Here is a 144,179-nt window from a genome sequence, read left to right as displayed (position 1 = left end):
CTGTACAATGGATGGAATTCCTACACCTATTTCATTAGAAGGATGTGAGTCAAATAAAAGAATGTGAATATAAAAATGCTATGTAAACCTCAAAGTACTAAGCAAACACTAGCTATTATGATTAGCCCCTTTCATGGTCTATTTGAGAAAAAAATAGAATAAATTCAAATCTTTGTGCCTGGGCCTAATCTTTGTGATAAAAAGGGGGAAAAAAAAAGTAAAAGAAAGAGAAAAGAAGAAATTTTGTAACCTTTGGTCCTTGGCTGTTTTCTCTTAAAAATGGTTACAATCCAACAAGAAAGGCCTGGCAACTTGAACTGATTAGATAATACTCCAGGGGAGTCTGCAGTCCTTTTCCAGGCGGTGGGCATGCAAACAAAGTGCTGTGCTGACCTTTTGAAGTGAGTGTTCCCCCACCCCCAGAAGAAGCTGGCCTGGAGGGGTCGCCTGGGTGATGTTATCTTCAAGGTGTGCCTGAGTGCAAAGGAAAGAGGCGGAGAGTCATCACATCCAGAGGAGCAAAGGCAGAAACCGTGAAGGCAGCCAGGGAAGGCCAGGCTGGGGAACCCCCAGAACTTGCTCTTTCTTTAAAGAAACTCCTATGTTGCAGGAGGAGGATGGGACATTTAAAACGTTACTCTCTAATCTGATTCTTATCTGGAGAGCATGGTAGCACTTTCCCAGGTGTGAACGGGGAATGCTGTGCACAAGAGGGTCATGCTGGTTCCCTCAGGCCCAAGGCTGGGGAGCCCCAGGGCTCCATGCTAGAAGCAGTTACGGTAAGCTGAGGTGTCCCCAGAGAGAAACTGAGTATGGACACAGAGGCTGCAAGGCCCTGAGGGAGAGCATCCCCCCACTAAATGGGATGAAGATGAGGTGGAGATGCAATTAGATTTGAGTTCAGTTTTCTCCAACTTTGAGATTTGGGGTCAAAATTGTAAGAGTGCCTTGTAAAGATGGACTCCACCAGCACACACAGTCCTCCACACCACAGATGCCCCAGTGGAGGGACTGGTCTGGGTCTCTACTGGGTCCTCAATTCCTCCTGTGTAGGCCCTGCACGAAGAACTAGTAATTGGATGCTCAGGAAATAGTCAGAATCCAGTGGTTAGTGTATCAGACTGCTTCCATTCAAATTGCAGCCCTCTTCCCCGCTATGTGGGTGACCTTGGCATATTATGTAACTTCTTTTGGAGCCCTCACTTGTGAAGTGGGGCTACCCATACACTCCACCTGACAGGTTGTTATGGGGTTCAAAGGAGTTGACACGTAGTCCCTGCTTAGCACAGTGCCCGACATGCAGTAAAGGCCCAGAGGCAGTCAGCAAGGGGGGCATTAGGATGGGGTACACAGAGGACAGCCCTTCCTTGCCCCCATGGGGTTTCGTAGGGCCGTATGACCTGCTGTGGTGTACAAAATGTGTGTAGAAATGATGGGTGGAACTTTGTAGGTAGGAAGTCTTTGCTTAGCTGTTTGCTTCCCACGGCTGCAGCCACTGGGGGAGCGCGTGGGAGGTGGATCTGAGCAGAGTCCCTGGACTAGACCCTCCACTAGACACTTGATGGGAGTGAGAAATACATTTCAGGGTGGTTAAGCCTCTAAAATACTAATCTTCATTCATTAATGGTTTGTTTGGTACTGCATCATAGCTTAACTTCACCTAATACAATCACTTACAGTTATTATGCAAGCACCTGAAGAGAGTTCTCCTTGTTTCACCCGCATATGTCTCCTTTTTCTGCGAAGAGGCAGCATGAGAGAATGGCCAGGGCCTGAGCTCTTGTTCGATAAGCATGGGCTTGAATCCCGGGGGGATGGCTGTCTGTCTCTGCATTTTTCAGACAGGTCATTTAACTTCTCTGGAAGCACCCTCTCTCCTTCTGCTCCAGAGGCTGACATGTATGGACACACAAGCAGTCCATTGGGTTTGGGACCAGAGGAAGGGAAGAGGAAGGGATATTTTTTCCTTCCATATCTCCAGTTACCTCCCTGTGAGGTCACTTCAGGCTGGCATTGCCCCTTGACCCCATATCCTTGCCTCTCTCAAGGTGGCCTTACCACCCGGGGCTCCCCGGGTACAGTAACTGCACCTGGGATGGTAAGAGAGGTGCTGTAGCCTTGCTCCTGTGCTGTCTCTGGGGTTTCCCCTCGAAGCACCCACACCCTTCTGGAACGATCCTATTTTAAGGGTGCCGTCCGGTTCCTGCTGAGGCCCTGTGACACCTCAGTCAGCTGGGCGCTCTCTCCCTCCCCCTCTCACCTCCTGGGGCTTCTCTTGCCAGTCTTGCTCCCTGGCTGTAGCCTCACCTACTCATAGCAGAGTGGCTCGGCCTCCTCTCTGTGCCTCGTCTTTCTGGTTATGATACAGGGGCATTCTTAGAGGCAGAAACACTCAGGTCTTCCTGGGGTACTGCCCAGAAGGGACTGGAAGGCTCTCCTCTGGTCGCGCATGTGGAGCTTGTATAAAAATACAGATGCCTGGGTTCTGCCCCAGACATACTGTAACCAGATCGCTGGCGAAGGCCTGGGATTTGGACGACAGGCAAGGTTTGAAAAGCAACAGAGAAGGTGGTTGGTAACTCTGTTCATGAGGCTGTGATGCACCAAGGTCTTGTTAATTACAGATGTGCAAGAGCTTGATTTTGGATATGATCACTTTCATGGATATATACTCATTCAGTGTGGCCATGCATGCATGGCTGTGCAAGTGTGTGCATGAGCAGGCTGGCTAATCTGCTCCGTATTCCATAAGGTCTGCCTACTGCTCCTTCCAAGCCTTCATTCAAGCTCTCCTTTTAGAGTGCCCTTCCCTTCTGCTCATGTGACCTTTTCCATCCTTCCAGCCCACCAGTGTCAGCCTACCATTGCCCACAGCAGACAGAGCAGGAGAGGCCCCTCTTGCTATTCACTGTTGTTTCCTGCACAGCTGAACAGGAACAGCACTGCACAGCCCTGCTGTATGTACATTTGGGGAATGGAAATGCAGTTTTCAACTTTGTTCCTCTTCCTTCTTGTCTATTGACTGTCTTGCCTATGCCAGGGAACATGCAGGGTGCTTTTTATAGATCAAGTCATTAATCTTTGCAACCACCCTATGAAGTAAACATTATTATCACCATTTTACAGATAAAGAAGCCAAGACTCTGGGTGGGTGGAGGGTAAATAACTTGTCCCAATGGCAGAATTGGATTTTCAACCCAGGTCCGTCTGACTCCCAATGCTTTGCTGTAAATCAGTGGCTCACCAGCCCTTTGGTGTCAGGGCTCCTTTACTCTCTTAAGAATTATTGAGGATTCCAAAAAAGCTTTTGTTAATGTGGGTTATACCTACCCATATTTGGCATATTCGAAACTAAAACTGAGAAAAACATGAGTATTTTTTCATATTAAATAGCAATCATAAACCCATCACATTTACTGTATATAACTGTTAAAATGAAAATTAATTGTATTTTCCAAAACAAAGTGCAAAGTGGCAGTATTTTACATTTTGCAACTTTTTTTACCTGGCTTAATAAAAGACAGCTGGATTCTTCTTATTCTGCTTATGCACTTAATCTGTCACAATATTACAAATCTGTAGCCTCTAGAAAACTCCATTGTACATTTTTTGAGAGTGAAAAAGGCAAATAACATTGTACACAATGAGAGTGAAAAAGACATATAAGTTCCTAGTATCGTTCTGAAAATCATTTGAACCCATGAACCTCTGAAAAGTTCTCAGGGATCCCCCAGCAGTGCCCAGGAAATACTTTGAGAGCAATTGCTCTCAGTTGATAAGCTCTGTCTTCTCTTTGCATTCTCAGTTTCTAGATACTTCTTGCCTGTCTTCTTTAGCACAGTCTGGACTTCACGCATGCCCACCTGTTGTTGGGTGACCTAAGGGTGAGAATGTGGGCAGCCCCTGGACATGGCTCTGCCACTGAGCTCCTTGGGGAAAGGCTGCTGTGGTCCAGCGAGTAGCCTACGTTCTCCACTCTGTACAGGGGACACAGGACGTACTGTGCGTTCTTGACCAGGCTGCATGAGAATTTGCAAGTGCAGCTTTATGAAGATTTATGACCTGAATGAATCACCACCATTTATTTTCAAAGGAAACAAAAGAAAGAAAATATTACAAATTTCTCTAGCAAATTCAGGCTCAAAATACATTCCTGTTGGTTTGGGGCAAGAGAGGGATGAATAGGTGGAACAAGGGAGATTTTTAGGGCAGGAGAACTATTCTGTATGATACTATAATGGTGGGTGCATTTGCCAAAACCCACAGAATGTTCACCACCATGAGTCCTAATGTGAACTGTGACTTTAGTTAATAATAATGTATCCATATCAGTGCATCAATTGTGACATATGAACCACACTAATTCAAGATGTTAATAACAGAGGGAAATAATAGAGGGAGAGGGTTAATGGTTACATGGGACTCTCTGTACTTCCCAATCATTTTTCTGCAAACCTAAAATTTCTCTTAAAAACAAAACATCCCTGCCTGTCTAGGTCTTCGCCAGAAGCTCATTGTGGTTTGGGGTTGGAACAGAAACCTCCAAACCACTGACTTGGCTGTGCTATCAGGCTGGGAAACTGTACCCTTCATGCTGCAAGACCCCAGATGGGAGGTTCTCTTGGGATCATTCTCCCTCGTCTGTAGTTCCCACAAGTCTACAGTAACATCAGCTAGGATATGGATGGTGTAATTCTGGTGGTGACACTCATAATTAGAGGGTTGTTTAAAAGACTTCTGGTGTTGATTAACAACTTGAGAACTATTGGCCCATCATCACAGGGACGAGAACCCCCCCAAAGCACAATGTAGCGAGATGGCTGCGTGTCTGTGGCTGGGGAGTCTCCCTGTGGTGGGAGCTGGGCAGGAGCCCCAGCTCTTCGGCACACAGGCCACTTGGGGCTTCCTTGGCCTGGGAACCAACTGGGAGGTGTTTGGTGATTGTGGAGTGGGTCAGAGGATGGGGCCGGCCGAGGGCAGGGGATTGCCACCTCAGGCAGACATGCTTGGGCTTGCTCTAAGGCCACACGCTCCGTCACTAAGGCTTCTTTTGAGCCAGCCAGGTCTGGAGAGTGGAACAGCCTGTTTCAGGTGGTCCATGGGGCTCAGTGGAGTACAGGGCTGGGACCCAGGTAAGGCAAGAGAGGCACAGAGGGCACTGATTTTAAGGAGGCCCAGTCAGGGCAGCCTGGCATTGGAAGGTGATGCTTTTGCCCTCAGGTGCCTTGCTGGCCACACGTGAGCCCCTGGACTCGACATACAGTATACTTAAGCCTGACAGTTATGTAGGCTGCAGAGGTGGTACCTGTCTTGCCACACCTGGGTTATATGCACTGTAAAAACTTCCCAGCCGAAGCTCTTCCCTTTCCTCACCAGGCCTGCATCTTCTTCCCCTGCTCCTTCCAGGCTGGCAGTCTCAGGAAATGCTCTTGACTCTGGAAGGTTCCTTCCACAGCCCAGTGAGCACGCAGACTCTCAGAGAAAAATGTGCTTAGGAGACAATAAGTAGTTGTTCTGGGACTGAAAGCGGAGACCCTAGTGACAGGGTGTCTGTCGGGGAGACTTTCTCAAGCTCTTTCATAAGACATTCTGCTTTCGGGAGGGGGCGGAGCCGTTTGCGGGGATAGGTGCCTCTTAAATGAATTTTTTTTTTGTTCTCTCTCTGCTCAGAATTAATTGGTAATATTATAACTTTCAATTTAATCATTGACCTAAATGAGTTGTGTTTTTATCTCGGCAGGAGTCTGGCTGTACTGGAGGCAGTTGCGGCAGCTGAGAGGGAAAACTCCTGCTCGCTTATTTTGGGCCGGCAAGTGGCACCAATTAGGCTCCGAGATAAGATGGAGACTTTTTCAAGCTATGTTTTAAAATCATAAAAAACAGAGTCTCCTGCTGGAGATAAGATATCTGTCAGCTTGGAGCATCTGGAGCTGTGAAAGAGGAGGGTCATACCAGCATTACTGAAATTATTGCTGGAACCAAGATTATGAGTAATTAAGGGTTTGCAGGGTTTCTCCAGGTGCACGGTAGACTACTTCGTATCTTGGATTCTCGAGCTGGGGTCAGGTTAACTATTAAAAAGAAGACAAGCAGTGTTTCTAACAAAACCTGAGGTTTGTTTAAAGCCTATGCCACTCCTGCTGCTTTACCAGGTCTTGCTTTAAGCCTTAGCTCATTTCTTGGCTCTCAGGAGACCAAATGTTGATTCACTTCCATGCCTAGATTAATGGTGCTTTACTGCATTGTGATGTTACACTGGCCCACTCATTTTCATCCCGGGACAGATGTCCTTCACCGCAGTGTCCACTGGGATCAAACAGACTCGCAGCCATGGGATCCAGGGGGACAGACAAGCACTGTATTTCTTCTCCAACTTGAAATTCTCTCTCTAGAACTAAATGCTGGGCCTGCATGGGAAATCCACATTCCCTTTCTTTCTCAGAAAGAGCAGAGTGCATTTTTCATTGCAAAAGCATGTGAGCCGTAACTTTCATGTGCCCAAACTCTTCTTTTATAGGCATCCTTTCTCAGTATCTTTGATCTGGAGGGTACACACACATTTGCCTTGAAGGTATAAATCATCTAGAAAAATGCAGAAGAGGAAAAATTGCCCTTAAATAGCTCCACAAACTGAATTCAAGATGTAAATTAATTATGTTGAATCCTTCCATAAATCCCCCTTCTCCATCTCCTGTTTTCATCTTGTTCTTTGAGAGGAAAGATTCTGAGCTGTGAAAGGCCTTAGCATTATCTGTGCTGGCCACCCTATACCTCAAACGAGGCACTTCATTCACAAAGGGAAAGTTTTCATTTGGTTAAATTTGTATGGGACGACTTTCTCAGGATCAGGGGATTTAAATTAAAAAAAATTTTTTTTATATGTCCATTGACAAATGGATAAAGGAAACATGTTTAATATATACAATGAAATATTATGCAACCTTGAGAAAGGAAGGCAATCTTGCCATTTGTGACAATATGAACCTGGAGGACACTATTATGCTAAGTGAAATAACCAGACACAGAAAAATAAATGCCCCATGACTTCATGCCTATGTGGATTCTGAAATAGTCAAGCTCATAGAAGCAGAGAGTAGAATGGTTGTTGCCAGGAGCTGGGGGTTGGAAATGAGAGATGTTGGTCAAAAGGTACAAATTTTCGGTTAAGCAGGATGAATAAATTTTGGAGATCTAATGTACAGCATGTGACTATAGCTAACGGTACTTATTTGTATACTTGCATTTGCTAAGAGGGTAGATCTTAAGTGTTCTTACCACATACACACAAAGGTAACTATGTGGGGTGATAGATATATTAACTAGCTTGATTGTGGTCATCATTCCATAATATATATGTATGTCAAACATCGAGTTGTACATCTTAAATATATAAAATTTTTATTTGACAATAGTACCTCAATAAAGCTAAACATTTTTTTTTAAAGAATTTTAGCAATCATTTAATCAAACGGGTGCCACTCATGGTCAGGACTCTTGCAGGTGCCAGAAACCTGCTCAAGAAATACAGACTATGGAAAAGACAGAGGGTTAACTCCCAGAACTGAGGGGCAGGGCCCTGGGGCCAGGCAGCTTCAGGGTCTCAGGAGCAGGTGCTGAAACAGGGGCTCCACTGAGTCAAGCTCCCTGAGGCCCCTCCTAGCAACCTCCTAAGTTTATCTAGCCAGGATGGCCAGTGCTGCCTACATCTTTGGGATTGCATCTTTGGGCTTGTAGCCACAAAGGAAGGAGGCTATTTCCAGGACACAGAGTTAAGAAAGAATCTCGGAGAGGGGCTCTGTTTTTTCAGCCTGGGTCATGTGCTCAGCTATCAAGGAAATGCTACTAGAAAAATAGGGCCGTCAGCAAATCACCTGCCACAGCCTCTCCTCTTACAGGGCAGAAATCTCAGGTCCAAAACATGTTCAGGCACCCATGGCTATCCCCACGGGAGGTGTAGATTGCCCTCACACCTCCGGGTGCCCAGCAATGCATTTGCCCTCCCACACAGGTTAACTTCATCCCGTACTTGCCAAAAGGCTCACCTCCTTTCTTTCTCTCAGGAAAATTGAGCTAACAGTTACAGAGATGCCATGACCAAGTGGACCCCTCAATTAACAGAAATCTGCTTATCATTTAACTTCAGGGGAAAGTAGAAGAAAGTCTCGGGGGCTTACTTCACAATCTCTCACTCTTGGGGTACGTTCCAGGGGGCATAAAAATATGGCTTAAAAACCCATTGCTTCCAAATGGCTTTTATATGGTTTTTTTATTGGCATAAGATGTACATAACATAAATTTACCATTTTTACCATTTTTAAATGCATAAAATTCAGTGGCATTAAGTACTTTCGTAATGCTGTGTAACCATCACCACCATCCATTTCACCATTCTAACCAGAAGCTCTGTACTATTAAACAATAAACCCCCTTCCCCACCGCAGCCCCTGGTAACCTCTAGTTTACTTGCTGTCTCTATGAATTTGCCTACTTTATGTACCTCATAGAAGTGGAATCGTGTAACATATGCCCTTTTGTGGCTGAGTTCTTTCTCTTAGCTTAATGTTTCCAAGGTTCATCTATGCTGTAGCCAATATCAGAATTTCATTCCTTTTTATGTCTGGATTATATATATATATATATATATACACATTCCATTCATTTGTTGATGGTCACTTGGGTTGTTTCCACATTTTGGTTATTGTGAATAATGCAGCTATGCACATTAGTAGACACCCAGTGTCTTTTGGCAGTGCTGAATAAATATTCATTTTTCATAAAAATGATGTACCTCCAATTACAGCAACAAAAAATTGAATCACCCTTCAAAAGAGAGGCTTCACGGAATCACAGAGGAAAGTTGGGCTCCAGAATCCTACAGATTCATCTTTAAAGCTTGTTTATGATTGCCTTGTCTGTGACAGTGGACAAATTATTTAAGCTCTCAGAGCCTCAGAGCCTCAGTTTCCTCATCCAATACATGACTGACAAAAAAGGCTGGAATTGGGTTGTTTTCTATTCTGAACAACTAAGCAGTCACCTCTGACTGTAAGTGATGTTGGCAGTTCTGTTTATAAAACCTTTCACTTTATTCATTTATGTCTTTTGTCATGCATTTGGAGACAATTGCGCTGTGTGCAATTTAAATTGGCCAGTGAGGGTGCTGGGGTTCAATGAGGCTAAAGGAGATACGATGCCAGGTATGCAGCAGAAAGCTACTGGAGATGGTCATGCCAACCTGAGACCTTAATGCAGAGGAAGAACCAGTGAATTCATGTCCAACAAACCAGATGGATGTTATTTTTTTTTTCGGTGCCCTTCAAATTATAAAAGGAGTGGACAGAGGGAATGTAGTAGATGTAATTTGTTCCAGGTTCCAGAAAGCACATTTGTGTCTTATGAAATCTTATGAGAAGATGTAATTCAAATTGGCCTGGAGACGAGAGCTGTCAGATAGATTGAAAGCTGGATTATAAACCAGGACTAATGAGAGCCTGCAATGTGCACAAAGTTAGGGATGGAGTCCAGGAGAATCACTGCAAGGTCTTATGGGGGAGATAAACAGCCTATTAATTAAGGTAGCAGATGGTAGTAAATTGGGAGATGTTTCAAATTCTAAGGACAGAAAAAGAAATGAAAGCATGGGATCTGTATTGGGTAGTCAGAAACCCCAGCACGCAATCAATGACAGGAAAATAACAAGAGCCTCAGGTAGTCTTGGAAACAAGCAGTATTTGGAATACCATGGGAGTTAGAAAGAGACTAGAAATGTTAGTGGAATGGCTATGAAGCTACTGGGGAAAGCGGTCTACGATGCAACAGCAGTGTTTCGGGGACCCAGCAGGTCAGCTCAGGTACATGTGTCCAAGCCAAAAGTAACGAGTTTCTGGGTAAGTGTCATCTTAACATCTCCCCAGTGAGCATCTGCAGCCAAGGAAGTTGCCTGAGTTGAAGGACTAAATTGGGTTTAAACTGAAGAGGTAAATTAATGTAGGGGGAGAAAAGCGGGGGCATTGAGATAATCGGTGGATTTGCTCAGTCAGAAGGCAAAGCGGCGACGTGGCTGGAAGGAGGGCTTCGGATCTCTCAGACTGGGGCCATCACTGACTCTGCCACTTACCTTCAGTTAATTACTTAGCTTTCTGAGCCTTAGTTTCCCCACCAATAAAATGAGAGCGAGATGTCTTACCTTCTTCCACCGATATTACAGTTTGGCTGAGATGTGTATGCAGATCATCAGGAACACAGTGAGTTTTGAACACATGTCAGCTCTTCCCAGCATAATGAATGTGATCAGGACATACTTGTAGGCGGTGAGCCATGTTTGGGGCAACTTCGGAGAGCTTCTACACACCTTGTCCCTATTTCTCGCTTCTCATTTTTTATTTGCAGAAGTCGCTTGTGCTGTGTTATTACAGTGGAATCACATCTAATTCGGGGGCTGGATTCTAAGGCCACCACATGGAATGACAATCACATATGGTCAAAATTATCCTTGAAAACCCTGAAGGTGCCTGTAAAATACAGAGCCAGGCTGCCCCTCAAACAGTTCTTTTCAGCCAGTTTTTCCTCCAGTGACAAGACTGGTCGCGTTATTATTTTTTTCAGTTGATGACCAGGTGAGGTAGTTGGCTTGCACTTAGGGGTCATGCTATGTGAAAAATACTAGGTGTTATCATGAAAATGGCACTCAGCGTGGTAAGACCTCACACCAGAGACGCATCCTGGACCCAGGGGCTGGGCTCCCAGTTCATGCTCTTTCCCTGCCTGGGCTGGGCAGGTGGGACTTTGCACCTCTGTTCTCTCTCTGGGCCACTCTTGGAGATTGTCTTAGCCTGCTCAGGCTGCTCTCATACCAAGACAGCATAACCGGGCAGCTTAAACAACAAACATTCATTTCTCACTGATCTGGAAGCTGGGAAGTCCAAGATCAAGGTGCCGGCAAATTCTGTTATTTGGTGAGGGCCTATTTCCTGGTCTGTAGATGGCCATCCTCTCTCTGTGTCCCCACACGGTTAGAGAGTGAGCCCTTGTTTTTTCTCTTCTTATAAGGACACTGATCCCATTATGAGAACCTACCTTCATGATCTCATCTAAGCCTGTTCACCTCCCAAAGGCCCAACTCCTCATATCAGTCCAGTGGGGGTTAGAGGGTCAACATATGAATTTTGGGGGGACACAAACATTCTTTCCATAACAGAGTTGCATTTGGAGCTCTCCTGAGCTGAAGCAACGGCAGTGGATCAGACTGGCTGTCTGAGGGCTCAGCCTTGGTTGTGGAAGAAATGTACACACAGGGCTCTGCATGAGCCAGCTTGCCAGGTTCCCCTGCTCAGCTGGTCATGACGGGGTCTCTGGGGCTGTGCCAGAGGGCGTGAGCTCCAGCCAGCCGCTGCCCGCCCGCCAACCAACCGGGGTGTGTGTGAGCGGGCCAGCCGGGCTGGTTTGGCTCTCCCCAGGGCCTGGAGATGGCCCAGTTAAGGCAAGTTGCCTTACAACTCGGTCAGTTACTGCATTTAAACAAATGAGAGCACATACACCCCCTGTTCTGTTCTGTAGTGATATACTTGTTCTGCGGTTGTTGTTTTTTACTTAAAAGAATATCTTGGGGATTATTTCTATTGGTGCATAAAGGACTTCCTCATCTTTTTTTTTTAATTGAGGTAAAGTTTACATAGCATAAAATTCACCCTTTCAGCCATTTAAAAATGTACAATTCAGTGTCTCCCAGTACATTCACCACCACTCTCTGATTCTAGAACAGTTTCATCACCTCAAAAATAAACTCCACACCCATTCAGCAGTCTTCCCCAGCCCCTAACAACCATTCACCTTCTTTCTGCCTCTATGTATATGCCTGTTCTGGACATCTCATATTCATACACATGCAATTATGCAACACGTGGCCCTTCGTGTCTGGATTCTTTCACTTATGGAGTGTTCTGCAGGCTCACCCACGCTGTAGCCTGTATCAGTAGTTCGTTCTTTTTATTGCCAAATCATATTCCACTGTAGGGATATATCACATTTTGTGTTTCCATTCATCCACTGATGAACATTTGGGTTGTTTTCACTTCTTGGCTACTGTGAATAATGTTGTTATAAACATTCATGTACAAAAGCTTATTTGAACACCTGTTTTCAACTCTCTTGGGTAGGTACCTAGGAGTGGAATTACTGGGTCATACGGTAATTCTGTTTTACTCTTGTTTTCCAAAGCAGCTGTTCCATTTTACTTTCCCACTAGCATGTATGAGGGCTCCCAAGTTTCCGCATCCTTGCTAAATACTTATTTTCCATTTTTTTTCCTTGTTATTATTGCAGCCATCCTAGTGAATGTGTGAAGTGGATTATTGTTGAGGTTTTGATTTGCTTTTCTCTAATGACTAATGATGCTGAGTAGGTTTTCATGTGCTTCTTTGGCCATCTGTGTCTCTTCTTTGGAGAAATGTTTGTTCAGATTCTTGCCCATTTTTTAATTGGGTTGTTTGTTGTTGTTGTTATTGTTGAGTTGTAAGAGTTCTTTACAGATCCTGCATACTGGACCCTTTTTTGTATGCGATTAACAAATATTTCCTCTCATTCTGTGGGTGTCATTTCACTTTCTGGATAATATCCTTTGATACACAAAAGTTTTTAATTCTGGTGAGGTCCAATTTATCTGCTTTTTCTTTTCTTTTGTTGCTTGTACCTTTGGTGTCATGTCTAAGAACCCATTGCCAAATCCAAGATCATGAAAATTTACCCCTATGTTTTCTTTTGAGAACTTAATTGTTTTAGCTCTTACATTTAGGTCTTTGATCTGTTTTGGGCTAATTTTTGTACAAGGTGTGAAGTAAGGATCTAACTTCACTCTTTCACATCCTTTTAAGTATCTGCAGAGCATTCTGGTCCATAGTTCCTTCAACCCCTTTTCTGCTCAGATATTTGGCTTACTTCCAATTTTTACTACTAAAAACAAAAATACAAGAAGTGTTCTTATATATAATCTCTTCCTACATATCTGGGCATATTCGCAGGCTAACTTCCTAAAGGTGGAATTGGAGGATCAAAGGTTGATGGCCCTCAATACTCTCCCTGGAGACAGCGGGTGTGTATGCCTTCCAGCACCTGGTGAGGATGTTTCCGCACGTCCTTGCTGATCCTTGTAGATCTTTGTGGACCAACAGCAGTTTTAATTTGGAATGTTTTTATTATAAGCAAGGTTGTATACATTTTAATAGATTTTGAGAGCCATTTGAAATGTCTTTGCTATGAATTTTTCATAGCCTTTGCCTATGTTTCCTGTTGGATTATTGGTCTTTGTTTTGCGGGAGATAGTTATAATCAAATGAGGCCTGTGTTGGCAATATGCTTATCATTTACCTTTCAGCTTTATTAAGGTGGTTGTTATCCTTCCCCCAAGATCTTTCTTTTTGAGGTTTTTGGGTTCAGTGGCTACTTATAACAGTCTTCCCCATTCCAATATTATAATATTATTTTATGGTTCTTAAATTGTATATTTATAATTTCAACATACTGTTTAATTTGGTACAGCTGGGATTTATTTGGCTATATGCTGTGAGGTAGGGATTCATTTTCCCCTGTAGATAATTGAGCCAGTTGCTTTTGAGGTCAGATATCCTCAGTTTTCCACAGCAAACAAAGCAATAAAAGTTCAGTCGTGACCTAAGGGAGGCCCAAAACCACTTCAGTGTTTGGTCCAGGCTGGGGAGGGCATCTCTGTGTACTGGAACTTGAGGGTGGCCCATTCTTGACTTTACTCACTCGAGGGAGCATAGAGTAGTGGTTAAGGGCAAGACTCTAGAGGCAGGCAGACAGGAGAGAAATGCTGCTCTCCCAGTACCTAGTTGTATGACTCTGCTCAAATGGTTAGTCTCTCCATTTAGACTGTTCCTTATCTGCAGACTGGGGATAATAATAGTCCCTTCCTATAGAATGGTGCTGAGGTCTGCTTAGGTGAAAGTGCCATATGGGAACTGCTCAGCATGGCACCCAGCAAGTAGTAAACACAGGGGAGCTGCTGCCATCATCACTGTCCCTGTCATCGGCATCGGCATCCCCTGGACACTTTGCGATGGCTCCAACCTCAGGGATGCCCTTCCGACGAGGAGGCACGTGCCTTGGCTTCTCCAGCTGGACTGGCTGCATCGTTTGGCCCGACCTCTTCCAGGGGAGCAAGTGGTGTGCCTCAAGGGTCTGGCCTAGGCCACCCTAGGGGGGGTTCTGGGCTCTTCCATGCCCTCATGCATTTCTTGTTCTTTTTCATTAGATGAAATCAAATCAAACAAAGAAAGTATAGCCTTGAAGGGAGATGCCATCTCACAAAGGGGCAGCACCAAAGCTGGTGATCTGTAGATAGGAAACAGGTTTAGAGTGACAACGTGAGTAAACAACCCCAACTGATTGGTTTCCTGGTAGGCCAGGACCCATGGCCTGACTCCCTAAGTAGGGCTGGAACTTGCAAACATAGCTCCTGGTCCCCCGGCTCATCAGCTTGGGGAGGCAGGGAGACCGAGTCCTCGGGATAAGATAGTCGAGCCACATCCTATTCGGGAGGTGGCATCTTCCTCGAGGAGGGTCCCTGCTCCAGGGGTGCCTGGCGCACCCTTGCCGCTCCTCTGTCCTTGTCCAGCAGGTGCCTGGGCAGTGACCTGTAGCTTTGAAAGCCTGGATAGGTTGTTCCCTGTGCATCAGGACAGTAATGGGATGAATTAGCCTATGGGGTTCTGGTAACCATTACTTTCTGTCACTTGTGGCCTTTGATGAGGCAACGACTGCTTTCTCTGCCCAGCCGCAGGGAAGGGAGACACATTTCAGAGAACAAAGGAGGAAAATTCTTGCCTTCCGAGTTTAAAAGGGGAGCTAGATTAAGAGATACAGCCCCACAGTTCTCAGGACAAGGGAGAGACCCCAGGGAAGGGGGAGAGATTAGGCTCAGGGGGGTCCTTCAGAAGGGATCCCAGCCCCCAGGTGCCTCAGGGGGGTGAGGGCCTGCACGGGTGCCCTAGAACCACCTGGCAGTGGCGGGCCTGGCCTCCAGGGGAGCTGTGCCGCCCCCCCCATCCTGGCACAGGGATCACTGCCCAATGACCAAGGCTGTCCTGAGACTGCATTGCAGGAGGCTCTGGGTCCAGGGGTGGATTTAATTTTTATGGGGCTTGAGGCTTCAACAAATTGGGACCCTCTTTAGAAGACAGAATTCAAAAGGATGAATTCAGAATGAGGTACAGGCAGGTTTCTTCTGGCCGTGATGAAATGTTCTGGATTTAGAGAGTGGTGATGATTGCACAACTTTGCAAATATACTGAAAACTACTGTACCCTTTAACAGGGTGGATTTTATGGTATGCAAATTTGATCTCAATTAAAAAAAATACATTGTTAACAAAATTAGGCATGGGGTTCTAGAAGGAGCCCAACCAGAGAGAGCCTGGAGCAAAGCTTTGCCCTTGTCTCTGTGCTCAGCATGGTGGAGAGTAGCATGGACAGGGGCAAAGGTGGACCTGCCAGGAGCCGTGGCTGGAGACGTGGGCCTCTGGAGGACCGATTACTCCCTCCTCCTGGACCTGCGTCCCGTACCTGGGCCTGAGTGAGCCTCCTGGACATCAGTGCAATCTTGGAGAAGTGGCGATGGGGTCGGGGCTTCAACTTTGTGGCACGGTACCAGGATAATGGAGAAATCGTATTTCTTGGGCTCCTGACTTTAAGGGCCGAGATTTGAGCCTGCTGCACGTGTTCCAGTTCTGGCTTAGAAGAGCCCAATGACCAGGCCTCCCTGGGACACTGCAGGTGACAGTGGGGCTAGGAGGGCTTACTAACCATGCCTCCTATGCCAGGGAGGGCTGGCCAGAGGAGCCCCCGCTCCTGCCCTGTGCAGTTTTGGATGGAGAAAACGCCTGCAGTCTGGGCAAACAGATGAGGCTCTTTGGAGGCCAAGGATATGCCACTGTCATATTTATAATCGAATCCTTGTTTATCTTGAATCAGACCCGGCTCTCTGCATAACTTCTGTGCCTCACATTTTGGAGATTTGGGCCCAAAACACATTTCAGTGAATAAGGAGAAAGCTCATGTTTGAAAATGAACCAGCAAAATGTGTTTCTGACATGATGCCCATTGAATACTTTTCAATTCTTAGCTTTGGCAGCAGCATTTTAAAAAAGCACACACACACACAAAACCTAATCACATAGTTCTTTCTGAAAGGCTCATTCAGGAGGCCTGCCCCTCTCGGTTCCCAGCCCACTTCTTCCCTTTCTTTTCTCTCTCTTTTTTCGTTTAAACCAGCCCTTCTGGTGAGAGGGCAAGTGTACATACAGTCTTCCTTTGTGTTTGTGAAACAGAACCATATCAGTTGAGCAGTAATGATAACATTTGTAGTTATGCAAGCGAAGATAACAGTAATGAGATCTCATGCTCGGGGCAAAAACCAGTGGCCAAACCCCACAATGGGTTGGGGTGTTATTCTGAAAGGGGGATGTGTATGTCTGCTTTTGTCTTATGAAAGCACCCAGCACCTTTTTCTGCCAGAAGATCTCCCGGCTAAAGCACTTCAGAAGTTGTCCAGTTCAGGGGACTCTCCCCTACACTGAGCTCTGAAGTTCCCCTCTTTGCTCAGACTCTCTTGGCTAATGTTTTCTTGTGGTCAGATGATTTAGGGCTTCCCTTTGCTTTCCAGCAGGTAATTTGACCTCTCTGCATTGGGAGGAGAAGGCTAATGTGTTCACTCAGACAGAGGCCAGTTGAATGATAACATCAGTTTGTAATGCCATTTGGATTTTGTAAAAGAAAGGTGTTGTTCTGGACTGGCCCTTATTCTTTACAGATCTAATGTCCCCAAGGGGCATTGTTTTGCATTGTTACCCAAACAATATGCAAATATATTGATCCCTGCACATTTAGACAGTGGCAAGAACTGGAAGTTGTGATTGTCAAGGTACACCAGGGCAAAAGCAGGGCTCAGGCATGTCTGGGGGTGATATAATAGAGGCCAAGACCTTCAAAATGTCATTTACATTTGGAGATCATGAAGTTAACTCCTTCTTAGGCGTTGGGTATCTGAATCCCTCTGCTAGTTGGTTTCTCTGATTTCATTTCAGGTTTGTAGTTCAGTTATTTTGGGAGGAAGGAAGTAATGTTGAGTCCTCCAGAGGCTGTGAATAACGTCTTCATGTAGACGATATGTCCCATCACGTGACTGTTGTCAAGAGACATATCCTGACTTATTCGACTTGGGTGGAAACTTGGATTCACAATTACCCTAATTTTCAACAAAATGGAGACCAAACTATTTTTCTCTTCTGTCTTGGAGTGTTCCTAATTACATTTAAAATGAAATGCATGTTTTTCTACTTTGCTTCCAAATACCTGAAGAAGTATCCTTCTCTGTGCTCTCTTTCTAGTCATTTCCATCCAAAAAAGAAACTGGAAACAGGAATGTAGATAGTTGTGAAAAGCAGCAACATAAACCGCGAGTTACTTGGGGTGGGTGATGGCAGGAACTCCAGAAGGAAATAAATTTTGTTTTATTCTTTAAAGACATGTTTTCTTCCCTGTCTCCAGACGTAAGTGTTGGGATTAAAAATTGTACTTCGAATGCTGTGCAGATGTTGGCATTTGAAAGCCTGTGGGTTGCTATTGGCCTGTGGGTTGCTAAGCAACCTGTGCAACCCAATCAGCGCGGGTTTCAAAAGGGAAACAGTTCCGAGAGTCGAGGTGAAGCCCCCCAGGCTGCCGCTGCGGGTGTGCTGGGACAGGCCAGGCCCTTCCTGGGAGGGCTCTAGTTGGAAGCTCAGCTCTCCTGGCTGTCTTTGCCTGAACACGCATTTTAATTTCACTGTGTCAATTCTCATTTTCCATCTCCATGGAACCCCCTCTCTGCCCTGTCAGTCACGGCACGCTTGGCATCAGTGAAGACCCCTGAGGCATGTCAGACATGGTGGGGGCCAGTTTCAGGGCAGGTTTTGGAAGATGTTCTTTAAAGATAGTTCTGACAAACAGTGGCCAACAGACCCACTAACCCCAGGATGGAAGTCCTGGCCGCTTTCAGCTGCCTTGCAAAGAAACTAACCCTAATGTTAATAACATGGATGTTCGACCATTTCAGGATATCAGCAGCCTGAGCCAGTGGGAATGGAATGATGACACTGTCCTGCCAAAGGAGGAGCCTGCGCTGGTGTGAATTCGTGTTACTGTTGCTGTCTGAAAGAAAAAAAAATGCCCAAACCACAATTGGAGCAAAAATTCCAAGCTGAGTAGTACAGGTTTGTTTAAAAAAAAAAAAAATGCTGGTTTTGGGAGAGGGGAGACCCAGGAAAGGTAGAAAAGTGCCCAGACGTGTGTCGTCCAACGTCGGGATCTGTGGTCAGGAGCAGGGTGACGTTCGGGACCCCGGCTCCGGGGCGATAAGCCTCACCAATACTTCTCTGCTGGCCGGGGGAGCCTCCTCGCTCCCCTGCCGATTCCGTATTGAATTTTCAGATCACGGGGGAGACAGACCCAGAGCTCCAGGCTCCGTGGGTTGTGCTAATGAATTGCCAAGACCCGGGCTATGTATTTGTGCTGCTTTGATGCTTTCTCATAGGAGAAAAAGGAAATTGTTTTGCTGGGAGCCTTGTTTTCATCTGCTAGGACCCTCTCAGCAAGTTGATTTTGTATCGTTTTGGTATTCCGGTTTCTTTCTCAGAAGAGAGGAATAGACCTTTTCATCAAGGCAATCTCTGAGAAAAGATAATATTTTTAGTGTTTGCCCTGCCAGCATAACTGTTTGACGCCAAAGAGCAGAAGAGAAGAAATCAGCAACCCGGAGGCTGGGAGGCTGGGAGGGTGGGAGAGGCGGCAGCCTCCCACGGGGTTCGCAGCTGCTCTGAGCAGGGGCATAAATCTCAGCAGCGGGAGGGGAGGTGTGTTTGGAACCATACAGCAAACTCCCTTCACATGTCGGGTGGGAGCAGCTGAGGACTGGGTGGACGTGTGTGGAGTGGAATCTGAATTCTAAGGGACCGTAGGATAACCAACGCCGGTCCCATTCCCTGAGTAGTTTCTAGAGAGGAAGCCCAGGCTGGGAGAATTAAGTTGCCTGCAGTCAGGACTTCCGGGCGCTGAGCCCCAATTCTCTGCCTTAACTAGTCCCCGGATCCTCCTGCGGCACTTGGACCCTGAGGTTCAACCTGCTCAGGACTCAGGATTGCCTTCGAGCTTGGCGATGGGAGGGTCAGGCTCCTGCCTTTGGTGGGGGTTTTGCTCCCTGCCTGCTTGCCTCTCTAATCTCAGACTGTCTGTGGGTTAGGGCTGGGATCCCTGGGGCTGGGGGCCCTGGGTGCAGGGTAGGACCCCTGCCACTGTGGCCGAGGGTAGGGCAGATCTTGGAGGCCCTCTCGCTCCACGCTGTCGCCAGCCCCAGTCTGGCTTCACGTTCTCATGCTCCGCCTTATCTCTCTGAGATAACGCTCTTCCCTCCCGGCCCTGCACGTTCTCTGGCACCCAGGAAGGATGAAGCGCTGACTTGGTAGGAAAAGGAAAAGCCCTCAGCGCTAAGCACGGACTCTTTGTTGCTTGAAGAGGCTTCTGTGTTGTCTGTGTTAATCTAGGAAAAGTACAGTCGCCAGCTGGGACACTTAGTGTCCCTTTGACCACTTGCCCTTGGCCTAGCCAGTGAGTGAGGCCCCACTTCTGGGCTGGGGTCCATCGATTCAGCTGTCCAAAATGTGAGTTCCTTTATTTAGCTAAATTCTCAATTTAACATCTAGGTGGAACCCCAGAAGGGCAGAAATAGAGTCTCTATTTCTCAATTCCGAGAAACTTTCTCCTTTTCCTGGTGTTGGGTCTGAAAACCCAAAGCTTATGAGGCACTGAGGTTGTGAGGTTGCAGAGGCCAGGGCCTGACTAGCCACCTGTCCAAGCTGACATCTGCTGGACTGTCCTTTGCCTTCCTTCCCTTCCCAGAAACCCCCTCAGGTGAGAGGGTTCTCTGTGGGCCTCAGGAAACCGCAGGAGCACCTGCTCTCACAGCGCGCCAGGGCAAGGGCGACTTTCTGGGGGTCTGAGCCCGGCCTGCCTCGACATAGTGCAGTCATTTGTGGCTGGAGTTTAGCCACATTCTTGGGGGTTCCACCCATAATATAGGACATAAGTCCCTCTACTCCAGGGTTCCAAAAATCATTTGGATTTTCTCATTTCCTGCCACACTCAAATCTTGGGGGTGTATATAAGGGGGTGACTTGGAATTTCTCCTTAGGAACCCATTCTTATCTAAATTCCTTGCCCTCTGACTCTCTGTTGCTCCTAACTTGGGAATCATTTTTTCAATTGAAGCATAATTGACAAACAGTATTACGTAGTTTCAGATGTACAACATAGTGATTTGCCCTTTGTATACACTGCAAATCAATCATCTCAGTAAGTCTAGTTACCGTCTACCACCATACAAAGTAAATATAATATCATTGACTATGTTCTCCATGCTGCACATTACATCCCCATGACTTACATGTCTGATAACTAGAAGTTTACACTTCTTGATCTCCATCATCCATTTGCCCCTCACCTCCTCGCCCCTCTGACAGTTTGGGCATCTTTATCCAGTATGAAGGGCAGGACTCATATTGTGTCCACGCAAACTCCCTGTTTATGTCCCTGCCTGGTCCTTTCAGACCTGAGCTTTTGAAGTTTCTTTTTCCTCTGCTTTATGAGTGAAAAAATTGTGTGTGTGTATATATATTTACACACACATAAAAACAGCTTTACTGAGATATAGTTTACATATCATAGAACTCAACCATTTAAGTACACAGTTTGATAAACATTTGTCAATTTAAATAGCTGTGCAACCATCACCACAATCCCGGTTTAGAACATTTCCATCACCTCAAAAATGTTCCCATCTGCCACAATCCCTGCTCATCCATGGCCCAGGCAACCACTGATCTGCTTTCTGTTCCTGCAGTTTTGCCTCTTCTAGAAATTTTGCAGAAGCAGAGTCACACAATATATAGTCTTCAATTTCTGGCTTCCTTCTTTTCTGCTACATATATATATTTAAAAGTTCTTGGGTGATTCAGACTCAGGTGGTCTGAAGTTGAGGCTTGAGAGACACGAGATCCCAGAAAATCTGGAAGTTGCAAGTATGGTGGTGGCCAGGGAGGGGACAGGGGCTGAGGGAAGAGCGCTTGTTTATTTTAAGATACAAAGCTTGCATGCTGATAGCAGGGTCCTTGGTAAAAGAGAGGTTGTGAAGATGTGGAGTGGGTGCTAGCTGAGGAGCTGAGCTGATTGCATGGGGTCTTTATAAGATTTTTTATTTCTGAACTTTGCAGGCCATTTATCTCTTCTGCTTGTCCCTCTCAGGTCAAAGGGACTTCATTTTTTAGGTATGTCTCATAACCTTCCAGCATCTGAAATCACCAATTTGCCTGAAACTTCTGGGCAGGGGAGAAATACCTATTTCAATTATGCAGGCCGGTCTGCCACCTCTCATCAATGGGTCTGTGTTCTGAAGTGAGTTTGCGATGGGAGGTAGGACTGCTCCTCCTCAGGGGGCCCCGGGGCCGGCTCAGCTCTCAGGGGAGCATCTCACTGCGCAGAGGGAGATGACAAGGCGTAGCTGGAGGGAGGGAGGTATTTTGACTCCACGTGATTTTTTTGCCTTATGCTCTTGACTTTGAACCCAGATCTCAATGCAGATCCATTGCATGTTTTTCCTCGGGGCAGAAGACTCCACGGAGTCCCCTCCCTTGTCTTATAGGGGTACACTAATGGGGCTCGTGGACTGCGTGTTGAATGAAGGAGCCTTCACTGAGGCTCTGCTCTGGGTCCAAGGTGGGCATCTGTGGGATTCGCTGCCTAGTGACCCCTCCCTTACTCTCCTGGGGCCATCCTGCCCCCCCAAATCACATAGCTACTGCAAGGCTTATATGTTCTCATGGGACATGAGAACTGCACTGCTGGCCACTGTCAGTTGGTATTGGGTGGCTCTTGATCCAAGCTGGGCCATTCCATCCCTTACTTTGAGATTTGCTAATGGACAAGGGTGGCCTTTCCATCACCCAGGACTTTCCCAGTTTTAGCACTACACATTCCATGTCCTGGAAAACCCCTCTGGCCCCAGCAAAGGGAGGCAGTTGGTCACCGCAGGCTGGAGAGAGCATTAAAGCCAGTTTCTCTCCGTGATTGAAGCTCCAAGTCTGGAGTGAGTGGGAATGTGCAGGTGTAGAAACCCTGGCAGGGAAGGCAGAGGGAGAGAAAGACAGCAAGCTCGCCTTTTACTTCCTATACTCTCTGTGTGAACCTCCTCAAAACCAGTGATTTACTTATTTTTTGCTGACTGATATTAACTGCAGCTTCCTCGTGTCAACCAAAGGAGCCCAATGACTGGGATAATCTACCAAAGGCTGCACCAGGCCTTTCCTTCCCACTGAAGCTGAGGACAACCTGTGAGAAGGCGGGAGGGTGAACTTTTACAGATGAAGAAACGAAGTCTCAAGGATTTTAAGAGATCGGGTGTCAAGGTCACCAAAGTAGAAAGATACAGGACTGAGAGTGATCGGCAGGCCCTGAGACTCCGAGTTTAGGGTCTTACTGCAGCTGATATCGGAATCCCTGAGTGGAGCTTGTGGGCAGCACTGCTGACGTTCCCTGTGAGATGGCTGCGTGCTCAGGGGAGGAGCAGGTGTGGACATGGCTGGATGCCAAACTCCCTGATCCTCCTCTGCCTCCACAGCACTGTGAGCACACCTGCTGTGCACACCCCACGCTCAGCATGTCACGTGCTAGGCGGAGTGTGCAGTGTTGCGTGGAGTGAGGCCCTCCGGACAGAGGTTCTGGTTGCCCATTACTGCTGACAAGGTATGACGTTGAGCATGCTCCCTCTTTTGTAAACGTGGGGCCTGGATGAGGCTGTTCTTTACACTTAGCAACCTCTCAATTTATAAGAAACAGACTCACATGCGGTCACTTCATTCCAGAACAACATTGGAGAAATAACATATTTCTTTTCAATATCAACGTTGTCAAAGCCACAATACCTGGGTCTGCACGGTTTCTGGTAAAACAGAGGCTGTTAAAACGATGTCAGTGCAAAGGTGGACGTAAATAGATAATAAATCTGGATAGATATATAGCTCTGCTATATTTGGATTCAAACCTGTTAACCCTCACAAGGTAAAAGTTCAGTTTGATGGCTCGGCTTCCTAAACTGGGCAAAGGTTCAGAAATGGATGGTTTGTGGATTTCATTGCTAAGAAATCAGACAGTAGAAGTAGAAATCTTGAGTGTCTCTACTGATGCTGAATTTCCCTGTTGGAACCCAGGTCAAAATTGGGCCCTTGGTCTTTGGCTCTGTGGAGGTCAGGTGTGAATTCTCTGATTCTATTAGCCGACATTTCAAGGGCCTAGAGCCATTTAAAACAGTTGAATATGCCTACAAAGGCCAATGTGTAAAGGCTAACATTTGGATTCTGTTTAAGAACTCCTAGCAGATGAGGTGGCCTTCCTGAGGAGAGGTAAGCCCTGGTTGAAGAATGCCCAAATATATATAAGTTAGATCAACGTTTTTTAAAAACATGTGTTTACACGGGAACATCCCAAGGATTATAGCAGTTAGCTTCCTTCTGCATTTTACACGAATAAATCTCTTTTGGCTCTCCAGAAATCCATCCTGGGGCATGGATCCCCCAGACCAGGCAAAGCTCTTCCCTAGGAATGCACATTTCTTGGTTGCTAATGGTATTCACTGTTTTATTTTCTTAGTTAAGAAGCTCCTGAGAGCAAGAGGGAAACTTCAAGTTCACGTAGCCCAGCTCCCCAGTTGGAGAGGCAGTTGGGCAATGATGTCAATTGTAGGAAGTCCTGGGGGAGGGGGACATGCCTGGTCGATGTCAGCCCTGCTTGGTGACCTCAGGGAATTAGGCCAATGTCATTCCCTCGGCCAACAGTGCATTTCAGTTCACCTCCTGGACACCGAGGTTCTGTGAGTCAGTCAATTCCTCTCCACTCCCATCCCATGCCCCATTTTGTTTGCTTTCTTAAGTAATCTGTGTTGTTTCTCCTGAGGAGATTTGCCCAGCGGTCCCGCATCTTGGACATTTTACTCAGTTAGCTTTGAAGTTGTCCAACTGAGCTTAGCTTCTAAGTCTGACCAGTCCTTAATTATTGATCCATCATTGACTGAATCCCCTTCTCTCTTTTCTCTACCCTCACCCACACCCACCCATGGAAATGGGTGGGTCTTGGCTGGACCAGGGGTGGGGCATCTGGACCAATGTGAGCAGTTTCTCATCCGGGATATCAAGGATGCCCAGGGGAGCCAGTGGAGAAGGGGGCAAAGCAGGAAGTGCAGGTCCCCGAACTTGTAGGAGCCACTGGCAGACCCTGAACCAGGACACTAGAGAGTGAGACGAGAGGAGAACAGACTCACCGGCAGGGTCAGCAGGCTCGGCCGGAGCAGGACTGCTCCTTTGCGCTCACCAGGGTGAGTGGGGGACGCTCAGCATGGCATGTGGGCCAGGATGACTGGATAGCATCTACTATGATCTTAGCACTGAGTGTGTGTGCGTGCACGTGTGTGTTAGCGCACGGACCTGTGAATGACATGAGGCTTAAAAACACAGTCCTTAGTGATGGTTTCCAATCCACCTGGAAACAGGTAGCAAACTCATATAACACAGCCAGCCATGTATTAAGCGCTAAAGTATGGTAGACAGAGAACTATACTGCTGATGAGGATGCCAGTTCTAATCATTTGCCTGCTCCTTAAATTGGCCACGTGGGCCTCAGTGTGCCTGTCTGTAATGTGAAGGGGTGGGACTAAATCATTAAAACAACAAAAAATACTAAAAGAAAAGGTAACACAGACATAGGACTGTGCACAGACGTGTGAATATGCATAAAGCAAACACTGGAGTTTGTGGCATCAACACCGCCCAGGTCAAGAGATAGAAGTATGCCAGCACCAGAGGCTACTTTTGATTCCCTCCATCATTGCACCCTTCTCTCCAGAGGCAACCACTGTGGTCTTAAAGGTTTTGAAGTCCCTTTTCAGCTCTAACACGGAGTAGCTCTCGCCATAGCCACCATGGACAGAAGATCTCAGCCCCGGCCAAAGCCCCTTAAAGCTGGAGCTCTGTGTTATCTAAGTTCTTTTGCATAGTTCTGCAACAATGAGTACTTAGGGTCCGGATTGTTCTTTTGGCCACGGGAACTCTAACTTTGTCTTAACAACTGAGGATGATCAACCCAGTTTCTGTATCTGCTCTCTCCTGTGTACAGGTTGCACTGTGGGGCAGAAAATTCCTGCTTTCACCCCACAGCTGGGTACCCAGGGCAGAGCTATTTTTTCTGGTGGTGCAAAATTGAGCTGGGTGGGTACATGGTGGTGCTACACTGTTCCTCAGGGCTGCCAGATTATGACTTGGCTTGTCTACTTATGCCCATAAAAGGTTGCTTCAAGCACAGAAAAAGGGCAAGAATCGTGATTAAACACCACCCCCCGCCATGCACCCAAAAAACACACCTGCAGCGTAATACCCACACGATGCACCCATTCAAATGGCGTTTGCAAGGGGAAATGGATTTGAACATTCTTTGAATGGAAAAAATGGGGCTGGATACTGTTCAGAGACACACACGAGTACATGAGGTTTTGCTACAGAGCTGGTTTCCAGCAAGGCTCAGGATCATTTCGCTGTGGCTTTCGCTGTACTAGAGGTTTCTAACCTCTTTCACTTGGTGACGCAGTTGGAACTTCTGATGATTCACTGGGGAGTGAGTGACTTCTTGATCTCTTTTCATCCACCCATGAGCTCGGCCCTTGCCAGACCATGCCTGCCCACGTGCTCCCTGCCTCAGCTCCCCAGCAGCTCTGCCTACATGGCCTCACACACCTGCACGTGTGCACACACATACCCAGTCACCTTCACCATATCTCCATTCCAGCTGCCACTACTCTGCCCACCACTGGAAGTGAGGTCAAGGCTGGCCTGATCCACACCTGCTGGTTGGGAAAATATTGAGGAAGAAGGTTGTAGGGGTTTCCTCATGATCCCAAAGCATAGAGACACAATACCTCTGATGAGCTGAAATACACACTCCATTTCCCCACTGCTAGGATTGAAATAATTCTCACCACATGGCTTCTTTCACTCAGGTGGATTGCACACTTAGGGCTGGAGAAGGTGATTACTTATCTTGCACGGTTTGAGGAGTAGGTGTCAGTCCCTGGCTGCTAAATCTTTCCTTTTTCTCCATTCCAATTGCCTGTCATAGTGACTGAAGCCCACTTGCTTAGCTCCATTCCTATGGCTGTGAAAGATTTTTGGCCACCAGGAGTTTCTTATTAAGAAGCATGCATTCAGGCCTTTATGAGCTAACACCCAGTAGAGACCAGATGACACTAATAGGAGCTGTGGAGAGGGGCCGCGCTTCACTTAACAGCTATGCGGGATGCTGAACGTCATCAGTATTGCAGCAGGCAGAGGGGACATCCTGCTTCCAGGTAAGCACCAGTTACAGATCCAAATGGTCTCCCACTAGGCTGAGGATTCACTGGTAGTGGGGCTGAGGCTTTCTGGGGGTACACTCAGGGTACTCATGGCAACCAGTTCAGCACCTGCCAGGGTGATTGCCTGCCTGTTTACTACTCGGGGCTTCTATTTTTCTGTGGCCAGAAAGAAGGCACAATTCTGGATTGGCACAGTTCCAAGCATAGATGGTGACCTTTAGGGACACACTAAAGCTTGTTCGGGTTCCTTGATTTGCACAAAGGGGAGCGCCTCCCTAATACAAAAAAGGAGCTGCAGAGGCTGGGCTTCATTAAGCCATGTAACCTCCTGATGGTGATGGGTGCTATACAAGCCCTTAAAAAAAGCTAGAAGGTTTTTAGCAGAAGTAAAACAAAGTAGTTCTTGAATGTGAGTCCATGTGAGACTGCAAGTGAACATGCAGAGTGAAACTTGGTCAAACCTGGAACTTCTCTTGTAGGCTTTCTCAGGGCAGAGGAGATGGCTATTGACTGGAAAATTTGATTTCAAGGGGTCCTGGAGAGAGACAGCAATAAAGACCAGTTTGTTTTATTGCACATTTTGAGGGAAAAGACTGAGGAAGTATCTTAATGGATGAAATGAGAGATGGTTCTAGAGGACAGTGCTTGATAAAAGGGGGGTGCCTCAAGCTCTCAACAGAAGTCATGCTTCTTTAATTTGTTGGAATTCATGACGGCGTTACTGTAATTGTGGCAAAGCAAAAATCATGGGCTGTCTGAGTTTCTGTTTATCAGTGCTGAAGAAGCAGATGAAGAAAGGCTGCAGCTAGTTGTCAAATAAACAGGGGTTTGCTGGTAAATGTGTAACAGCTGCCGGTTGGGTGGAGAGAAGTCCTGGTCCGTGCTGTTTGCCGATTCCCATGGTGTAAATACGCCCACTGTGGCTGGTATCAAACTCTCTGCATGATGTCGCTGACCTCGGAATTGGGAAGAGATACCCAGAGTGGGTTCCCATGGGCTGGTGGGAGCCACTTCAGCCCAGCCCTGCTAAAACAACCCAAACGGTTGTTTCATTGGCTTTGATGTGGGGCGACAGTGGGAGGGGAGAAGTTAACTGGTTGTTCCTCCTCAGATGGGAGCTGACAGCCTGTTCCAGGATGGCAGGCCAAGCTGTTTTAGGTGGCCTGAGACTAGGGCTGGGGAGCAGAGCCAGAGATGGGCCGTTTTCTCCTGAAGCTGTGATTTAAAATTCTAATGCTTTAAAATGATTTCTGAGAAATCTGAAATGCTTCAGAGAAATTCCCGTAAGCCCAGAGGATTCTGAACAACACATGATGCAAATGGCAGAAGAATATTAGGTCTTAGAGGAAAGTGCCCATTACTTGAAACAGACTCTTTTTAATGATGTGTGAGCTGACCTTGGGTGACAGGGTCACCAGGGGTCATGGGGTCTTCCCTCTTGTAGCCTGTGAATGTGACTTAGAAAGGAATGGGTGTTGTTTCCCTCGGAGCTCCTATGTGCATTCCATATGTCTTGCATTTTTTTAAAAGACCAGACCTGAATTAAAATGTTCTGTCCTATTACCCCTCAAAGTACAATCATACTTGTCAGTCCAGTGTTCTGTGTTGAGTGCACTTAGGAGGCACCTGTCCTTTGAGTATAGGGCTTGAATTCTTGGGGCCTAGGAGCAGCCCTTCATTTTGGGTGTCTGAGGTTGAGCCTGACTGGGACAAAGGTTTCTGTAGCTAATGAATAAATAAATGATCCCAAACTCAAAACACAAACACCCACACCTTTCCCTTCTGCTACAAAACATTTAAAAGAAAACTATAAAAATGAAAACCCTCCGTGTGGTGGCTTATTCCTGTCTGCTTTGTTTCTCTGGTGTACCCCAAGCTTAGTGGATACTCTGTTTTTTAAATATAAACACTGGAAAACTAGGAAGCCTATTATGCAATTTATTCTACCTGTATTTATTGTTAAGTGGTGGACAAATAATGGGACCTAGTTTCTCTCACCTCAAGACAGTCGCTATTTAAGACAGAATGTAGCATTTTGAAGGAGCTGAAAGCTAAGTCAGGAGGCAGGAGGGAGTTTTTGGTTGGGGGCATGACAATCAGAGCTGTGCTCCGAGAAAGCAGTATAGGCTGGGAAGAGAAGTAGACCCCCCAGTTTCAGGATGGAGGCCACGGCAGCCCATGCAGGTGGACAGAGTGGGGAGGGAAGAGAGGAGATGCCCAGGGGCTGAGTAGTCTCACGAAGAGAAACATAAATGTTAAAAGGAAGTGCTCTGTGGGCAGGATGAATGAGCCCAGTTGAATTGTCAAGCTCCAGAGGAGACAGGAAGACACCGATATATTCTCCACGGGTCTCTGGTGTTCTATACATCTTGTGAGCAGAGGCACTGACAGCCTTTGTTCCAGGCTATCTTTTCAAGGATATTTGTCTAGCAAACAGCCTTGAAGGATAGAGATACCATTTTCCTCTAGAGCAGAAGGTGAGTTTGTGTGCTGGCCAGTAAAATAAAGACAACGTCTGTCTCAAAGGCAGGCAGCTTTGCTTGTAGCCCATTATAAAAATGAGGCTTGTGTTGCCTGTTGTGCTGTGAGCAATGGCCTCCGTCTCTGAGCCAGGAGTCTCATGTCTTCTTCCAAGTCACAAAGTTGTGGCAGGCTAATGAGTTAGCTCGCAAGTAGGGCAAAATCTCAGACCCTCGTATTTCTTGACACATGGAAATAGACACTTAGGTCTAGGTAGGCTTTACATATAATTTATTCCAACTTTATTGTGTTAAGAGGTGAGAAACTGAAGGCCAGGGTGATTTGCTCCAGGACACAGAGCAAATTGGTGACCAAGATAAGACTTTGTCCCAACGGTGCCCAACTCCTCCTCCAGAACTTTCTCCATCATTATATGTTTTACTTGGCTTAGCTGTAAAAGGAGTGTCTGAAGGTAATATTGGCAGCTAGATTTATTAAGTATTATGCTGCTCCAGCCAGGATGCTTCTAGTTACTTTACAAACACATACGGTCTTTTAAACCTCTTCTCCTGTTGCTTATAGTTTAGAAATGAGGGAACTGAGGCATACAGAGATTAAATGCTGGATCTAAACCCAGGCGGCCTGGTTCCAGCATCCTCTGCCTTGACCACCATCCTGTACTGCCTCAGGCTGGCCAAAGTGGAAAGCCACTTTTTGGAAGTGGGCATGGCGAACTTTCAAAGCTCATGTTACCAGATGGGTCATAAAGAGAGAGCAAGCCTAAAATAGGTTTTAATCATAGAGTCTTGATGATATCCATTGGGATTATTTTTGTTTGTAAATATATATTTCATGTCTTTGTTTAGTGTAAACTTCTTTGTAATTGGAATAAAGTTGATAAACAATATTATGTTTGTTTCAGATATATAACATAGTGACTCAGTAATTATATACACATGAGATGCTTGCCACAATAAGTGTAGTTACCCTGTTACCATACCAAGATATTATAGCTTAATTGGTTATATTCTATATGTTGTACTTCCATTTCTATGACTTATTTTACAGTTTGCAGTTTGTACTGTTTTATCTCCTTCACCTATTTTGTTCTCTGTGGTAACCAACAGTCTATTGTTTATATTTGTAGGTCTGTTTCTTTTATTTTTGTTTGTTTGTTTTTAGATTCCACATATAAGTGAAATCATATGGTTTTGTCTTTCTCTGGCTGGCTTATTTCACTTAGCACAATACCCTCTAGGTCCATCCATGTTATCACACATGGCAAGATTTCCTTCTTTTTTATGGCTGAGTAATATTCCACTGTGTGTATGTACCACATCTTCTTTATCCATTCATCTATTAATGGCCATTTAGGTTACTTCCATATCTTGGCTATTGTAAATAATACTGGAAAAAAATGAACACAGGTGTGCACACATCTTTTTCAATTAGTGATTTTGTTTTCTTTGGGTAAATTCCAAGAAGTGGAATTGCTGGGTCATATGGATTTTAGTTTTTTGAGGAACCTCCATATTGATTTTCACAGTGGCTGGACCAATTTACATTCCCATCAATGGTGTAGGAAGGTTCCCTTTCTCCACATCCTTGCCAACACTTGTTATTTCTTTTCTTTTGGAGAGCGGCCATTCTGACTGGTGTGATATGGCATCTCATTGTGGTTTTGATGTGCATTTCTTTGATGTTCAGTGATGTTGAGCATCTCCATGAAAAAACTACCAGCACTAATACATGGATTCAGGAAAGTTGCAGGCTACAAAATCAATATACAGAAATCTGTTGCGTTCCTATACTAACAATGAACTAGCAGAAAGAGAAATCAAGAAAACAACTCCTTTTACAACTGCATCAAAAAGAACAAAATATCCAGGAATAATCCCAACCAAGGAATATAGTGTTTCTATGTTATTATTTACGAGCAGGAAGTTTTGGGATGCTGACAGGATCTGGGTGTGGAAGTGAGTATGTAATGGTTGAATAGTGCATGGGTTTGGTGATGTCAGCTTGTGTGTGGCTGACAGTGACCAGGGTGGGTGGAAAGAAACAACAACAAAGAAGAATAAAAGAAAATGGCCTGTTATTAGTGTTGAGCTGGGGCTTTCTATCCTTGATGCACATCAGCTTGATGATATCCCAGGATTCAGTTCTCATTATGTGGTGCCTGGACTACAGTATCCACATCACCTGGGAACATCTTAGAACTGCAAACTCTCCCTTCCCGTCCCAGACCTACTTGGATTGAGGGCCAGAAACCTGAGTTGTTACAACCTTCCAGATGATTGTGAGGCACAGTGTATTTTGAGACACATTTTCTAGGTAAAGCGGCAGGGTAAAAATCCCACTGAAATTTTCCATAGCTCACATTCTTAGTGTTCCATTCTGTTCTAATTTCACATTGATTTTGTTTTTAAAGGGGAAGCTTAGAAATATCTCCAGACTTCACAAAGGGAACAAAGAGTCCATGTAACTGAGGCCCACTGGAGACCTCGTGAAAGTTCTTTGCTCACTTTAAGGCTGACCCGTGCATATTCAAGAGGCCAGTTGCAAAAATAGCTTCCCAGAGTGGCAGTGAGATGAGGTGCTGTCAGCGGGAGGATAATAAAAGAAGTTCCAGCAGGTGTGTGGCTGCTCTGGGGACTCCAGGCCTTAAAGACTAAAGGGGAATTTTCAAGCCCTTTGAATTTTGCAAATGCCTCAAAAAAAATAGCTGCACTGGGTCCTCCAGGTGAATGCTGGGGTAGTGCCCATGCCGGAGGGTCTGCACAGTGTTCAGACTGGACAGAGGCAATCTCAGGTGCAGGTGTCTGTCTCTCACAGCCCTTCTGCAGAAATGAGTAACCCCTGGAGATACCCAGAGACAGACACAGAAAGTGAGGAAAGTAAGGGAGAAGGTGGCTGTGGTCTTCAGGGCAGATAGGATTGCCAGGCTGGTGAGGACAGCAAGCGTCCAAAAAGACACCCTGAGGGTTTCTCAGCCTGCCTGTGCCCTCCTCATCCTGTGAGAGAGCCTCTGGGCTCCCTGCCTCGAAGTTATGGGTGGCATCGTCTCAGAGTCAGTTACCCAAACTCCTCTCCCTCCTGTATTTTGTTTCTGATTTACTTCTGGGTTGGGAAAATTGCATGTCAGTAAGATAATAAAGAGTGTCATCTTTTGAGAAAGAGAAGGGAAGAGGAGAAGGTCAGGGACACAGGCAAACAGTGACAATTTCTTCAAGTGAAAATGAGTAGGGATTCACTTATGGCTTTCTTTTGAGTAGCACTCCATGTGCCCTGGGCTGGTGACTATGCCAAGCATTTCTTATGTATTATCTCATATGAACCCCTAAGTCTGTGGAGTAGGTATTTTCCTCATGTCCATTTTACAGATAAGGAAACTGAAAGCCTCAGAGGAAAAGTTACACAACAGGTCTACATTACAACCCAGGATTTAATTCTAGGCAGTCTCCCTTTAGCCCCATGCTCTCAACACTGCCTTGCCTGCATGGTTAGGGACAGCTCCATGGAGGAGGTGGGTGGTAAGACTGGGTGGACGTCTGGTGTGGGAGCGGGGAGGGCCTCCTAGGGAGGAGAATGATGCTTACAGAGGCACAGGTAGCTCCCTGATTGATGGGGAGCACTGGGAGGGAGAATTGGAAAGACAGGGCCAGATCAGAACTGTGGGAGTCTTGAGGGAGAGGTTGAGAGGAGCTCAAGATGGTTTCCAGGGAGGAGGAGCATGTCACTAATGCTGCTGTTCAAGACATAATGAAGTGGCAAGAAGATGAGGACCTCAGCCAGGTTCCCGGATGGTGAGGGGAGGATGGGTAGGAAGGGAGGTGGCTTTGGCCCCACCCCCGCTTCCTCTCTTCCTGCTTTGTGCTGGCAGTTTTGTATGCATTATCTAGTAATCCTCTTCATTTGTGGTCTTTAGCATAAAATGCCTCAGTCTAGACTAGTAGATATGAACGTGTGGACTGGGTAATTATAACCTACACTCTAGGGGCAATCAGTGGCTCTCCCTGGAAACTATACCCAGAGGTGATCAGTCAGTATCTGAAACATTATTCCAAAGGGCTTTACTATCTTTTTTTATTGAAGTATAGTTGATATACAATCTTTTATTGGTTTCAAGGATACAACACAGTGGTTCAACAGTTACCCACGTGACTGAATCCTTACCCAACTAGTGCAGTTACTATCTGTCAACACAGGAAGATGTTACAGAATCATTGGCTGTATTCTCCATGCTGTACTACCATCTCTGTGACCAAATTATATTGTGATCAAGAATTTTTGTGCCACTTTATCCCCCTCACCGCCCCCAACCATCTATCCCGACCCCTCCCCAGTGGTAACCACCCATCACTTCTCAGTGTTTGAGTCCACTGCTATTTTGTTCATTTTCTTTTGTTTTTATATTCCATAAATAAGTGAATTCATGTGGTATTTGTCTTTCTCTGCCTGGCTTACTTAGCATAGTATGCTCTAAGTCCATCCATGTTGTTGCAAATGGCAGAATGTCTTTCTCTTTATGGCTGACTAATATTCCATTGTGTATATGCTCCACCTCTTCTTTATCCATTCATCTCCTGATGGACACTTTGGCTGCTTCCATATCTTGGCTATTATTAAGGTGGCAATAAACATAGGGGTGCATATTATCTTTTTGAATCAGGGATTTTGTTTTCTTTGGGTAAATTCCTAGAAGGGTATTACTGGGTCATATGGTATTTCTATTTTCGGTTTTTTGAAGAACCTCCATACTGCTTTCCACAGTGGCGGCACCAATTCACATTCCCACCAACAGCATAGGAGTGTTTCCTTTTCTCAGCATCCTCGCCAGCGCTTGTTATTTCTTAGCTTCTGGTTAGTGGCCATTCAGACTGGTGTGAGGTGATATCTCATTGTGGTTTTGATCTGCATTTCCCTGATGATTAGCGATGTGGAGCATCTTTTCATGTGCCTGTTGGCCATCTATATTTCTTCTTTGCAGAAGTATCTATTCAAGTCCTCTGTCCATTTTTTAAATCAGATTATTTGTTTTTCTAATGTTGAGTCATATGAGTTCTTTATATATTTTAGATGTTAACCTCTTATTGAATAAATCATTTATGAAAATATTCTCCCATACTGTAGGGTGCCTTTTCATTGTGTTGATGGTGTCCTTTGCTTTACAGGAGCTTTTTAGTTTGATGTAGTCCCACTTGTTCATTTATCATTTTGTTTCACTTGTCCAAGGAGATGCATCCGGAAAAAAATTGCTGATGCTTATGTTCAGTAGATTTTTGCCTATGTTTTCTTCTAAGAGTTTTACGGTTTCATGTCTTATAGGCTTTAGCTGTCTTTACCTATAATCAAAACCAGAGGCTTTGTTAATAGCATAACTAAGGAGAGAAATGACTTTCCATTGGTGAGTTAAGTGCTCAGTGTGTGGAGACTGGCCTGCAGTATTCAACTGACATTTCTCCACTGTGTGAGCAGATAGAGGAATATTCAGGGAGTCCCACAGTCTGTACCCTTTGGGCTGCTGCCCCAAGCTTGATTCAGAACCAGCTGGTCCAGCTAGTGCTTGGAGGAGACTTGCTGCCTATGTCCAAGGCTTGAGCACTGCAGCATTGGCCTTGGTGGCATCGGCCTTCATGCCAGGGTGGTTGAAGTGCCCGCGGGGACAGATGAAACATCCTCATGGTTACAGAACGTGAGGCCATTTCTGTGCCAGTTTGCTAATAAGCATTTGTACCTGGGGCAGAATTCAGTCTGAGAATTCAGAATCCAGTTGTTTTTATTGTGACCTAGAAGGGAAGTTGTGGAGGAGACCACAGCCCCGTCTATATCTGATTGTTGGAGGCTGTTGATATTCACCCCAAAGAACCTAATGATTGAGAATGACCAAATGGACTTGCGGCCAGTCTCACATGGGAGGTGGGTATTATTACTCCTTTCATATTACAGATGGGAAAACAGGGGTGCAAAGAAGAGGACTAGCTTGCCTAAGGCCACACAGCTGGGAAATGCTAGCTCCAGGATGCAAAATGTCACCTTCACTTGTTCTGCTGAAGCAACATGCATCTGTCATTCCATCCTCATCATGAAAAATTAATTTGTAGCAAGGAAAGAATGGAGATTATGTATGTGGAGCTTGCTATTTAAAATATTTGACTGTCAAAGGTCTGTATTTTTAGACTTTATTGCCAGAGGGCAGATGAAACTGCATGTAGACCAGGCCCAGCCCTCTGGTTTTTGCTCATCTCTTCCAGCTCTAGGGGATCCAAATATAGTTTTAAACATTGCCTTTCCCTCTGGTTCATTCTGATCTGATTTTAAGGGCAAAGAAGAACGCTGAGCTTGGCATGGGTAAAATTGGAATCTACCTGCCTGGTGATTTTTCTTCTTACAAGCTACTGTTAGTCTTGGTTCTGAGAAGTCAGATTAATGAGGCCTCTGTGGTAGATGCCTCCCAAGAGCTAATCTCTCTTCTCCCTTGGTAAGTCTAAGATAGTTAAGCTTGGTTTGAAATATCCATGGAAATTCTATCCTCCTTTGTTGGTAAGTGGTTTATGGAGGACCACAGAGCCCGGCCCTGGCCACTAATGGGGAGTTTGTGAGCACTTTTGGGAAAGATTTTCCTTCCTGATCAAAGGTACAGGGTATTATGAGAAGTAGGCCCCTTTATTCCCACTTTCTTTTTGCTTGGATGGGACACTACCATGTAAGGACATGATGTCCCGAGAGGCAGCAGTTATCCTGTGACCCTGAGGAGAGACTCACCAACATGTGAGAATGGCAGGACAGAGGGACAAAGAACTAGGGTTTTGGAGGCATTGCTAAGCTACCTAACAAACCCTGGGAAGGCTAACCTCCAGCCCAATTGTCATGAGAAACTAATAGTTTAAGCTTCTTGCAGTTGGGTATTATGTTAGTTGTAGCTGAAAGCATTCCTAACTGAATAATTATTAATGAGAAAAAAATGAGGGAATAGTGACTGAATCAAAAATCAGTCCTAATAATTATGAAAGATATGTCCTAAGACCTTGATTAATCCCATAATCACAAATCTGATAGGCCCATGAAATGTAACAAAATATTACTAAAAAAACTGAAAGCATTCTTTGCCCTAATAAGGGATATTTAGGTTGCAAGTAACTGAAAATATAATGAAAGAAATCTCTTGGCTTAGTAGGTGAAAGGTGGGAAATGGAAGCCTCAGATATGGCCGGATCCACGGCTCAGGCAGTGATGTCATTAAGCCCCAGGCTTCTGACGCTCAGCTCTGCTCTTCATAGAGTCGACTCATGTTCAGCTTCCAAGTGGGAGCAAAGAGGTTGTCATCGGCTGCAGGGCCACAGTCTCCATTGTTCAAGCCCAGCAGTAAAAGGGTAAGTTCCCTCAAAGGTCTCATTATTTCCATTGCTCATACTGGACTGTGTCCCTAGGGGAAGGCTTTCATTTAGGCCTTAATCACCTGCCCACCCTGTGTGCCTGGGTAGAGTCAACTTCACCTGAAGGTCCGTAGACTGAGAATGGGGAAGGGCTTCTTTTCCAGAAGAAACTGGGGACTCTTACTGGAAGGTGAATGGTAAAAACGGGCGATGTCCACTCTGCCCCTTCAAAGCTTTTAAACGGTCTGTTTTCTGCTTAAGAACCACCTATTTCTTAACATGCTCATTTTGGAACATGCATGTATGCACATACACATGCACACACAATTTACATATGAGCATTAGCAATCAGCCTCCCGTTCAGTGTCTTTTTTCTTGAAGTTCTATATGTGATGAGCAGAGCGAATGCAGAGAGGTCTGCTAAGACCCCTACCAGCCTCACAGGGTGCAGAATTAAAATTCACACCTGGGAAAATACCAGTTAGCACAGAGCCCCCAGCTTCTGGTTTTGCTTTCTCTTTGTTAGAAGGGTGCGTTTAAGAAGTGGCGAAGAACTACGGCGAGGACTGTTTTCCCGTCAGTGACAGAAGAAGTGGGAAGGACAGGCAGATGGTCGGTCCTATTTGTGATTCCATTTGTCACAGTTTAGCAGAAAACAATGAATGCTCTTTCCTTGACGCTGTAGCAAGGCCTAGGGTGTGTCTGGGGAAGCCAATGAAGACCCTCCGGTGAGATGCTGAAGACAACAGTGTTACCCGTACTGCATTGTCTTCCAGAATGGGGGACTCACACCAGGGGGAAATACATTACCGCGTTAGAGGTAACTCAAGCACCTCACTTTAATAGCGGTTAAAGTATTACTTCATTTACATTAGGTTAAAAACACCCATAAAATCAGAAAAGCTTTGCTTTTATGGATGTTGTTGCTGAAGAGGAGGCTGAAGCGAGCATCTGTTCTCTGCAGGGCTCCTCAATCACCAGTGCAGCGCCCAAGTGGAAGGTGCACATGCGGAAGCTGTGAAGATCAGCTGCAAAAGGCAGAGGACTTCTCCTAAGCTTGAGGTTCTCTTTCAAGCTCAGGGGGTCTCGCTGGTGAAGTTCAGTTCCTATGGTTGTAGGACTGAGGTCTTTGCTCTCTTGCTGGCTATTGGCAGGGGCAGCCCTAAAGGTCACCCGTGTTTTCTTTCCATGTGGTCCCCCATAGACCCTCCCACAATATAGCAGCTCACTTCTTCAAGGTCAGCAAGGAAGAGTGTGTCTCTCCCTTCAGTCCACCAAGATGGAGGCCTTACATAAAGCAGTATAATAATAGGAGTGACTAGCCTGGAATCTAATCAAGGGAGTGACACCTCATCACATTCACTGGGCCCACCCACACTCAAGGGGCAGGGGCTTTGCCTGGTGTGTCTGCTCTACGGCAGGAATCTGGGGGCAGGGTTGGAATCCTGCCTGCCACAGCATTCGATTTCTCTCTATTGTAATTAATTTATGTTTTCAATTTGGTGAGGGACATCTAGCTGTTTGGTTCAGTGTTATATCTGGGTATGTCTGTGAGGGGGTTCCTGGGTGACATACATCTATGCATCTCTCTGTATATGTGAGCTTCCCCCCTGGTGCTCCTGTGATTATGGAGGCTGAGAGACCCAGACCCAGGAGAGTCACTGGGGTAAGTTCCAGTCCAAGTCCAAGACCAAAAGCAGGAGAAGACAGACGTCCCAGCTCAGAGTCATGCAGAGGGAAAGGATGCTTCCTTACTGAGCCTTTTATTCGATTCAGGCCTTAATGGGTTGGATGAGGTCCACCCCATTGGGGAGGGCAGTCTGCTCTCCTCAGTCCACTGGTTCAAATACTAATCTCGTCTGGAGCCACCATCACAGACACACCTAGAATAGGGTTTAACCCAATATCTTGACACCTCATGGCCCAGGACTGCTGACAGTCTAAAGTTAACTATCTCAGGGAAAACGTATCTATATCTGTCTGGATCTCTCTCTCTCCATATATACATACCTGTTGGTTCTGTTTTTCTAGAGAATGGTGACAAATGCATTCCCCTTCCTTTTGTTTATTCACTAAGTATTTCTTTCATGTCTCATGTGCTACATACCATGCTAGGTCCTGGGTAGGCAACAATGATAAGAGAGACCTATTTATACAATTTACATCCAGTCAAAAGATAATCACAAGGGGATGGTTCTATGTCAGGTCCTTCATGCTAGGATCCATAAAGGGAAGATGAATGAGGTCCCAGGCCTGTCCCCACACAGCGTATGGTCATGGTCATGCATGTGTAGGGCAGTAGTGGATGGATGATGCAGCCATGACGTGTGTATACTGAATACATGGAGGAATTGGGGCTGGAGATGGTTTCCCAATCAGGTTATGGTGGGAAAGAGGGTATTGGAGCTGGGCAGTGGTGCCTCCAATATTCCAAGGTAGGAGGGCCTAAGCAGTGATCTCATTTGAAGAGGCCGCCGCAGACATGTCTTGATGTTTGGGTAAAGCAAGCTTTTGGGTCATGCTTAGATTCTCTGTGACAGATGTACGGGAATAGCACTGTCTTCCCGAGGTCCTTCTGTGTTTTGTGTAAGCCTGAGAAAGACATCAGCTGTCTATCTCAGATTGCAAGGGCCACACAAGGAGAGGCTTGTGCAAGCTGCTGATGGTGAGCTTCATAACCAAGGCCCTGCTGAACTCCCTCTTAACACTGCTGTGGGGCTGGCCCTGTAGCTGGTTGCAGTGTGCTGGGCAGAGAGGGCTGGAGAGAGGCCTGAAGGGAAGGGCAGTGAATGATTCACAGCACTCCTGGTTGACCACCTTCCAACACCCAAATCTGTACGTGATGAAGTGGGGCAAAGTCCATTTGGAGAATTTAAAATACCTGTCTCACAAAATCATTCCAGTTCAAATTTAAATATGTTGATTCTTTGCAAGGGCATATGGTTTTGACCAGAATGGTGGTGTTGGCTCTGGCCCAGAGTGAGGGTGGAGGGGAGCTGGCTGAGGAGGATGACCCCTGGGCGTCTTGGCAGAGATCAATGGGGCAGCTGGACAAGGGGCACATCTGACCTCTCCCTGACCCTGGGATCTCCTCCCTTTTCCTGTGGCTCCTGCCAAGGCTGGCAGGGCCTGCAGAGCCTGGAATTAGGCCCCTGACCACATCCCTTCAGCCCAGGCCCTTTCCCATCTTCTCCACATCCCTGGTGTCTGTCGTGGAGTTCTCTAGGCTGATTTGTTTCTTTTTCTTACTATTGAGGTATGACATATTAGTTTCAGGTGTACAGATTAATGACTTTATATTTGTATATATTGTGAAATGATTCCCACAGTAAATCTAGTTAATATCCATCCCTACACATAGTTAACAAATTTTGTTTCCTTGTGATGAGGACTTTTAAGGTCTACTCTTTAGCAACTTCCAAATATGCAGTGCAGTACATTTACTATAGTTGCCATGCAGTACATCATATCCCATGACTTCATTATTTTATACCCAGAAGTTTGTGCCTTTTGAGGCCTTCATCCATCATTTCTCCCACTGCCCTGCATCTGACAGCCATTACTCTGTTCTCTGTATCCATGAGCTTGGTTTTCTGTTCTTGCTTTTAGGTTCATTTCTTGATGATACTTAAAACCTAAGTATGAAAGACACACACAGACCTCCTCCTGTTGGATGAGCCCTGAGGGAAGCCTGGCCTGGCTTCTCTGCGGTTCCGGGGCTAGGCATCTTCTCTGGGTAGCACTGCTGGCTTCTCTCTCTGGTTCTTGTCATCCCCACTCTGTGACATTTGGGATTTTATGGTTAAGCACATGAGATATCCAGTGAGGGCATTGAAAGGAGAAAAAGTATCAGAGCTAGAACAACAAGAGTTCAAATTTCAGTTCTGTAATTTGCTCATGTCTGGGTGACCTTGGCTAGTGGGTCACCTGTATTGGTGACCCTCTTCCTTACCTGTCCCAAAGCGGGTTGTTTGAAAACTTCATGAGACAGTGATCCCCAAACGACCAGTATGTTGTTGCTGTTCTGTAGGTTCGTGCTGAATGCCTGTCTTTCTCCTTTGTCTCCAATAGGGCTGAATAAGGGGATATTTTGGATCTTTTGAGCAGGAGCATCAATGATGCACATTTGGCCAACAGCCTTTGTGTAGCTACTAGATTCCACTTCACCTTGGGTTCAGCAAGTTCTCCAGCATCATGTACATTGTTGTGGGGCAGGCGGGGGTGGAGGGGTGGGGTGCAAATGTCATTCATGAGAAATGGAGTCATCTCTTCCCAACAGTGAGTTCTGGCTTGTAGAACATAGACTGCTTGAGAGCAGAGTGCTTTCTGGGTCTGGGTGTCTGTGGGTGACTCTCGCCCAAACATGTGTAAGATGAGTCTTACGCTTCGGAGCGTGGGCTGGCAGCCACCTCGGGCTCCGTTCAAGATGACGTGGATGGAGCTGGGGCTGTGGGCAGAGGTTCGCTTTGCTGGTTATGGCTGGTTTATTTGACTCTTCATCTTAAGCTGTGAAGGTGTTTCCTACTGCTTTCCTCTCCTGGTCCTTAAGTGTGGAACTTGTTTTGCTTGTCTGCTGCCTCTGGCCAGAGTTGGGGGTGGGGGGCTGGGGGGTTCTGGTTGAGTAGGGGCAGCTGGTGAAGGCTGCCTGTCTGTTCCCTGGTCTTTTACCATTGCATTTATACCTAACTGCCATCTCATTTGTCCGACGGAACTTGAAACTGTCAACCAAAAATGTTTGGTTTCTCTATTTATAATCACCATCAAACACGATTTCAGTGCTCATTCCATGAGAATCCCTGGATAGAGAGTCTCGTAATGGTCCAGGGGATGTTGGATTAGGCAGGTCCCAGAGATTTCTGTGCCTTGGGGTAGGCTCAGGAGACTGAATTCCGTCGATGTAGGTGAATGACACTTCTTGCAGCTCATGGGGGGAGCACTGGGGAAGCATGGGATGTGGCTGGCTCTACGAGCCTGCAACCTCTGCAGCTGCTCAGGGCCCCATGCTTAGAAGAGTCTGGCCCTCAGTTTAATTCTCTGCTTTCATCATCTTGAAATTCTTGATCATTTTTGAACAAGAGGTCCCACATCTTCCTTTTGCCCTGGGATGCACACAGCATAGTCAGTCCTGCATAGATTTGTACTTGGTGGCTTGTAGCACTCAGGCAAAACCTAAGGGAAAACAGGTGAAATGTGTAAATTTACTACATTTTTCTAAATCTACCTGAAGGTTGAGTACCTGTCTAATGGTAGAGACCCCTGGAGAATTTCTGTGGGCTTGGTGAATAGCCGCAGAGGTTTCCTATCTAGGATAGCTGGTTTTGGGGGAAGCAAAGGGAACTCCATTTGTTGGATTGCTACCATGCACCAAACGTTGTGCTGAGGATATAAAGATGAGTGGGACCAAAGAGCCTGCAGTCCAGTGGGGACCACGGGGCCCAAGGAGAAGAGGGTAATAAAGCACAGTGTGGTAAGCATGGGGGTTGTGGGAGTAGAGGAGTGATCTCCCGCAGGTGGTGGGGAATTCTCCACACTATACAGCAAGGAGACAAACTCAGAGAGGTGAGCTAATGGGCCCAAGTTTGTGTGGTTAATTAGTAGCAGAACTGCTCTGCAAATCCAGGGCTGGCTGACTCGGTTAGGGTTGCCAGATTTAGCAAATAAAATATGGGATGTCCAGTTACATTTGAATTTCTGACAACACATAATTTTTTAAAACATAGGTGTGACCCACTCATTGTTCAGGATATACTTACACTTACATTCTTTGTTATTATAGGAAACCCAAATTTAAGTGGACATTCTGAATTTTTATTTGCTAAATCTCACAACCCTTCTCCCGATCCCCTGTTCCATGCTTGTCCTGCTGTCCCACTACTGTTGATGCTCCTCCGTCCAAGGAAGGTTCCCTGAAAGTGGTGGGGGATGGCATAAAACGTGAAATAAATGTAATGTCCAGAATATGCAGAGCTACAATTTAACCAGATATTTAAAATTAAAAGTCTTCCCTGGTTGCCTATGTCAAGTGAGCTGAGTTTTAGAGTAACCACGGGATTACTCCACCACCCCATTACCCTGAAGACTAAATGGGGGTTCTCCAATTTCATGCAGGTCCTCTGACAACCAGGATTATTTTATCTTTTTTTCATTCATTATATTTCAGAGGCTTAAAAATTTTTAAGGATAACCTCAGGGGGCAAATAGGGACGTCGCTTATAGTTTTAAGCATTTTCTGTGTGTTAAAAAATAAGGAGGAATTCCAAATACGGCAGACCATATTTTCCAGGGCTTCAGCCCCTTTAAATACTCTTCAAAGAAAGTACCAAGGACAAGAAAGAAGAAAAGTTCTTTTTAAAATATCTCCCTTATTATGTTTTTACCTTCTTAAGATCTTAACATGCCTACGTCAGATGTAAGTAGCCTTTGACTATCATCTTGAAACAGAATCATGAGACATTTACTCCAGAAAATATGCAGACTATTTTTTTCTTCATCTCTAAGTAGAAATAGCACATTATGGTTAGCATATGTGTCTCTCCCTTTTATGTGCTCCTTTTGATTTCATGTCTTGTCTCTCTAGGTCTTTGTAGGTGAGGCTTTCCTTATAAACACTGGGGTCCTACAGAAATGCCTCGGACAGCGGTGCCCTGAGAAATGTGTCTCCCGGCGCTACCTGGTGTATAACTGTCGGTGCTATGCGGTTTGGGCAGGTGTCTAGGGTGCTCCCAGCAAGGCTGAATTCCACCCTTCTGCCTTGCTGCACTGCACAGTTTATTTTCCCCTTGTTTGGAATTGTTTCCCACCAGGGCAGGAAAGCAATGACTCCTTGATTGCTGACCTTGGCAATGTCAGCTTAATGATGCTTTTAGCTGCTCCCAGTCCTTCTTTCCTCATCTGTTAATCAGGGGTAGTGACATCTGCCTCTCAGGGTTGCAGGCATTAGCTCCAAACACATGGATAGCTTGTATTAGTTTCCCAGGGCTGTCATAACACATCGCTGCCCACTTAGTGGCTCTAAACAATACGTTTATTTTCTCACAGTCCTGGAAGCTCAGTCTGAAATCAAGGTGTCAGCTGGGCCAGGCTCCCTCCGAAGGCTCTAGGGAAGAATCCTTCCCTGCCTTTTCCAGCTCCTGGTGGCGCTGGATGTTCCTTGGCTGGTGACAGCATCATTCCAACCCCATCATCACGTGGCCTTCTCTCTGTGTCTCTGGTTGTCCCTTTCTGTCTTTTATAAGGACACCCTCATTGGGTGAGGGCCATCCTCTTCCAGTTCGATTTCATCTCAATCCTTATCTTCTTTACCTCCACAAAGACCCTCTTTCCAAACAGGACCCCGTTGTGAGATTCCCCCAAGACATGGATTTCCGGAGGTCATTATTCAACCCACTACCCAGGTGACAGGGCAGTGCTGGGCTTTAAGAGAATGGAAGTTCCCTGTTCTCCCTCTGCCATCCGGGCACATGTTAACTTAGCCAGGGTTTTATGTAACTTTCCCAGTCCCTTCTAAAGAATAGGCTATTTACACAGGGCCTCAGAAACTCTCTTAGACAGTCCTTGGCTAAGTGGCTCCTGCCAGCTGGTCTGTGCCAGGCACTAGGAGCCAGGGGCTAGGTGACAGCAGTCCCAGCCCTTTAGGAGCCCACGGTCTAGCAGAGAAGAGTGACGTGTAAACAAGTAATTACAATACTCCTATTTATTAGGCTGGTGCAGGCCGAGGACTTCATCCAGAACAGTGTGTCCAGAAGCGCTGGCATCACACGTGGCTCAAGGTGCCCGTCCTACCCCGGCCCTTGCTCCTCAGGCCTTTCCCTGCCCTCCTGCCGCCAGGCTGTTGGCAGCTTACTCACAGGTTAATCCTAATAATTGTGCTCATCCTGATCCTCATCTGCTCTCTGGATTTGGCCTTTCCCTTTATTGGAAGCATCTCAGCTGGCTTGTTGTGATTTCATTTTATTCCTGGGTGATGGATTTCTACACCCCTTTTCAAAAGACAAAACAAATTGTTTGTTTAACCTCCCAGGAAAAAAATGGGCCAGGGGTGGCGTGGGAAGAGAAGCATACTTATTTTTCTTGTGGGCAGACCTTCCTGGGTATTTCCAAAGAGATTCCTGACTGACTCACCTTAGTTCATTTTCCCCATTGCATTAAAAAAAAAAGTCACCTCTAAGTCTTCCTTATCCATCCCCCTTTCTTCTCATTCTCTCCTCTCCCCTTTAGCCCCATGCTCTTTCATTATGAAATGTGGCCCGTGAGGAGTTCCATATTACTTATTTTTGTATTTTTGGAGATCAGTGCATGGTGCACAGTAGGGCCTCAGGAGGTCATTTCTTGACCAACAAATGCCTATATTGATTGAATGAGTCAGTGCTATGTTGGAAGTTTAGGTCTGTTTGGCAAGGTTTGGAAGAACTAATCTTTTGGGCAAATTCTCAAGGTAATGGTTCTCAGAACCAGTGAGTCCATTGGAATCACTTGAGTAGAAGACATTTGCTAGACATAGAAGTGCTGAGCCCCATCACCCGCTGGAGATTCTGAGTGCTGAAGTCCAAGGGAGGGTCCAGCAATGATAGGTTTTAGAAGCTCCCCAGATACCGGACACATAGCCTGGCTTGAAATTCTGATGCCTAGGGTGTCCCCCAGACCCGTGAAATCAGAGTCTCTGGCATGAACCTAGGCATCACTGTGCTGGGTTCTAGAGCGCCCCAGGTGCCCCCAGCGTGTAGCCAAGGCTGCGAATCACTGCACATGCTCGGACTTGAGCTGAGGGCAGGTGAGAAACAGGTGGGCTGCAGCCTTACATACCGGTGCAGCAGATCTGCCCTGGGGGCTGAGAAGCTTCCAGTTGCTCGTGCACACTCTGGGGCCACGGGCCTGGAGCACAGTCACACTCCCCCAGGTAAGTGTAACTGGTTATCTCGTTTTCTTCACTTACACATTCACTGCCACTATCCCCTCCCTGCACTTGGGTCCTTCCTCATCAGCTCGGGGACCCTGGCCTTTCTTCTGGGCCCATTCCACGAGTGTGTGGCCACCGGCTTCCCTGCTGTTGGTGGGCTGCAGAATCCAGGCGAGGTGCAGACCTGGATGCGGCGGAAGAGAGGCTTGCTTTACGGTGCTCCCGGCTTTTGGTTTCCTTTCTCCGGCCGTCACTCTGGGTACAGTGAGTTCTCATGCAGCCGGATTCCCCCTGTGTCTGCTCCCCTTCACTGGAGGAGGCTGCGTGGGGCTGGGCTATGTCCCCAGGGCCCAGTGAGGACACATCTTAGCACAGCTCGGAGGTCCAGTCTGGATTGGATACCAGGGAGCATCTGAGTCTCTGGGCCGCTGTGAGGAGCTGATGGCTATCCAGGTGAAAGGTTGTGGGGGGAAGGTGGGGTGCTCTGGGCTGCAGAGGCTACAAACTTGGAACCTCAGGAAACCAGGAGCCCAGCAACTGTTGGTATTCTGCAGGTTTCAAGGCAAATACACGGCAATACAATCTGGGAGAGATTGGGTCAAGTTTATAGCAGGCCCTGCTTGCCACAGGAAGGAATCGTCTATCTCTTGTCTTTCTCCTCCATGGAGCAGATAATTTGCCGTTCAGATCTGTGGCCCAGGAGCCACTTAATTAAAAGGACATGATCCTATAGTAATCATAGAGGCTTCTATTATCCACCCCACTTGGAGCCTGTGGGACAAAGGCACTAAGTGTCAAAGCTGCACTCCCAGTGGGATATAAGGCCCTCTTTGTTAAGCTCAGGCTTATCTGTGAGCACTTTACAACCTTAAGGTAACACGCCCACTCCTCCTGACTGTTTTTCTTGGGCCAGGTAAGCCTGTGCCCTAGAACCCTGTGAAGTTATCTGTTCAGGAGGCTCTGTTTGAGGCAGATGGATGCCTGAGGGCAAGCCTCTCCCCTGAAGGGGACAGATGAGGCCAGTGGGGGTGTCTCTGCCCCAGTCATGGTGCACTCAAGGGTGTTTTGTTCAGTTTTCTTTTGAGGTGTTAGCATCCCTTAAAGCTGCCATGGCTGGCACATGGCACCTGGGTTGGCTTGGGCACAGGGTCTGGCTTTTCTGTAGGAGAGGCCATTCACCCTGAGCAAGCAGGGAGAACTTTCCAGGCCCAAGAAGGCTAGAGCTTGGGGAAAATGGCTTCAAAGAATATCTCTTCTTTACGGTAAGAGGAGATAGGGTTCTCTGCTTTTCAAAACCATTGCCACAGTGAAGGAATAGAATGATCCAGGAGCTGGTGGGCACATCTAGTCCCCTAGATCCAGCAGGGCCACCACGTGCCCAGTGTTCTGTTGGGTTCTGGTGATGCCGAGAAAGATGGAAAGACAGAATCTCCATCTGCTAGGAGAGTGGTTCTCAAACTTTTTCTCTGAGGTTCCTTTATACTCTTAAAAATAAAGGACCTAAGACATTTTGTTTTGGGGGTTATAGCTATCAATGTTTCCCACATCAGAAATAAAAATGGAGAAATGTTTGACACATTTTTTAATGCATTAAAAAAATAAGCGTGAGACACATTAACATACATTTTAATGAGAAAATTATATTGTGTTTTTCCTAAATGGGTTGATTGAGTTGTAATTGATGCCCCATAAATTGGTACATTTTTAAGTATATAATTCAATACATTTGGCATATGCACACACCCTTGAACGCATCACAGCACAGCCATCCCCAGGTGCCCCTATGTGGTCCTTTAGCCTCTCCCTGCCTCCCCGACTGACAATCACTGATCTTTCTGTCATTATACAGTACTTCGCATTTTGCAGGATTTTATATAAACACAATTCTATAGCACAGAGTGTTTTTTGTTAGTTTTACTTGGTATAGTTAATTTAAGATCCACATTGCTTTGCATATCAATAATTCATTCCTTTTTATTGCTCAGTAGTGTTCCATTCTGCATTCCACAATTTCTTCATTCATGTGTTGATGAAATGTATGCTTTTTCTAATTTGGGGCTCTTACAAATAAAGCTGCTATCAATATTCATGTACAAGTATTTGCAAGGACATATACTTTCTTTTGTGTAACTACCTAGGAGTAGAATAGTTGATTATATAGTAGATATGTGGTTAACTTTTTAGGAAACTGCTAAACTGTTTTCCAAAGGAATTGTACCATTTTACATTTCTACCAGTAGAGTATGCAAGTTCTGGTTCTCCTATATTCTTGTCTACTCTTGTTATGGGCAGACTTAAAAATTTTAGCCATTCAAGTAGGTAGTGTTATGCCATTGTAGATTTCACTTGCAATTCTCTTAACTAGTGATATTGTGCATTTTTATATGAATTTCATATACACCATTTTTGATGAAGTTCTAGTTCATATATATCACTTTTGATGAAGTTCTATCTAAATCTTTTGCTCATTTAAAAAAAATTGGGCTTTTGAGAATTAAAAAAATATATCTGGATACAAGTACTTTATTATATGTTTTGCAGAGTTTTTCTCTGTGACTTATCCTTTCATTCTATTAATGAATTTACTTAATACTTTCTCAAACAGTTGAAGTTTCATTTCTCATGAAGTCTAGTTTATCAGTTCTTCTAAAGATTGCATTTTTGCTCTCTAATCTTAGAAATGTTTGCCTAACTTAAGGTCACAAAGATTTTCTCCTGTTTTCCTCTAGAAGCTTCTAAGTTTAAGTCTTGCATTAAGTACTGTGATCCATTGCAATTTAATTTTTTAATGAAACTTTTTATTTTGAGACAGTAGATTCACATGCAGTTGTCAGAAATAATACAGAGAAACCTCGTATACCATTGACTCCATTTTCCTCAATAGTAATATCTTGCAAAACTAAAGGAGAAAGTCACATCAAGGATGTTGGGATCAATACAGTCAAATTACAGAACATTTAATCACCACAGGGGTCTGTCCTGTTGTCCTTTGATGTCACACCCACTTCCCTCTGCCTCTGATCCTTATAACCACTAATCTGTTTTCCATCTCTATAATTTTGTCATTTCAAGAATACAATGTAAATTAATTTATATAGTATGGAAACTTTTGGGACTGAATTTTTTTCTACACAGCTTAATTCCCTGGAAATTTCATCTAAGTCATTGTGTATATCAGCATTCATTCCTTTTTATTGCTGAGGAGTATTCCTTGGTATGGATGTACCATGATTTATTTAACCATTCACCCACTGAAGGACATCTGGGTTGTCCTAGTTTTTGTGGGAAAATTTTGTTGTAAATAATAATGCTATGAGCATCTGTGTGCAGGATTTCATGTGTTTTTATATCTCTGGGTTAAATGTCCTAGAGTGCCTTTGTTAGGCCAGTTGCATGTTTAATTTTGCAAAACCTGCCCAACTGTTTTCCTGAGGAAGTCCACCATTCTGAATTCCCATCAGCAACATATGAATGACCTACTTGCTCCAATCCTTGCCAGCATTTGGTGGTGTCACTACCTTAAAAATATTCTCAAAATAGGCTTTTACTTTTACTACTTTTTTGTACTTTCAAAATGTACTGTTAGCTTTTCTCCCCAGTTTTATTGAGAAGTAATTGACACACGTCACTCTATAAGCTGAAGGTGCATAGCATGGTGATTTGGTTTACATACATCAGGAAATGATAAGTAGGTTCAGCTAACATCCATCTTCTCATATATGCAGTAAAAAGAAAAAATAAGGGAAAAGATTCCTCCTTGTATGAGAACTCTTAGGATTTACCCTTGTTACATCTCTAGGACTCATTTATCTTATAACTGGATGTTGTACCTTTTGATCATCAACTATATATAATTTCATTTTTGTAACCTTTGGTTAAGGTATTATCAGCGTATCACAGAAGATTCAGAGAGGATAAAGGGTATAAGGACCTTACCCTTAGTTACCTCAGGCCAGGGTGCTAATCTTGCTAACGTTCTGCCCCACAGGCCAAATGGTCACCCATCCGCAAAGCATTCCATCTGATACTTGAACAAAGCAGGCAGCTGCTTTCAGTATCCTTTTTATTCATTCTGATTATTTACTGGGTTTCACTAACGCTGTCCTTGTGCAATTACTTTGCCATGGAGAGATAGCTCCTCCTTTCTTGGTTATTATATTTCTGTTGTTCTTTTGGTCCTTTAAAATTTTTTTTAAATCAAATATTCAACACAAACAAGAGAACAGGTATAGCATGAAAGAAATAAAGAATGTCTATGTACCCACTAGGCAGCTTGAAAAAGAGTTGAATGACTTTTTACAGACATTTCTTGTGAGACTAAGGGGCTTGGACTCCATGCGCAGACCCGGAACCATACCACCCAGGCTCTCTGGTGATTCTTATCTTTATTCTGAATCAAGCTCTACAGCATGTTTTTAATAAGGTTCAGAGATCAGGGCCCCTTGTGAATGGGGCACGCTGCCTCACACATCCCAGGGAATAGATGCTCTCAAAGGAATCATCTAGCCTCTTGCAAAAGGAGCACTTTTGGCTATCCTGTAGCAAAATGCATAGTTAATAAAAATGGAAATCCCTCCAAGGAAGAACAGAACCTATGTTGAGTCTCAGGGCAGCCATATCTCATCATCTTTGCCAAAAATCAGAAACTGTTTGGGAATTACATCCAGTATCTACTTCTCTACTTTGGTGTTCCAGTCCAAACCAGAACTGCCCTGACCACCTCTGTCACAGACAGTAAAACAGGACATCTGTTTTCTTTATTTTTCTCTCCAAAGAGAGTTACCTGCAAACATTGTAAGTTGAACACAGTTGGACTAGATCATCTCTAACCTTTCTTCTAAAATCCCATAATTCTGTGACATTGTGATATGGCCACTCTATGTTCTGGGCTTTTCATATTTTCAATTCCAAGGTTCTAACTCATGTATGAGAATGTGTGTCTTGACTTGGCATTTTGAGCAGTGTATATCCATGGATTGCAGGCTGAGGAGCTCTTCCAAATCATCTGGGTCTTTGTTCCCTGCCAGGTCTGAACTGTGCATGCCATTATTAACCCCCTTGGGTATTCCTGTTTCTCCATTCAATGGCTAATAATCTGCTAATTCCCTGACTGTGGCATTTTATCCTTCCTTCCCTAGTGTCCCAAAGGATCTTTGAACTAAAATGATTACATTACTCCCCCATCACATACTGAAACTCCTATTCCTATAGTGTGGATGATCTCAATTAGCTAGGGATTAGGAGGAATGCAGCCTGCTCTAATAAATTCCTTCAAATATGACTGAGAGCCCCATAAAAGACTCACTCCCCTAGTGATATTCACCTTTTTAAAAAGGGAATGCTTATCAATCTAAATAATCTCTTAATTGGTAACTTTCAACAGCAAGAAAACCAAACTGGAAAAAAAAAGTGAAAAAGTACAGGCACCTAGAAAGAGGAGATAATTTCTTGGACATGAGCCCACCAGACAGGTGGGCCAGGCCAGCCTGGGAATCTTCCACTGAGGTAGCATCCCACCTTCCCTTCCTGCTGCCTCCTCACTCGTCTACTTCAAAACACTGCAAATGTTCACAAGTGCAAGTATTTTCCACAGCGGCTCATCTATCAGGGAGGGCAGAGGAGAGAGAAGCTGTACGTTGTTGACAGTGGCAGATTTTTATATGATTTGTTTGAGTCTAGTTCTTCCTTGCTGGGAATGGGAACAAAGCAAGCCTAATGATGAAAAATTAATATTCAGGCATGCCTGATGATGTGAATATTTGGTAGCATTTATATCCTAACTGTATTCATTTGGAAGTTTTATTCTCCATCTCTTCGCTTCTCTGTGGGAAATGGTGAACCAGGTGGACTTGGTAACAAAGCCTGATTTGTAGACAGTGTTTATCCCAGAAGAATGGGGTGGGTGGGGGAGGCTGAGGTGGGAGGCAGTAGTGGGGTGGGGAGGGAGGAGGTGCAGCCAGAAGCTGATCAGACCCGAGGAAGGGTCCCTGGGCATGGTGAATCCTTGTCCGCAAGGCAACAGGGTTGCAAGTTCCCGCCCTCTGAGCACCAGAGGTTCCTCCGGCATCCAGACCCATCCTTGAAGTACCCAGCATACCTCCACCCTCGCCGACAGGAACTCAGGTGCAGTGGGAAGGGGCTCCTCATAAATAACAAAGCCACTCCTCTCCCCCTAGCGCTCTGAATTCCAAGGGTTTCAGAATATCTTGTTCCAGGAACCAAGGATGCAGACCAAATACATGTTCCTTACTGTATCACAATATCACAGTTCCTACCAGGACCTCTGGCTCCAGCCCAACACCAGGGGGTTTGCACCAGCTTTCCCTCTTTCTTTACCTGTAAGTTTTCTCCAATAAGAAGCCCGCCTCTCTTCTGTTACATGCTGGTGTGTCTCCCTCTAATATACCACATCAAGTGATTTGAAGTTGCTGACCCATACCCCTCCGAGAAACACATTTACTAAACTAGGTTATAGCATTTACGTATAGTTCTTCTGTCTTTGCCTGATCATTTCCAGGCAAGGCACTGTTTTCCAAAGTCACTCAGGGTCCTCTGTTCTCCTCCATGCCCTCAGGGCCGTTATGTTATTTGGAACACAGCTGGGCTCATTTGTTACCATTTGTGTTCAATTTGGGTTGTTCACACATCTTGGTTGGTTTTAATTGTTTACTTTTTCCAGGATGGGAAGCACCTTTGAAACATGACTGTGGTTCTCATATTAAGTGCTGTGCAAAATAAATAAAAGTAAAAATAATGCAGAGTGTCATTCCCTCTCTATGCCTGGTACCCCATTCCCCTACCCCCATTTTTCCCACCCTTCCCTGACTACCTGGCACTGGTTCTGGTTTACCCCCCCCCCATTTTTTTTCTTTCCAAATGAACAGATACATGAGCATATGTTCTTATAGTTCCTTTTATGGGTTGAATTTTGTCCCCCCAAAATTCATATTTTGATGTCTGTAAGACCAGAGGTACCAGAGGAAGGGACAGGTCTCACTGGAGGAACCCGACTGGAGCCAAGTAAGGAAGAGAACGGCGAATGTCACTCAAATGATTCAATGGAAGGTCCCTGGCCGCAGGTCCCGCCTAGAAAACGCGTTGCAGTACTCTCTCCCCAGCAACCAGCATGACCAGTCATCGGTGATCACAACACCCACACTGGCCAATTACTTCTGTCCACGATACCCTCAGAGCTCTCCCAGCACCCTTGATAAGCCTGTCACCCTTCCTGCTGGGCACCACTTCCCTGGCCCGTGGATACGCAGACCGGTGAACCTTGCCTGGGATTGCGCTAATAAATTTTTTTTGGCACCTTTGTTGCCACTTGCCTGGTCTGGTTTCATTTACTTTACAAATGTCCCAGCCCCCTGTACCTCAGAATGCAATCTTATTTGGAAATAGGGTCACTGCAGATGTGGTTAGTTAAGATGAGGTCATGAGGGTGGGCCCTCATCCCATATGATTGGTGTCCTTATTACAAAGGAGAAATGTGGCCATGGACACAAACGCACGCAGGGAGAACATCAGGCAGAGATGAAGGCAGGGATTGCAGTGATGCTTTGACAAACCGAGGACCACCACCAACTGCTAGCAGACTACCAGCTGCTGGGAAGGAGCACGGAGCAGAGCCTCCCTCATGACCCTGAGAAGGAACCGACCCTGCCTGCACCTTTGGCTCAGACTTCCAGCCTCCAGAACGGCGAGACAATCTATTTCTGTTGTACAAGCCACCCAGTCTGTGGTCTTGCTACAGGTCTGCCAGCAGCCCTGGGAAATGAATACACACACCCTTTCTTTTTTTAACATGATGGGTACCATACTATAGGTACTCTCATGCTTTGCTTTTTTCCCTTAACAGTATGTTCTAGAATCAGTCCTTTTAGAGGGCTTCCTCCTCCTTCTCTTAAATTGCTGACTAGTACTCCAGTATGTGGGTGTGCCAGGTTGTTATTCAGTGATTCTTCTGGGTAAGCATTTAGGTGGCTTCCAGTATTTTGCAGTTACTAATGATGCTGCCGTCAATGACCTTGTGCATATGTATTTTTATATTGTTGGAAGTATATCTTCCAGGTAAATATCTAGAAGTGGGACTGCTGGGTGGAAAGATAAGTACGTGTGTGGTTTTGTTTGGTGTTGCCAAATTTCCCTCCAGAAAGGTCATGGCAATTTGCATTCCCACCAGAGCTGTATGAGTGACTATGTCCCCCCAGCCTCACCTATATGATATGTTGTCGTATTTTGAAATTTTTTGCCAGTCTGATAAGTGAGAAATGATATCTCAGAAATGTTTAATTTGAGTTTTTCTAATTATGAATGAGTCTGATCATTTTCTTCATTTGTTCAAGGGTCATTGTTAGATAGTTTTTTGTGACTCATTCCTTGGTTTGTCTTTTTCCTCTTTTCCTGTTGGGTTTTATTCCTTTGCCTCACAAACTTGAAGAGGTCTTTATATCTTAAGGATATGAGCCCTTTGTCTATGCTGTACATTGTGAATATTTTCTGTCTATCAGTTGACTTTGCATAACACTACCATAAAGGTTTTTTTTGCTTTTATGTATCCAGATCTGTCAAGTCCTTCTTTTATTGCATCTAGGGTTAGATCTAGAAAAAGCCTTTTCCTAGGCTCAGATGAGCCCTGTTGGACCTCAGTCGAGATATCTAGGTAGGGTGTCAGTAGTCTGAGTTAGGCCATTGATTAGAATTGGACTGCACTGCTCAGTTTCCCGGGCTTCATGCACTAATCTAGCCAGCTAGGTGAAGCACACACCCAGGTTCCTGTAACCAATTTCCATAACAGTCTCATATTCATATACCCAGTGACCAATTGCATATGATCCACATGTTCATTCATCAAGAGGCTGCAAGGCATGGCATTAAGTCCCAAGGGACCATGGCTGTTCAAATCAGAAGGCACAGTAGGCTTCTGGTTAGACTTATTCCCAGGGACCAGATAGAGGAGTTCTCTCTGTGCAGGTGAGAAGAGGCAAGGGGAAGAGAAGTTGTTGTGATAGGGAGGATTTACAGATTCTTTTTTTTAATCTTTCAGTCTCTAAATCTGGGGTTATAACTCTAAGAATGTATGTTGAGCCTGTATTTCTTTAAAAACAAGAAGAAAAGAAAATCTGATCTCTGCACTTGAAAGTGACTGTTCTTTAAAGCTCTTCTCACTCTTCTCATCATTTCCTACTTCCTCCTTCATCACATTTGGGAACCCAGGAAGAGGCTGGTGATTGCATTGTTCAGGAAGGGCATTTGTTCAGTTCATTGAGCAAATATTTGTCTGGACTTATTTTCCAGGCAATTTTTTTTTTTGTGTGTGTGTGTGTAACTCCGAGGAAAATCCCAAGGCAAAATACCTTTGAAACTGAAATCAGTCAAAGGGAGAAATAAAGTTTAAAACTCATTTATTGCTGACAAGCAGTTGTCCCGTATCTCTCTCTCTCCTGCAGTGGCAGAAGCAAATGAATCCTCCCCACACCCTCTCTGGTTCAGGTAAGCCCTTGCTCACCCATGTAATTACCCAGTGATATGGAGATGATACCTCTCTCCACCCCTTGGAAACACCTGTTGATATGTAGCTGCATTAAAATCAGGTGAGAGATTCTGGAAATATTGCAATTTTACCGTGTGTGTGTGTGTGTGTGTGTGTGTGTGTGAGAGAGAGAGATTCTAAATATTGCAATTTTACTGTGTGTGTGTGTGTGTGTGTGTGTGTGTGTTTGTTTTAAGCCTGCTCCTCGTTTTACCCAGTGTGTGTGTGTGTTTTAAGCCTGCTCCTCACCCAAACTCAGTAAGAATCTTTGGGGGTCAAACCTGGACACCAATATTAAATAATTGCCACTTAAACTTCCCAGGCGATCTCATGTGAGAATAGCTGTTCTGCATCATGCTTCTCAAATTCTAATGTGTCTGCAAATTACCCCAGAAACCTGTCAACATGTAGACTGTGACTCAGTAGGTCTGGGTGGGGGGAGGGGAGGTCTGAGCTGTTGCATTTCCAACAGGCTCCCATTTGAGGCCGGTGCTGTTGAATGACAGCCACATGGTCCGTTGCAAGGCTCCACTTCTCTGGAAAGGAAGTTTGTGGATGTCTTTGTTGTATAGCTTCAGTTGCTAGGCTGACTGGATGGTTGTCATGAGGCTGGAGGACCCTTCCCTAGAATCACACGTTTTTTCTGTGTGTTTGTATGTATGTATATGTATGTTTGTTTTAATTCCCTGAACTGAGGTAGGCTTTGCCCATGAGGCCTGGGGCTGCGGCTCAAGTCCGTGAAACCCAACTCCATAGCAAGGTGTAACTCAGCTGTGTAATCCCCAGGGCAGGCCGGCGAGCTCTTTTCAGGAATGACATCTATCCTGGCCCCTTTGTTGTTTCTCTCTCTGCGGAGTCTGCACGGAGTCTGCACTCTGTGAACTGTGTAAGTAATCGCAGGTTGGAAGGAGCTCTCCAGTCTACGCAGTGGAGCACATGCTCAGGCCTTCCACAAGACCCTCCATCCCCCTAATCAGCAACAAACAATGGGGGTTTCATCAACATGAAACAAACCCAGGACCCTGCCCCATTTGACTCTCAGGATGAGCCCACGGGCAGCCCCCTTCAAACAGCCCGGGAGCTGTTCTGCTAGTTTTGATCCAAGATGTGATTAGTGGTTAATGGGCCTTGAAAGACATCTTTATTTATTACTGTTGCAGATCACTGTTGCCTTGATATTGATCTTTTCCAATTTTCTATTTTGTCCTTTGAAATGCTAAGAACACAGCAGGGCAACTCATTGCCTGCAGCATTCACTTTGTTTAAAGCTCATTTCCTTTTGCAATTAATGTAGTGATATTTCATTGTAATGGTTATTTGTTTTTTGTTGTTGTTTTTTTGTTTTTTTTAGACCAGAGGTTTAAAATGAATGAGGATGTGCTGTTTTAAGGGCAGGTGCCTGGTAAATGAGAAACTTGTTGAAAATAAGTTCAAAACTTCCAATGAGGCATCAATACCACGCTTAATCAGCATATTTCTCAAGAGGTTGTAATTCTTGATATAACAGGAAAAAAAAAAGGAGTCAGATTTGGGAATTTCAGAAAGTTGATCATTTTGTTGATCAGAATGTGTATTACCAAAGTATTTTTCGGAGGTGGATATTTATGTTCCAAAAAGAGTAAAATAATATTACAGTTTATTTAATGGGTAGCATTTCTATCTTTGATCCCTTTGTTCAGCGTGACAGTTGCCCACCATTATTTGGGACTTTCAAGGTGCTGAGTCCTGTAGGATTCATTCCTGTACTCTAGGGACTCAAAGTCTAGGCGAGGAGGCAGATAAGAGAAGGGAAGTAGGCGGGGTTCTAAAGTTAGTCTACAGATAGCCTGCATGCAGTCAACACACGACAGAGCTAAGTGTCATTTCAACAAGTCCAACTCAGCTCGCATTTCCTCTAGCACCAGAATAGATTATCAGTCTTTCATTTGTGCTCCAGCTAGAGAAGTTGGCTTGTATTTGGGGCCATGTAGGTCTAAAAGTACAAGTCTTTAAATGCTAGTGTGATTCCCAGAGAGAGAAGATGCTCACAGGACGAAAGGCATGTGGGAAGAGCAGATGCGTGTGTGTGCCTCTTGTCCCTCTGAGACACGTGTGCCTGGTGAGAGGGCCAGTGGGGGGCATCCCGCACTCTCTTCCATCTTTCCCTCAGGTACTCATGTATGTCCTTTGTGTCTGAGACACAGAGCTGATGGAAGTTATTTGACCTATGCTGTGATTTGGAAGCCAAGCAGATGGGGGCTACAAGGAAGGTACTCCCAGCGGGTTAGGGGAGTCTGGGGCAAGGAGAGATTAATTCCAGCCAAGTCTTTTTGGAACAGTGGAGATGAGAATCGGGCCTTGGAGGAAGGCAGTAGGTAGGGAGCTTGAGCCCCAGGTGGAAAAGGCACAGAGTGGCCTGCATCTGGACTCTGGGGTGCAGATATGGGAAAGAGGAGGTGCCTGCCAAGGTGACACTGGGTGACTTCTTTTCTGCCATCTTGTGCAGTCTCTATTCTGGATGGTATTAGAGTGAGGACACAGAATGACAAGACCTTTGATGGAAGGGGTGTAAGTCAGTGGTGGAGATGAGCTGGGCGGGCGTCAGGAGGCCACCTTGACGGCAGTCTCAGTGCACCTGCAGTGGCGTTGCGGGGACACGCCCCATGCAGGGGGTCTTTGTGACCTCGAAGGGGGGTGGGGGTGGGGTTTGACAGGTGGTAGGTAGGGGGTGGTAGGTTTGGAAGGACCTGAAAATAATAGTGGGCAGGGGGCTGTGCTGCAACCTCTTGGGGGTAGAGGTGGCTATAAGTATTTTTTTAAAAGCACGTTCAATATGATGATATTTTGTATTTGGGAAACAAAAAAATTAGATATTTTAAATGATATAAACCATCAAAAAAATCAAAATATAAATATATGTCCTTTTAATTATGACACTGAATAACAAGAACTAGAGTTCACAGAGCCTGTGAATTCTGTGGACTCAATTTAACATCTGTTGGAATCCCACAGCCAGTCCATGCCTTTCTCTGGACTTTGGAGTGTGGGAATGGGGACTGAGAAGGGAAGTCGTCAGCCAAGGCTGCTCACGGCACTAATCAGATAAATCAGGAAGACCGACTGCATCCTTTTGGTGGATTCTACATGGTGGGAAGGTGGATTCGGCAGTGGTCTGTGTAGAAATGAGGTAGGGTCTTAAAGAGGGAGCCCTGTGCTGTGAATAGGAAGAATTAATTTGAGCGACTCATGACAGCTGTGCAGATGCTAAGGCTGTGCGATGAGGAGGAGCAGTGGGTGCTCTGATGCACACAGAGCATTTGGGTAACCTTGGGTATAGAAGAATTCGTTTTACTGGCGTTTCAGAGACAAGCATTACATCTCTGGACTTCTGAGACTTAAATGAAGTATCTTCCGATGACGATGTTCTCATTTAGGAAGTCTATTTTGGGTGCAAAAACATTGTCCACAGCCTGAATGTAGTTAACAGTGAATAACCTGGCACCTCATTAGAGATAGAGAAAATAGCAAGAAGATACTACTTTTAAAAGTGTTTAGACTATGAAAAAGTAATCTCTGCTGTTAGGACAAGTGACAGCCGTCGCTGCTGAGCCCATTGCTGTTGACTTGCCGGGCAGGCTGGCCCTCAAGGCCCTTATTTCTTGAGCGGAGCTGTCCTGAAGTCGACCCCCACCAAGGAGTCGAGCTGCGGGTGATGGGAACTGTCTTCTTAGGAGCAAATTTCAAGGGGGCCTCTTGGTCTGATCATGGAAATCAGACGCCTGTGACATTTTCTATTTTTTTGACAGCTTGGAGCTCAGCACCAAGTAATGATATTTAACCATGTGGATTTACTGGAATTCAAACCCATCTGAAAGTATTGCAAATATGCCTGAAGATTTTAAAACATGGTGTGAGGAAAATGTGTCATAGTGCTTACAAATAATTGTATTTTCCCCTCTTTTGGTCTGGAGAGAAGATGGCCTGAGGGATCAGTATGCGCTGGTGTTGCGTCTTAGCAGACAGCCTCGTAAATCAGACTCTGCCCACGTCAGTTGTCTGGCCCTTGAAAAGAGAGCCCCAAACTATACCAAATTGTAACTCTCTTGTGCAGAAATCGCCAACTTCTTTGTGAAATGCGCATTTTCTATTGTGTTCTAACTTGCCTTTGAGAATCTGAAGAGCAAGATTGCTGGCATTTTTGTTAAGAGCCAGCTGGGACTCACAGTGTGGAACTGGGCGCTGATCTCCGTGGCTGTCTGCAGGACTGTGTGATGAACCTGCTAAGGTCCCAGGCCCTGTAGCAGTTGAGTATTAGTTTCTTGGGCTGCTGCAACAAAGCACCATAAATCTGATGGCCTGAAACCACAGAAATGTGCCGTTTCACAGGTCTGCAGGGTACAAGTCCAAGACCAGCGCGTGGGCTGGCGTGGCTCCTCCTGGAGGCCGTGAGGGAGAGCCCTCCCCGCCTGTCTGCCAGCTGCTGGTGTGTCCAGCAGCCCCGTGGCTTGTGGCAGCCGCCCTCCCATCTGTTTCCGTCTCCAGGTGGCCAGCTCCCCTGTGTCTGTGTCCAATCTCTCTCTCCTTTCTCTTACGGGGACACACCTGTCACTGGATTTAGGGCCCTACATCCAGTATGATCTTATCTGGAGATACTTAATTCCAGATGCAAAAGACTCTCTTTTACAAATAAGGTCATATTTACAGGTACCAGGGGTTAGGAATTAGCCATATCTTTTTTGGAGGGGACATTATTAGACCCTATATCTCACAAGAAGAGGCAGTAAGGTATGGGGAGAGGAGCATGGATTGGGAATTAGAGCAACTGGTCTGCATCCCAGCTCTGCCACTGTGAGGCTCTGCAAATTATTTAAACTTCTGAGCTGCACTTCTTCATCTGTGATGTGCAGATCATGATGGTGAACTCACAGGTTGTGGGATGATTCAGGGAGATGAGAGGTGAGGCATACCTAGTCCAGTGCCTGGAACATAGCAAAAGCCCCAAAAATGGTAGCTGTTATTTTTAAGTCCAAGCTGTGGGGCAGCTGGTTTGGGGTCCTTTCTCTGTTCCTGTGGAGGACTTGATATGGTTACTGTTTGGGCATTTCTAGTGAGTTATGTGACACAACAGCTTGCTGTCATCTGGATTAAAAATTGGGACCCCTTGCCTTTCTGTTGCTGTTCTCCTTACTGGTGCTTAGGAGGGGAGCCAGCCTCCCTCCGTGCTGCCCGGCACTGAACTGTAGAACCTGACCCTCGTGATGATCAAGACCCAAGTACAGACAGGTCAGTGTAAGGATGCCAAGACTCAAGTCCTCAGTTTTGGTCAGCTTTCTATAATATCCTGGTAAACAAAATACTACAGGACCCAGTCAATGGCTTAACCTACTTGGTTATAGCTCAGAGTGAATGGAAGGGATGAGAATGTTTGTGGCTAATATTCTGATAGAATCATCAAGAGAATTTTGCCACCATTATCAGCTGTGTGATACTGAACAAGTGACTTAACCCCTCTGTTCTTCAGTACCCCCCTCCCATGATAGGAGGCTAATTACAGGACCATCTCCATCTAGTGTGTGGTATACATGCTTATGAAAGCAAAGCAGTTGGGCCAAGGCCTGGCACATAGCAAGAGCCCACCATGGTGATGCTGGTGGTGAATAATGGTGCCATCGAGATCATTATTCCCTATGGTGTCAGGACCACAGTTCTCCACCTTTGGAGGGAGGTTCTGCTCACTCTGATTTTAAAGGAAATCCAGGCCTTATATTTTCTCAGATGCTTTTCCCATGAATCCCTTGTTTTGAGGCTGAGTGTCTTCAAAATGATAACTGGGTTTTCTAGATTAGTTTTCAGGTAGAAGTGATAGGCTGGGATAAATATGATAATTTATGGCAGTATTCAGGGAGAAGTGACAGGCCGAGGTGTCTAGGGAAGTAGAAAGTATAATCACAGATGTTCTCTTTGTTATGGCCAAACAGCAGCATTTAACTTTTTAAAACTTGGCTTTAGTTTGAATTTTTAAATAGTTGAAAACTTTATTCCTTTCAAAAGATAAAAGCACAGGAAACAATAAAATAATGACTTGCATATCAACATCAAAAGTAAAAATTATCAAATTAGCATCAGATTTCATTAAAAAGAAAGAATACATCATACATGTAGCTGAAGTTTTATCCTTTCTCCATCCACCCTCTCACAGTTGACAAGTTATATCAATGTCAGTTTCTTAAATATTGTCAGTACTATAATTCTTGCCTCTAGACTATAATTCTGACCTTTGGACTTGAAGTATATCATTGTTGCATCTGTTTTTGTATATTTTTAACTAAGTACCCATAAGCAATAAATTTTCACATGCTTTTACATTTTATCTAGATGATGTTGATACATATAAATCTATCTCATTCACTTGAATTGCAAGGCAGAATTCTACTATGGGACTAAAACATAGTTCACCTGCTCATATACCTCCTGTGGGACAGGGTAGTTGTTCACACTGAGGAGAGCTATATTGCACACCTTTGTATATTGCACGTGGCAGGGCACATGTGTGAGACTGTCCTAAAGGTAGAATTCTTGGAGTGTGGAAAGTGTAAGAATGCACATCTTTGACTTCAGTAGTTATTGACAAATTGTTCTCCAAAATAGCCCTGCCATAGTTTGCATCTTTAGGCTGGAAGTACAGTAGCATTCAAAACAACCTTAAATATTTTTGCAGAATGGATGAAATGAGTTGAAGACACATGTATGAGCAGAATTCAAACAGAAACATTACAAATCTTAGATATTTGATTTTCAAATAGCATCCTAACTTACTGTCAAATGTATGTATGCCCCTGTTTTTACACCAGAGCTTCAATTTTCCTGGACCCATAATCCAAATCTTCAATTGTTTTAAGTTTTGAATATGTTCTTCATTTATTGCTAAGATGCTAAATACCCCACACGCTTTAGTAAATTCTTCCCATGTTTGACTTCAAAGGGAGAAGGACCTCATATTAATAAAACAGAGCTGGACTATTCAAAGACTTTAACCCTTTCACAGCAAAACTAGAGGGAAAGGGCTGGTATGGAGAGCACAACTAGACGGAAAAAATCTCAGACAGCCAGAGAGTCTACTTTTAAGGAATTTATAATCTAGTTGTGGGTGCTAGGTTATTCAACATAAAATGATTAAGCAATAGCTTCATAACAATGTATCAGCAAATATGTGGAGGACACATTTTCTCTATTTTATGACAGAGGAAATAAGGAATAAGAGAAGTAGAGCACAGCAGAGTTAGTATGGAAGGATCTGGTAGGAAATTAATAGCCGCAGAAGGAAACTCACAGTACATAATAGGAAATGCCACTTGTTATCTTCAACCTCAGTTGATTAATAGGCCCTGGTGCTGTTGAATGATTCTAAATCTGCACATTCCTGAAGAAAGGATAGAACATTGCTGGTGTTAATAACAGTTCAGAGTGACTCTGACCTTCTCTTACTAAGTAGAATCAATGGGCTGGCCACGGCCAGAATTTTAACTCCTTTCAGTCCTGGGGGCACACATCCTGCCCGTGAATTACTCCCAGGGCATCGGAGTCCATCCCCAGAACCAGGTTATAAACCTGCAAGAGTATCCTGCCATTTATATTTTCAATAGTTTTAGACAACCTGTGGGGAGCTCAAATGTCACTCAGAATTGAGAAGCAAAGCCACATTTGCCAGAAGCACATGGCCAATGGGGCTAAGAAATTAAATGATGCCAAGCTGGCTGCTGGTCTAGGAGGTTTGGTCTTAGATGGTGCTGTGCTTGGGGACTTTTTTGGGAGTGGGAATGTGACACTGAGTTGTTCATATGCTTTCTTCCAGGAGGAGAACAAATGTTCTCTTCAGCAAGTTAACATTTCAAGGTGATGGGTGATGAATTTCATATCATATTTTGCTTTCCAGAATTTTCTTTTTGCAAGATTATGCCCTTCTCTGATCGAATCCTTCCATTGTTTTCCCACTAAACTTATAGCAGGGTTTCTAAACATTGGCACTATTTACGTTTTGGGCCGGATGATTTTTTGTTGTTGTTGTGGGGACTGTCCTGTGTATTGTAGGATGTTTAGGGACCAGTATTCTTGTTCCTCTACCTACTAGATGTCAGCGGTACCAATCTTCTCTTTCACCCCATAGTTGAGACAGTTCTTGTCTCCAGATATTGCCAAATGTCCTCTAGGGCACAAAATTGCCTCCTGGTAAGAACCACTGATGGAGAGTAACATCTAAACTCCTTTCCACGGCCAACAAAGCTTAGCTTCCTCTTTGACATCTTCGGCTTTCTCCCCTGGCTCATGACCTTGTCTTCTCTGAGTGGAGCTCAGTCCCTCTGTAGGGTCTCTGCTTGAGGCAAACAGCTTTGAAGGCTCTTTCCTCGGATCTTTGGCTGGCTGGCTGGCTCCTGCTCATCCTTTGGGCTTGTGTCAGAAGCCTTCCCTGGTCTTGCTATCTAAAGCCACTCACCTTACCACCCTAGGCACTCTCTTTCTATTATATCCCTGTATTTTCTTCATTTTACGTATCCCTACTGGAATGAGCTAGTTCAGCCCTTTGTTTTCTTGTTTCTTGTTGGTCTCCTACTAGATTGTAAGGTTCCAGGAATAGAAATCATGCCTATCTTGCTTGTCAGTATACCCTGAAGTCTAACACCTTGCCAGTACTCAATACATTTTAGCTGTGTGGAATTATGAAGAAAAGTTGGCTAACTAAGTAACTAGCTGACTGCTTCCATGCCAGATTGAGGCTCCTGTTGGTGCCAGAAACAGGTTGAATGGGGTGGACTCACTTGAATGACTTTCGGGAAGTGACTTTTAGTTTTACAAACTCTTAGGTTCCAATAGACCACTTTTTTTTTTTTATGGCCGTGTCATATCAAGTTTTGTGGTCATGTCAACAGATTGTGGTCCTGCTGAAGGTTGGAGGTCACTCACAAGGGCTAGCTCACAAACTCTGCTGGTGAAATATTGAATGTGGTGCAGTTTCCAATTCCTTCCCAGGCTCATCTCCCTCACTGGTTCTTTTCTGTAACTAATTCCTAAATGTGCATGAAGCTTATAGCCCAAAGACCAATGGGGTCATCGCAGTCTGCTTTGAACTCTAAGCCATTCTAACGCAGTCAGCGTTTGGAGGTGATGTAGCAAGCTTTCAGTTTCGGGCAGAGAATGCTCATCAGTTTCAGGTTGAGGTGCAGAAGTGGGGCGTGGAGAGGGGCGTATTAATGAAAGCAGCGAAAATGAAACTTCAGCCTGCAGCGGTGAAAGAGTTCAATTTTATTTTGTTTTCACACATTAGGTTCTGCTTCTAGCCGACAAGTACCAGTGAAACCGTCCTGAAAAGAGGCTTTGTGTAGGAGCTGGACGTCGCTCCATCAGATGTGTCATTTCAGGAATGTCGCCAGCTGTATTGACTTACTAGCAATTGCTTTGGTGCCATCTGGCCTCATGGAGGGCATGTTCGGGATGGAAAAAGCTCAGCAGAAGTGAAATGTGTTCATCATGCCATTACCCATGCTGCTTATTTAAAGAAGGGAAAAAATGTAATTTCTTGGCAGTGGGGGGGGATGCCATTTGAAAATAAAATATAAGGTTTTAAGGAGTAAGAGTTCCAGAACCCCAAAGTCAGCCGTGATGTTTACATAGTGACTTGAAAGCTGGCCCCCTTTGCTGTCATATTGTATATATATGTTTTGTTCAATGTAAAACTTCTTTGAAACCCTACTGTTATGTAAAAAAAAAAAAAAAAAAGTTAACTCCTTGGATCCTGGTCATTTGAATAACCTCCCTTGTAAGGTTTCTTGAAATGTCATCCAGAAACATGGCTTTTATCCCATGACAGGGATTTCTGTTCTATCCCAGCTTATAATGAATAGCTCAGTTGTCACCTGGTACAAACTGTTTTCCTACATAAAGGGGAGCCTCCAGGAAAATCAATTTGCTTTCGCTTCCGTTGTGGACGATCCTTCTCTGCTTCATAGTAATGTTTCATTTCTGAGCATTGCTTCAATCAATTTACTCAATCTGGAGGTGACTAGGCTGATTAATATCTCAGATGTTTGAATTAATGTACGTTTTTGGGGGGTTAGTGGTAAAAGTACAGTTGTATGTTTGAAACTGTCTACATAATCTGCAGGGTCCTGTGTAAAATGACATGGGGTTTGTTCAAAAAGTATTAAGGACTTCAAGATGGTGACAGCCAAGCATTAAACCAAGCATGGCGGCCTTCTGAGTGCAAGGCCCTGTGTGAATGCCTAAATTACACGTTCATGAAGCCAGTTTGTATTTCCTTTACCCACTTTTACCCTTGCATGAAGAAGTTTCCAGGACCCACCCCGACCTCCCCATTTGCCCTCACTGAGCCTTCAAAACTTAGCTAAATTGCCTCCTTTTCTCTGGGTCCGTCTGCTTTCTCTCAAACCTGTATTCCCTTTTTGCATTGTGTATTTAATTTTCAGTTTTTGTTCAGTTCGAATGGATTTTTTTTTCATTCATTTATTTCTTCACTCATTCATCTTTTTCCCCATTCCCTCTTGCCTTTCCATTATCCCTACGATGCTGACTCAGATAGTGCTATCTGTCCAAGGCAGGCAGTCTGAAGGCAGGGTATGAACCAAAATCACAAATTAATATCTGAGACAATAAAGATAACCGTCAACATGCTGGCATGATTTGTGTATGGGCTGTTAAAAAGGAAATTAATCTATTGAAGGAAATTATACTGTATTCTCAATGAGTTCTGGATTTCCTAGTGTAATTCTTAACAACAATTATTATCTGCATTTTATGGATCAGGAACCATGTCTCAGAGAGGGAAATGACTCCAGGTCATATAACTACTGAAAGGCAGAATAACACTTGAGCCCAGGTCAGACTGACTCCAAAGCTGCTCTGGCATTGGATCTAAATCCTGTGATCCGAATATGTGAAACGGATGAAGGGAAGGAGATTGTTCTGGGTGTAAGGACAGAGTGAGAACACCAGTTATGAGAAACACTTCTTGCTTGATTTTATGTCACATTTTCTTATGTGTCATCTCCTCTACTACTACCAATCATTTGAGGCATGTAGAAGAGATGCAGTTCTTATTCCTATAGTGTGAGTGCACTTCCCCACTTATTTGGAAGAGTTTCAGTGTCAAATGATTCAGTACTGCCTCCCCAAATCATTCATGTTCATCGGTACGCTCCATTTCTGGTTCTGGGAATGTGGTCACCATGGGTACACATGAAAATCCCACACCCGATGTCATATAAAATTCTGGACCAGTGCCATTTTTAAGGATAAAAAAGGAAAACAAGGCATAGAAAGGAGCCTGGGCCATGGAGGTAAAAGACCTAGATTCTGTTCCTGGCTTTGTTGACTCCTGAGGGTGTGATTTGGTGTTTGTGCCTCAGTATCCCCTCCCTGCAAAATGGGCTCTATAATCTCAAGGAATACACCGATGGGCTAAAGAACTTAAGTAGACACATGAGAAGATAAGATGCTTTATCAAGTCTTTTGGTATTCTGGATGCTACAGGAGAACAGGGTGAGTAATTTGTGGTAGATAAGTGAGTGATTTTCCTTCCTCAATAGTTTGTTTATTTATAAAACTGTCCCTCTATCTGATCTGAAGCACTTATGTTTTCTGAATCTAGTTGGGTTCATCATGGGAGACAGAGACCAGGAGCCATCATCCGGACAGAAGTCCCAAACTTCTTATTTATTGTGGTTCCAAGGGACAAGACCAGGATAAATGGGTGGAAATTATAGGTAACCCAATTTCAACTCAGTAAAGGATGACATGCGTTCCAGGCAGGAGCATCTGACATTGGAAGTCAGCTGAGATATTCTAGTACAAGCGGATGTCCTTTCGTTGTGGTGTGTGTGTGTGTGCATGCATGTGCATGTGCATACACTTTAAGAATCAAATAAGAGCTATTTTTAAGATAAGAGCTAATTTTAAGGACTTGAGAAGCTTTGGGATTTTTTTTTAGAGCTTCGAGAAAGCCCTAGGGCAGGATTATACCTACTCACCCCTGCTAGGAGCCCTAAACAAGATCCACATGCATAAAGGCTCCCAAATAATACAAACTCCACTAAGCAAAGAGTCCTTGAGATGCCCTCCATAACAAACACCAACAAAAAAGACAAGTGTGGAAAAAGTCATATAACTGAAAATTCCAGACGGACTGAAAAATCCATTCTGTCCAATTGTTCTAGATTCACAATCCTTCCTCTCCTCCCCTCCGCCCCAGCCTATCTTGGGCAGTCAGTTCCATGGTGGGAATGGTCTGGGAATGGGGACAGGGGTTTTGCCCTCCTTATCTTTTCCTGCCCTGAAATCACGGCAGTGCAGCGGTTTCTGTTCTTAAGACTTGATGTTCATTTGGGGTATATTATTCCCCTGGGAAGGGGTTCATGTTCCTGGCTGGGGTGCAGGCCCAACCTCACTGACTCCTCAGAACAGTTCCTCAAGATGACACCAGGACATTGCACCCTGGATCATAGGCAGAAAAATGATGGCCTGAGAAACTGGGGCTTTACATTTCAGGCCCAGTAAAACAGATAATCCCCTTTATGTGTTTCCACTCTAGGTAGTTACAATCAGGTGCCTCTGCTGGAGTGCCGATTGATGGTTAGGAAGGAAGTGTTTGGTGCCACAGGTCAGATGGGTCTGGGCTGGGGTGTGAAATGCTGCCACATAGAAATGACAGTCATGGTGGAAAGTGATCATCATGAAGGCCCAGGGTGGAATTGAATCTCCATGAGTGGGATGGCTTGGGATGTGGGGGCTCTCTGCCCATAATCTAGCCTTGGGAGGGTCAGCCAGGAAGCCTTCCAAACTTTAATTCTTGTTGGAAAATTGTTTTTTGATGAATCTCTTTCCTGATGGCACAGTGTAATGAACGGAGTGAAAAAGTCATCGCGGACTTTGGTTCTAGTCGCAGTTGTATAAATATGAACCGTGTAGGATGTGGCCTGGACGTACCTGGTTGCTTTCTGAATGACATCTGGCTGCACCTCTGGTGTGGCGCTGAAGGGACATCTTTGCATAAACAGTGTTGAATCCTCGCTCCTCCGCTGACTGACTGCACACCTTTGGCGAGTCATTTGTAACCTTTTTAAGCTGTTGTTTCCTGGTTTAAAAAGTGGCAGTAATAATCCCACAGCCTCAGAGGGTGATGTGAGGACTAAAGCCAGGCTTGTCTTGTCTGTGCTATGTCCAGCGTTGGCACGGGCTAAGTATTCAAAAGCATTCGTGTTTTTGTTATCCACCTAATGCTTTTTGTCCCACTCCGTCCCCCTTGTAGAAATGAAAGAGGCAAGAAGTTTTGTAAATCAAGGACTTGTGTTAGTTGGGGTCTAGTGAGTCAAAGTTGTGGAGCAGTTTAGGAGCTTGTTGAAGTCCTCAAGCTGCTGAAGGGGTAAGAAGGCAGGAAATTCGGGTCCGTGCCCAGAGGAGATGGTACTTAGGACTTCAGATAAGTCTCCAGCACATAAAGCTGGGCTTCCGAGAAGCACCTAAAACTCGAGGACATCACATGGCCTTTATCTAAATCGCTCAGGTTTGCAAATGGGGTTTTGATTTCATAAGGAGGCTTTCTGGGACTTCCTGGTGTGGGTGGCACCGTGAGAACAGGCTTCCCTGTGTATTTTGGCAGGGGTTGGGCCGGAACAGGGAAACAAGTGATGTACAGAACTTAAGAATAATATAAAAAGAGTGAAGTGATACTTTCTGAATCTCAAAATTTTTCTTTGGGTTCATTTCAAATTTTGGGCCTAGAATCATGGGGCTGGTGTGGGTAGGGAGGGCTCTGCTCCTCTAACCAGGGAGTTATGCAACCTGCTCTTCACGTGTTAAGCATACCTGCCACACAATGGTTATTTGAAATATCCTCTCTCAATCCCTCTAGTTTTTTCCAAGTCAAATCCTGTGTTCCCACATCTCTGAAGACTGACAATGAGTGTTTGCAAGGGAAACCTGTGTAGAAAGTACTTGGTTGGAGGGTGTGACTCCGTATTTTATATGTTGCCCTCTGAGAACACTCAATGAGCGTGAACTAGGGGCAGGCACTGACCTTTAAGATAAGCAGACTTGTAGCACAGTGAGTTATTAAATTTTTATAATGATAACTGCTACGTGAAACTATTTCCTTTGGAGTGGAGCAAAGAACTACTTTGTTCTTTGATTCCTATCTGGAATGTTCTGTCATTATTCCTGATTTCAACAGCTTTTCCCTTTTCCCTGATACAGAATTCCTTTCTTTTTTTAATCCCCCAACTTTCCTAATCAAGTTTACTTGAAGGAAACATCTATTGGAAATCTGAAGACATGTTTTATCATGTGGGCCTTATCCAACTCTGGCTGATGGGACAGTTTTTTGGGGTCTGAAGACATGCTTTCCCTGATGCATATTCAGCTCAAATATCTAATGAAACAATGATAAGGTGGAATCTAAATTAGGTTTTTACTGCTAGCATATAACACTTTAAAAAGCTTTTCTGAGAGTTTAAATGAGTCATATTCTTTCAGATACTAACTTACCATTTTCAGTGAATGTTATGGTTTTTCTAAGCATTGGAACACTGAGTGCCCTCCTTGGTGATGATATAAGGATGTGCCTTTTAGCAGATGTTCAACACAGATGTCTTGAGGGCCTACTGTGTGCTCTGAGGAGTGTTTCCTCTGTTTCCTCCATCTAGAATGTTCTCCTTTAACTACTTAGAATTCTTAAATTCTGTATGAATTTCTTCGTGTCCCTTAAGGCCCAGTTTTTTGGCAGCCCTTTCTCTGAAAAGGTGTTGCGCATTCCTTTGCTGCTTGTGTGTGTCTGTGAGACAGGTTCTAGCATGTGCAGGCCTCTTAGTTTGTCTGGTGTTCCCTAGAACTGGGGACTCTTTTTGAGCAGGAAACTTTCCTGTTTCTTGTTCTTCTTTGTCTGTACTTTGGACTTCCTAGGTGCTCAGAAAATGTTTATGGAATGAATGTTGAATGATCTTCCAAATAGGTGTTGAATAAATGGATTGTCACCTCTTAAAAGGACAGGTGATCTTAATCACCAAGAAGATACAGGCTCAGACTGGACCATGTGCTTCGCTGCCTCTGACGAGTGGCCTCTGCCCAGACTTTGTGGGTCTGGAGAGGCTGTGAGTTAACCATTGCAGGACTCAGCCCACACACTGCTCCCGGCAATGGTGGAAGGGGGTCTGCCTGCTGTAACTTTTCGTGTCCTTCATTTTGGCTGTGAGCTGAAAGAATCAGTGGTAGAGTTTATCTCTACCATATTGGGTGGCCTGTAACACATATCTCCGCAGTCCATAAAGCCCCACCAGTGAAATCCATGAAAACCCCAGCAGTGGTGGGAATTATAGACTTAGAGGCTATTTCTGCATTTGCTTAGCATATTTCCTTTCCAGTCAATGATTCTTAAGTTAGTTTCAGTCACATTTCTGTCAGAATTATCCTGTATTCTTAGGAAGTAATATCTGAAGTAATGACATTTTACCATATTGCAAAATCAGCAAATGAATAAAACCAGTAGTCAAGGTGGGAGGGGGGAAAATCATGATCTTAAAAAGAAAAAACAAATTCATAGATTTTTTTTTTTTTTAGTATTTTTAACTTCAAATTTTAATTTGATTTTTTTCCGTTTATATTACATTTAAGCAATGAGAAAGAAGGAATATATGGCTTCATCAAGGTATTGTGTTAACCATTTCTGAGATGAAGTAGCCCCTGTCCAACATCCCAGACCTATTTTTCTAAGCCTACCTGGAAATTCCTCAGACACCCTGTATGATAATAGCCTGAGCCTGAGACCTACCCTGTTACAGGGGGTGGCAGGCTGTTTCAAGCCTCAGAGAGATACCCTTGAGACCTGGATGGTGACCGTTGTGACCTTCATGGAGGGTTTTAGAGCAAGGTAGACTCTCCTTTCACTCTCTCCAGCAGCCACACTGGCTTGTAGGCTCCGGGACAGAAGCCACATCCTGCGGTGGTGTCTGTGGGGACTCCAGAGACAGGGTGGTCCTTCCCCAGGACTGTCCTGGGTGGGCCGGGCCAGGGCCCAGGCAGGGCTCCTGACTGCTGAGGTCAGTCCCATGTGCTCAGCACTGTTGGACCTGGTGGGCAGTGGTCTAGGGCTTATGCAGAGACCTCAGCCTGGAGGCCTTGAGCCAGTCCCATAACTGGAGGAGCTTTGCTCTCATCTGGCAATGTACAGTTAATTATCAGATAATACTGAGCAAACATATACAGTATATCTGACTGTGATAATTGTAAAGATCTGTTATGTGTATGTGGCGTAAGGTACACATATAGGGTTTCTGTATAAGATTTCATTTAAAGAAATCTTTGCCTTTAGCAAAGAAAAATTCAAAACCACTATTATATTGAAAAGGATCTTTTCTTTATTCATCCATCCCTCCAACAAAGCCTGTAGCACTTCCAAGGTGCTGGGCTCTATTCTAAAGCTATCACAAATACAAACTCATTTCATCTTCATGACCATCCTAAGCGGTAGGTATATTATTGTCTCCATTTCATGACTGAGGAAACAGGCCAGGAGTCAGGGGGCTCCAGCCCCAAGCTGTCTGGTGGAGTCTGCACTCCCAACCCCTGACTCTGCAGCCCCCACCCCGAGATGGATCTTCCTGCTTACTTGCCATCCACATGCTTGGAGCCTTGGGACAAATGGCTTCCTCGCTCTTGTCTGCTAGCAGAGGCAGTTCCAGCCTGTCATGTCCAAGGTCTCGTTCAGTACTGATGTAGGTGACTCTTGAAGGCAGACGCAATTGGCTGCTTGACTAACTGAGCATTTGACCCTGAGGCAGCCAGAGAGAAGGTCCCAAGGGCAGGGAATCAGAGCCCCACAGCAGCCCTGACAAAGGCCAAGTGGCTGTGAGATGGTAATGAATGTGGACCACTGCAGACCGTTAGCAACCTGAACCAGATGCGACGCAGCTCTCAGGGACAGATCGCCCATCGGATGGGACAGGACAGATGGCAGCAGTTTTACTTTATCTTAACTGCAACGTAGAACAGTTACGCTTGCATTGAACTGACACTTCCATCAAGCAACCCTTAGAAAGAAAAGATTGACTGGCTGCTAAGTAGTCAGCTGTGATCAAAAGTTGCCTGAGATTTTATTAAAAATTATAACAGACTTTATGAACATAATGAAATAGAGAGTAAGTAGAGAATCAATAAATGTCTCATTCATTTTACCTGTATAAGGGGTCACTTATATTGTCACAGTCAGCTGCCTTACTGGAGGAAAAGAGATAATCCTTTTAAGGGAGAAGAAGGCTTTTAAGTGACTACATTTCTACAGGCTCTAGTGAAAAGAAATGTCTTAAAATGACTTCCAGGCATTAATTCAAGTTAGTGTGATGCCGTTGTGGTACAAAGCTACTCAGAGCATGGTTTTTAAACATAGATTAGCACAACCCTTTCTGTGAGACTTCCAGAAAAGTGGAAGTTGGGTTCCAGTGTGAATTAAGGAAAAAAGATTTTCAGGGCTATATAGAAGGTAAGTTGGAGAAAAGAGAAAGTTGATCTTTCCTCTTTGGGCTAGAATCTCCTTCATGGCATCAAGCTATGGCTGGGCCTGCTTCTGCAGGAATCTCTCAAATGGCTTTGGGGACTTTATGCAACCCTGACCTGGCATGCAGCCTGGGTTCAGGAAGGGAACAGATGGGAGGGTGTCCTGCAGGCCTGGCCTAGAGAGCTTGTGGGTGGGAGTGGGGGTGGACAGAGGTCTGCACACAGAGAAGGCTTCACAGTATTCAGTGTAATGCCCTTTGCTTATTTGGAAAGTGCACCACTACCATTCAAGAGCTGAGCCTTGGAGCTGGACCTTTAATAAGGGAGCAAACCGTGCAAAACCTCAATGATTACAATAGAATATGAAAAATGTCACAGAGGGGTGTGGTAACTGGGAGGCTAGAGGCTAGCTGGGATTTGGAAAGCCAGGAAATTGTTCAAAGACAGAGGTGTGGGACATTTGAGCTGGACCTGAGGGATGAGCAGGGGTTTGTAGTTAGGAAAAGGCTTTCTGTCTCCATGTGTAAGCACTGAGAATGGATTTCCTTCAGAGAAGTGGAGAAGAGGCCCATTCAATCCTTCTGGCAACCTTTAGGCATAGGAACTGGAGTTAGACCCATGGGAATTCCATGATGCCCCAGTTATCCTTGTTTCTTCTTTATCCCCTCCCTCCCTTCCTTTGTTCTGAAAGAATTGATTGAAGGGCTTCTCTGGGCCAGAGTTGGTGACCCAGATCCTCATTTCATGGGGGTGGAGCTGCTGGACTCCATGGTGCCTGCCTCCTGGTATCCCCACCTGTGGGCAGGGCCTTTCCCCACTGTGTCTTGATTGGCCTGTATGACCAACAGCATGCCACTCCCAAGATTAGGTTACAAAAAGACTGAGGTTCCACCATATATTCATGCCCCTGGATCGCTTGCACTGGGGGAGCCGGATGCCCTGTCATGAGAACACTGAGGCAGTCTGTGGAGAGGTCCATGTGGTGAGGAACGGAAGTTTCTAGCCAAGAGCTTGTGAGGAGCAGAGGCCTGCTGCTGAGCAAGCATGTTGGCAGAGTTGAGCCTTCAGATGAGACTTCAGCCCCAGTCGACAGCTTGACGGAAGCCTTCTCAGCGTCCTTGACCAGAACCACGTGCTTACCTGCTCCTGCATCCTGACACAGAGAAATCTGATCTAGCAAAGTTTATTGTTTTAATCCACTCAGTTGGGGGCTCATTTGTAATATAGTGATACATAACTAATGTAAAGGCTACCTTCTTTCATCTTCATTCACTTTCCTGTTCCTACCCTCTGAAGTCTATCATAGTTAATCCTAGATTCAGGCAAGAGATGCCTTGTATCAGGCCCCATCCTTGAGTGGGCTGTGCTCTGGCCTTCTTCCAGACACATCTCTTTCCCTGGACTAAGGATCTGCAGGGCCAGAGGACTGCAGTCTGCATTGCCTGATTTCCCCACCTGGCAACTATGCAGGTACCTGGGATTCTCTGCTAAAAGGTACCCACACCTGCTCCCATCACTTGGTGGCATAATCTTTGGGCTTGACCTCCTTAGGGTGACCTATGCTGCTGGCAATAAGGTGGCAAAGGAATGACTGTTGTTGAGGATGTGAATGGCTCTTGGATGTGTAGGCTGGGATGTCTATGTGTGTGCTCATGGGGACCCTGTGGTGTGCAATGGTGCAGGGCTGAGAGGGAGAAAGGACCAAGCTCCAGGTCCAGATCTGGCTCTTCCTCAACATTCTGGCGAGAAACTGAGAATTCTACATTTGAACTCGGCCTTCCAAGTCATTATGAAGGTATATTTGTCCAGGTGGGAGGACAGAGTGGCTTTTATTGCATAGTTTGTGACTGTGATGTACGTCTTTCAAATATTTAGACTTATTATATATGGGCCTCCATTTTATTGTTCGGGACCCTATAAATGTTAGAGTTAGTCATGGCCACTTGTTCTCAAAAGGGATTTGTAGAAAACACTTCTTTGGATTCTGAGCTGGTCAACCTATCAATAAAGAACACATTTCTTCAGAACCTGAGATAAAATGGAAATGAATCAAGCTTACATTTTTATCTTCAGCTCTCTCTCTATCTTCCTATCTAGGTAGGTAGGTAGGTTATCTATATTTATCTATATCCATCCATCTGTTTGTTTGTTCACATAGCTACCCATCTGAACTCATGTTCACATCACCTATCTAAAAATACCCTTCCCTTTGAAGACATTTTCCTCCAAGAAATGTTTCTGCTCTATACAACACTTTCTATTTCCCTTGAGGTCAGCTCATTTCTTTCCTTTGGGGCATTCTTCTTAGGAATCGCTTTTTAACATTGGGCTGGCCAGTCGAAGCTGTTTGACACACTGGTGAATTTGTGCATTATTGCATTTCTAAATTTAGCATCTCTGCCATTCCCAATTAGAAGGAAACTTCTGACTTCTCCACCATTTTTCGTGGTGAAAAATGCCTCCTCTCTGACTTGCTCTTCTGCTGTGTGCTGTTACATACAGCCCCTCCATTCTAGTCTAGGAGTTGACACATTTTAGTGGCAGAAGAAGTGATGGGGTTGCTATTTCTGCTTATGTTTTGTTGACTGGTGAAGCTCCTTGGCTGAATTATTTGTATGTGGGAATTCTAGCCACTGGGGAAAGATATAGAAAGGGAATGATTTTCTGTTCCAACTGGAACTGGGCTTTTGACCATAAACTATATTGCATTTGAAAATGGCCCTCTAATGTTATCATGCTCACAGGCATCTTATCACATTCTTGTGTTCTAATGAAATCCAAAAGAGACTGGTTGGCCATTAGTAAGATCAGTGACCATTACACAATGCTCAGGTTACCTGACCCGTATCTTTCCTTCCCCAAAGTATGCGATAACACCATTTTAGTAAATATGATACAGGAAAGCAATTTTCAAGTTATTTCTTGCTATCTAAGAGCATTTAATAATCTACAAGTTTAAGGTTATTTTGGAGTAGTTTTCTCAGTCAATGTACGTGTGCTTGTGTTTGTGTGTGTGATTCTGTGCATGCACATATGTAAGCATTGATTTTTCTTTAAACTGATTTTTATCCTGACGTTGTTGTCTCACAGGCCTTCTGGCTGGGTCAGAATGGGTTTTTCTCTGAGAAATGCTAGTTCCCACAGCTGCAGCATCAAACAGTCAGCGTAGACACAGGGTTCCAAGTTATCAGTGTAACTCTAAAAGACACGTTTATTTAATCCTGACTTGTACGACTTAGGCCATCAAGACCCTCCTTCTCCGTTGCCAGCAAAGTAATTGCTACCACATTTAACTCTATGAATGTGGTGCCATTTCCCTGCAATTGTGGTTAACTAAGGAGAAATCCTGAGACACATAAACCTTGGTTTCTATGAGACATATACGTATGTAATTGAAATATGAGAGCTTGCCTTTACAATGGTGTCCTTTTAGAGAGCCAGAGCTGTCCGAGGCTCCTCAGAATGGTTCTTAAAAGACTTTGGCAAGGCTGCCAAGTTCTTTTTTCTTTGGGTGGGGGCTGGGGTTCAGATTAGGGAAGGAGGGAGGCCAATGGTTGGTGGCGGGGTGGAGAGGGGTGGGTGGTTAGGGGTTTTTTGGTCAGGAATCTGGCATTATTCAAAGGAAGCCATTTAGGACCATTTTGAGGCAGGGGCCTTAGAGTCTGACCACATTTGAAACATTCGCTCTGTAAAGGTTCCAATTTGTTGATGGGCTTCTAAGGGGGAACATCTCCAAAGTGTGATGATGGATGATAATCACTGTATGAAGATCAAAGCTTCGATGTGCTATCTGTTGACATCTGAGAACATCACGGGAGGGGACCCCAAAGGGTCAGCCTCCCATGTAAAGGAATTATTTACTGGAGATCTAGTGAATCACAGGGGGCCAGAAACACAGTCGTAAAGAGCACAACATTTAAAAGCCAGCTTCTAACCTTCTACCAGCTTCAGTCTGGCCTCCCTATGCCAGCCATCTTGAATTTGGTCACAATTAGGGCATTGATTTATGTCTTTATTTATGGAGCTGTCACATGTGTCTCCTCTCATGGGTGCCAGGCAAGCAGCCATTTCCACATTCGATTCCCCACTCATTTGAGTTTCCAGAAGAACTATAAAATTCAGGAAATAAACAGACACTAGGGAGAGCATTTCTGCTCCAACATACGCATGAGGGTGACAACACATCTGTGTGGCCACACTTTTCTTGAGGAGGTTCGGAAAGCACGTTCATAATAACTAAGCCCTTCGGCATGTCTCAGATTTTCCCAGTCAACTTGCCCATGTTCTGAAATGCCTGGGTAAGGTGGGTGAAGTTTGTCCTCTTTTTAAAATATGCAGGCTAGAAAATTTGAAACAGTCAGAAGCTACCTGCTGGATAAAGTGAGAAAGCTGGAGAGATGGGAGAGCCACTTGGAGTGTCTGAGCCCAGGCTGGAAGGCTGTCTTCAGCTCTTCCATGCCAGCCCCTAGGATGAGAACACAGGAAGACGCTGCTTTCATGAACTTGCCATTCTAGTGAGGGTGACAGTAGTCAAATAAGCAAGCACGTACAGAGACAAATGCAAACTGTGATGCCTGCCGCTGCAATTGGACAGGATGCTCTAAGGGGTTCAAAATACGAATCTTATTTACGTTATCAGGGTTGGGGTGCAATCAGGGATGTACCCTTCCCAGGAAGGGACATTTACATTGAGAGTTGAAGCCACCATTAGCCGGGGAAGAGGCCAACTAGTCTTGCCTGGATCCAGAGGGAGAGAGCAGAGTGGGTGGGAAGCCAGAGAGGGTTTGGGCCCAGATAGTATGAAGTTGGTTGGAGGCAACAAACCTGCCTCAAGGAAAGAGCCCCATATCCCTCCTCTGCCAGGAAAAGGATGAGACCTCCTTTCAGTTCCTAGGACAGTTCTGATTCAGCTTTGGAAAATAAAATATCCTTTGACAATTTAATAAAAATATCCCCTTCTCTACTGAACCCACACAGGAACTCTAAACCTATGGCTGATATAAATCACTTTGTGGAGTGTGTGGGTGGGGGACTCACGTCTTATTGTTTTAGGAATCCTGTGTCTACTGTTGACTGTATAGGAATAGCCCCCAAAAGCACAAGGCTTATGTTGGAATTGATCTTCTTGGGAGATTGTAACATATTTCTTCCTGTCAATAAATCTCTGTCATGGCACTGTATCTCTGCAAATATTGCTTTAGTTATTTTGAAATGCATGGATTTCAGGAAAAAAAAATTTCCTCTTGTTCAAATCCTAGGGCTAAATACCATTCTCAAACTTTTTGGGCAGAGGGCTTCACTAAGAACACTATTGACGAGATTCCAAGTGAGAAACTAGGGATAAAATGCAGCTCCGGGTCTATATCTCCCTCCACGTTGGCCAGGTGCCCCGGGAGAGGAAACCACTGAGAAATGAAGGTGAAGGCGGCAGCCTACCTGGAGTCTCTGCGTGGCCTACTGTATGATGGGATAAAAGAAAATTCCACTCTGCCAAGCCTACTTCCAAAGTGATGATAAAAGGTACACAAAGAAGGCTGCTAAGAACTTTCCATTTGTCCATTGGGCAAGTATGTACTGAATGTTTGCTATATGCCGGGTACTGGATCAGGTTTTCAAGGGACTCTCCCTCCCCAGCAATAGGTATCATCCTCTTTGCAGAGCTTACACTCTAACAAGGACATAAAACCGAAGTTCTTCCACTTAGAAGTAGTGGTGGGGAAGCACCACGTTGATAATTCTGACAGAAAAGGCCACCAGGGTTCAAAGGATGTAGAGATACTTCCTGGGCAGGGAGACCTGAATATGGGGCAGAGGAAGGGGCCAGTCCAGATCATCTGGTGAGCTTTCCCCAGGACACACACAGGGAAGGGTGGGTCCCTGGCTGGGAGAGAGGCGTGAAGCCGGAAGCCAGGGTGAAGGGTGATGCTAGGGGAGACCCTGGTCTTAGTTCATGAGGATGATCAAAGCCTGTATTTTATTTGGAAAATGGCTTCATAAGAATGAAAGGTTGACTACTGTGGATCTAATAGGTGGACTGCTAGAGAGAAGAGACTTGCAGATGACCCACAGAGCTCTGGATCAGGGACGGAGGCACTGGGACTTCAAAAGCCCTGTCTTTGTTGGCTTTACACACATGTATTGACTATTCTGCTAATCCTGAAAGTCATGCATATGTCATAGAGGAATAGGGAAAACACAGTTATAAAGAATAAGAATAGACCATAATCCTGCTGTTCTGAGATGGCTTCTGTTAGCATAACCAAGTATATTTATTTATTCATGTACGTGTGTATTTTCACATAGCCGCACACATTTTTCTTTCAGAAAAATATGTGTTCATAGTACTAAAGTTCTTTGTTATGTGTTTGCTTTATTGTATATTGTGAGCATTGTTTTGTAGCCAGAAATGGTCTCTGAGAATATTATTTCAATGGCAGAGGAATATTCTATGAAAACGATGGGCTGCAATTTCCTTAATCTTTCGTATTTTGTTAGGCATTCATGTAACTTTCAAATTTTTGCTACTATGAATAGCCATGTGATTAAAACAATCCGGAACATAGTATTTGTTTTCTTCTCTCACTATTTCCTTAGGATAAATTCCTAAATGTGTAATTACTGGGTCAAGCAATATAAACAAACATGTTCTAGGCTTTTGGCCCACCATATCAAATTGTTAGGACCCCCCCATTAACCTTTTATTCTTTGCTGGAGTAAGCATTCCCTCATTTCATTAGCTTTCTTCTGTCACAGGGTCACCATTTTTATGTCCTTCAAACTTTTCAAACAAGGAGTGGATTCCAGTGCCCAAAAGGGCGGGTACTGGTACCTCTGTACTGTTAACAGAGGTGCCTGGCGTGATGGATAAATGGAATGTAGTGTATCCACACAATGGAGTATTATTCAGCCATAAAAAGGAATGATGTTCTGATATATGCTACCATGTGGATGAGCTTGGAAACAGTATGCTGAGTGAAAGAAGCCGAACACAAAGAATCATGTATTGCATGATTCCAGTTACATGAAATAACCAGAATAGGTGGGCAGGGGATGGTGAGTGGCTACTTAATGGGTATGGTGTTTCCTTTAGGGATGATGGAGTGTTTGGAATTGGGTAGAGGTGATGGTTGCACAGCATCGTGAACATACTAAATGCTACTAAGTCGTCTATGTTGAATAGTTAAAATGATAAATTTTATGTGAATTTTGCCTCAGTGACAAAAAGCTACCTGGTGTGTATAATTGCTCAGGGAACAGGTAAAGGAACTTATTAGGGATCCCAGGGGTCCTCTTCAACTATTTTAGCACATCTGGTTCAGGCCATCTGAGAAGGAAAGCACATTTCTTTTGGAAACAGAAGAAACTAAATCAAAGCTTTGATTCCAGAGGAAGACAATTACTCTTCTAGTAATTATCCAGGTAAATTTAGATATAGCACATTTCTCAGAGCATTTAATTTATTTTCAAAGGGACTTTATAATAGGACAAACTCTAGTTTTCCTTTAAAAAGATTTTTTAAGGACAGCTGGAAGTGCCGAGATTTCAGTATGGTGGTGGAATGCTGTTTCACGTAAAGATTTACCCCAGGACCTCATGCTGTAGACCTGCTTGGAGAAGTTCAGCTTTATGAAATCTCCCTCTGGCTCAATTCCTCATTTGGTGAAGGAACAGGCTATTGACTATGAATTTGGCCAGAGAGAATCTCGGGAATTAAAACCTGAATGTAAATTAATAATCATCTCACCTGACCTCAATTTTCAGAAGCAAAATATCTTCTTATATTTCTATAAAAGTTTCCAAATAGCTAGCTAATTGGAAATCTCCTAGTTATAGGGAAATGGCATTAAATCTCTTTCTCCCACTATCTCTGATTTAAGACTTTTTAATGACAGTTTTGGCTTTGGTTATGCATTAGAATCAGTGTTTCTGAATATTTCAATTTATTGATATAAAATAAAAATAGTATTTTGTCTAAAAAAGTGAAGGAGGAAAGAAAAGTACCTTTAGAAAATTCCATTAGGAGGCAGCGATAGTGGAAGTGAAATTTCCATTAGTCTTATTAACAAAGCCTAGGGGACTTTTGAAAGGTGTTTTAATAGAAGAACCTAGCTCAGGAGACTTACAATTAAACCCCAAAGATGAAAAAAAATTAACTCCCTCATCATAATAGTTACTAGATTTGTGATGGAGGAAAACCTGTGCCAAAGATGAGCCCTCTCCATGATTCATTCATTCATTCATTCATCCATCCATTCATTCATTTAAGAAGCATTTATTCTGCACTGTCTTCCTGCCTTGCACCATGCTAAGCTCCACTGATACGAAGACTATGAAACAGTTTTAATGTCAAGATTCTTATTGAGAATTCATGGCATGTAGATAAATAATGTAGATGAGCAATACTGATGTAAAGCAGATAGGAATATGTCCTATCATTAGTGCAACACATTCTACATGCAAAATATGCTTACTTGCTGGGAGATTTGAGAAGATTTCATGGAGAAAATGACTGTGGAGTTGCTCTTGAAAGGTGGATAGTCCTTCAACAGGTTAAGAGGAGAGAGGGCATTTTGTGGTGGGGCGGGGAGGTTTGTAAAGTCTGCAAGTAGTGAGGTGAGTGGCCAGCGAGATTGGTCTGTTTGAGGCACTGTGGCTGTTCTCCTTTGGCTGCAGTGGAGTTCCTGAGAAGTGGGGTGTGGTATGAGGCTGCGTAGGTTGGGGGACACCAGCTTGTGAGAACAGAAAGGCAGGAAGAGCTCATCCCGTAGGGTCATGGGGCAGAAATGGAAAACGGGCAATGCTTTGGAAGAGGGCCCTTGGGCTGGGTTTTCTGAGTGTTGTGGGTTCTGCCAAGGACACTAACCGCTCCCGTGGTCAGGTCACTTTGCTGAACTTGCCTCTCCTTCCCCTCTCACAAGAGCCCTTACATGGAAGGAGAAATACGACATGTTCTGAGAACACTTAGAAATATTGGACTTATAAGGCACTTCTTTTATTTAAAAATAAAACAAAGCATTTCTCATTTTATTTGGGGCTGTGATTCTGTGGTGAGTTGAAAGAAGTCTGCTATTCTCTGGCAGTGACTTCCCCTCCAGCGTCAGATGATTTAAAGCCAAGTTGGGGAGAGAGATGTTGACACCTGGGAAATTTCATCACAAACACCTTTGTTTTTGGAGGAGGTGTTACCCCTGGGTGGTGACTCCTAGAGAGGGTCCTGGGGTGGAGGGAAGAGGGCTCCCCGGGGAGTAGGAAGGAGCCCCAGAGGCTGTGCTGGAGGCCACGGTGAGCCCAGGCAGGGCGGAGGGCTGACACCAGTCATGGCCACAGGAGGGCCTGCAGAGCAGGCAGTCCTCGAGACTGGGCGCCGTCCTGTTTCCAGCAAGGCTTTTGTATGACCCTACAGTCTTTAAAGGTGGCAGCAGGGTAGACGGGGTGAGTTGTTGCCAGTGAGGGGCAAGTGAAGGTCTAGATTTATGGTTTAATTTGCCTGAGCCCAAATGAAATTACTGGTATTTAAACTTATTGAAAAATTCCTATTTGCCATCCCTCCCCTGACCCATCCAGTCCTCTCTGAACATTGCAGGCCTGTTTACCTGCTGTCCTTACCCACTTTCCCACATCCCCTGGACTTTAACTCCCAGGCTCGTCTGCAGTTTCTCTGTCTTGCACAACCACTGTGTCTGTAGTGCGTAGGGAGCTGCCCAGCACATAGTAGTGCTAAATTAATAGTAAATACCTTCATTAACTCATTATCATTCTTTAATCTATTGTTCCATATTATGTATCTGTTACGTTCTAGGCTTTATGCTAGATTAGGGACATCCAAAAATGAACAAAAGACGTGTTCTTTGCACCCAAAAACTAACAAGTATTGGGGAACAGGTAAAACATAAATTTGATGAGAGAGAGCAAGAAGGGAAGAAGAAACCACCCACTGTGTGCTTGTTACTGTCTGTGTTCTTGCACAGGACGTATTTTTCTTGTATCACCTTTGTGAGGCATGATCTCCCTTCTAGGAATGAGGAAGCCAACGTTCTGAGAGAGAGAGCAGCTCATGTGTTGCTAACAAGTGCTGTAAAGTGCAGGGAGCCTGGCGTTAGGCCTGCTGGGAGAAGGAATGTGGAACTGGTCAAGGATGACCCCTCAGAGGAGGTGGCATCTGTCCTGAGACTTGAAGAAGTGAGTCAGATTGTGCCTGCCAAAAAGAGAGATGGAGACGAGACCTTTTTGGTGTGTCTTCCTAGCAGAGACATGAAAGGCAGCACCAGTTTCAAATCAGAAAGTCAGTAAGCTATGTAGGTGATCAGTAAGTACGGCCCACAAAGCAGCGCACCTGGAACCGAAGGTCAGGCTGCCCTTTCTGAATACCTAACATTCTGTTTCCATGGTGGTGTCTCCCACTCACTGAGAAATGACTGACTTGCTGCTCAGCCTCTTTTTAAGGACAACAGTGATCCCAGGGAAGGAAAGACCATTTGTCTTCCTTGAAATGGATTATGCTCTGAAAATCAGCGGCTGAGTCAACATTCTCAAGGGCTGATGCCGACTGTCAACAGATGCTATTTTCCTTAAATCATCTTTCAGCAAAGAAGGACGTACAAAGTGTTCTTAATTCATTACTTTCTTGTTGCTCCACCCTGCCTTGGACAGTAGCCTTTGTTTGGTGTTTAGTCATAAAATATACATCCTACCAATCTTTTTCCTTCCCTTCCATCTCCAGATTATATGGGTCATTGCTTTGCCCTTAACTGCAATGTGACAATCCCACTCTGGTGTGAGAAGAAACTAACGGTATCAGGTTCCTTTGCCCTAAACACTTAATGCATCTCACATGGTTGAGTGGCTCATGACCAGGAAGCGCCTGCTCAGGCTCCAAATAGGGTCATCCCCAACTGTCACTGGGGTTGAGGAAGTTGGGTGGCAACAGATGCCCCTCCTTCCTGCCTTTCCCCTCTAGAGAACACCAAACATTCAGATAATCACAAATAAAAGAAATGTTTGTTTCCCGTGTTCACCCCTCATTACTCAAATACCTGATGCACTATGGTTATTAATTAAAAATGTGCAACTAATATCAAGAATCTGAAGAGGCTTGCAGAAATCATATTTGCTGACTGATTCTCCCAAATTTAAAAGAGATGAACCCATGTAGAAGTCAGCATGTGTTGTCGCTGGCAGATAGAAAACCACTCTTCAGATTCTAGCTCTGTGTATAAACGTAGATCCTCAGATCTCTCCGTGCTCCTGGCAGTGGCTCAAATTTTACAATTGTTTTCCTGAGGTGTCCATTGGTATTAGGCCCTCCTGCTTTTGATCATTCTGACTCGCTTTCTCCCTGTGAACCGCGTTTCTGTAACCAATTTACAGGACTCCGTATTCAGTTTCAGCCGCCCCGTGGCAGCCAATGTGGGCGGTGCAGCCTGTCGTTGGAGTTCCTCTCGGTGTTTGCTATCCCTGAGCCTGCCTGGCTTTTGTGTCATCTACCAGCCTCCTGGGTCATTCATAGGCTGGCTGATTACAGGCAGCTCCAGAGGCAGATGAGGCCCTGGAGGGCTCTTGCAAGCTCACATCTATTCACATCCCAGGAAACCCTCAGAGTGTGGCTATCTTGGGGTCTGTCCTGAAGGGAGACAGGTTGCTAAGAAGAATATCGGGCCAAGGGCATTGGCCAGACCCGGATCAGCCCTGGAGTGAACTCTCTCTCCCTTTGCCCTTCAGTATTCTGGGGAATCAGACAAAGCAAATCGACGATTTTTCTTTCAGAATCAGCAGGACTTTTGTAACCTGACAAGTGATATATGTGTTTTTTTCTCTCTTTAATGAAAGACTTCTTTATCAGGATAGAAACTCCTGAGAATCAATAATGCATTTATTCCTAGTTAGCCATTGGGGGTTAGAATGCTTTCAGGACCTACTGAGTATTTCTCACTTTAAAATTTGTAAAAACTTAACCCAGGTGCCAGCATCTGTCTCAAACCCAGCATCAACCTTCAAAAATCCCCATCCAAGGAGACCCCTAGACGCACCCTCTTGGGATGACTTGCACCCCATGGAAGGTTTTATGGCTTTGCAGGGGTCTGTGTCCCATTCCTGTAGGCTGGGGCCCTGCCCGTTCACAGTCCTCTCTACCACTCTTAATAAACCTCTGGCCGAGTGGCGGCAAAAGACAAAGCAAGGGTGAATCCTGCCCCCGCCTCCAGTTGTCGTTCTCCACTGCCGGGATTTGCAGCTCTGGGCAGGCAAGAGAGGAGGTAAAATGTATCAATGTTGTGTGTCCCCTCCAAGCTGCTGCCCAGGAGAGCATAAGTCAACGAGAAAGACATCGCTAATGTTTAGCCCATCTGACTAAACAAGTCCAAAGGGACAGAGACTTCAGTTAAAAATCTGCCACCAGGATGAGGGCTTCAGGACAGGCTGGGTCTTTCCTTGTCTGATGTTCAGTCCTGCAGAGAGGGCATTGAACTGCTCAGACCTACGTGCTGGAGAACCTAAATATTCCTCCTGCAGCATTACATGGAGCGCATGCCTGAGCTTTCAGAAACTGAGGGGCAAGCAAGGGGCGTTGGGGGAGAAGGGGACCTGGTGTGGGAACAATGAGGAGGAGCTTTGTAACTCAGGACCCTGCACCCCTCTCAACTCTCCTCCCTGACCTCCTCAAATTGGACCAAATGGTGGAATTGTGGGGAAACCAAATCTACACAGCTCTGCCCGGGCTTTTGCATTTCTGCTTGAAGTCTTGTTTCCAGATGGAAGAAAGTTGAAGGTGGAGGGGAGTCCTTATGTGCAGTGATTCCTATGTGAGGCTGCAAGGAATGGGGTGGTGGCTTTCTCAGGGATCAGTGCTCAGGAGCCTAAGAGTTTCTGATTTGCTTTCAGAGACTGGCGAGATCACCGCCTCTACTCCATCACCACAGCAGGCTAGGAAAGCTGTTGCTTTGAAGCCGGCCTAAGTCTGAGATCAAAAATACTTTCAGTCATCACTCAATATGGGCAAAATTAAGGGAGTGCTAGGAAACCCTCAGATCATTCTTATTAAAGAGCTGACACTCACACTTCTCCCAACCACAGTATTTGGGAGGGTGGAGGGATCCTATTGGGTTATCAGTGTTTTGATTTTCAGTGAGTTTTGCTTTTCTCTCTTCACATCCATTTCTGATTTGAGAAATGTAGAGAATTGAAGTTTCAGATTAATTCCATTCATGCATCATACTGGTTAGTGATGGAAGAGCTGCAGACATTTAACTTTATTTGGAGATGTAGACCCCGAGACTTTAAAGGTCTCGGTCTGCATAAAAGTACCCAACCACAGTGGAAATTGGGATGAAACATATAGCCCCACTTCTGATGTGTTTCCATGGCTTTTTGGTTTGGATTGAATAGAAAACCCAGAGCAACAGTCTTTCTGAAGACATAAACTTCCACTTTTCAATTTTTTGCCAAGCTAGAAAAATTCAAAATTTTCCAGCCTCAAAAGGATATTCTGGTTCAGATCTGCTCAAAATTTGCTTGAGGGCTATAAAATTCTTATCTTTGGGAGTTTCACTACTCCTGGTGAATATAAAGTCTGTTTCAGAGATCTCTGGGGGTTGAACTGACTGTGGGTTACCTATAGCAAATGTTTAATCCCAGGTGACATAGATTTTCTGCTTCTGGGCAACATATGTCATTCAGGTCATGCTTGGAGACTCGAAAAAGAAATGTCTACTGATAGCTGAAACCAGGTGGGATTCAGAGGATAAACCATACACAAAAAGAAACCAGGCAGTATTTTCTGCTGATTTAAAAGAAATAATCTTCCAGTCCTGATTTTTCTCCATTCTAATTCTTTAGCTCTCTTACTAAAATTTGATTTATAATTCCATTTGCATTTTCTGAAAGAAGGTAGTTGTAATTTGGAGGCAAGTTGGGAAACAAACCCAACCGTGTCTTTGGTGGAATATATTTGCCAATGGTGAGACAGTCATTGAAAACAAAACAAACCTAAAACCAAGAAACCAGGAGGATGCTGGATCCTGGGCGGGGGAAGAATGGCTGTTCCGGGCTTGCCAGACCCCACCTGGCTTAGCAGGTGACGCTCTGGGAACTGCATCTGGAGAAGATCCGGGTAAGCTGGCGATGGTGGCAGAGAGAGAGTTCAGCCTCCTGCTGTTTGGTTTGACGTGCAGCATGATTTAAACATTGAATGCTTCCCGGTGAGCAGGGACTCACACACTCAGTCCTCATGATTGTGTTCACTCGCCTGGCTTCTGAAGGCATTTGAGATTCTGCCTGGAGTTCCTGGCACTGGGGTCATACACCCGAACTCAGGAAAGGGGGAGCCCTTGCTCTCAGGAAGCTTTGTTTTAGGAGTGGAGACTAGAAATAGCCCAACAAATAATTACTGGGATCATTTCTGATAGTGATGTGTGCTCTGTCAAAAGAGGAGAGGTAATGCGATTAGGGGGTAATGGCGGAGAGGCATCACATGGGATGGTGAGGGAGGTCACTGTGAGGATGACATTGAGCTGAGGCCTGTGATACTCTGAGAGGTAGCATTCCAGGCACAGGGAGGAGCAAGTGTAAAGTCCAGAGGCTGGCCTGAGACTGTAGAGGTCCCGCGTGGAGAGTGAGGGGTGATGGGAGAGGCAGGGGAGCAGCCGTCTTTGCAGACTGGGGTCCGGTGGTGGAAGCCACTGGAGGACTCGGGAGCTGGCTCTGGGTGCAGTGCCTGTGGGTGAGCGGGGTGCCTGCTGATGTGCCTTCCAAATCTCGTTCTGAAGCTGGCTCGTGGCCTGCACAGGCTGCATGGAGACTGGCCGCCACACTTCCCCTTAAATGAAAGCTCATGTTTTATGGAGTTCCTTGGAGACATGTACGGAAGTACTGTGGCTGCAAGCAAGTGCTCCAGCCCTATTTTGCAAACAGAAAAGAGGGTAAATGAACTGGCCACAGCGGCTCGACAAGGCAGTGGGCAGCACCTGAAATAAAGCTGAGCTGTATTGCCTCCTCTTGCTCTAAGCTCGGTACTGTCTTCTCCCCTGATTGCCTCTTTATTATTCTCTTAAGCGGGTGTGATCTGAAAGGTAGCATTGTTTCAGAATCAATAAGGGTCTGAGTTCGTGGAGCACAGAGTGTCTGAGCTTCAAGTACCTCCTTATCACCAGTGCGCAGGAGAGGATAGGTCCAAATAAAACACATTATCAGGCTTTGTTGACTTTCCAGGCCCAGCAGCTGTATTAATGGAGCTCTTTATATCCATTCCCTTTATGAACCAGGTTTTCTCACTTTCATTTCTCTGGGAACTTCTAAATAAAGCTCCTGCTGAAGAATGACGAGGGTGTTTGAGTTGGAGAGTTGAACAGAAACCATTTGCTCGGTGGAATTCATACTTGCAAAATGGGGGAAAAGTATGTAAGAAAAGACCACCCCAATTCTAAGAGGGCAGGGAGAGGTTTAGTTATTTACTCTGGGGCATTCCATATCCTATTGAAATTTATGATGCCTGACTGATATATTTAACATGGAATTCATAAGGTTTCCTCTGAATCTGCATGCCTGTAATTGGAAACTTGGAAAAAAATTTAACATGTGATTTTGCACTTCAAATCCTTGAAATTGTCTATTGGATTTATTTAGCCTGTGTGTGGATATGATATTATAGGAATCTTGAAAAGATCTGGATTATCAGTGTCATATTATTTAAAACTTCTAGTGAAATTCTTGTTACCTACTTTCTATTGTTGAGCAGGTTATTGTTATTATCACTTGGTGGGCACTTTAAGGCTGAATGGTGGTCTCAAGGAGTATCAGTTCTATCCAATTCACAATGAGCATACTTAGAAATGCTTTTTTTCTGTATCCCATTTTATAGGCCCATAGGTCTGATCCTCTCTGTAGGTATGTTTTGCTTGGTTTATATGCTGCTTAAATATTTTCAGAGTCAGTGTAAAGGATTTTAGAAACAAAAACTAGATTTCTAGCTTCTCTTGAAGTATCAAATGATCTAGCAATACTGGGTCTACCCAGGGCCTGCATGCACCCTAAATCCATAGTCCCCACTTCTCCCTATTGTCTCCCTGCCCCTGAGGCTGTGTCAGTTTGTAATTTATCATAACACTGATTTTTTTTAAGAGAAATATTTCTCTGTACTCATGTCTTTCTCAAAAGTGGACATAGAGACAATTACCTAGATGGCTGAACACTGAACAAAATGTGAAGTGCTGTGTGATTCGTATGTTGGGATCTGGTGGCCAGGCTCACTGCAATGCTTGCTGGGCCCCTACATTCCCTTGCATTTATCACCTTCACACTTGTGTCCCCTCTACTTGAAGTGCCCCTCCCTACCTTTTCCTTGAGTTCTCAGCTGAAATGTCATCTCTCTACCCCCAGATTCCTTGATTTTCCGTGTTAAATGGGGTTGTCCTGCTCTGTGCCACTGGCAATTTCCCCATCACCACACTTGCTGGGCTTTCTTATAATTACATGTTTAAGTGTCTACCTTTGACTTGTAAATTCTATGAGGTAAGGAGCTGTCTTTTCATTGCCATAACCCTGATTCTAGGACATAATTGGTACACAATAAATATTTTTTTGGAAGAATGAAAATGTCTCTGTAATCTGGATTTTGAATAAAAATCAAATGTAATATCACTTCATCTGAGTCCTTGTACAAGCTTTTAAGTCAGTTCATTGTGGTTTAACACAGAAGGGCTGCTTCTGAGAAGATAAATTGTTCTTTGAACTCTAGAGCAGAAATTGGATTCAAGAGTTTTTATGGAATAATATTAGTCATGTAATAAATATTAATTGAGCATTTACTCTTTGCCAAGTACTACTCCCATGGCTGCAGATACCTTGGTCTCTCATGAAGCTTTTACTTTAGTGGAGTTGGGATCTGTGCAGACAGTAATCGTGTGAAAACAAGATAAGCTCTGGAATTGATAAACACAGTAAAGAAGTTAAAATTGGTGGGTGGACTAGAGAATGATTGAGGGGGCAGGTGGAGGTCAGAGGTCCTGGTGCTGATGTCAGGAATGCCTTTTCCTTGACCTGCTGTTTGAACTGAGATTGAAATGATAGGAAAACACCGCCCTTTGGAAGTCTGGAGGGAGAGTGCTTCAGTGATAGCAAAGAGCAAGTGCAAAGGCCCTGTGGTGGGAGCCCTGGAAATATACCCATGAACGGGAGAGATGAGTTTTTCCTGAGGTAGTGGAGCTTATGGTTTATTTGGAGGCAACAGTCAATTAATAACAACTAATATGAATGATTTAACTTCAGGGAGTGGTTGGTGCTATGAAGAAAAGACACAGATAAATAGAGAAAGGAGACTGGAGGGAGCTACTTGACCTAGTAAGCTGTTGTCCTTTTACTTTTGAGGATAGTAAGGATCAGAGAAGTTAAGTGACTTGCTCAAGAATGCACTTCACATTAGGGGCAGAACCAAAAATCAAAGCCTGTCTTTCTGGTTCCATGGTCTTTGATCTTCCAAGACACTACATATACTCCCCAAGAAGTAGTAGAATAAATTACTGTTCTGTTTGGATGACTTATGTCAGAGAATTTAGAATTAATGCCTGACTGTCCTGGTAACTGCTTAATGCTGGGCTCCATTTCTGTGGCTGCTGAAATGACCTGAGACTGAGGACTCGGCCTGTTCTGTGCCCAGCATGGCATCTGATTAGGCCCTGTTCCCACAGTTACCACCATCTATTGTGATCTTCATGGTTTCCAGGGCACTTTCATGCCTGCTCTTTCATTTGCTGTGATGATGCCAACACTTTGAAAAATGTCATTCATCCTGTTTCATAGGTAAAGACACTGAAGTTCTGAGGAGTAGTTAGGTGACTTGTCCAAGCCACGACAGGGCTTGAACATGGTCGTCACGGTCTAAATCCCAAACTTATTCCACCTACTGTCCTCCTGCCAGGCCCTTCCTACCGCCCGATGTTCCCTTATCCCCAGGCCTAGGCTCCATATTCCAGCAGATGAGGAGGACTTTTTGTTGCCTTGTCTACATAGCAGGTGCTGCTTTCACCTAAACAGGAGGTTGGTCTTGGTCAGAAGAAACTTGTCTGATTCTGAGCCACTACTGCTCTTGCAAGACTTATTATTAGCATTTTTAAAAAACTTGACACATGAAGAGGATTCTTCAATGTATGCAGTGGGGATTTGGAGAACAGGTGGGAAAACGTTTATGCTTCCCTTCCATCCCTAGACTTCCAGGCACCTTCTCTTCCCAATTTCCTCCTTGCCATCTGGCTAATCCTCCCTGTCTCAGGAAGCCGACCTACTCTCTGTCCAGAAAATGTCAAGTTTTGCAAGTCTGAACCACACCCTTTCCTCTCCTCGCTCCCTGCTCTCTTCCGGGAGCACCTCGTTCCTGTCCACATCTGCCACTGCCACTTCTGAGGTGAGTCACAACCTTCCTTCATCCCATCAGACTTTTCCTTTCACTCGGATCTGATTGTCTACCTAATATCTCTTTGGATCTCTTGAAGGAAACTCATACTCAACTTGTCCAAACGGATTTTTGCTCTCCAAACCTGTTGTTTGTCTAGTGTTTTCTGTCTCAGTATCACCACATCTATTCCATTAAGATACAAGCCAGGAAATGGGGAATGGGATGTTCATCTCTACCTTGTATCTAGTTCTGCACCATTTCAGCTTTTAGCTCTGGCACATGCATGGGCTCTCTATATCTACCACGACCACCATAGTCTAAGCTACTATGGGCAGCATCTTCCCCCACTCTGCATCTAATACACAGTGACAGACTGGCCCTTTAGGAGGCAGATATGATCATGCGACCCTGTGGTTTAGAAATTTCCAGTTGTTTCTTACTTCGAATAACAGTGGAATTCCTTGACTTGACGTGCAGGCCCTGTTGACTCTGGCCTTTCAGTCCTCACCTTAAACCCCACTTGCCCATGTTGTCTCTACGTTAGCCATGCTGGTCTTCTTGCCCATCACACCATAGCTTCTTTTCACACTATTCCTTCTGTCTGGATCCCTTCTGCCTCCTCTGCTTGGTTGAGTCGTATTCACTTGCAGTGAACTTGGCTTTCACTGCTCGGGCACACCTTTCTTGGCTGGCCTGAATTCCTTTCATGTTGACACCGTACTCTTACTTTGCAGCCCTTCTTGTGCTTCACAATTCTGAATTTTTATTCATGTGATTATTAATCTCTCCTCTGATAGCCTGTAACTTTTATGAACTCAGGGACCCTGCCCACTTTTTGCCCCTACCACCAACATAGTAGTTGGCACTGTAGAATGAGTAAAGGTCTCCTTACCAGGAGCAGTCAGTGGATACCAACTTTTCCTACAAGTTTTGAGGGTTGATAATATCAGTCCCAGTTGGGTTGGAGTAATTGACCTGAAGTGCCATCACCACAATCAGTGCCGCCACCATCACCATTACCATCACCACTACCACCATCGTGACCATTATCACCACCACCATCACCATCATCACCACCACCATCACCACCACGACCATCACCATCACCGCCATTGCCATCACCACCATCTCCATCACCACCACCACCACCACCATCACCGCCACCACCACCATCACCAGCACCAACACCATCACTGCCATCACCACTGCCAACACCACCATCACCATCACCACCACCAACACTGCCATCACCATTGCCACCATCACTGCCACCACCATCATCATCATCCATTATCATGGTCATCTTAGGCCTGGTGACACAGTAAGACTGGTTGGTATTTTCCTATTATGGGACATAACCAGGTGTTCACTGGTTTCTTGGGAATGTCTAGCATTCTGATGAAGTTGCCTCAGATATTGACAGGATTGTTTGCTAGTTGATCTCTTTAACTAAAAAAAGAGAAAAAAATAGTGTTTTTGCTTCAGTCCTGAGAGAACATAGGTCTTCAGATTGGAAAATATACAAATCCTTCCTAAAGTAGAATTGAGGTCTCATTTATTAATTTAACAAATATTTATTGAGTGCCTAATGTGTGTAAGGCACTGTATTAGAGGCTAAGAATGCCCTCATGGAACTTATATTAGAGTGAAAGGAAATAGACAATAAACAAACAAATGAAAAATATGTTAGGAATGTAAACACTATAATGAAGACAAAGTAACATAGTAGAATCTGAGGGGGCTATTTTAAATCGCATAGTATATTTGTTTTTGACAGTTTTTTTGTAATAAGCAGCATTAAAATTTCAGTGGCTTATGAAAACAAAGACTTATTTTGCAGTTCCTCACTTTTTTTTTTTTGAGAGCGCATATCTTATGTTTATTGATCAAATGGTTGTTAACAACAATAAAATTCTGTATAGGGGACTCAATGCACAATCATTAATCAACCCCATGCCTACTTCTCAACAGTCTCCAATCTTCTAAAGTATAACGAACAAGTTCTTACATGGTGAACAAATTCTTACATAGTGAATAAGTTCTTACATGGTGAACAGTGCAAGGGCAGTCATCACAGAAACTTTCGGTTTTGATCACGCATTATGAACCATAAACAATCAGGTCAAATATGAATATTCATTTGATTTTTATACTTGATTTATAAGTGGATCCCACATTTCTCCCTTTATTATTATTATTATTATTTTTAATAAAATGCTGAAGTGGTAGGTAGATGTAAGATAAAGGTAGAAAACTTAGTTTAGTGTTGTAAGAGAGCAAATGTAGATGATCAGGTGTGTGCCTGTAGACTATGTGTTAATCCAAGCTATACAAGGGCAATAAAACATCCACGGATGCAGAAGATTTCTCTCAAAACAGGGGGGGAGAGGTTCTAAGCCTCACCTCTGTTGATCCCCAATTTCTCACCTGATGGCCCCCCTGCGACTGTGCCTGTCTTAGGTTGTTCCTCCCTTGAGGAATCTTACCCGTCTCTGGCTAACCAGTCATCTTCCGGGGCCATACAGGGAGTTGTAAAGTTGGTAAGTGAGAGAGAAGCCATATTGTTTGAAAAGGTTAGCTTTTTACTTCTTTGCAGATTTATGCCCTGTGACTTCTATGCCCAGCATTTGTCTTTAGCACTTGGAGGAATTATGGTACTTGGTAAATTCAATATGAGGCACGAATTCTATTTAAGGGTTGTAATTAGGAAGGAAGAAGAAAAGCTATAGAGGTAGCAGACGGAAGAAAACATGGGAAGATTGATTATTTCTTTGATATATCTTCTTGTAGAGTAATTTAAGCATGTATAGTTTTTAAACTACTAATTAAATTGCACACACACATTAACATAATAGAAATACAGTTACATAACCAAAGCATACCTGTAATTACCAGCCATCTCCAGTGAGGCCAAGAAAACCAGTTAGGCACCTTAGGCATTTGTGAAAATTTGTCTATGATATGATGGATATTGTCCAACTGTACTTGAACAATCTGAGAGAAATCAGACAAATTAAAACAGCCCATTCCTGGGAACTGTTCATATCCCATATGTTCTTTTAACAGTAGATAGTCTGTAGTTGTAAGATTTTGGAGCACTAGAACTTGCGCTTCTCCAATTCTTGGTTGAGCTCCAACAGTATAGATCCAGTCAAATTTGTTGTTTTACTGTATGCACAGGCCAGCTTAGATATCTCCTTCCTCATTCCCATGGCAAGTCCAGGAACTGGTGGGATGAGTGCATCTACAGCTGTAGCAGCGCGTGGATCTTTGTTGGGGTTTTTTGATGATCATCTTCTGGTATGACTCTTCCAGAGAGTGCTGATGTTGGAAGTTCTTCTTCATATCGCATCTTAGTTCATTTTCTGGGTAGCCAAATTAGGCTTTGATCCTCTGTATAAACACAAACAGACCCTTTGCCCACACTTTGATCTGCCCTTTATACCCTTGTGTAGAACTCACTGGAGGTCACCACACAGGAACTGCTTTTTTTTTTTTTTTGAGAGAAAGGAATATTATCAGAAAAGTGTACCTCCATAGCCGATCAAAGTTAAAGATATTTAAAGCATGCATTAATAGTTGATTTACAGTTAGTTTTATCCTATCATGGAGTAATCCCCCTTTTCTTTCTGTTTTTTTTTTTGTTATCTTTAATCTTCACTTACATGAAGAATATTATGTTTACTAGGCTCTCCCCTATACCAGGTCCCCACTATAAACCCCTTTAGAGTCACTGTCCATCAGCATAGCTAAATGTTGTAGAATCACTACTTGTCTTCTCTGTGTTGTACAGCCCTCCCCTTTCTCCCACCCCCCCATGCATGCTGATCTTAATACCCCCCTTATTCTTCCCTCCCTTCTCCCTCCCTACCCATCCATCCTCCCTAGTCCCTTTCCCTTTGGTAACTGTTAGTCCATTCTTGGGTTCTGTGATTCTGCTGCTGTTTTGTTCCTTCAGTTTTTCCTTTGTTCTTATACTCCACAGATGAGTGAAATCATTTGGTATTTCTCTTTCTCTGCTTGGCTTGTTTCACTGAGCATAATACCCTCCAGCTCCATCCATGTTGCTGCAAATGGTAGGATTTGCCCTCTTCTTATGGCTGAGTAGTATTCCATTGTGTATATGTACCACATCTTCTTTATCCATTCATCTACCAATGGACATTTAGGTTGTTTCCAATTCTTGGCTATTGTAAATAGTGCTGTGATAAACATAGGGGTGCATCTGTCTTTCTCAAACTTGATTGCTGCGTTCTTAGGGTAAATTCCTAGGAGTGCAATTCCTGGGTCAAATGGTAAGTCTGTTTTGAGCATTTTGATGTACCTCCATACTGCTTTCCACAATGGTTGAACTAACTTACATTCCCACCAGCAGTGTAGGAGGGGTCCCCTTTCTCCACAGCCTCGCCAGCATTTGTTGTTGTTTGTCTTTTGCATGGCAGCCATCCTTACTGGTGTGAGGTGATACCTCATTGTAGTTTTAATTTGCATTTCTCTGATAATTAGCGATGTGGAGCATCTTTTCATGTGTCTGTTGGCCATCTGTATTTCTTTTTTGGAGAACCGTCTGTTCAGTTCCTCTGCCCATTTTTTAATTGGGTTATTTGTTTTTTGTTTGTTGAGGCGTGTGAGCTCTTTATATATTCTGGATGTCAAGCCTTTATCGGATGTGTCATTTTCAAATATATTCTCCCATACTGTAGGGTTCCTTTTTGTTCTATTGATGGTGTCTTTTGCTGTACAGAAGCTTTTCAGCTTAATATAGTCCCACTTACTAATTTTTGCTGTTGTTTTCCTTGCCCGGGGAGATATGTTCAAGAAGAGGTCACTCATGTTTATGTCTAAGAGGTTTGTGCCTATGTTTTCTTCCAAGAGTTTAATGGTTTCGTGACTTATATTCAGGTCTTTGATCCATTTTGAGTTTACTTTTGTATATGGGGTTAGACAATGGTCCAGTTTCATTCTCCTACATGTAGCTGTCCAGTTTTGCCAGCATCATCTGTTGAAGAGACTGTCATTTCTCCATTGTATGTCCATGGCTTCTTTATCAAATATTAATTGACCATATACATTTAGGTTAACGTCTGGAATCTCTAGTCTGTTCCACTGGTCTGTGGCTCTGTTCTTGTGCCAGTACCAAACTGTCTTGATTACTATGGCTTTATAGTAGAGCTTGAAATTGGGGAGTGAGATCCCCCCTACTTTATTCTTCTTTCTCAGGATTGCTTTGGCTATTCGGGGTCTTTGGTGTTTCCATATGAATTTTTGAATTATTTGTTCCAGTTCATTGAAGAATGTTGCTGGTAGTTTCATAGGGATTGCATCAAATCTGTATATTGCTTTGGGCAGGATGGCCATTTTGATGATATTAATTCTTCCTAGCCATGAGCATGGGATGAGTTTCCATCTGTTAGTGTCCCCTTTAATTTCTCTTAAGAGTGACTTGTAGTTTTCAGAGTATAAGTCTTTCACTTCTTTGGTTAGGTTTATTCCTAGGTATTTTATTTTTTTTTATGCAATTGTGAATGGAGTTGTTTTCCTGATTTCTCTTTCTGTTGGTTCATTGTTAGTGTATAGGAAAGCCACAGATTTCTGTGTGTTGATTTTGTATCCTGCAACTTTGCTGTATTCCGATATCAGTTCTAGTAGTTTTGGGGTGGAGTCTTTAGGGTTTTTTATGTACAGTATCATGTCATCTGCAAATAGTGACAGTTTAACTTCTTCTTTACCAATCTGGATTCCTTGTATTTTTTGTTTTGTCTGATTGCCATGGCTAGGACCTCCAGTACTATGTTAAATAACAGTGGAGAGAGTGGGCATCCCTGTCTTGTTCCCGATCTCAGAGGAAAAGCTTTCAGCTTCTCGCTGTTCAGTATAATGTTGGCTGTGGGTTTATGTTATATGGCCTTTATTATGTTGAGGTACTTGCCCTCTGTTACCATTTTGCTGAGAGTTTTTATCATGAATGGATGTTGAATATTGTCAAATGCTTTTTCAGCATCTATGGAGATGATCATGTGGTTTTTGTCTTTCTTTTTGTTGATGTGGTGGATGATGTTGATGGATTTTCAAATGTTGTACCATCCTTGCATCCCTGGGATGAATCCCACTTGGTCATGGTGTATGATCCTTTTGATATACTTTTGAATTCGGTTTGCTAATATTTTATTAAGTATTTTTGCATCTACATTCATCAGGGATATTGGTCTGTAATTTTCTTTTTTGGCAGGGTCTTTGCCTGGTTTTGGTATTAGGGTGATGTTGGCTTCATAGAATGAGTTTGGGAGTATTCCCTCCTCTTCTATTTTTTGGAAAACTTTAAGAAGAATGGGTATTATATCTTCTCTGTGTGTCTGATAAAATTCCGAGGTAAATCCGTCCAGCCCGGGTGTTTTGTTCTTGGGTAGTTTTTTGATTACCGTTTCAATTTCTTTGCTCGTAATTGGTTTGTTTAACTTTTGTGTTTCTTCCTTGGTCAGTCTTGGAAGGTTGTATTTTTCTAGGAAGTTGTTCATTTCTTCTAGGTTTTCCAGCTTGTTGGCATATAGGTTTTCATAGTAGTCTTTAATAATTCTTTGTATTTCTGTGGAGTCTGTCGTGATTTTTCCGTTCTCATTTGTGATTCTGTTGATTTGATTTGATTCTTTTTCTCTTAATAAGTTGGGCTAGAGGCTTATCTATTTTGTTTATTTTCTCAAAGAACCAGCTCTTGATTTCATTGATTTTTGCTACTGTTTTATTCTTTTCAATTTTGTTTATTTCTTCTCTGATCTTTATTATGTCCCTCCTTCTGCTGACTTTAGGCCTCATTTGTTCTTCTTTTTCCAATTTCGATAATTGAGATGTTAGACTATTCATTTGGGATTGTTCTTGCTTCTTCAAGTGTGCCTGGATCACTATATACTTTCCTCTTAAGACTGCTTTCGCTGCGTCCCACAGAAGTTGGGGCTTTGTGTTATTGTTGTCATTTGTTTCTATATATTCCCTGATCTCTATTTTAATTTGTTCGTTGATCCATTGATTATTTAGGGGCATGTTATTAAGCCTCCATGTGTTTGTGAGCCTTTTTGTTTTCTTTGTATAATTTATTTCTAGTTTTATAGCTTTGTGGTCTGAAAAGTTGGTTGGTAGAATTTCAATATTTTGGAATTTACTGAGGCTCTTTTTGTGGGCCAATATGTGGTCTATTCTGGAGAATGTTCCATGTGCACTTGAGAAGAATGTATATCCTGTTGCTTTTGGATGTAGAGTTCTATAGATGTCTGTTAGGTCCATCTGCTCTACTGTGTTTTTCAGTGCTTCCGTGTCCTTACTTATTTTCTGCCCGGTGGATCTATCCTTTGGGGTGAGTGGTGTGTTGAAGTCTCCTAGAATGAATGCATTGCAGTCTATATCCCCCTTTAGTTCTGTTAGTATTTGTTTCACATATGCTGGTGCTCCTGTGTTGGGTGCATATATATTTAGAATGGTTATATCCTCTTGTTGGACTGAGCCCTTTATCATTATGTAGTGTCCTTCTTTATCTCTTGTTACTTTCTTTGTTTTGAAGTCTATTTTGTCTGATATTAGTACTGCAACCCCTGCTTTCTTCTCGCTGTTGTTTGCCTGAAATATGTTTTTCCATTCCTTGACTTTTAGTCTGTACATGTCTTTGGGTTTGAGGTGAGTTTCTTGTAAGCAGCATATAGATGGGTCTTGCTTTTTAATCCATTCAGTGACTCTATGTCTTTTGATTGGTGCATTCAGTCCATTTACATTTAGGGTGACTATTGAAAGATATGTACTTATTGCCATTGCAGGCTTTAAATTCGTGGTTACCAAAGGTTCAAGGTTAGCCTCTTTAGTATCTTACTGCCTAACTTAGCTCGCTTATTGAGCTGCTATATACACTGTCTGGAGATTCTTTTCTTCTCTCCTTTCTTATTCCTCCTCCTCCATTCTTCATATGTTGGGTGTTTTGTTCTGTGCTCTTTCTAGGAGTGCTCCCCTCTAGAGCAGTCCCTGTAAGATGCCCTGTAGAGGTGGTTTGTGGGAAGCAAATTCCCTCAGCTTTTGTTTGTCTGGGAATTGTTTAATCCCACCATCATATTTGAATGATAGTCATGCTGGATACAGTATCCTTGGTTCAAGGCCCTTCTGTTTCATTGCATTAAATATATCATGCCATTCTCTTCTGGCCTGTAGGGTTTCTGTCGAGAAGTCTGATGTTAGCCTGATGGGTTTTCCTTTATAGGTGACCTTTTTCTCTCTAGCTGCCTTTAAAACTCTTTCCTTGTCCTTGATCTTTGCCATTTTAATTATTATGTGTCTTGGTGTTGTCCTCCTTGGAGACTTTCTGTTGGGGTTTCTGTGTATTTCCGTGGTCTGTTCGATTATTTCCTCCCCCAGTTTGGGGAAAATTTCAGCAATTATTTCTTCTAAGATACTTTCCATCTCTTTTCCTCTCTCTTCTTCTTCTGGAACCCCTATAATATGGATATTGTTCCTTTTGGATTGGTCACACAGTTCTCTTAACATTGTTTCATTCCTGGAGATCCTTTTATCTCTCTCTATGTCAGCTTCTATGCGTTCCTGTTCTCTGTTTTCAATTCCATCAGTGGCCCCTTGCATCCTATCCATTCTGCTTATAAACCCTTCCAGAGTTTGTTTCATTTCTGCGATCTCCTTTCTGGCATCTGTGATCTCCCTCCAGACTTCATCCCATTTCTCTCGCGTATTTCTCTGCATCTCTGTCAGCATGTTTATGATTTTTATTTTGAATTCTTTGTCAGGAAGACTGGTTAGGTCTGTCTCCTTCTCTGGTGTTGTCTCTGTGATCTTTGTCTGCCTGTAGCTTTGCCTTTTCATGGTGATAGGAATAGTCTGCAGAGCTGGGACGAGTGACGGCTGGAAGGACTTCCCTTCTTGTTGGTTTGTGGCCCTCCTCTCCTGGGAGAACAGCGGCCTCTAGTGGCTTGTGCTGCGCAGCTGCGCGCAGACAGGGTTTCTGCTTCCTGCCCGGCTGCTATGGAGTTAATCTCCGCTGTTGCTGTGGGCGTGGCCTGGCTCGGGCAGCTACTCCAAAATGGTGGAGTCGCGTTGGAGCAGGAGCTGCTGGGAGGCTATTTATCTCCATAAGGGGCCTCCCTGCTCCCTGCAGCCCAGGGGTTAGGGTGCCCAGAGATCCTGGATTCCCTACCTCTGGATTAAGTGTCCCGCCCTGCCCCTTTAAGACTCTCAAAAAGCACCCGCCAAAACAAAACAACGACTACAAAAAAAAAAAAAATTGGCCACTCACTTTTTTTTTGTTCTCCGGTGCCAGCCTCCGATACCCTCTTGCTGGTCTTGCTGCCCTGTTTCCCTAGTATTGGGTTCCCTGTCCCTTTAAGACTTTCAAAAGCGCTTGCCAAAACAAAACAAGAGAAAAAAAAAGAAAAAAAAAATGGCCGCTCGCTTTTCTTATGTCCTCTGGCGCCAGGACTCTGGTACCCGCTCACCGTTCTTGCTGCCCTGTTTCCCTAGGATCCAGGGCCCCGCGCACACACTGTGTTTGTGCTCCAGTCTGGATGGTGGGGGCTGGGTGTTCGGCAGTCCTGGGCTCCGTCTCCCTCCCGCTCTGCCTGCTCTTCTCCCGCCGGGAGCTGGGGGGAGGGGCGCTCGGCTCCCGCCGGGCCGGGGCTTGTATCTTACCCCCTTCGCGAGGCGCTGGGTTCTCTCAGGTGTGGATGTGGTCTGGATGTTGTCCTGTGTCCTCTGGTCTCTATTCTAGGAAGAGTTGTCTTTGTTATATTTTCATAGATATATGTGGTTTTGGGAGGAGATTTCCGCTGCTCTATTCACACCGCCATCTTGGCTCCGCCCCCCAGTTCCTCACTTTTTAATGAGTTCTTTACTCACCTTGGACTGACAATTATCTGAGCATATTCTTCTCAGCTGAGTAAGTTGATGAGTGGAAATGTATAATGGCCCTTAGGCCCTCAGCTTAGACCTGGCTCACTGCTGCTTACACCCACGTTGCTCTGGCGGAAGCCAATACTGTGACTGATACTCATGGAGAGAAGATGCTCTGCCTACAGTGAAAGGCCTGAGAGACACCTAGCAAGAGTGTGGGTGTAAATCCTCTTACTGGAGAACAGAAAGTTGGGAACCATAATCTGGTCTACCCCAGAGGGCTTAGGAACCTTGAGCAGGTGACATTCAAGCTGAGACATAAACAACTTGAAGGAACCAGCCCTGTGGTTATCTTGAAGCATGCCAGGTTGGAAGGCCCAGCCAGGAGGAGGTCCAATAGCAGGAACAGGCTTGGAGGATTGGATGGAACAGAGAATAATCAAGTGTAGCTGGAGGGGAGTGGCAGGAGAGAGACTCATTAGAGTAGGTGGGCACCTGATCAAGTGGGGCCCAATAGGTCACAATGAGTGTTTGGGTTTTGCAGTAGGAAGAATGGGGGTGACATGTACAGTTTGAAAGAAAGCTCTGGTTCTGTCTGTTCTCTGCTGTATGGCAGGTAGACAAGTAGGGGAGGTCGACTGAAAACCTGCAAGAAAGATCGCCTGAAAGCACAGTGACTGTTTTCACAAAAGGTTTCAAGGCTACCCTAGGAGTCTGCAGGACAGTGTAACCGAAGCTCTGGTGCTTCACACTGTGGAGACTCTGTTTTCTAGGGCTGCCCCTCTCCAGGGAGCCACTTGTCATGGAGAAAGAGTCTAGGGTGGGCCCCAGATATTATGTACACCACTCTAACATAGCCTCCTAATTCAGAGCAGAAGCCTCAATAAGGAATCGTTTTAGAAGAAAGGCTATGCTTTAATTTATTGTTTTTTCCCTTAAGTTTAAACATTCTCTGCACTTGAGTGGCTGTTGCTTATGCATCCGACTTATTTAGGCAATTTGCTGTTGTGTGTGTGGTCCAACCCAGCCTGTTTCAGTAGAGTGTATGTTAGACACTTGGAAATTGTCCAGTGGGCATTGTGTGTGCGTGTGTGTGTGTGTGTGTGTGTGTGTGAGAGAGAGAGAGAGAGAGAGAGAGAGAAGGAGAGGGAGGGGTTGGAGGGAGGGGGAGGAAGAGAGCGGAAATGAGAGAGGCAGGGAGAGGGTAAGAGGAGGAGGGAGCAAGATCAGGAGAGAGAGTGAGTTTTTAACTAGCAACTTGAGCATGATGTTCACAGATGAATAGTATACATTTTAATTTGAAGAATGAGTTTTTTTTTTTTTTTTAATTTTGGCTATTGTCAGTCATATTGCAAGCACAGTGACATGGTTTAAATTAGCATCGTGGAAGCAATATACTGCAGAGGAGTGCGTGACTAAATTATTAAGAGCGATCCATGAGGACTGAGCACGGAACCATCTCAGCGGAGAGAAACTTTACGTGGAGCTTCCCACCAGCTGTGTTCCTGGGCATTGAGCACAACACGTAACAGTTTGCCCAGGGACTATTTTGGGAAAAAGAGTCATCTCGCCTAGGGTATAGCTTAGGTTTGAAATTTTGTTTGGATCCCTTGCCAAGAAATTGGCATCCAAAAATTAAATATGAAAAATGTTAAGAGAATTGGAAACTAAGGCAGGGAACTCTTCTCACCAAATTTTAACTCTTACTAGCCTGTTGGAAAATAATATTGCTGAGTAATTTTATTGCATTAATACTATATCATTTATTCCTGTGCTCTAATTTTTGTAGTGCTCTTATGGATAAGTAAACATATCCAAATCTTTAAAAGCAAAAGGGCTAAGATGAAATCTTGGCTTCATCACTGATGGATGGTGTGAGCTTGGGCAAGTCATCTCACTTCCTTATGTCTAAGTTTATCCTTGGTAAGCTGGGTGTGGTAATGCAGACTCACAGGCTTTTGACAAGAATAAATGAGACTGTGTTTACAAAGGGCCTTTTTAAGCCTGCAACACTGTGCAAAGAAGCATTATAACTTTTATTGATGGTAATGATGAGCTGAGAGTCACCACTGGGCACCACAAGTGAAGAAATGTTTGAAAAGAATTTCAACATTTTTGAAAATGCTTGGGGCTGTTTCATTCAATAATCAAAGAACAAAGCCAAGGCAAGTGTTTCAGCTTCGACTCTGGGGGGAGTGGATTTGGAAGATGGGTGGGGAGCAGACTGTGACCAAAGGCAGGGAAAAGTAAAATGAGAACAAATCTGCAACAGGTTTAAATCTGATGTTTTTCTGAACCTCATAAGCCAATAAAGTACTTTGAGTCCCTCATCTTGTTTTCATTTCCAGATGCCATAGGCCCATCAGCTTGGGATGACAAACAGTTCCCTCAATGGAGCAGCATATGACTAGGAGCAGCTACAGGTGAGGGGTGCTGTGAAGGGGGTGGGGGCCTGAAGCAGGTGTGAGGTGTCTAGCCAGACGCCCCCATCCCAGACGGGAGCCCAGCAAGGCTCCTAACATGGCACAGCTACACAGTTCATTTATGGCATTGCTGAACAAATGAATTAATGGAGAAAAAGAGGAGTTGGGTACCTGGAATCAAATTCTTTTCATTCTTTAGGTCCCAGCTGAAGTCCCACCTTGTCTGTGCAGTCTGATCACCAGGTGGGCATTCTTTGCACCCTGGTTCTTAGAGCTTCTATAATTGGGGAAAATCCTTCAGGCCTTTCTTTACTCGTCTCAAGGTTGCTCTTTCATTCCAGCCATTTTTAAAATAAGAGGTTTTTTTTTCCCCTTGGAGCCTTGGCCATGTGCCTGGGGCCGCCCATCGCACTGAAGACCCCAAGGAGGGGTGACCTCTGCTATCATTGAGGTTACAGCCTGGAAGGGAAGATGGATATAAAAACCAATACCCAGATGAAAGTCACCTTCCAAGGGGGCGGAAGATGGCGGCGTGAGTAGAGCAGCGGAAATCTCCTCCCAAAACCACATATATCTATGAAAATATAACAAAGACAATCCTTCCTAGAATAAAGACCAGAGGACACAGGACAATATCCAGACCACATCCGCACCTGCGAGAACCCAGCGCCTCACGAAGGGGGTAAGATACAGGCCCGGGCCCCGCGGGAGCCAAGCGCCCATCCCCCCAGCTCCCTGCGGGAGAAGAATAGGCAGAGCGGGAGGGAGACGGAGCCCAGGGCTGCCGAGCACCCAGCCCCCGCCATCCGGGCCAGAGTGCAGGGCGCTCGATACTAGGAAAACAGGGCAGCAAGAACAGTGAGCAGGCACTGGAGGCTGGGCGACAGAGGACATAAGAAAAGCGCGCGACCATTTTTTATTTATTTTATTTTATTTTATTTTTATTTTATTTTATTTTTTTGCTTTTTTGCTTTTTTGCTGTTTTGTTTTGGCGAGCGCTTTTTGGAAGTCTTAAAGGGATAGGGACCCCAATACTAGGGAAACAGGGCAGCAAGACCGGTGAGCAGAGGCCTGAGGCTGGCACCGGAGAATAAAGAAAAACAAGTGACCACCTTTTTTTCTAATTAAAAAAAAATTTTTTTTTTTTTAATTTAAAAATATATTTTTTTCTTTTTTTTTTTTTTGGTGGTCATTGTTTTGTTCTGGCGGGTGCTTTTTGGAAGCCTTAAAGGGGCAGGGCAGGACACTTAATCCAGAGGTAGGGAATCCGGGACCTCTGGGCACCCTAACCCCTGGGCTGCAGGGAGCAGGGAGGCCCCTTACGGAGATAAATAGCCTCCCAGCAGCTCCTGCTCCAACGCGACTCCACCATTTTGGAGCAGCTGCCCGAGCCAGGCCACGCCCACAGCAACAGCGGAGATTAACTCCATAGCAGCCGGGCAGGAAGCAGGAACCCTGTCTGCGCGCAGCTGCGCAGCACAAGCCACTAGAGGCCGCTGTTCTCCCAGGAGAGGAGGGCCACAAACCAACAAGAAGGGAAGTCCTTCCAGCCGTCACTCGTCCCAGCTCTGCAAACTATTCCTATCACCATGAAAAGGCAAAGCTACAGGCAGACAAAGATCACAGAGACAACACCAGAGAAGGAGACAGACCTAACCAGTCTTCCTGACAAAGAATTCAAAATAAAAATCATAAACATGCTGACAGAGATGCAGAGAAATACACAAGAGAAATGGGATGAAGTCCGGAGGGAGATCACAGATGCCAGAAAGAAGATTACAGAAATGAAACAAACTCTGGAAGGGTTTATAAGCAGAATGGATAGAATGCAAGAGGCCATTGATGGAATTGAAACCAGAGAACAGGAACGCATAGAAGCTGACATAGAGAGAGATAAAAGGATCTCCAGGAATGAAACAATGTTAAGAGAACTGTGTGACCAATCCAAAAGGAACAATATCCATATTATAGGGGTTCCAGAAGAAGAAGAGAGAGGAAAAGAGATGGAAAGTATCTTAGAAGAAATAATTGCTGAAAACTTCCCCAAACTGGGGGAGGAAATAATCGAACAGACCACGGAAATACACAGAACCCCCAACAGAAAGGATCCAAGGAGGACAACACCAAGACACATAATAATTAAAATGGCAAAGATCAAGGACAAGGAAAGAGTTTTAAAGGCAGCTAGAGAGAAAAAGGTCACCTATAAAGGGAAACCCATCAGGCTAACATCAGATTTCTCAACAGAAAACCTACAGGCCAGAAGAGAATGGCATGATGTATTTAATTCAATGAAACAGAAGGGCCTTAAACCAAGGATACTGTATCCAGCATGACTATCATTCAAATATGATGGTGGGATTAAACAATTCCCAGACAAATAAAAGCTGAGGGAATTTGCTTTCCACAAACCACCTCTACAGAACATCTTACAGGGACTGCTCTAGATGGGAGCACTCCTAGAAAGAGCACAGAACAAAACACCCAACATATGAAGAATCGAGGCGGAGGAACAAGAAGGGAGAGAAGAAAAGAATCTCCAGACAGTGTATATAACAGCTCAATAAGCGAGCTAAGTTAGGCAGTAAGATACTAAAGAGGCTAACCTTGAACCTTTGGTAACCACGAATTTAAAGCCTGCAATGGCAATAAGTACATATCTTTTAATAGTCACCCTAAATGTTAATGGGTTGAATGCACCAATCAAAAGACATAGAGTAACAGAATGGATAAAAAAGCAAGACCCATCTATATGCTGCTTACAAGAAACTCACCTCAAACCCAAAGACATGTACAGACTAAAAGTCAAGGGATGGAAAAACATATTTCAAGCAAACAACAGTGAGAAGAAAGCAGGGGTTGCAGTACTAATATCAGACAAAATAGACTTCAAAACAAAGAAAGTAACAAGAGATAAAGAAGGACACTACATAATGATAAAGGGCTCAGTCAAACAAGAGGATATAACCATTCTAAATATATATGCACCCAACACAGGAGCACCAGCATATGTGAAACAAATACTAACAGAACTAAAGGGGGAAATAGACTGCAATGCATTCATTCTAGGAGACTTCAACACGCCACTCACCCCAAAGGATAGATCCACTGGGCAGAAAATAAGTAAGGACACGGAAGCACTGAACAACACAGTAGAGCAGATGGACCTAATAGACATCTATAGAACTCTACATCCAAAAGCAGCGGGATATACATTCTTCTCAAGTGCACATGGAACATTCTCCAGAATAGACCACATACTAGGCCACCAAAAGGGCCTCAGAAAATTCCAAAAGATTGAAATCCTACCAACCAACTTTTCAGACCACAAAGGCATAAAACTAGAAATAAACTGTAGAAAGAAAGCAAAGAGGCTCACAATCACATGGAGGCTTAACAACACACTCCTAAATAATCAATGGATCAATGACCAAATCAAAATGGAGATCCAGCAATATATGGAAACAAATGACAACAAAAACACTAAGCCCCAACTTCTGTGGGACACAGCAAAAGCAGTCTTAAGAGGAAAGTATATAGCAATCCAAGCATATTGAAAAAACGAAGAGCAATCCCAAATGAATGGTCTAATGTCACAATTATCGAAATTGGAAAAAGAAGAACAGATGAGGCCTAAGGTCAGCAGAAGGAGGGAGATAATAAAGATCAGAGAAGAAATAAATAAAATTGAGAAGAATAAAACAATAGCAAAAATCAATGAAACCAAGAGCTGGTTCTTCAAGAAAATAAACAAAATAGATAAGCCTCTAGCGAGACTTATTAAGAAGAAAAGAGAGTCAACACAAATCAACAGTATCAGAAACGAGAAAGGAAAAATCACGACGGACCCCACAGAAATACAAAGAATTATTAGAGAATACTATGAAAACCTATATGCTAAAAAGCTGGGAAACCTAGGAGAAATGGACAACTTCCTAGAAAAATACAACCTTCCAAGATTGACCCAGAAAGAAACAGAAAATCTAAACAGACCAATTACCAGCAACGAAATTGAAGCGGTAATCAAAAAACTACCAAAGAACAAAACCCCCAGGCCAGATGGATTTACCTCGGAATTTTATCAGACATACAGGGAAGACATAATACCCATTCTCCTTAAAGTTTTCCAAAAAATAGAGGAGGAGGGGATACTCCCAAACTCATTCTATGAAGCTAACATCACCCTAATACCAAAACCAGGCAAAGACCCCACCAAAAAAGAAAACTACAGACCAATATCCCTGATGAACGTAGAGGCAAAAATACTCAACAAAATATTAGCAAACCAAATTCAAAAATACATCAAAAGGATCATACACCATAACCAAGTTGGATTCATCCCAGGGATGCAAGGATGGTACAACATTCGAAAGTCCATCAACATCATCTACCACATTAACAAAAAGAAAGACAAAAACCACATGATCATCTCCATAGATGCTGAAAAAGCATTTGACAAAGTTCAACATCCATTCATGATAAAAACTCTCAGCAAAATGGGAACAGAGGGCAAGTACCTCAACATAATAAAGGCCATTTATGATAAACCCACAACCAACATTATACTGAACAGTGAGAAGCTGAAAGCATTTTCTCTGAGATCGGGAACTAGACAGGGATGCCCACTCTCTCCACTGTTATTTAACATAGTACTGGAGGTCCTAGCCACGGCAATCAGACAAAACAAAGAAATACAAGGAATCCAGATTGGTAAAGAAGCAGTCAAACTGTCACTATTTGCAGATGACATGATACTGTACATAAAAAACCCTAAAGACTCCACCCCAAAACTACTAGAACTGATATCAGAATACAGCAAAGTTGCAGGATACAAAATCAACACACAGAAATCTGTGGCTTTCCTATACACTAACAATGAACCAACAGAAAGAGAAATCAGGAAAACAACTCCATTCACAATTGCATCAAAAAAAATAAAATACCTAGGAATAAACCTAACCAAAGAAGTAAAAGACTTATACTCTGAAAACTACAAGTCACTCTTAAGAGAAATTAAAGGGGACACTAACAGATGGAAACTCATCCCATGCTCGTGGCTAGGAATATTTAATATCATCAAAATGGCCATCCTGCCCAAAGCAATATACAGATTTGATGCAATCCCTATGAAACTACCAGCAACATTCTTCAATGAACTGGAAAAAATAATTCAAAAATTCATATGGAAACACCAAAGACCCCAAATAGCCAAAGCAATCCCGAGAAAGAAGAATAAAGTAGGGGGGATCTCACTCCCCAGTTTCAAGCTCTACTATAAAGCCAGAGTAATCAAGACAATTTGGTACTGGCACAAGAGCAGAGCCACAGACCAATGGAACAGACTAGAGAATCCAGACATTAACCCAGACATATATGGTCAATTAATATTTGATAAAGGAGCCATGGACATACAATGGAGAAATGACGGTCTCTTCAACAGATGGTGCTGGCAAAACTGGACAGCTACATGTAGGAGAATGAAACTGGACCATTGTCTAACCCCATATACAAAAGTAAACTCCAAATGGATCAAAGACCTGAATGTAAGTCATGAAACCATTAAACTCTTGGAAGAAAACATAGGCACAAACCTCTTAGACATAAACATGAGTGACCTCTTCTTGAACATATCTCCCCGGGCAAGGAAAACAACAGCAAAAATTAGTAAGTGGGACTATATTAAGCTGAAAAGCTTCTGTACAGCAAAAGACACCATCAATAGAACAAAAAGGAACCCTACAGTATGGGAGAATATATTTGAAAATGACACATCTGATAAAGGCTTGACGTCCAGAATATATAAAGAGCTCTCACGCCTCAACAAACAAAAAACAAATAACCCAATTAAAAAATGGGCAGAGGAACTGAACAGACAGTTCTCCAAAAAAGAAATACAGATGGCCAACAGACACATGAAAAGATGCTCCACATCAATAATTATCAGAGAAATGCAAATTAAAACTACAATGAGGTATCACCTCACACCAGTAAGGATGGCTGCCATGCAAAAGACAAACAACAACAAATGCTGGCGAGGCTGTGGAGAAAGGGGACCCCTCCTACACTGCTGGTGGGAATGTAAGTTAGTTCAACCATTGTGGAAAGCAGTATGGAGGTACATCAAAATGCTCAAAACAGACTTACCATTTGACCCAGGAATTGCACTCCTAGGAATTTACCCTAAGAACGCAGCAATCAAGTTTGAGAAAGACAGATGCACCCCTATGTTTATCACAGCACTATTTACAATAGCCAAGAATTGGAAACAACCTAAATGTCCATTGGTAGATGAATGGATAAAGAAGATGTGGTACATATACACAATGGAATACTACTCAGCCATAAGAAGAGGGCAAATCCTACCATTTGCAGCAACATGGATGGAGCTGGAGGGTATTATGCTCAGTGAAACAAGCCAAGCAGAGAAAGAGAAATACCAAATGATTTCACTCATCTGTGGAGTATAAGAACAAAGGAAAAACTGAAGGAACAAAACAGCAGCAGAATCACAGAACCCAAGAATGGACTAACAGTTACCAAAGGGAAAGGGACTAGGGAGGATGGATGGGTAGGGAGGGAGAAGGGAGGGAAGAAGTAGGGGGGTATTAAGATTAGCATCCAAAGCGGGGTGGAAGAAAGGGGAGGGCTGTACAACACAGAAAGACAAGTAGTGATTCTACAACAGTTTGCTACGCTGATGGACAGTGACTGTAAAGGGGTTTATAGGGGAGACCTATTATAGGGGAGAGCCTAGTAAACATAAGATTCGTCATGTAAGTGTAGATTAGTGATACCAAAAACAAAATCAAAACAAACAAAAAAAAAGAGGGCAGTTCCTGTGTGTAACCTCCAATGAGTTCTACACAAGGGTACAAAGGGCATATAAAAGTGTAGGCAAAGGGTCTGTTTGCGTTTATACAGAAGATCAAAGCCTAATTGGGCTACCCCGAAAATGAACTAAGATACGATATGAAAGAGAACTTCCAACATCAGCACTCTCTGGAAGACTCATGCCAGAAGATGATCATCAAAAAACCCCAACAAAGACCCACGCACTGCTACAGCTGTAGATGCACTCATCCCACCAGTTCCTGGACTTGCCATGGGAATGAAGGAGATATCTAAGCTGGCCTGTGCATACAGTAAAACAACAAATTTGACTGGATCTATACTGTTGGAACTCAACCAAGAATTAGGAGAAGTGCAAATTGTAGCGCTCCAAAATCTTACAACTACAGACTATTTACTGTTAAAAGAACATAAGGGATGTGAACAGTCCCCAGGAATGGGTTGTTTTAATTTGTCTGATTTCTCTCAGACTGTTCAAGTTCAGGTGGACAATATCCACCATATCATAGATAAGTTTTCACAAATGCCTAAGGTGCCTAACTGGTTTTCTTGGTTTCACTGGAGATGGCTGGTAATTACAGGTATGCTTTGGTTATGTAACTATACTCCTATTATGTTAATGTGTGTGCACAATTTAAGTAGTAGCTTAAAACCTATACATGCTGAAGTTACTCTACAAGAAGTTATGTCAAAGAAATAATCAATCTTCCCATGTTTTCTTCCGCCTGCTACTTCTATAGCTTTTCTTCTTCCTTCCTAATTACAACCCTTAAATAGAATTCGTGCCTCATATCAAATTTACCGAATATCATAATTCTTCCAAGTGGTAAAGATACCTCAAGACAAATGCTGGGCATAGAAGCCACAGGGCATAAATATGCAAAGAAGTAAAAAGCTAACCATTTCAAACAATAAGGCTTCTCTCTCACTTACCAACTTCACATTTCCCTGTATGACCCCGGAAGATGACTGGTTAGCCAGAGACGGGTAAGATTCCTCAAGGGAGGAACAACCTAAGACAGGCACAGTCGCAGGGGGGCCATCAGGTGAGAAATTGGGGACCAACAGAGGTGAGGCTTAGAACCTCACCCCCCCCCGTTCTGAGAGAAATCTTCTGCATACGTGGATGTTTTATTGCCCTTGTCTAGCTTGGATTAACACATAGTCTACGGGCACACACCTGATCATCTACATTTGCTCTCTTACAACACTAAACTATGTTTTCTACCTTTATCTTGTATCTACCTACCACTTCAGCATTTTATTAAAAATAATAATAATAAAGAGAGAAATGTGGTATCCACATATAAATCAAGTATAAAAACCAAATGAGTATTCATATTTGAACTGACTGTTTATAGTTCATAATGCATGAGCAAAACCGAAAGTTTCTGTGATGACTGCCCTTGTACTGTTCACTATGTAACTTATTCATTATGTAAGAATTTGTTCTACATGTAAGAACTTGTTTGTTATGCCTCAGAAGATTGGAGACTGATGAAAATTAGGCTTGGGTTGGATTAATGAATGTGCATTGAGCATTGACTCCCCTATACAGAATTTTATTGTCGTTAACAACCATTTGATCAATAAATATGAGAGATGCCCTCACAAAAAAAAAAAAAAAAATAGGACAGACTTCCAATGGTAAAATAAATAAGTAACCGGGATGTAATGTATAGCATAAGGAATATAGTCAAGATATTGTAACAGCTTGGTAGGGTGATAGCTGGAACCTAGAATTATGTATATAAATGTTTTATCACTGTGTTGTACACTTGAAACTAATGTAATGTAATACTGTGCGTCAACTACCCTTCAATAAAAAATAATTATCTAAAAAAAAAAAAACAAAAAAAAACCAATACCCAACATTTCTCCAAAAAAGATACTCAAATGGCCAACAAGCTCATTAGTCATGAAGGAAATGCAGATCAAAACCACAATGAGATACTGCTTCATACCCGCTAGGATGGCTGCAATTAAACAGAAAACAAGTGTTGGTGAGGATGTGGAGAAATTGAAACGCTTATGCACTGCTGGTTGGAATGTAAAATAGTGCAGCCACTGTGGGAAACAGTTTGGAGGTTCCTCAAAAAGTTAAACATAGAATTAGTTTATGACCTAGTAATTCCTAAGTATATACCCTACAGAATTGAAGACAGGTGTTCAGAGTTCAGACAAGAACTTATAAAGAAGGTTCATAGCATCATGGTTTACAATAACAAAAAAAATGGAAATATCCTAAATGCATATCAACTGATGAATGGATAAATAAAATGTGCTCTCTACCCATACACTGAAATATTATTCAGTTAGAGAAAGGAATGAACTGATGCATATTACGACATGGATGAACCTCAGAAATATCAGGTTAGTTGAAAGATATGACACATGAAAGCCATCTATTGAATGATTCTATTCATGTGAAATATTAAGACTAGGTAAATCCATAGAGACAGAAAGATTAGTGGTTGCTAAGAACTGAGGGGAGGAAGGAATGGGAAGTCCCTGCTTAATGGGCACAGGATTTTCTTTTGGAGAAATGAAAGTGTTTGGAATTAGTGGTAATGAATGCACAACATTGTGAATGTACTTAATGCCGCCGAATTGTATACTTTAAACATTTAATTTTAAGTTACGTGAAATTTATCCCTATAAAAATAAATTCCAATAATTATTCATGGCTTGATGAGGGTTATCAGAGATGCACGGTCCTTACACAGTGAGAGCACAGGTGGAGAGAAACTGCGTTGCCTGGAGGTGCTGGGTGGGACGGGTTTGTGGAAGGTGGTGGCCACATCCAAGTAGCATCTGGGAGAGGAAGGGAGTTTGCTCCTGGAGGAGTTTGCTCTATGGAAGCCTGAACAAGCATGGCTTATTTGGGGAACATGAATCTTTTTGCAGGGTTGGTGACTAGGACAGATTGGAAACACTACCACCTTATAAAATGTTTAAAAACGTGTCTCCAGGGATGGCCAGAGAAGCTTCGTCCTTGGAACCAAATGTAAGCCCATGTTGTGTTAGTCAGCATTCTCCAGTGAAAAAAGACCAATAGGAGATATGTTTATTAATGAATGAAGAGATTTAGTATAAGGAATGGGCTCATGAAAACATGGAGGCTAGTAAGTCTTATAATCTGCCATCTACAAGCTAGAGACTTAGGAAAAGCTGGTGGTATAATTAAGTCTGAGTCCAAGGTGTGGGAGCCAGGAGTGCTGAGCGCAGATCAGTGCCTCAGCTCCAGCCGTCAGGCAGGAAGGACCAAATTCTGTCTTCCTCTTCCTCTTTGTTCTACTCAGCCTCTTGACCAATTGTATGATGCCCACCCGCATGAGGAGGGCAAACTGCTTCACTAGGTCCACTGATTCAGATGCTAATTTCATCTGCAAAAACCCACATGAACATGTCCAGAAATAAGGTTCTTGACCACCTGTGAGTTGGGTTATGGAAGACAGTTGCAAGATTGTGCTGCTCTTTTTATTAGTTTTAAAAATAGTTAAAATATATTTAGCAGATCTAGGCCAGACTGTGGTGGGTTTCTTGGGTTCAACAAAACACAGTTTGAAAACCACTGCTCGCATTATCAGAAGCTATTTAGCCCTGTTCAGTCATATCCCATGTGCTTCTTGCATCTTGAGTAGATTACTGCTTCTTGTGGCCCACTTCGACTACATGTTATACGTCATAGGTGGTCAAAAAATTGTTCAGTTAATGATAGGCTTATCTTCAGGTAGACCGGCTGTGAATGAGTTGAGAATGATACTCATATGGGTCATTATGTATCTCTGTAATGTCTCATCAGCAATTTCAGTTTTGACCTTTGAAACTGCTGGAAAGTTCTTTCTAGTTCCCCTACATCCCTCATTTCATCTTTAAATTTTTTTCAGAATAATTTTAGATTTATAAAAAAATTGCAAAGGTGAGAGAGTTCTTATAAGCCGCATCTGATTTCCCCTATTATTAGCATCTGACCTTTGTCACAGTGAATCAGTTATTACGGACACATTGTTATTAAGTCCATCTTTTGTTCAGATTTCCTTTGTTTTTTAATCTAATGTCCTTTGACATTCCAGAATCCCATCTGGGATGCCTCATGGCATCTGGTGGTCATGTTTCCGTACACTCCTTTTGGGTATGACAGTTTCTCAGATTTTCTTTATTTTTGATGACCTTGACAGCTTTGAGGGATACTGGTCAGGTGGTTTGTAAAGTGTCCTTATGTTGGGATTTTTCTGATGTTTTCTCATAATCAGATGGGTTATGAGCTTTGGAAGGTAAAGCGCCATCGTTATCACATCATATCCAGGGAACATACTGTCAACATGGCGTGTCACTGCTGATGTTAAACTTGACGACCTGGCTGAGGTAGTGTTTGCCGGGCTTCATCGTGTGGTCACTCTTTTCCTCTTGTCACACTGTCCTCTGGAGAAGGAAGTCCCTGTGTTCAGTCTGCCCTGAGGGGGTGGAGAGTTGTGCTCCATCTCCCTGAGCTTCATACCATCTTGTAACTTTTCTCCTTTCTATTCTCAGTGAAGAAGAGCATTTAGTTAGTACTATATGAGAATTACCTATGTGAGGATGACTGTATTTCCCTTCAGGCTTACATTAAGGCAAGGTTTCCTAACACCAGCACTACTGATGTTTGGGTAGGATGATTCTCTGTTGTGGGGCCCCTCCTGAGCACTGTAGGTTTTTTACCAGCATCCCTGGCCTCTATGCACTATATACCAACAGCAAACCACTTCCAACCTCTAAAAAATGCCTCCACACATTTCCAATGTCCCTTGTGGGGCAAGATTGCCCCACTCCCTCTTCTGGATGAGAACTACTGCCTTGGAGTAAATCAATATGCTGTTGGCACTGTGAAGAAATGTCTTTCTAAACAACTAAAAATATAGTATTATAAAATATTCCTTCAGGCACAAGCCTACTATACCCCAGGGAGAATGCCCCCATTCATGAATTAAACTTGACAGAGAACTAAGGAAATATGGGCATTGATTCAGTGCCAATGTGTGATGCCTAGTTCTAGGGAAAGAACACAGAGCACAGAACGAATGGCTGTGTTCTTGGCATGCAGTTCCCATAGAATGAATGGTGCCCCCTGGAGTTGTGCAAGACAGTGGCTCTGAAAATATAGATCCTAAAGAGATTCCTAGCATACGTCCCTCTTTGTATTAGTCTGGACAGGCAATAACAGATATCCTGAAAATTTCAGTATCTTAAAACATCAAAGATTTATTTCTTATGCATGGGACCTGCCCTGTGAGGGTCTGAGATGACTCTGCTCTTTGGAGTTACTCAGGAACCCAGGCAGCTGGGGGTTATATCTTGACATGTGCTTTCAGAATTTTCATGGCAGAGAAAAATGAGCACTGAAGAGTCTTACCCTGGAAATCATATGTTTCTGGAAGTGACATTCATCATTTCTGTATAATTTTCATTGACCGAACCAAGTCACAAGGCCATGTCTAACTTCAAGAACGTGGAAAAGGACACTTCTCTCCATGCACTGGGAAGAGGTGAACTAGAATATATGTGATCAGGGCTAATGAATGCCACAGCTTTGAACTTCAAAAAATGGTACTATTGTGGCTAAGCTATTATTGAAGAATCAACCTATAAATAATCTATAGGATGCCTTCCTACCTAGATGACAAGGACTTGGAAAATTTTGAATGTCTCAAAACATACAGAATTTTTTAAGGGATGTTCTAACCAAGAGGTCATCAGCATAGTAGATATTCCAACCAAGTCTACACCAGAACTTAGAGTTTGACTGTGTCTTAACTGTGCTTCATCTATGTCTCTTTCCAGGACTTTCTATCTGTACTAACTCCATATCTGTCTATCTTACAGAGGGTTGTGGAATCAGGGTTTTGTATGAAGATTTTTGTAGAAATGTCTCCAGGAGGAGAGGTGAAGATTATAGGGACCTGCCCCCTCCCCCATTTCCCAGCTGCCTGCATGGAGGGAGGGTCTGAGCCCTGGGGAGAGAGAACTGGAGGAGCTGTTTTACAAAGTACTTTGCAAGATTCTGGGTGTAAGTAGTGTGGCGTGGGTGACTTGATGATGCTGGGGCACCACAGAGCGTAGATGGGCAGACGGTGCCCCATCCGTCCTCAGTATATAGGGAGGTCCTATCAAAGCAGCATGACAGCACCCTGGCAGTGAAGGAGGAGGCACGATGTGGGCAGTGGGTGTCAGCCAGCGGCCAGAGGGAGAAGTAAGTGAGGGTCTTGTTTGGTCTCCCAGCAGAGACCAAGGAATGCCAAGGGGAGGGCTGATCTCTTGCTGGAGTTTTGGAGCCAGAAGAGTCTGGGCACAAATTTAATATAATCTCATTTATATCCAAAGGCTTGTGAAGCCTGGGGAGATTCCAATTATGTGAGGATTTAAGAAAGAATTTACAGAACCCATGGAAGGGAAGGCCTGGGCTAAGTAGGTTGGCTGATGTGAAGATCTATAAATTGAGGCCTCAGAAATGCTTATGGATCTTTGATTTAGATGTTGGTTCTCCGTGAGCAGAATAGTTTTGTTTGATGTTAAATCTCAGTGTTAGCACTAATATTGGCTGCTAGGTTAAAAATAAATATTGCATAATTTGGTTTGATTACTGTATTCTGAAAATACAGCTAGAGCATGCATGAGTGTGTGTATGGGTATAGACATGCACGTATAACTACCAGTGAGGTACAGACATACTGCAGTATACGTGTATGAAATTATATACTGTGGGCATGTCTTGGCTTGATGTATATTTGTTTGATGTGTACTTTCTACTTAGAATTCTTTGTGAACAGAGGTGCCTTGTTGTTTAGAAGAGGGTGGCTTGGGACTTGGGTCACGTAGCATTCTTGGATATTGTCACACAATGAGGTGGGATCCCTTGTTTTGTTTTTTCAGGATGGTGAAACCTTCGCTTCTTACCCATGAAGTTTCCAAGGCTAAAGTGGTGTTTGTGATGAACTGGTGTTCATTCATGTGGTCAAGTTTATTTTTGTTAATTGCCTGTGAGTCAACAACCATACCGGGAGAAAATAGTCTGCTCTCTAATGTGCACACTTTGAAGTTTCTTTAAGAAGGAAGAACCAGTAAAGTGTCTTTGAAGAGAGACTGGTGCATGTCCGCAGACCTACTGTTGTTGATGTGCATAAAAGCCCAGACCTAAAATTTGAAACCTAATGAATCTAGAGATGATGGCTAGGGAGGGCAGGTGAAAGCATGCTGAAGCATTTGGTTTGTTCAGGATAAGATATAAGTATTAATGAGTTAAAGAAATGAGTGGGGAAAATGTAATTGTGAATCTTAGTAAGTTAGGAGCAACTATTGGAAAACAAAAACAGAATACCTAACTTTCAAACAAAAAGTTTGACCTATGCAATGGAAGGCAGAAAAGGAGAAGAAAAAACAACAAAGTATAGTTATTGGGGAAAAAAGTAAAATGAGATGGCAGAGGTAAATCCTAATGTAGCAGAAATTACTATAAATATTAACTCACCACTCAAAAGACAGAAGTACTCAGTGGGGATACAGAACATAAAATCTGGCAACATTGTGTCAATAAAAGAGGAGCGAAAGAAAATAATGTGATAAGACCAGTAACAAAAGGATGAATAAATATATAGCCTATGAAAATGTGAACCTAAAGCTGGAATAGCAATATTAATACCTGATGAAATAAAATTAAGAGTGAAAATCATTAGGTGCAAAGAGGGATGTAACAATAGAGTAAGAATACATAGTCATAATGAACATAAATTCACCTGACAACATAGCTTTAAAATACATAAAATGACAATTGTTAGAAGTATGGGAAGAAATACATAAGTCAGCAATTGTGAACAGTAATTTTAAAACAGCTATCTCAAACTGATGGGTTAAGGAGACCAAAGATAAGCAAAGATATAAAAGATCTGAATAATACAATAAGGTGAGGAACTAATAGGCATGTGTGGAATTCTATATCCAACAAACAGTAAAGGTACATTTTTTTTTGAGACTGGATTATCCATGAAAAATGATGCCACCAAGGATGTTTCTGATTCCAAAGAATCCTATTTAATGCAGAATATAATAAATAAAAATAAGAGTGAAAGGGAAATTAAGTAGACACAGATGAGAAAAAATATGAAAGAATATTATAAAAGCTATCAACAGATTTGAAAACTACATGAAATAGATGAAATTTTTGAAAAAATATGCCAAAGTTGTGTAAGAGAAACTGAAAAAATTGAATAGATAAATAAAAATAATGAAATTAAAATGGCCATCAAGCTTGTTTCTCCCACAAAAGCTCCAGATCCAGTGGTTTTATAGGTAAATTCTACTAAGTAAAAACAAACAATAAACAACTCTGGGCAACTGAAAAAAATGAAAGCATTAAAAATCATTTAATGAGACTAGTATATTATTAACTCCAAATTCTTTCAGAGTCAGTACAAAAGACCATTTGGCATTTGAGCATAGGTATAAAAATGCAAAATGATATATTAGTGACAAATATAAAAGGGTAAAAGTAACAGATGATCATGGGGAGTTTAGCCCAGAAAAGCAAAGATGGTTCAACCTCAGAAAATGCATTACTACATTAATGCAAAGGAGAAAAATCACTCGAACATCTCAGACATAAAAGTGCATTTTTATAAAGTTCAACATCAATTTATGACCAAAAAATCCTGCAAATATACCTAGAAGGGAACTTCCTTAATTTGGTAAAGATTTATGCCCTGACCTACAGTAGATAACATACTTCAGAGAAACTCTGAACTCACCTCCTTTAAGATTAGGAACGTATGTTGCTGCTGTTTAACATAGTGTCAAAGGTCTGAGCTAACTCTGTACCACCAAACCAAACCAAAACAACATCAGTCTAATGACTGGGAGGGAGGGAGGGATTCAATTATCATTTGCCTATGATATGCTCTAAATAGAAATCTATAAAAATTAACAGAAAAAGATTAGAATAAAGAAGCTCAGGAAATTTGCAAGACACTGATAAACTCATAAAAATCATTTGCATCCTTTCATACCACCAGTAGCCAATCAGATAATAAAATAGGAAACAAGATATCTTCATGATGGCAGCAAAAATTTTAAATTATCTAGAAATTAATAGAGAATATACATAGTATCTGTGGAAAACATTTTAAGAAAGTATGGCTAAATGGAGAGGTACTCCATGCTGCTGAATGGAATGGTTTAACATGAAGATGTCAGTTCTCTTCAAACTAACATATAATTTCAGAGTGATCCCAGACAAGAGTCCAGTCAGATTTTTTAAAAGGGATGTAAAAAAGTTATTCTATATACAGAAGAATGTCTATAGTTAAATTACTTTAGAAAAAAGAAGACTGACTTCCATTACCAGATATTAAGACATAGTACAAACACATAGAAATAAAAATAGTGTATTATTGGTACAAGAACAAAGACACAGACTGATTGAACAGAGGTAATTTATAGATGGATTCCTATATATACATATATATATATATAGCAACTTGATATGATAAAGGTCAGTGGGCAATAGGACAAATTACTTAATAGAAGGTGCTGAGAAAATTGGCTCATTATACAGAGAAAAACAAAGCTGGATCCCTACCTTACACCATATCCAAAGTGGACCCTGGATGGATGGAAAGCCCAAATGTGAAAAGTAAAACTAGAATCTTAATAGGAGAAAATATAGGACCTAAGGGAAAGGAAGGACTTCTTCACAATGACCTCAGAAGAACAGAGCATTAGGTGAATAACTGGTGGTTCAGATTATACAAAACTTAAAAAGTTATGTCTAAAGAAAGACAACACAAAGTTAACAGACAGATGAGAGATTAGGAAAACATCTGCAATGTGTAAGACCGATAAAAGACCAATATGTAGAATATATAAGGAACTCTGCCAATAAATAAAAAGAGAGAAAAGTCAACAGAGAAACATGGACAAAGGATATGAACAGCAGTTCACAAAAGGGGTAACTTGAATGGCTAATAAATACGTGAAGAGATGCTCAAACTCAGTAATATTCAGAGAAATGAGAATTAAGAATAGGATAACATTTGATTCCCATTTTCACTGGCAAAAATTGTAACCAATTGAATTGGATAATGCATGAGTTGGTAGGATATGGGAAAATAGGAACACTTTTGTCCTGTTGGTGGGACTGGGAACTGCTCAAAAGTCCAGAAGAGCTAGGAGGAAGCTTACTCAAAAATGTATGTGTTTATGAAGGACTCAGAATCCCACTTATGGGTAATCTAAAAAAAAAAATCTTTGCATGAATCCAGCAGAAGACATAGATGAAAATGTTCCATGCTTACTATTTGTGAAGTCAACCTGTGTGTCAATTAGAGGGGAAATAGTTCAGCAAAAAGTGGTGGATGGATGTCATGAAACACAGTGCAGCAGGAAGAGATCACAAAATTCATGTGCTCAGAGCAACAGGGATAGAACTTAAAACAGCACTGAGTTAGAAAAGGGGAAATAAAGGTGGTTCAGGGTCCATTGCCATTTGTGTAAATTACAGTATGCATGTACACATGCAAAATAATTCTTTGTTAGAGATACGCCTACAAATTGGAGGATACATGTTAAATGTATTAGAATTGTTACCTTTGAGGGGATGGGAAAGGGGGTGGGAAATTAGAGAGAAAAGAAGGCAATCAGTAAATAATGTAAGAGCACAGACTTGCCTGGATGCATGATAATTGGGCTTGAACCAAGTCAAGATAAATCCAACCATCTGCCTCTGAAATCCAGAAAGCAAAGCAAAATAACTCTACATTTTTACACTTCTATCCATGTGTCTTTTCTATATGTTTCTGTTTGTCACCAAACATAGACACTTAAAATAAGAGGTTTTTAAACTTGGAAGTCACCACTGAAAAAAAGAAATAAATTTCTGGTTGCTGAAGTTTGGAGGAAAGAAGTGTGCACATGCTTAATTTAGGGAGGTCCAGTCCAGCACTCATCACCTGTTCGTTGCACCTGGTTTTACTTGGCCTCCCAGTGCAGCCTGTAGAAAAATTCCTTGGAGACCTTCTGCTTTCAGAATCAAGGCTTTAGAGCAGGCCACCCCTTACCCCACCCAGACTTTCTAATTGATTGATGCTTTCCCTTCCATCAAGCTGCATCGGTTATATTAACAACTTTATGGTCTGATATCTGATCCCCTGGCAATCCCACCAGGCAAGTGAGGTTGTTACAGGCAACCAGGTCCTCAGACAATGTCCAGGTTTCCCAGGTAATAACTTCTCAAGATTTATTTTTTTCATTAAGAGTCTGTTAGCTTCCTTAAATTTTATTTACAACATGGTACAAAGCAGATTAATTGAATGGCAGGGACTTTCTCTTCTGAGGTGGCCTTTATCCCCTCCTAAAGTAAAAAATAAACAATTCTGGGCCCTCTAAGAGGCCAGCCCATCCAACTCCTGCTTCAAGTTTAGGTTACAACTGTCCTGGCGTAATTGGCCCCATTTTCAGAAAACTCTTGGTTGTAGTGTTTTCCCACCTCTTTTTGGCCCCCTCTGAGGGAACTCGCCTTTGTAATTTTAATTCACCACATCATCCACGAGGCAGGTGTCAGCCCAATTATTTTAGGAAGACACAGAGCATCTGGAAAATAGCCTTTGTTCACTAAATATTCATAATCTAAGCCTATTTATAGTTCCCCAGGCAGTCTTTATTTTTTCGCCCTAATTAATTCTTCTTATACCAACATTTTTAATGGTGATGATACCGTGGAAGGCTATGATTCTAGGTATTTAGCAGATTTCCCAATAAATAATTCTTCTCATCATTGTGGGTATACACAGAATTTGTCACACTATAACAGGTCATCTAAAATCCCAGTGTTCTTCCTCTGGGTTTAGGGTTGATTTAGTCTCTGTCATGTAAGTAAGATTAGTAATAGTAGATGCTATTTCTCAACAAATTACCAGTCTCTTGAGTAGTAGAAACAGGTCATTAAGGTAGAATTCTCCATCTATTAAAAGTATTAAATTTTGCAGTTTCTCAGAATGACAAGTTCAGGGGTCACAGAGGTCAGGGCCTTTAGTAAGCACACCTGGGCTGCACGGACCTTGGGTAGAATAATTGGGACTCTTGAGTTTCCAGTTCCCTTGATCATGAACATATCTTTGTATCTCATTATAAAAATATACCTGTGTTTGGAGGCAACTTTACCTCTAGATAGTTGGGTTGGCCTTGAACAAATTACTTCCCTTCCCCCCTGAGCCTCAGTTTCCTCACCTATGAGATGAGAAGTTCTTCATTTATTTAGCAAGCACTTACTACATACCTGCCATGTGTTTAGGAGCTGGGAATAGAGCTGCAGACAAGAGACAGGGTTACCTCTCTGTGGAACTCAGTCCAGTTGAAAAAACAAACCAAAAATAAAAGAGCAGTGTAATGCAAGGATAATGGTACTTAGGGATCAGTTATAAGACTTTGCAAGGATCAAGTGAGGAAACGTACCTGTGCAGCTCCTGGTGCAGAGTATGTGCTCAGTCAATGGTAGTGACTTGAGATGAAAGAAGAAATGTTGTTCAAGGCAGTTGTTTTGTGTGTGTCCTCTTTGTGAGACCAGTGGGTGTGGTGGCGAGAACACAACCAATAATCTTAAAGGGGTACTGGAAGTGCCCATGGAGACTTTTTCATGGAAAAATGTTGGGATAAGCATTGGTGCACCTTGACTTCCTAAGACACGGTGTGTGGGAATGCATATGGAGGTGGGTACAAACACCAGTCTGTGTAGCTAGTCCTCCTACTAGGCACCTCTCTACCTTTCCCTCGTACTTCCCTCCACCCAAAGAAAGCACTGGGGTTATTTCCCAGCAAGCTTCAGAACAGTCCTTGACTGTGTTTGAGGGTTTACTTAGGATTCAGCTGCAGCATGCATGCATGCCTGCAGGCAGGTGGGCCAGGAGAACAGGGTGTCATCCCCCAAGCCAGTGTCCTTCCTCTCTGGCTTTTCCCTGTACACTTGTTGGGGATTTGGGGCAATTCTCTTTATCACAGGCTGGCCTCTGCTTCTTGGAAAAATCAGGAGATCTCTTAAGGCCCTTCCTACTGAGACACATTGCAATTCAATGTTCAAAGAGCTTCTCATCTTCTGCATCCCTATAGGACTCAAGCTTTGGGAAGGGAAGAACCTACTCTGATGGTCGGGATTGAACTGGGCCTGGGCATTCACTGTGGCCTGGACCAGCCTTTCTAGAGCCTGACTTTTCCTTGGCATCATACAGATGCTTGGCTCAGGTTCCCTGCATCATATAACCACTTAGTATGTAGTCACGTGATAGATGGAGACTCTCTCTGGCACTATCCTCTGTGGTCCTTTTGGAAGGGACTATGAAATATGATTGACAGGCATGTAGAAGGAAGGAAAAGAGAAGTGGTGTGGCTAAAGGAGCCAGCAGAAATCAAGTCTGAATTTGTGAACCACTCAGTGGAGTGAAAGCCAAGTCACTGGAAGTAAATCAAAATGAGTGAACACATTTTTATATTATCCTTATTTAAATATTTGTTACATCCATTACAGCACCGAGGCCTGCTGACCCTTTCTTGGGGATGCCAATTCTTGGGTTGTTGGCTTTTGTTTTCCTAAAGCAGGTAATCACTCGAACTCCCTGGCATTGGTCTTGACCATGAACCTGTGGGGTAGACACGAGGGGGAGACTAATGCCTTCTCCGGCTGCCGATCGGTGCCTGAGTCGGCTCAGTCTGCGAGCCTTAAAGGCCCAGCAAGCCAACACAAACACGCCGACTCCCCTGAACTCGTCAAAAGGAGTTTAGCTGGGTTACTGAGAATTCCAAGTACTGTCCCTGAAAACACAGCCAGATCTAACAGTTCAGATATGTCACAACAGACTGGAAGTGAGTATTCCTTTTTATGAGAAAAAAAAACAACAACCCTACATTGACTTTCCTGTAGGGAATTCGATATGGTAAAGATTAGGAAATCTATCTGAAAAAAGATTTTCATGTTGACTATTCTGACCGGTACCTGGGATGGGAAGAAGGTACATTGATTAATCAGATTGCATTTCAGGTGCAGCCCCCTCCCCCTGCCCCCCACCAGTGTCCTACGTGAACATGAGCCACGTGTACCTCTTAAAGCAGCTGTGTCAGGCATTCAAGTCAAGTTGGGGCATGAGTGACCTCTAACATCTAAAAGAGTGTTTACTCCTTGTAAGTTTATCCTCCAATTTTTAAAAAAATAGTGTTTGCTGACATACAGCCTTCATTAAGCTGCCAGAGACTTAAGATAAAAGCAGGAAGTTCTGAACAGATAAACTCAATATGGCAGTCGGGGAAGAAAGGGACTCGGTCAATTAAATCATTAATGGATATTTGAAATGCCTTCGTAATGGGGCACCACTGCGCTCCACACATTAATATAAAGGAGAAAACATCTTATCTCATTCCATGGTTCTTGTTGGGGCCAAAAGAGTCTCCCTTGAACTTACTCTGTTTATAGATGGCAAAGAATGAGGTTTATTTGAACTGGTTTTGTTTTGAATTTGTGTGGGTTTTTCCTCTCAACTGCAGAATGTATTCTTGGAGTTCCTGTGTCTCCGAGCCTGCTTTTTCTTTTCTGTAGCAGTGCCAGAGTTTATCACCACTCACTTCTGGATAGTGTTAATCCTGCAGTCACTTCCTGCCTGCAAAGCAATCATAACATGCCCCAGAGTTCTGGGTGTTAACGCCACGTGGGGGATTGTTACCTGAAATGGCTAAAAAAGTTTTTCAGAAGTTAGCACGAGATGCTGACACTGTTTATAGGGAAATATTGTTCTAGGTTCAACACATGTCCATCAAATAAATGGGAAGAAGAAAGCAGACCCGTAAACAGACGGAAAGGGGGAACCCAAGAGTCAGCTTACCTAAGAGCACATGGTGGAGCCGTCTCCCTCTTAGCCTCATTGCAGTGAGAGTTAGTCTCTAAATACTGAAAATTCTAAGGAAGGTTCTCTGTTAACACAGAGCAGTGGCTCTCATACTTCAGTGAGTGTCAGAATATTGGGAGAATTTATGACAACATGCACTGTGGGGTCTGTCCCCGGTTTCTGAATCAGTCAGGCATGGTGGGTTGGGGGCAGGTGGGATTCCTGAGAATCTGCATCTCTAACAAGCTCTCAGATGTAGCTGATACTGCTGTTTCAGGGAGCACATTTTGAGAACCTCTGGTATCAGGGAGGTCAAATGACAGAGCACTGAAATTCCATGCTGGACTTAATACTTCAATTCTCTTGTCCCATTTAAAGGAAAAAACACGAAAGATGATTTTGTAGTTTTAAATGTGCATACAGGCAACCTGGCTTCATGGAATAGATGTATTCTGACGAAAAGCAATATACAGACGAACGAAGCACAGATAGGTCTGATTTGCTGATCTCGTCCGTGAAGTTTGGGACTTCCTTCCTTAGCGTGGAGTTCCCTGGGGGTGCTAAGCAGGAACGCTTAGGGAAGGCAGGGACTCAGTGTCACGCTACTGGAGTTGTGGGGAAAGGGTCCTGGGGCTGGTCTGGCCCCATTCTTTTGATTCTGTGATCTTTCCTCCCAGCCTCATGCACCTTGTTATTCCACCTCCAGGCACTTCCCTCATTGTCACGTTGAATTTTTAAATATCTGATGTTAGTAGACATTTCATGTCTGACTTTATTTGTAGAAATTGCCTAAATCTTTTGCCCTGCCCGGAGAATGCCTTAAGTTTAAAAGTCTTCAGGAGATGGAAAACAAATCAGTGCTCTGGTTTATCAATCCCCCAAATCCAAAATTGCCACACACACTGCAGTCATGATCAAGGTGAAACGTGTGGGGCTTTGCATTTTCCAGCATTTTTAAGTGAGAACAAGTAGTAAAGTCATGTAATGGTGAAAGCAGCACAGAGTTTTCCTGCTTCATTGTCTTCCCTGATTGGAACTCCGGAGTTACTTAGGGTAAGTGGAAACAGGAGTCGTCTGTGCTTCCAAACTGGGGGCAGCCCTCATGAATTATTTCTTTGGAAAAGTTTTAAAGGAATTTGCAGAATGTAAGTGATTCATTATCTTAATGATCCAAAACATGTCAGCAAGTGTCAGGAATCCATATCATATTCTGAGGTTGTAGTTCAGTATAGGATCGAGCTACAGATAAAATCGCATGTGTCGCTGCCTGAGGCTTAGAAATTAGAAAGGAAGAGAAGTGGATTTTGTTGGGGGTTACTATTCCTGAACAAGGGGGAAAAAAAGAGAAGGGAAAAAACAGGTTTTCTCATTTCTCACAGCAGTTACCTCTTTGGCCTCAAAGACGGACGGATCAGTCCTTGGAAGCTGTTAACACTTCTAAAGAAGTCGGCAATTGTCGTTTGCCTCCCTCCATTATGTTTCCTTTTCGCTTCCTCTTCATCCCCGCCTCTTCTCCCTCCGTCTCTTTGGTGGTACAGGCTGCCACGGAGCTGGCCTTCTGGCTTCCTGTCCCTTCTCTGCAGGGAGCCACGTGTGACAATCCTCGCTCATTGCCCCAGTCCACCTGCTCTAAATAGTCTCACCCGTAACGCCTTGGGCTCCCTGTGCTTCCTCGTAAATGTGCTCAAAAGGATAATTGTGGTTTCTCAGTTACAAGCTCGATATGAGGCGACAGCTTAGTGGTCAGTCCAGCTGTACTGGGAGTTAAAATTATCCACGCTTGTCTGCACTCCGCTTACAGGACTGCGCAGCTCTACCTTTTTCCGGCTGATTTAGCCTTCCCTCCCGTGGGGATCGTACAGCCTGAATCCCTTTGCCTGCTCAGAAATTGGCTCCCGTGGTCTTTAGGAGTTTGTCAGACCACGGGCGTAATGAAGAGGTCTGGCATGCTCTGATTTATCCCTTTGATGACTTGGAAGAAACCATTGTTTTTAATGTGGCAAAATAACTAGCTGTTCCTCTCACAGGAGGAAAAGTATTTCTGAATCATATTCTTCCCTGTGTGCTGGTTCCTTCCCTATTTTGTTTGCCTCTGAGTTTTGCTCAAGGTCATTTCTCAGTCTTTGAGTGAGGCTGTTGTGCAGCTGCTATCTGGTTAAAAAGAAGACAGGAGAAGTGGAAATATCACTAAGGGGCCCGTGGATCCGTGGGTTTCTAGGACCTTTGTGTTTTCAAACACTACCCTTTGGATTCCACGAGAGGTCATGCTTAGGATCAAAGTGTGTTTCTCTTTCAGAGACTCTTCCAGGGGGAATATTTTCATAAGTTAGAGAAGTCCAAACTTCAAGAGCCTTCATTATGTGCTGTCCAAATGGTTTTCCCTTATCTTCCTCTTTCATCTCTCCTAGCTGCATTTTTCTTCTGGAAGCCAGTGTGCATTTAATCAGCAAATGAGAAAGGGTACAAGGAGCAGCCCGTGGATTAAGGCTGCACTGATTTTGGTTCCTTGGGCAGGGGACACCCCTGTGATTTTGCAGTGTATTTTCCCCTGTGGTTTTATCAGGGTTTTAAATGAAGTGTCCTGGAGTCTGGAGATGCGTTTAGCCCCGAATACTTCTGAATGGTTTTCAAGGCAGCAATCTTCCAATATTTTCTCACTTTCTCAAGTAAAGAAATCAAATTGTCTAAAATGAGATTCATCCCTTTAGTCGTAATGCAGACTGTGTGCTAATAGTTGTGCTAAGCAGTGAAGATGCAGAAATGAGTCAGCTTCTATCCCCCGTCAGGAATTTGATTTCTAGTACTGTGGGCTCCACGATGGAAGGATATGCAGGGTACAGTGGGAATACCCAAGAGGAAAGTGACCCATCTAGTTTCAAGTGGAAAAGCTGGAATGGAAAATTTCCTTGTGAAGGTGACCCGGGAGCTGTGCCATGAAAGGTGAGGAGTGTTGTCTGGGGAGAAGGAGAGGAGTGGCATTTTGGGACGGAGGGGCAGGAGGAGCAAACGCATGGAATCATGAAACCAGCTGGTATGTGCAGGATGACCTCGGACGCCACACTCACGACCAATGCTTACTGTTTAAGCTGGGCACCTGAAGTCATGAGCAATTAATTACTCACCCCTTAATGGTAGATTCTCTTCCCAGGAGAGATTTGGATCCTCTTTCGAAGGAATGAGACCCAGAGTCTCTTTAGGCTCACTTGTAAACACAAAATCAGGGTGCATTTCATCCCCCCTTCATGCCACGGGAACTCCAAAATATGAATTGTGCTTCTGCTGGCGTCTCTGTGCCTCTGCCACTGCCCATGTCTGGGGTGAGAACTCTGTGGAACTGGGAGCAGTGGCTCCAATTAGGATGGAAGCCGCTGGACTCTTCATGGCCCTGATCTTAACGTGCCTTGACGGAGCCCAAGCCTATCTGTCTCTGCAGGGTTAGAGCCTGGCCCCAATCCTGGCAGATTTAATAGCTCCTCATCTATTTTTCCAGTTTTCATCAACATGCTCCTACATAATTGTCTTTACTTCCCATTACTATTTTCTAGAATCTTCCCTGTGGAGAAAAACTAACACACCAACCCGCCACTCTGGCTAAACATTGGCAGACGCCTTGTAAAGTTTTATAAAACATACATTAAGCAATTCAGCTGAAAGCCTGTTGTAACAAGCCATTTGATTTTAATGAACTACCTGCGCTGAAGGGGTTTTGTGATATTTACACTGTCTTTCACTAACTAGTTTCCTTTTAAGCCAAAAGAAAAAAAGAAGGAAAAAAAAAAGTGAGTTACTTCCCAGGATAAAGACAGAAACACAAAGGGTAAAACTCCTTGCCTGAAAATGTTTCCCTGAAGCCACACTGTCTGTACTGTATAAACAGAAGATACATGGAGAGGGATGCATGAGCCCTGAAGGCCCCAACGTCCTCTGCCCTCGAGAATACCCTCCCTTTTTGTATGACAAGGTGGTATTAAATAAAGAAATAATAAGGCAAAGAGTACTCTCTTTTGTGGTGGGTGAGGATTGGCTGGACCATGGAACCTAAGAGATGCAGCCAGAAACAGAGCTTGCCATGTGACTGTGCTTTCCATCCTGGTTTGCTGCTTCACCATAACTCACTGTGCATGAGGAAAATAGCCATTTGAAAGTGGAAATCACAAGTCTTGAGTTTTTTCTTTGTTATGTTCGGTGCCTCTGGAAGCCATGTTATCCCGTGGATGGTCCGGTTATGAGTCAGTGGCAGAACTGCAGCGACGCTGCACTTTTGGGGTTGAATTCAGCTCAAGGGGTGGGTTCCTTATTTATGTAGAAAGGCAGTGGTTCTGGTGTGGATGTTGGGTAATTATTCTTGTTATGTTTCCTATCAAGGTGTGTGTGTAAGCAAGAGCTGACCGTCAGCAGGAGGCCATCAGTCTCTCTAGTTTATACCAGGGACAGCATTCCAGGCAAGCAGCCAGTTGGAGAGGGGTCTGTGTTATACAAGGTTTCGGCACCCAGGGAAGCATTTGGGTATGGACGTGTGTATTTCTGTACATATATATTCACAAGGCTTGTCCAGCCTCAGTTCTCCTGAAAGCAGAGACTGAGACAAAGATTTGCACAAAGATGGTTTACTTAAACACTGACCCAGGAAGCAGGAGTGAATACGGGAAAGTCAGTGAGAGGACATGTTACTGAGATGACCATGTGGGCAACTAAGTGCATCTAGAAATGTCTGCACAAGCCATGCCGAGGGACACATTAGTCCACCAGCACTGGCCAAGGTGGCCTTGAGGGCTCCACTCATCTGCATCTCCTGGATGCACCTGTGTGTTCTGCATCCCACCTCAGGGCCTCAGAGAAGCTCCAGGGTAGAGAGAAAATGGGTGTGAGGCATGGTTAGGCACCTTCAGGCTGCCCCCGGGGAAGCTGGCCTGGGCCTGTGCTGCACTCCTCACGGTGGTGCCTGGAGTAAGAGCTCAGCTGAAAAGGTCTGACCAAGCACACAGGAGGCGTCTTCACCAGCCTTGGTCCAGCAGATGCCCTCAAAGAAGCACAATCACTGATGTGCGAGTTGATTAATTTCATCATAATATCCCGCCCTGGCTTATGATTGGAAATTTGCTGGAGAGAAACCCTCTGCCATTTCCCCTGGCAGTGGTCTGGATGAAGCCTTTGTTTTCTGGTGCCATGTTTCCCTCTTATGTTTCTACAGCTCGCTTAGAAGTCTGTCCTTAGTCTCGTCCTAAAATAGAAGTGATTCTTTTTTGTCAGTGCTTTTTAAAAATCAAAGGATAATTTACATATAGTGAAAATACATGGGTTTTAAGTGTTTAGCTCCATCAGTTTTGATGAATGCATATACCCGTGGAACCCCCAGCAAGAGACAGAATATTTCCATCATCCCAGAAGTATCCTTGTACCCCTTCCCAATAAACCACATTCCAAACTTGAGAAGCAATAACTGCTTTGATTTCTACGGCCATGTATTCACTTTCTCATATTAAAAACTCCAAATAGATGGAGTTGTCTGATATGTACTATTGTATATGTGACTTCTTCCACTCAGCTTAATGTTTGGGATATTCATCCATCCTGCTTCATGTTTCTGCAGTATGTATGTTTTTATGGCCATGTAATACTCCTTCGTGATGACTCTATCGCTATTTGTTTATCCATTCTCTTACTGATCAACACTTGAATGGTTTCCAGTACGTAGCCATTATGAATAAAGCCACTATGAACAAGTCTTTTTTCTGGGCATGTGTTTTCATTTCTCTTGGATAAATACCTAGGAGAGACTGCTGAGTCGTAGGATAGCTGTACATTTAACTATGTAACAGAAGTGGTTACACCATTTTATACCCTCACCAGCAATGTAGTAGAGATCTGATAGCTCAATATCTGGTGTTTTCCTTTTTTTTCTTTTTCATTTTAGCCATTCTGGTGGGTATAGAGCAATGTTTCCTTACAGTTTTAATTTACATTGCCCTGATGACTAATGATACTGAGTACTCTTTCATGTGCTTACTGGCCATTTGAATATTTTCCTTGCTGAATGTCTGTTCAAATCTATTGCTCATTTTTATTGGGTTGTTTGTCTTTTTACTATTGGGCTATATGCATTCTTTACATGTTCCAGAATCAAGTCCTTTATCAGATATGTGTGTTGCGAATGTTTGCTCCCTGTCTGCGGCTTGCTTATTCATTTTCTCAGCGTCTGTTCCCAAGCAGATATGTAAAATTCTGACTTTGTTCAATAATTGCTTTTTCCTTTGATGTTTAATGCTTTCTGTGTCCTCTCTAAATCATCTTTGCCTCTTCCAAGGTCATAAAGATGCATTCCTGTTTTCTTGTAGGAGCTTTGTAGTTTTACAAGGCATACATTGTATCGTTCTGGATAGTCAATGCCAACTTGTATTTCTTACCAAAAGAAGTCGGTAGTCAGTACTTCTCATTACCTGTGAACATTGACAGAGACGCTCCCTTTCAGACTGAGAAGTCATGGAGCCCTTTGAAAGTCATAACTTCCACATATTTACATCAAAATTTGTGCCCGGATAGTGGGAGAGTTGGGTCGGGGACGGAGGGACGGTTTCTATATGTTCCTTACATTTGATTTGGTGAGGCTGCTTGGCTAACCCCGGCCCACAGGCTCCTTTCCCCAGACACAGGGTCACTCTGCCGTTGAAGCCCGACTTATGTTAAATGCCTGTGTTGACACTTCTTTTCCTAAATGAATGGGCTTTTTATTTGACTGGTGGCTGCTGAATTTGTGGGGGCTGCCAGGTCATTAAAATGATGTTTGTTTGAGTTTGGCAGAATGAAAAATTGGACTTATATTTACATTTTTTTTTTGTTCCCAAGGCTGTTCTCCCCACTCACCCCTAACAATACTCCTTTGATTTTATGAAGAAGCCTTTACAAAAAAGAATGAAGTGCAGTAGAGGTTCATGACATGTTCTAGGCCTCGTTGGTGTGTAGTGCCTTTCTATTCTCTAATGCCTGCAATTGAAGAAGTGGACAGGCCCTGGATTATACAAATAAATTAGGGATGGAAATATCTTTTCTGAAATTGCATGTTGTTTGTACAGACTGTCATCAAATACCAGCTGTTGCTTAGTTTATGCACTCATGCAACTTCTTAAATTTGGGGTCTTAGGGGGAAAGAGCCCTGGGATTGGAAGGTTTGGGTTATATTCTGGGCTCTGCTACTTGCTCTCAGTGTGATTTTCAACATGTCCTATATCCTCTGTGAGTCTTGGTCATCTCATATGTAGATGGGGACAATAACAGCTAGTATGTTAGAACAGGCTAAGCTCTACTGAAGTCACTAATACAACTCTAAATCTTTGTGGTTTAGTCATTAAGCCTAATTATTTTCTTGAGCAAAATTTGTTTAACTCTTGAGTGTCTCCTGCTGGTCTTTAGCATCTTTCTTCCACCTGGTGACTCAGATCCTGTATCACTGCATCTTGTCCTGAGCCACCAAGGGGCTTCCAAAGTCACCACAGCAAGGGAAGAAGATGGAGGAGGAAGCACACTTCTTGTTAACTGCCCTGACTCAGAAGTGATGCTCATCATCTCTGCTCACAGTTTCATGTGAGTGAGTCATATGCCCCACAAGGGAGGCTGGGAAATGCAAGGGAGCATGTGCCCTAATTGGTGAGCATGTCCTGCTTTGTGTGTCTCACATATGCTCCATGATGCTCCAGTGAGATTACAGATTAAAGAAAGCACATTATGAATAATTTGCAATCTTTATACCAGGATTATATTACTTTATATTCCACTCAAGGCATGTGCTAACTTAGATTCATTGCTGGCATTTATGCACACTTAGCATTTTTTATTGTTGCCTCACTTTGTTACATCATGACTTTTTTTAAGGCTGGTTGGCAAACAGATTCTTTACTCTCTACCTTTTTGTACCCAAACATGGTCAAACTTCACTTGATTAGACTAACAGAGTGAAAACATTGGAATGAGCGGAAGATTTGAATTATAGAAGGCTTGTAAGAGAAATACAGGGGCCTGTAGAAACGTGAGCTAGCTGCTAACAAGCCCTTCCAGTTTTGCTGTAATGACCATTAAGTCTTCTCTGTAATGAGCAGCTGTATTTGCATACAAACTGCTCACTGAAGCCTCTTTGAGGTGCTTAAATATGTCTCCTAGCAATCCTGTTTGTCTTACTGGTTTGTTTAGTGAAACCACCACTCAGAGTACAAAGTCAGGCTTCAATACAGCCAAAGCCAAATTATTACAATTCTGGAATGAGTGGAATCTGAAATAATGAGGTTTTATTTTACTTTGCCCTGGAGGTTTCGATGTAGTATTGGGAGAAAAAAAAAATATTTGTTTTATCTAAAAAACACACAACTTTCATTGTGTTCAAAGTGGAGTTAGAAAACAAGTCAGTCAAACAACCTTACGGTATAATGGGGCTTGTTCTGTTGTTAATTTCTCTGTTCAAGGCACTTAACTCAAAAGAGTTGGGTTCCTCCCCCTTTACTATTTGGCTCATTTAATTTTGAACTTGGGGCTTATAAACATAACTGCAAAGTCACTGTCTTTGTTATTAATTTTTTTGAGTGTTTTAAAGCTCCAAACCACGGATTTTGTGTGTGGTATGCATACTCAGAGCCTTTTTCAGGCAGGGAGATCCATATATCAGGGGTCATGTACATGGCTGTAACCTACTGAAGCCTCTTTTCTTTCTGCACAGCATCTGTATAAAGCCCTGCATACGGAATATGTGTTCCTGGGTCTGGAACACTGAGGGGGTATTGGTTTCCCTTCTGCCCTGGCATTCATCCCTGCCTTAGGTGAAATCCTTCCCACGTTATGTGCAAGCATGGTGGCACTTCCAGTTGAGGTGCCCTGCATCCGCTTGGTCAGGATCTGGGCACGTGACCAAGCTAAGCCCATCAGAACTCTTCTCTCTTCTGGAAATCTGCATATTGACTACAAGGATGGAAGCTGTTAGAGCTGGTTATTCTCGACAGTTGCCTCCTAAAGAGGCTGCCATTATTTCCTGGACTCCTAAAGCTTCTCTGATTCTTCTCTCTCAAATACCTTCAATCCTTTTCTTCAGTTTTGTGTGCTACCCATATCTTTCTAATTTCTCTTTTTGCCTAGATTAACTCTTGTTGGTTTCTATTACCTGCAAGCAAGAATCTTATTTCTGTATAATTATTTGCATTTGCCGTACGGAATTTCACTAGGACAGAGGACTAAAGATAAGCTCAAACGCACTGAAGTGAGACCAGACGTGCTGGTCAAGCTCCTTTATTCACTGTAATTTATTCCATTAAAAATGGGCAAAAACCCCATTATCTCTAGATCGAAAATATTTTTGTCCCTTGCATAGTCCCTGGTTGTGATATTCAAAGTAAAAAGAATCCTCTTCATTATATATAAACAGTCTTTGTATGGCAATCCAACCTTTATAGCCATCTTCTAAAGGGCTGCATGTTCTTCTAAAAGGCTGCATAATCTTAAAGACTCAGTACTGGTATTGCCACTTGTGAGTCTCACAGGCACTTTAGTGCCAAATTGTCCAGCATAACTAATTTCCCCCAAACTTGCTCTCCGGGGAGCCAAACAAGGGAGAATTCAGGATAAGAAAGGAGTTCTCATTTCATCCTGGTGCAACTTGTCACCTGGCATCCTTACTAGAAAAGAGATGTCTAATAGGATAATTTAGAATTGTGTTTTTTCCAGAAGCTTCTATTTTTCTATTTACCTATCTATATTAATCATTATTCTTCATTATAATTGTATCATTAAACTTGGAAAAGAGAGAAAAAAATAATGCCACCTAGTCCTAGCCCCCAAAGAGAGTTCTTGCTGACCTTGAGTGTAGTTGCTTTCCTATAGATTTGAGTGTGGTATTACCAATAGTGCCTATGCATTTTTAATCTTGCTTTTCACTTACCGTTATGCATAAACAGTCTTTGTATGGCAATACAACCTTCACAGCCATCTTCTAAAGGGCTGCATATTATTCTGTTAGGTGGCTATTCTACATTTACTCAGCCATTTCCCTCCTATACATTTAGACAGGCTGTGTAAATAGAGTCTACTCAGATTTTATAACTGTGCTTGCCCTGGTAGAACAATTTGGACAACTCCATGACTTTCCTTGGTGGGGGGGATTTGCAAAGCATTTGCGGTTTATTTGGTTCCTTTGCTATTAGACACAGGGTTGCTCAGATATAATTGCTTATCGTAGCATAAATATCTGTAGGCACAAAGCACTGGGAAAATTTTAAAGTCCAAATTTGTTGCTTGCTCATAAATGTTTGAAAGAACAATAGATGTTTTTTCTACTCCTGACCTCTAGAATTGGTAAGCTTTTAATAATTCCTATTTAATTTCTACCACTGAGTTTTTTGGGTTTAGGTTTTGGATCTCATTTCTTTGGATTTACTTCTCCTCCTTCCCCTATATTTCAGCAGAGAGCAATTGTGTTTGGGTTTCCACTCTTGGAGGGCAGTCCCTGGTCTGAACTGTTTTCATTTATTTTATTTTAAAATTACAAAGACATTTCCAGTTATATTTGGTTTTGCAATTCATTCCTCCCTCCGTTTCACAAAAACCATAAAACCCACATTGTCTAAAAATGCTGTGTTGAGCAAAATGGATTCAGTCCTCCTTGGAGCGCAGGAAAGGATGGAGCCAGTATGTGTTATAAATATTTCCAGGGAGATTATGTCTTTCCCAGAATTGGTTTTAGTCAAAGGCTGCTGACCAGTTGTGCGATTTCATTTCATGTGGGGTTGCTGACCCTGGATTCTCCTTGAACTTGACTCTGGATGTCATGTAGGCATCTACCCACATCATATCTATGTCCTCAGTTCTTTAGTCTCCACCTCTGCTGGTCTGGCCCCTGCCATTATTTTTTAAGGACCAGAGCCATAAAAAAACAAAATTTTGGATTTCTGAATGAAGGTTTCTAATGTTAAACTTGGTGGTTTCCTGTCACAGAAGCACATACTCAGTGAATTCTGATTGTTCTGCAATGTGGATCTTTCTTTTCCTGTTAGATTAAACATCCTCATTCCCTTCGATTGCAACATTTGATCTTCCATGCTCAGAATCTGCAAACTCTTTGAACAGTTTATTTTCAGAAGATTATAAGTGGCCTTTCATTTTCCAATCTGAGGAAAACCAAGTGGAAAGTGTTGGTTTTCTGTGGGATCTTTTTCCTGTTTGCCCTCATATTTAATTGAGGACTGTGATAGATAGAACTCAGATGGAAGACTTTCTCATGCAGCTCGTTGCTTCCCATCGGCACTTGCATTCCCCATATTGTTAGAATCCCACTTCCCCTGTGTGAAATTACAGGCATCGTCACCTGGCCACTGTGCTGATGGCAGTTGTGGTCTCAACCCAAGACTTGGGAGGGAATTTTAAGAGAACCTGGGCCTTGCCCTTTCCACAGAGCCCACTTCACGATTCTCCCTGCCATCCTGCACCCCTCCTTCCCTGATTTACAGAGGGAGGGAAGGGAACGGGAAAAATACATGGGAGGCATATTGCTCACCAAGCTGGTATTCTTGGGTTGGAAAAACTGTCCCTTCCTAGTGCGACCTTAGGTGGTGCATATGCAGTGCTTGCTCTTTTGAGGATCCACTCTAGTTTCCTGTGCATTTTGTATCATCTGTGGTGCTTACTCATGCTACTCTTGTGTTTTTGCACAAGCATACTTTCTCTGCTAACTTATGAACTAATTAAGGGTAGACAGACATCTTAATCAGCAAATGTTTGTTGAGTGAATAAATAAATGAGTCATTGCTGAGTGTCTCCCAGGGATTCCAAGCTAAGGGAAGGCATGGTGACTTTCTAGTTGGATCTGAGCAGGTTTACAGATAATCCAAGGGCTTTCTCCCCCAGCAGCCCCTTGCATTAGGTTCCTGTAGCTGCCAAACAAATATCCATACACTGGGTGGCTTAAAACAACAGACATTTATTGTCTCTGGAGGCTAGAAGTCCAAAATCAAGTTGTTGGCAGAACCTCTCTGCTTCCAAAGCCTGTAGGGGAGTATCCCTCCTCCCCTGTCCCAGGTCCTGGTACCTCGAGCCTTCTTCTGCTTATAGCCAGGTAACTTTATCTCTGCCTCCACCTCTGCAGGCCGTCTCTTTGCACTCTTCTCTACCTCACGTATAAGGACACCTAGCATTGGATTTAGGGCCCACCTGTGTAATCCAGGATGACCTCATCTTGAGATCCTTAATTTAATAACATCTGCAAAGACCCTTGTTTTCCAAATAGCATTCACAGGTTCTGGGGATTAGGACATGGAGATATCTTGTGGGGGGCCACTGCTCACTCTTCTACATGCTGCCCTAGTCAGAGTTATACGGAGAGAGACGGGTTTCAGAGGTGCGTAGTCTTCATCTGAAAGACTAAATCTTTGGTTGGATTGGATATTGGTTCTGCCAAGTAGATAGTCAAGGACCAGGACTATCTCATGCCCCTCCCTCCAACTCGACACCCCTGCCCTTTTCATGACGAGGAGGTGTACAGCTTTGACCCTTTTTTTTTTTTCTGCCTCTTGTTTCCAGTTCGTGCCCCTTGTTCTAACACGGGGCCTCTTCCCCAAGGGGCAGGGTCAAACACCTACACTGGTTGCTAATTATTTATGAGCATGCCACTGAAAAAAATGCCTTCTTACTTAACAATTCAGTGCTTACTAATGTGGTGATTATTTATGTAGAGACAGCTTGGAAAATCTCTTTCTGACTTCACTGATAAGAGAGTAGTATCTTTCCCTTTTCAAAGATGGTTTTCATTTATTCTGTGTCAAATCAAGGCGCTTTCAACAGTGAAATTCTAAACATCCCCCAGATGCAGGTGGAGAACTTCTTTGGAGAAGCTATTACCTTTTATTTGTTTCCCTCACCCCTTTACTTAGCGATTTTGGTTTGACTTTAGTCAAGCCCTGACAGTATGGAATCAGCCACTAAATGGGTTTCAAAGGCGTGTCTCTTGAAGAATCTGTGGGAGCCACCCGGGGCCTGTGCTAGAAATAAATAGACCTGAGTCTACCATTTCACTCTCACTTAAGAACCTAGGCTTTAGTTTTGAGACTATAAAGGGAAGGGGTAGAACCGATTAGAATCTGAAGATAAGGATTCTGACCCCTTCGTTAACTGGTCAGTGACCTCACATAAGTCACTTCAACTTCTCTTGGCTTCGGTGTTCCCATCTCACATCCGTCTAAAACCCTCCTCTATTTCTGAAAAATCCAAAGCTTCCTATGACACCAAGCCTCATTTCTAGCTCTAAAATTAAGATTCTACAATTGGTATCTTTATCTCAATTAATTGCAAATCTAGTTTGGAAGTAGGAAATAGATCATCTACAAAGTTACCCATCATTCTGTGTGCATTCAGCCTTCTTCACAAAGCAGGATTTTTTTTAGATCGCAGCTTAGAGTTCCAAGTTGCTTTTGTTGGAGAAAAATTTGGGGTGTCCTTACTGGGATCTTAGCTAACGCCACCTCTGCTCCTGGGTCTTTTGTATCTGAGATGGTTTCCCTTAACTGGAAGTTGTCTGAAATGTTAGTGGGAACGTGACTATATTAATTAGTATACTTCATGCTAATAGCAGCTCAAATCTCAATGATTTAACACAATAAAATTGTGTGGCTTGCTCACACAAAGTCTAATGTAGCTGTTACTTGTCTGGAGGCTCTATGGGTCAGAAAGTCTCTTGTCCAAGCTTTGACCCAGGCTTCCTTCATCATTTGATTTCACTTCAGAGTCCATGTTTATGAACTGGAAAAGAGAGAGAGAGAGAGAGATTAAGAGGGAAAGGAGAGGAGAAGGAGCATGAAGAGAAAAGGATGGCAGCAGTCATTGTGTGGTCTCGCCCAAACGGCAGAGGACGTTGGGAACGCAGTCTTCCTGTGTGGCCAGGAAGAGGAAGCAGGTTTGCTGAGCACACAACATTATTTCTGCCATAGTAATTCTACTTCCTGCTTTGTAGGGATGGAGAGGCAGAGGCCAAATGAATCCCCTTAGCCCTCTTGGTATAGTTGGGTAAGTCTCAGAAGAAAATTTGTCATTTCCATTGTACCCCTGAAGACATTGATCAATGCCTGCCTTGCCCTTATATTAGTGCAGAAGCATTATTAACCCAAGATTGTGGTTTTATTTCTTAATTTGCCTCATGTGCTCGCAGTGCCTCATGGGCATAAGATGGAAAACAGTTTGGGTGACTGACAGTCTCTACTCACTGAGGCTTATACTTCCTTGTAGAAGGACAGCCAACCACACCTTAGGAGGTTGGGAGGGTAATAATTATTGCAATAGTCAACATCTATGAAGTGTCCACTATATACTTAGCATCATGGTGGGCATGCTTTAGACCTACCTTATTTAATCTTCTCATTTACTCTTCAAGATTTACTGAGGGACTTGGAAACTAATTTCTAAGGGTGGATTTCTAAGTGTCTTGAGGAGAACAATTAGAACTCCTTTTAAGGTGATCCCCTTGAGAACAGCAATCATTTGGATGGATAAGTTCTGACGGGTTGGGTGAAAACTTCAGTCACATGACTGTAGAGTGCCGTCTTAAGTGACTTTTCTGTGTAGCTATAGAGATGGCCCTGAGTATAAATTTCCAAGGGACTTCTGTGGGGCTAGGGTGGAGGGGAGTTGGATGTCTTCATGCTGTTAGAATGGACACTAAATCTTTAGTCAACAGGTGCTGCTAGCACAAAGGATATTTTTATTTGAGATGGACACTCAAAAATATTTTTAGAACACATTTTCAAGGGGACTTGATGCCAGCAAGGCCATGGGAGACATTTCTCTGCCTGAGCAGCCCTGTCTAGTGATGCCAAAGCCCCTTCTTTGCAGAGATGGGGTCAGAATCTGGGCCAATAGCTTAATTAATTCCAGCCTCTGTTTCAATAAGTCATTAGGATTTCCCATGAAAATGGGTTAACACAGGAAGTCTTAAGGTGTAAAAATCATAGTTGTTTTTTATCCTGAGATACAGGTTAAATATTTCTTGGTTCCATTCAACTGTCCAAGGTGGGAGACACTGGCAAATTTGGCAAATGCTTTGAAGCCCTTTTAGGAGAATACAGCAGATTTGAGCCGATGTGCATACCTACATACATATACCCTCTCCCAGGGCCTTTCTCTAGCCTCCGTGAAGTTGGCCATGGTGGCTTCAAGGTGTAGCCTCAGAAATGGAGCCCCCCAAGGTGAACTCCATCTTTTATCCACTGGTGAGGTGCCGAGTTGCTGGGCTGGGGGCTGTGAACATTAAACAAAACAAGATTAAAGAAACACCAGAGCAATTGACGTTCACTTTTAAAGAAGGGAGTTGGTGGGGGACCTTGACTTTTCAGGAACAAGTACTTTGTGAGGATAAGATAGAACCCCCTCTCTGCTAAAGACCAGGGCTCGATTATCTTTGGTTTTATCCCTCACACTCCTGTGCTCTGACACTACAAGGGCCAATACCCCCTGGCCCCTCAATATATATTCTTGCCTGACTTTTATTGGATAATCAAAATATAGCCACCAAACAACTATATAGTATGTTGTGAGGTTGGTTGATTTGAAAGTCTTTCACTAAATAGCCATAAACTGCTGGAGATAGGCTAATGATGATCATAAAATGTATTATTGAAAGCATCTATTATCTTCCTGATAGATGCCCTCTTTTTATCACAGTTGGGGTGATTACTTTTCCATGGTTAAAATTTCATCATGGCCTGTGTTTTGCTCAGGGTTCCATAACTTGCTGAGAGCTGAAGTCTGTCAGCTGGGAGTGCCTTTTGGGAATTTGATTTCATTAATACTTTATGGTTAGTGGCCTTTAATTAATGTTAAATGAAAATGGGATTCTAAAAGTGCTACAGAAGGCTTTTCACTTGGGTGTCAAAATAATTTATAGTGATTAATAAGCTTTAAATGACCACAAGAGATCATTTGAATTCCATTTTGATCAGGAGGCATTGACTGGAATATGTTTATAATTTTTAAAAAAATGTGTCTCTGGGGAAAATTTCTATCTGCTCTTACCAGTAAGAAATGTAGCACTTCTGCCGGACAACGGGCCTGTCCTTAGGGGGTGTTAGAAGAACGAGAGCTTTGTTGCTTGCCTGCCCTGTGTTTTTATGGAATGCATTATGATGCCTGAATCGGCTTTATTTTTCCATTTTTTTCCCCTTCTATGCACCCCACTACACACACACACACACACACACACACACACACACACTCACACACACACTCACACTCCTAATCTGGAAAAAGGTGGAGTATAAACAGATAGATAAAAGCAAACATCTATAGAGAGCTTGTCATGAGTCCCATGGTGTGTTATTTATAGGCATTGTCTCATTTAATTCCTTCAGTAACTTCATGAGGTAGGTCTTATTATTCTCCCATCTTACATAAGGAAAGCAAGGCTTACAGTGTTTAATGACTCACCCAAGGTCTTCAGCTAGTAAGTGGCAGAGTGGGATTTAAAGGGGGGATTGGCAGAATTCAGAATCAGTATATCATGCTGTTTTTCATAGACAAGCAGATACAATTTCAAACTCTTGCTTTGCTGCCTTGAGGATCACAGTAGCCTGGGGTTCAGGGCAGGTCTCCACATGCATAAGGAAACAGGGCAGGGCAAGATCCAAGCAGAGACCCTGTGAAACGTAATCAGCAAGCTCAGTGCAGGAAGAGGCTACATCACAGTGGCCACCATAGCACCCAGGGCCAGTGGCCACCTTCTTACCCAGTACTCATGGGCTCGCAGCCTGAAGAGGGTATGCTAACTGCTGGCAGAGGGCTCTGTTTGGAAAAGAACACAGTCCTGACTCCTCTCTATTTTGTAAACATTGTTCAACATGTTTATGATAATGTTCTCCTTTCCATATTTTTATATAACACATTAAGATTTGTTCTGAAGCGTCACACAGAAGAGGAGATTTGAGTCCTGGCTTATCCCTTCTTGGGTCACCCAGCCCTCATCATCTCTGTCCGTGTGCCCTCCCCTGTGGCACTGGGTCCCTCTCCCTGTTTCATTGCAAGTCCTTTTCTCTCAGAGGGATGTAGACTTCTTTGGTGGCCATCTGGGGTCAAGCATACCTAGGACACCGAATGATAACATGCGTAACACCCGTTGGTTTTGTTAGGCGGCTTCTAGGCACTGGGCAGAGGGAGGTGGGATTGGGCATTCATTATCCCATCCGTTTCTCACAGCAACCTGTTTCTCCTGTGTGGGGTTCTCCTGCTAAAACTGCGAAGATGTCTGCAGCCACACACACCCGGCCTTCCCCAGCCCTAGTGGGTGTTTGTACTGATCATGAGTCTTAGATGATCAGAACCTGTATCTCTCCAGGAATTTAGCATTAGCAGTTCCGTGGCAACAACACTGGTGCAGCTGAGCCCGGGCAGGAGGTCTGTACACACCTCCCGTCTGCTCCCAGCTGTCCCCAGCCTCCCCACCGCCGGGTGGGGTGGGTGCCGGCACGCTTGTTACTCCACCAGGGGACTGCAGCTCTTCTCACACTTGTCATTTTCCACCCCTTTGTGTGGTTACTGGGTCACCATCGGCCTCCTCCCACAACTGTAGGCTCCAGGACAGGGACCCTTCCCCCTGGCTCACCGACATGCCCCGAGGCTGGGTGCGTCTCTGGCCCTGGCTGGCCCTCAGGAGTGGTTTCATGTGCAGTTGAGAGTGAGGGGAGGTAGGCCAGCGATCTCACATCCCCGGGAGGGCCGTGCTGACCTGCCAGTCTGGGCCAGCAGACGCCATCTCACTCCCACGTCTTGTTTAGCAAAAGGAAAGTGACTTGATTCTCTGCAGGGAGTGATCTGGAGAGACCGCGGGACTTTCAGTGCCACAAGTTGACCACAATTTGCACTCACACCGTATCTGCCAGGAAACAGGAGCTGCTGAACTTCAGAGCTGAGGAAAGCAAATGTCACCACAGAAACTGTCTGCTTAATCGGGTGGACTTTATGACGCGCCCTCCTGGAGAGGCCTTGTGCCCACAGACTCTGTTCTCTCAGGTCCTGGTCGGTGGGGTGGGGGGGCTCTGCTGTGACGGCTCAGCCTTTGATATTCCTGACCTCCCTGCTGCACAGATCACAGCCTTCTTGCCCTTGTGTGAGGGTATGTGTGTTTGTGTGAGTGTGTATATCTGCGTGTGCACATGCGTCCGAATGTGAGGATGTGGGTCTGTGTGTGTATGCAATTATGCAGGACTGTGCGTCAGTGTGTGCATGTGTGCATATGTATGTGTTGGATACGCGTCTATGGGTAGTGTGTGTGCATGGGGGAATGTGTTTGTGACTGTGTGACTGGAAGTGTATTTTTCATTTTGTGCACATGTGTGTCTGCCTATGTAAGTGTGTGTGTGGATGAGGGTATGAAAGTATGTGTGCATGCATGGCTGTACACTTGTGGAGGGTATTTGTTAGTGTGTGCATTTGTGTGTCTGCAGGTAAGTAGATGTATCTGTGCACATGCCACTATACTTGTGGAAGTGTGTGTTATTGGGTACATGTGTATCTGTATGTTGGGTGTGAATATATATGTGTGCACAGGTGAGTGACTGTGGAGGTATATGTATGAGTGGGTGCATGTGTCTGTGTCTGCATATGTAGTGAGGTGAGTGTGTGTGTGAGTGTGCGTGCATGGCTGTTTGTGGGCTGTATTTGTCAGTGTGTGCACGTGTGTGTCTCTATGTGCGCATCTGGGTGGGTCTGCTCTGTTGTACTTGTGTGACGCCCCCATGAGGGAAAGGACATGGTCTTGTGCTCCCCATCTCTCCTCGTGTTGATATTATCATTTTGGCTTCCCAAGTCTGGCAGGAGATGCAGAATTAAACACAGACGCTCTGGTGCCAAAACAAAATCACGAAAAGATTTGAAGCCCCCATTCCCTAAACTTGCAGCCTATCAAACTGGGAACAAGCCCGGCTTTGTTTTATTTCCTGCATTGAGTGGGGGTAGAACTGTCTGGAGCCACATTGGTTCTGATAGAAGAGCTGACTCTAAGCCAGGGAATTTGCAGTTGCTGAAACCCAAGGCAGAATGGAGACAGCAAGCTGCAATGGGAAGGGAAGGAAGCCATGAGAGGGGAAAAAGACCTTCTTCCCTCAAGTCAGGAATGAGGAGAAGTGGCGGCCCACTTTTTGAGAAATAGAAGCACAAAGGAAAGAACACAAGGTGGTCCAGGGAAAGAAATCAGGCAGAGGTTGGCCCATCTCTGATCTTGGTTTGCCCTGGATCTGGGGCCGGCTTGGTGGGTGGTACTGACTATGAAGGGAACAGAAGGAATGGGGTCCAGTTGAAAGTATTTTCATGTCCAACCCCTAATTTCATGGCTGGGGAAAGGAAGGCCCAGCTGGGCAGCCACATCCCTGAGCCCCAGGGGAAACAGAGGGCCAGGTTCTCTGACCCGCAGCCCAGGTCTCCCTGGGCCTTGGGGCTCTAATGGGAGGGGAGGGCTGGGCCCTGGGCTGCTTGGCTGT

The sequence above is a fragment of the Manis pentadactyla genome, chromosome 8, assembly GCF_030020395.1.
Source record: "Manis pentadactyla isolate mManPen7 chromosome 8, mManPen7.hap1, whole genome shotgun sequence".
Classification (NCBI taxonomy): Eukaryota; Metazoa; Chordata; class Mammalia; order Pholidota; family Manidae; genus Manis; species Manis pentadactyla.
The sequence above is the reverse complement of the archived record's forward strand: the minus strand, read 5'-3'. Positions refer to the sequence as shown.